This window comes from Rattus norvegicus, chromosome 14 (genome assembly GCF_021556685.1).
Source record: "Rattus norvegicus strain SHRSP/BbbUtx chromosome 14, alternate assembly SHRSP_T2T, whole genome shotgun sequence".
Taxonomy (NCBI): Eukaryota; Metazoa; Chordata; class Mammalia; order Rodentia; family Muridae; genus Rattus; species Rattus norvegicus.
Genome location: NC_141547.1, coordinates 77,091,470 through 77,235,204, shown reverse-complemented (window position 1 = coordinate 77,235,204; position 143,735 = coordinate 77,091,470). Strand labels below are relative to the sequence as shown.

The 143,735-nt window shown below is 45.9% G+C and overlaps 2 protein-coding genes across 4 annotated transcripts; one reads left to right on the top strand and one right to left on the bottom strand.

The window, feature by feature from the left end:
* Positions 1-27,230: 27,230 nt before the first annotated feature.
* Positions 27,231-117,186, top strand: Stx18 (syntaxin 18). Of its 3 annotated transcripts, XM_087583823.1 has the most exons (12): positions 61,360-61,450; positions 62,647-62,719; positions 79,285-79,352; positions 91,420-91,535; positions 93,053-93,130; positions 93,295-93,361; positions 100,832-100,944; positions 105,606-105,694; positions 112,327-112,385; positions 113,417-113,486; positions 115,706-115,786; positions 116,617-117,186. In XM_087583823.1, exons 4-12 carry the CDS (start codon positions 91,427-91,429, stop codon positions 116,710-116,712), a joined length of 762 nt encoding a protein of 253 aa, XP_087439949.1. In that variant the 5' UTR covers positions 61,360-61,450; positions 62,647-62,719; positions 79,285-79,352; positions 91,420-91,426; the 3' UTR covers positions 116,713-117,186.
* Positions 117,187-118,130: 944 nt separating this feature from the next.
* Positions 118,131-139,873, bottom strand: Nsg1 (neuronal vesicle trafficking associated 1). Its single transcript, NM_024128.4, has 5 exons — positions 139,824-139,873; positions 139,305-139,459; positions 136,136-136,252; positions 125,199-125,309; positions 118,131-119,309 (listed from the first exon to the last, which is right to left on the bottom strand). The coding sequence occupies exons 2-5, from the start codon at positions 139,431-139,433 to the stop codon at positions 119,109-119,111; spliced, it is 558 nt and encodes a 185-aa protein (NP_077042.2). The 5' UTR covers positions 139,434-139,459; positions 139,824-139,873; the 3' UTR covers positions 118,131-119,108.
* Positions 139,874-143,735: the final 3,862 nt, after the last annotated feature.

Sequence of the window (143,735 nt, the reverse complement as noted above, 5' to 3'; positions counted from 1 at the left end):
CAAGCTGCTCAAACATGACCCAGAGAAGCACAAAGAACTATCTCAGCTGGGACTTGTTACAACTGGGTAACTGCTGTCCCCAACAAGACACCAGGAGCTGCTACGTTTTATAAGATTGCCCTGGATTTGCCCGAGGAACTTTGTTTTGGTTGTTTGTGTGGAGTCGGGATCTTCTGTAACCCAGGCTATCCCCCAACACTCACAATATAGTGATGACCCCTCCTGTTACTGTTTCTGAAGTATTGTGATTATGGGTGTGCCACATGCTGGACTTTGCCACAAGGCTTTGTGCACACTAGAAAAGCACCCTGCCCACAGAGCTAAACTTCCTAGCCCCAGCTTCTGGTTTCATAAGAAGGAAGTAAAGGCTTGGAGAGGGTGAGGGGCTGACTTAGAGTCACCAGGTAGATCTGCACTTAGCCAGAGCTAGCTCCCCATCTCCTAAACTCCCAGACAGCTGCCTTAATCCAGAGGCTTTGGGAAAACAGGGGAGGAGGGTGAGTCTAGATTTCTAAATCTTCAGTCTCTGTCCTTAAAACAAAACAAACAGATAAGACCCCCAGCATCCCTGGGTTACCTACTACTGGCAGCTCCCTGCTTGGCTGCAGGTAAGAAGATAACCATCCAACCCACAGACTGAAAATTTTCTCCTTGAGCCAGCAAGATGACTCAGATTACTCGCCACCAAGATGGTTCTCTTGAGTTCATCCTAGGATCCATATGGTGGAAGGACAGAACCAACTCCTGAAAACTGTCCTCTGAGCTCAACACACAAATAGAATAGCCCCCCAATGAAATTAACAAAGTATTTCTATTTAAAAATAGAAAATATGGAAAATCTCTCCTCCTTGCTGTTGAGAACCTCTGTTCACAATGGCCCAGACCCCACTGTGCCTCCATCTCTCTCCTGGAAAGGACATTCCCCGCCTGATAATCGTGCACTGGGTACCTACCTACCCTGGGACAGGTGTGGCACTCTGGGATCACTTGGGTCCCAATAGTTAAAGATTCATGGAAAAGTGAAGGGGTTGTTGAGACTTCATCTGGGAACCCCACAAGAACAAGCTGCCACTTCTGGAGTATCTGAGCCATTTGCTATTATCCTTCTCAAAGCACTCATCCAAGGACCCACAGCAGAGATCTGGTCCATCTTCAATATCCTGAAGAGGAAGCTGAAGCCCAGAGAGGGACAAAGATTTCCGCAAAGACAACAGCAGCAGCAGCAGCAGCACCGTGTGTGGACAGAAGGTGTCTCCCTCCAAATTTCTATAGTCCTGTCAAATGTCTCTATGCGGTGGCATTTGTGGGAGGGGCTTCTGGAGGCCAGTTAGGTTAAGATGGTTGTCATGGCATTCTGTGGCTGGGACCAGTCTTTACAAAAAGATCTGAGAAATGGCTTTCTCTCAGCAAGGTGAGACCACTACAAGAAAGTGGCTAAGCCAGGGTGACAAGAGCCCTTCCAAACACAGAATTGACTGGTCATTATTTCTAGGCCTTAGACTCCAGTGTCAGTTGCCAGTGTCAGGGAATTATATTTCATGTCAGCAGCCTGAGACAGCCACCCCAGGGCTCCATACCCTTTCCGGCACATTTTATGTACCCATGAGAAGGTATGCTGAACCTGTGTCAACAAGAATCCTCACTCTGAGTCGGGCAAAGATCTGGTTAAGTTATGGTGTCTCTGGAGTGCTCAGCCTAGCAGTGCTGAGAGAAAGGAATGCAGCTCACACCCCAAGTTCAAGAACCAGAGTCACCTTACGGCTCCCTCAGCAGGCTGGGATCGGCCATGGTAAGGAGTGGCTTGGGCCCAAAGTCTGCCGTTACCCAACCGTTAGAAGGGCTCTCCAACAAAAATGTTGGAGAACTAGAAGAGTATTTCTTGGCTCTACCAGGAGAAAAGAAATCTGCAAAGTTGAACCTAATAAATGTTTAATTAAATGTCCACACAAGGTAGCACCGTGTCAACATATTAAATTGCTCAATTAATTAAGCCTAAAAAAAAATCTCATTACAGGTAAAAGATTTAGATTTTTCTCACTTCGCAAGAATTTCCCAGTAAGCTTGTCCCTCCTAAGAAATCACAGCTATTATAAATTAATGTATGGGAAAAATTAAAGTACTTTTCTAAAAATCTTTTCATAAATTTTGCATTGGAAAGGCTGTCCATAATGTGGAGATATTGACTTGCTTTACAGGGTCCGTTGTAGGGAGTGGAGCTGGGGGCTGGTTCCTCAAAACAATGATATCCAAGGCTGGTAACAACCAGCCTTCTGGACATTGTCAAGCATGTTACTCAGTTTCTTTGAGCTCTGGTCAGGTCCCATCCTGAAATATGCAGGGGGCCCATAACCCAACTGAGAAAGCCACACCATACCCTTTCATGTGTATTTTGTACCTCATCTCTCTGCCTATGAGACAGGGTGCTGGTCCTGTGTCAAGAGTCCTTGCTCTACTAAGTCAGGCAAGGATCTGGTTAAGATATTTGTTGGGGTTCAAAGCTCAAATGCCCTGGAGGGAGCTTTGAAAGCGGGGATAGGCGGTGCAAAACTTAAGGGGGTACCCGTGACTGCAGAACCATCCAGTCTTTAGTCACTTAACGCCCAGTGTCGTTCTGAGGAAGGCACTGTTGGATGGGTTTGTCATAAGGGCATCGTACCAAGAGTCAACCTCAAGTTCTTCACTGGAGAGGACGTCTGCCCACAGCAGTAACCAAGCCTAGCTGGCACAGCTTGCCACACACCTGGCAATAGGACCCAAGCATAAGTAACCTATGGTTCCTGGGCTACCATCAGAAAAGGCAGACTGGTTTTTGATGGCAATAACGAGGTTAATGAGAGATCATGAAAAAGGAGATGGAGTTCATTGCTAGTATAAAATGCAGGCCATTACAGAGAGCTTTGTTCTAAGAGAAGGCTGCAAAATAACAGTAGTAAGTATAGGATAACAGTGGGCTGGGGTGGGGGTGGAGTGGTTGGCCGCACGTGTGCTTAGGATGCAAAAAGCCATGGGGTTCATGCTCAGTTTACACAACCTGGGCTTGGTGTAGTGCTCACCTATAATCCCAGTTCCTGTGAGGTGGGGGCAGAAGAAATGAAGTTTGAAGTCATCCATGATATGGAGTTCAAGATCAGACTGGGGGGGGGGCAGGGATATAGCAAGTACATCATCAAAAAGGCTGCCCACTGCTGTCCAGTGTGCCGAAGGTCACTGCACAGGCTGGCAATGCATCATCTTCATATGATCTAGCTATACACCTTCATATGGTCTACCTATGCATCTCTCACAGGCTGGCTATGCATCTTGGGCAGCACAGACCTACTCACATCAGCATCCCACAAACAGTATGTTTGGGACAAACACTGGGACATCACTTGTTGTTGGGAATTTCCAGCTCCATTATATTTTAACGTTGTGTTTCTCAACCTGTGGGTCGCGACCCCTCTGGGACCCAACCAGCCTTTCATGGGACTGCATATTGATGCCCTTTATGTTAGATTTTTGCATTATGACTCATACCAGTAGCAAAATTACAGTTATAAACTAGCAATTGAAAATAATTTTATGGTTGGGGGTCACCACAAGATGAGGAGCTGTATTAAAGGGTCGCAGGATTAGGAAGGTTGAAAACCACTGCTACTGGAATCATCATCCGACGTACCCTGGGTGGAGAAGCCTGCATCATTTTCTTACCCAGAAAAGTAAATGTTCAAAAATGATGAGAACAAGGCAGAAAATCAGAGTCACTATATATAGTTTGACATTTCCGGGGAATATAAACACACGCAGAAGGTTGTAAGTGATAAGCCACGGTGTAAAGTAGGAAAGCGGTACATGAGGTGAAAAAAAAAAAAAAAAACAAAATCTGATGAGGAACAGAGTCGTTGCATAAAGATGATTATCAGCTTCAGGCAGAGTTCAGGCCTAGTAAAAATACTAACATACGGTGGACAACCTGGTGTGCTAACCTGGCCCATCTGTGTGAGCATTGTGGGTAACAGGACACTGAAATAGTGTGCTGCCCAATACGATTATGAGGAGAGCAAGCATTGCCGTGTGATATTTCTGTAACGGAGGTGTGATGGTTTGTATATCCTCAGCCCAGGGAGTGGCACTATTAGAAGGAGTGGTCCTGTTGGAGTAGGTGTGTCACTGTGGACTCTCAGCTCTGCCAGACCTATGCCTGCCTGCACATTGCCATGCTCCCGCCTTGATGTCAATGGACTGAGCCTCTGAACCTGTAAGCCAGCCCCAATTAAATGTGGTCCTTTATAAGACTTGCCATAATCATGGTGTCTGTTCACAGCAATAAAACCCTAAGACAAGACGCATGCCCTAAATCAACCAAGATGGAATGGTAGCCAGATGCACTTGGAAGGATTTGTTAGTGCGTTTTCTCATTGCTGGGACCCATACCTGACAAGAAGGAAACTTGAGAGAGGGAAGGGTTTGTGTGGCGCACAGTTTGCAAGGACACAGTCCATCAAAGTGGGAGACAGGACTGTGGTGGAACAGGAGAAGGCTGGTTACGTTGCATTTGCAGTGGAGAAGCAGAGCAGGAAGACCTTCGGGCGCTCAGATGCCTTTCTCCTTTGTGCCCCATGCAGGACTCCAGACCATGGAATGGTGCCACCCATGCTTGTAGTGAGTCTTCTCTCCTCAATGAATGAAATCTAGAAACTCTCATACAGACGTGGCCAGAGGTTTGCTTTAAGGTGATTCCAAATCCTATGAGTTCTCTTCTCATCGACTCCATTTGTAAACCAGCCCACGAAGAGTCTTTTCTGGTTCCTCTCTTTCCATGTCTCTTTCAATGAGACACTTTTTTTCCCAGGGGAGAAGACTTAGGCCTCATTTTCCCCAAGTCCTGTGTGATACTGGTACTCAAGGGGCCCCATTCCCAGAGTCCATTATCCATCACAACGGACACTACTTAAAATGCCATGTGGTGTTTAGAAAGGCCACAGTCAAGATCAAAGAAGGCTACTGGGACCTGACTTGAAAGGCAAAGTGAGGTTTTGAACAGGATCTTTCTGTGACAAAGAACTTCGCTAGGATATATGAACATGCAATGTGACATGATTTTCAGAATTGGCCTTTTATTTCTTGGATAAACATGCTGAAGCACCTGGGGGCAGTAAGCATCATGCTAGCAAGTTACACTCAGGTAATTCAAGACAAGAAAATTCTTTGTACAACATCTGAACCTTCTCTGTAGGTTTGAGATTACATTGAGCACAGGTGCACATATGAATGGGCTTATTCCTCAGGGATTAGACCCGAACTCCTTCCCTGCCATTGATAGAGTAACCATGTCCAATACTGTCTGGTCCACAAAAGCTTCGTGTCCTGGTCCAGCTTCTACCACGTCTTTGCACTTTCCTCTCTTGTAGCCATTCTGGCATCCTCTAGGATATGCCCAGCCCTCTCCCACCTCTGAGTCAGTGCATGGCTGTCCCTTTGCTTGGAGTACAGCAGCTACATTTCCACACATGGTTCTTCTCACTGCCTCTGGAGTATCTGCCTTAATGCCTCCATGAGACCTTCTAGAGCAGCCTCTCACCAGGTCATGTGCTCAGTACCTGCCCTGACTTCATTTCTTCATAGTTATGATCTAGGAAGCTAGTCCCCTGAGAGGACCCATCCTCAGGCTGCTGTTTCCACCCCTTGCAATTTTAACTCAGTTTTCATCAGTGCATGCTTCTTACTAGAATCTCAACCTGTATGGGCAAGGACTCTACTTGTTTTTTTCCTTCTGCTTCTATGGTTTAAAACTCCTGTGCCTTTGGGGTCAGTGACCATTCCTTAGTGAGGAGCATGTCCCACCACAGTTGCACAGAAGAAAAGTAATTCACAATCTCACAGGGGATAGTCCACAAAGGCAGTGCAACTGGAGTGTCAAAAGCTATTAAAACTCAACACTTCCCTGGGCACTTGTGAGAGGCAACAAGAGAGTTCCCCCCAACCAACTCCTGCCAAGCAGAAAAAAAAGGGAGGGAACCAAGACATCTCTCCTACTGATTCCTGCAGAGAGCAGAGGAGAGGACCCACACAGGCCCAGCTCAGGTTCAAGAAAGACAAAGGGGACTGGGGATTTGAAAGGATCTGCTTCCTTTCATTGCCCTGCCTCCCTCCCTTGCTTCCTTCCCACTATCCTAGACCAGTCTAGGACTCAATAAAATAGTCCAGACTGGCTTCAAACTCTGAACTCTGACACCTCAGCCTCCTGAGTATCATATAGCCACCTAATATTATAGGTATGTGCCACCAGGCAGTTAACATGCTGCCTTCTTGAACCAAGACTGGATAGCAGACTGGAGTCACAGTTAAGAATCTGGCCTAGCCCCAGCACGGAGTAGGGGCATGTCCTTTGCACTACAGGGCAGGCCAAGGCTTCAAACTCTAAAGCAAGTGACAAGTAGGAGGATTCTGAAAATTGCTTTAAAAAAGTATCTCATTCTCTTCCTCCAGCCTGAGGTGGTGAATCACAGTAAACAGAGCCACCTGACACGCTCCCATGTGCAGTGCCAAGCACAGTAAGTGGTCATTGGCAGCGCTTAGCCACTGGGAAGACGCAGGTGCTGGTTAGGACATAACACAGGAACCAGGGACCCCCAGAGTTGACCGTTAGGAAAATAAGACCAGTCTCTGGTTGATGACTTCGGAGGAAGCTGCAAGGACAGAGGCCAGGTTTCACAGCCTGATGCAATCCCTGTGGATAGAGCCCATGGCTCCAGAGACTGCTTCTCATACCCATCTCAGATTCAACCCTCTCTGCACCGTGAAAAATAGGCTTTCTTAACTATTGGCCAATGCAGCCAATCTAATGTGGCCAAATCCGCCAGGGCATGACTTAACCCCCAGGCTGTTGGCTCAATGTTAAGAAATACTGAACCATCCTGTGACTTTCCCAGCTCTGATTTTGCTTGTTCTTAACACACAACATAAGTGTAATGCCAGCGCCTGCCAGCCAAGCCCTTCTCTACTGATCCAAGCTCTTCTCTGCCACTCAAGCCCTTCTGTGCACTAGCATCAACTCTAAAAGATGTGGTTGGGTTTTTCCCCCAAACTGGAGAGTGACTGGAACCATCTGAAGCCCACAAGGCATTCATAACAGAAAGGAGACTGCAGAGTTTATATTTGGAAGGGGTGTGTTTCAGGACAAGGTCTCCCTGGTAACCCTGGCTGTCCTGAAACTCACTATGTAGACCAGGTGGACCTTGAACTCGCAGAGATCCACCTACCCCTGCCTCCTGAGTGTTGGGATCAAAGGCCCGTGCTACCATGACTAGTTTATAATTAAAAACATGTTTTTAATTGAAATAGAATTATATCACTTCTCCATCCTTTTCTTCCTTGATCTTTTCTCAGCCACCTTCCCTAGAGCTCCTCCCAGGGTCCCCCTACCCCCCTCCCCCGCTCCAAATTGATAGTCTCTTTTGATTATTATTGTTACACTTATTGTTATATATATATGCATAATACACAATACTATCTTAGTTTGGGTTTTACTGCTGTGAACAGACACCATGACCAAGGCAAGTCTTATAAGGATAACATTTAACTGAGGCTGGCTTACAGGTTCAGAGGTTCAGTTCAGTATCATCAAGACAGGAGCATGGTAGCATCCAGGCAGGAATGGTACAGGAGGAACTAAGAGTTCTACATCTTCATCTGAAGGTTGCTAGGAGAAGATTGGCTTCCGGGGAACTAGGATGAAGGTCTTAAAGCCTATGCCTACAATGATGCACTTCCTCCGACAAGACCACACCTCCTAATAGTGCCACTTCCTGGGCCAAGCATATCCAAACCATCACACTCCACTCCCTGGTCCCCATAGACTTATTCAAACACATGAGTCTATGGGGGTCATACCTAAAACAAAGCATAATAAAAATACATTTAGTCCAACTTCCAAAGCCCTCATAGTTTATAGCAGCCTCGACAATGTTAAAAGTCCAAAGTTCAAGGTCTCTTCTGAGATTTATCCAATCAGTTAACTGTAATTCTTCAAAGCAAGACAGAAACCAGCCAGGCAAACTCCAAAGTCTGCATCTCCATGTCTGATGATAAAGCAGTTTTCAGATCTCCAACTCTTTTTTTTAATCTTTGTTGATTCCAACAATCTTCTTTCTCCTGGGCTACTTCCACTCCCAGTTAGCATCTTTCCTCAGCAGATGTCCCACAGCTTGCATCTTGAACATCTTGGGGTCTCCAAGGCAACTTCAACACTACAGCTTCTTGTTCCAGTGTCTGGACTCTACACATAATCTTCTGGGCTCCTCCAAAGGGCTTGGGTGACTTCTCCAGCTCTGCCCTCTGTAGCATTCTAGGCTCTGATTCACTCCACTCCATTGCTGTCGCTATTTCTTGGTGATCATTCCATGGTACTGGCATCTCAAATACACTGGGGTCTTTTGTATCAACTAGGCTTCACCAATAGTCTCTCATGGGCTCTCTTCATGGTGCCAAGCTTCAACTTCTTTGCATGACCCCTTCAGTCCTGGGCCATCAACTGCCACTGAGGCTGCACCTTCACCAGTGGCCTTCCCTGGTTTCTCACAGTGCCGAGCCTTATCTGCTTTCCATGATCCCTTCACACCTTCAAACTACCACCTGGGTGAGTCTTTCACATTACCAAGTCCAGCTGCAGCACAGGTACAACCTTGGCTATTTCTCGTTCACAGCTTCTTTGTGTTCCCACTTCTCAGAATTCACTTTAGTGATGCTGGTCTCTTCTTAATCACAACTAATTTCTTAGCTACAGCTAACCAACATCAATTGTCCCAATAAGTAGTACCTTCTCTTCTGGACTCTAAAGCCAGAGCAATATGGCCAAAGCTGCCAGTTCTGCCCCCCCCCCCCCATTCTATCACCAGCTTTTTGTTTTCAATTCCCTCATTGCCTAACCTGTGTTGTCCTTGATCTTGCTCTGTAGATTGACCTTGAACTCAGAGATCTACTTGGCTCTGACTTCTGGGATTAAAGGTATGTACCATCATGCCTGGACTTAAGCTTTTCTTCACCAAGAACTTGTTCTGTCCCAGGCTGGCCTTGAACTCAAAAATCTACTTTTTGCTTTGTCACCTGGGATTAGAGGTGTATACCACCATGCCTACACGTAAACTTAGCTGTGTGGGATCTTGCCTCAAAATCCCACTCCTTTAATCTGTTAACTCCTAGAGTATTGAACTCAGCTCCATTCTACTTCCTAGTGCCCCTTTAATAATTAATTGAACCATATATTTTGTATTTTTCCTTTCTCATCTTGCTCCTTTTCATTAAAACGCTCTTCATAAGAATAAACTTTAGTAACCACACAACAGAATTTATTCCAGGATGTTTTGAGACTTCCTTTTTCAAAGCATTTAATCTAAATCTCTTTACCTTAGCCTCCAGCAGACTCTTCTGACATCACCAAAAGCAGCTACATTCTTCATCAAAATATCACAAGAACAGTCTCTTAGCCACATATTAAAATTCTTCTCCTCTGAAACCTCTAGAACCAGGCTTCTACAGTTCAAATCACCCCTAGTAAGAAAGTCTTTCATATATACTAGGATGGCCCATTAAGTCCCCCTTAAAGCATTCCATTGTTTTCCAAATCCAAAGTACCAAATTCCACATCCTTCTAAACAAAGGTATGGTCAGGCCTATCACAGCAATACCCCATTCCTGGTACCAACTTCTGTCTTAATTGGGGTTTTACTGCTGTGAACAGACACCATGACCAAGGGAAGTCTTATAAAAGACAACATTTAATTGGGTCTGGCTTGCAGGTTCAGAGGTTCAGTCGCCTGAGAAGGCATTTCATGCTATGTTAAACAAAGATGTAATGGTTGGAGTTATGGCAGTCCTTTTGCAACCATGGGGAATGAGCAGAAAGCATTTCAGCAATATTAATCCTCGCCTTCTTTGAGCTGCTGGACAAATGCCTACAACACCCACCTCTAGACACACATACCCCTTTCTAAGCTTCAGCCAGGAGGGCTTTGGTTGTGGTGTGTGTGTGTGTGTGTGTGTGTGTGTGTAGGTGTTTATTAGTTAGTACCCTTAACTAATACAATAGCTAACAGTTTTAGATGCTTACTAGAAGCCTGGTATGGACTTAGACATTTTATAGCTGTTATGGATTTGATTTCCCTAATAATCCTTTGAAAATGGTGTTCTAGTCAAAGTAAGTGTTTTCTCCTAGAGCCCAGATCTCTAAAGATTCCATTAGCACAACTCTATCTGATCCAACTGTTGCCTCATATCACAGAGCAGTCTCTGCTATCCAACACATTGGATAGAGGCAGGGAGGAGACCCGAGCCAAGGTCCTTTCTTCCTTCCAAAGGATAAGACAGGAAGTTACAAGTGGGAACCAATGACTTAAGGTTCTAGCCCAGTGATTCTCAGCCTTCCTAATGCTGTGACCCTTTAATATTGTTCCTCAGGTTGTTGTGGCCTCAAACCATGAAATTATTTTTGTTGCTTCTTCATAACTGTAATTTTGCTACTTTTAAGAATCATGAAGTAGATATCTGATATGCAGGATATCTGATATTTAACCCCTGTGAAAGGGTCATTCGACCTCAAAGGGGTCATGACCCACGGGTTGAGAAACACTAGTCTAGGAGTTCTGAGGATCCCATGACAATTTTGTGCTTAGTGCTCTCCAGTGGACATCCAGAAGGCTCAGAAGGTGTGAGGAGACTCTGGGTATTTCCAGGTCATAGGGTGAGCTAGCCTCCTTACAGGCCTCCCCCAGAGCTAGTTAAATGAGTCCATTCACAACAGGCCTCTGTGTATACCAAATACTGTCAATCACCAAGGAGTTTAAGAAGTGAGCACCCTGGGGGCACTTTAGGAGAGGGTAAATATCCTCTATGATATGTTTGTTTGCCTCAATTTTCTTTGTGGTCTCCAGGTTTTGCTTGGCAATATTAGGTAAATGGTAAAAAAAAAAAAATGAATAAGTGTGTGTACGAATGAGCCTAGCTCATGAAGGAGTGTTCAGTAGTCCATTGGCAGGCTCTTCGGGGTGCATTCAAACACTCATGTGTAACACAATCTCTCCACTCCAAGCCCCCCCTCCAACAATCTCTGTCTCTGTTTCTTGTAGGGCATGTGGGATCTTGTAACCAGGCAGGCATGAGAAATGGGAATCTCAGAAGTAAGAATGGCAGGAGTGGAGCCATTCCCTATCTGCCTCTACCAGCTCTGGAACCTGTAACCTAGATACCCCACTGAGGACCATAGGCACTGGGTCACTTAGCATAAACATGTGGGGTTCTCCATGCTAATGAGGCATCTAGATAGTGTTAGGCCAATGAGCTTCCCTTTCTGGGCATTCTTTCCCCCAAAAAGTTATTTAATCCCTGGTTCATAAGGTATTTGCATTCACATCCACCATCACATAAACCAGTATGAAAAGCAAGGATCATCTCTTCATCAAGGACTACTTCATGGAAGGCCTTTGTCTTAAAGAACTGCTTCCAAGTCTCCCAAGGCCTTCTCTCTTCCAGCCCCTCTGTACTCTTGGCACTCACTTGGATTCAGACTGGTTCTGCCCCTGTCGGGGGCTCAGCCTTCCCCTTCCTGCCCTGAGTGTGGATGCCCTGAGGGGAAGCATCAGGGACCCCTTTTCCTGACTCCCAGCAATACACCCAGGTACTCAGGAGACCGGGAACCACAGCAATCATCCCAGATGCTGCTGTTTCCCACCCGGGAAAACAGGAGTCGAGGACCCCATTACGGACTGCATTCTACCTCCCCTGATCAATGGCATTGCCAGCTGTGGCCAGACACTCCAGTGGGGACAGCAGTTTCTGTCTTTATCTATTTCTTTCTCAGAGGAAATATGAAGTTACTAGGCCTTCTTAAGCTCTGTTGCTTGCTTCTTAAGCAAGAGTCAAAAGACCTGAGACGTTAATAGGGCGTGAATGTCATAGCCACTCCAAGACAGTGCTCCACCTGGTAGAATCTGATGGGAAACACCTTAAGAAACCAAGTTCTCAGCCATGGTTCTTCCTTCTCCCCAAAACAAGATAAGGAGCTATGTATTCCAGTAATGGCCTGGGGGTCTTGGGGTTCTGAGACCCAAGTGACATTTTTGAGCTGGCAAAGGCAGGTGTTAGACTCTGACCATCATTGAAAGTTGTCCTGCAAGAGAGACGGTCGAGAATATGTTTCCTAAACACATTTGTGAGGAGCTGGGTATATTTGCACCAGGTAGGCATACGGGGGATGCCTTTAATCCCAAGCATTCAGGAGGCAGAGGCAGGTGGATCTTTTAGAGTTTGATACCAGCCTGGTCTACATAGCTAATTTCAGGACAGCAGGGCTACAGAGCAACTGTCTTGGATGGGTGCGGTGAGCATGTGTGAAAAGGGAGGAGGATCTGTGGGTGTCGGCCCTGTGCCTTGCTCGGGAATGAGGCTGCCAAAACCATTAACAGCTCCCAGAGCCTCATTATATGAACACAGTTCTTAATAACGGGCCCACAGGGAAAGGAGTCAGACCACACTTGAAGCCTGGGCTCAGCTGTGGAAAGACATGGCCCCTGCCTGACTGGTGATCCCACTGAGAACCACTTGAGGAGAAAAGGTACAGCATAAAAAAAAATGAGATATGAGGTGGCCTCAAAGGAGGAGGGGTTCTGTCAGATTTGCCTGGGATTCACGATGAACGGACCTGCTCACAGTTTTAAAGATTTGCTGACCCAAATAAGTGGAGCATGCAGATGTTTAAAAAGCTTTCTACAAAGGAGTGAGTCCCTGCTAGGTCAGGCCTATCATCCTAGCACCTGGGAAGCTAAGTCAGGAAGAAAGATCATGAGTTCTAGCCCAGCCAGGGGAAGTTTCACATCTGTGGGAATTATTTAGATACAGCAGAAACTACCTCTCGCTGATGCTCTGGAAGAAACCTGTGTGTCCAACTAGGGCTTGAATTTTGTTCCATATCATCCTTCATTCAGTGTTTATTAGTTATTTCCAAAGAAAAAGGGGTCAAGAAGAATGAAGAGAAGAAAAGGAAGAGGAACAAAGGGTGAGTGGATGGTGCCGGGGATCTTAGCCTTGAAGCTGCTTCTCTTCCCTCTCCCCCATCCCAAGTGAGGGGACCACTACTTTAGGCATTCATTCATTCATTCATTCCGGCGTTCCCAGAGTCGTGTCTGCACTGAATGCTTGTCTTTTACCATCTTGTCCCTAACACAGTGTTTGCCGGACCTGTCAATGAGTAGTTGTTGGGTAGACAGATGGGTGGGTGGGCGGATGGATGCACACATGGCAGACGGATACTTCAATCTTTGAGGTGTTTTTTTTTTTGGAACCGTGTTTTCCAGGCTGGCATATAGCTCATGAAATATATTTTTTTAAGGTAGAATTTGTGCATATTGTTCCATTGGAAGGGAGCCAGACAGTCAGGGAGGTGGAGTCATGCTGCAGAAGTGAAAAGCACCCTGTGGGTTTCACTGGTGTCTGGGATGCTGTGCCTGGAGCTGAAACATCAGGTCACATTTACTTCTGTCTGTGAACAGCTTAGGAGTTGCATACAAAATGAATCCTCCAAACATGCACCGAAGCTTCTCTCTGTTTCTGTGTTGCTGCTTTCTATGCTCAGGGGGTTGGGGGTGGTGTGTGGAGGAGGGGCAATGAGATCATGTGAGCCCTGTCCCTGAGATTCTGGCCCTCACGTACTTTCTTTTATTCAGTCTGGCTCTCCATAGTGCAGACAGATCGTATAGCGCTCTTGTACGCATGTAAATGTTTTAGTGAAAGGCTTATAAGTACAAGAAAAGGTTTTACTGATGCCAGACCCCTCCCTCCACTTTCTTCAAGCTCCAGCAGGCAGAACAGGGTCTACCCAGAGTAGGGGGTTCAGAAACATCTTAGAATGAGTGTCATTTTGTCATGGGCATGTTACTCACAATTACTTGTCAATCCACCACCAACCCTGGCATCAGGTGTGATTCTGATCTCACAAAGAAGGAGCTAGTCAGCAGTGACAACTAAGTGAACTGGAACTCCAAAATCAGTGCTGAACCAGGACATGGGGCTCCAGGCATAGAATCCCAGCACTTGGGAGGTGGAATCGGAAGGTTCAGAAGTTTGAAGTCCTTCTTAGCTGCATAGGGAGTTTGAGCCTAGCCTGGTATAACGTGAGAGACTTTGCCTCAACAACAAAGAAACAAAAGTAGTTGCTGCCCAACTCTGGAGCCAGGGCATCTCACCCTAGATGTATCCTGCTGTCACCCAACCCTTTCTTCTGTTGGTCACTCTCTGACAACCTGCTTCCACTGTCCCTAGAAACAAGGAAAGGACAAGCAACAGTTACATGGCTGGTGGCTAACAGGGCACATAAAGGGCAGAGGATGATATCCATCAGAACCCATGGGGGGATAGCAATGGCTCACCCTTGCCCACACCCATACCCTTAGCTTGCCCACTTGTATTTGCTACCACATTCTGAAAACTCAGATCAGCCCAGAGTTTTTCTCATCTGTCTTGTCCCAGCCAGGATGACAAGAGTCCTGAAGACTTGACTACGGTGCACATTCTGGCCTCCAGCCTCTGCCCAACCTCATTATTTCAGAAAGATGATACCCCAGCCAGTAGAAAGACACTGAGTGTGCAAAACTCCTTAATTGTGGGTTTCCTTTCGATGTTTGCTCCCTTAATACGTTTGGAAACTATTTTATGTAAATTATATTCCTTGAGGGGGATGTTCCTAGTGCTGGGGAGGAAATAGGAAGGTCAGACCCAGGGAAGTCGCTGCCTCTTGCTCAGGAGGCAGTCCTGGTACCGATCAGTTTTTCTGTTCTGAATCAAGTCCTAGGTGATCTCGGGTGTGAGTGTGTGCTCCCAGGATGGTCCGAAGGTGCACAGTAGGAAGGTAGACATCTTCCCGCTAAAGGTAACTCTGGAGCAGGAAGTGTATACCAGGCCTGGAGGTGCCTGAGGGTGGGATAGGCCTTTTAGTATGGACACTGGAGAGTGGTATAGAGTCAAGGGAGATCCTGAGTGGCAAGCACAGCTGGGCAAGCATCCTCACAGGGAGGTGTGCGTGCTTGGGGTGTGGGTGGTCTAGTCACACAGGAGTCTCGAGGAGAGATGTCAGAATCCCTTTAGCTCCTCTACATTTCCACCTGGGTGACCCCCATGCTGTCCTGGCAGCTCCTCTTGAGGTGTTGTTTAGATCATGGAGCTGAGCGGGTCACTTTCTGTTTCTCATCTTTTACTTCCTAACTGTGTGACCTTAACCACGTATCTTAACTATTCGATGTCTCAATTACTCCTACTTATAAAATAGGAATGCCAAGAAGGTCTACATTACCGGATTAGGCAATTTGTTCTCCACCAAACTCTGAAGACGGTGTTTGTAACCTGGGAAGGGTGGCCTGAGGATTGGCTACCACCTCATTACTCTCTTTCAGCCCATTTTGCTATAAGGAAAGAACTTTGTATTGTACGTCACCCTTAACTTCTGGAACCCTGCACTTCCCAAGGCCAGCACAAATAAATGACAAACTGGGAGGAAGGGAGCCTGATGTCACAGATGTAAGAGGATGGAGGCTCTGGCTGTGACTGACTAGTGGCAGAAAAGTCCACTTGTGTCCTTCCAGAAGCCATGGGAACAGACAATGATAACATGAGGGAAGGTCAGAGAGTAGACCAAGAAGAGGTAGGAAGAAGGCTGCGGGAGGGCTCTCTGTAGGCTCGTTTCTGCTGACTGCTGAGTGCTGGAGGAAGTGGGTTCTAGAGCCATGGTCGGTCCAGTGCAGAAGTAAACCTGAAGAAAAGGAATGCTCTCACCTTTCCCTGACTGCTGGGTTTGAGAGCCATCACTTGGCAGCCCCCCCCCCCCCAGGAACTATAGATTGCATGCGTACATGTGTGCGAGCAGCAGCGAGTGTGGCGGTGAGGGTGAGGAGTGTCTATTGCTACATGAACTCTTTGTAGTGAGCAAGTGTCCTGTGCATGTCCAGGAAACAGCTGACACGGGAAAATCTTTTAATGATAATGGGTGCTTTGTAAATGTAATAACAAATGAGGGTCCTTGGGCAAAACATCCTGGGCATGAGCACATTGGGAATGTAAATGTTATCAGTCGGCTTCTGAGCTCTTCCTTAAAAGCCTCCTCCGAGTGAAAGCGGTTCACTTTTAAACTCAATTTACAATTTACATGACCTACTTGTTGGGGAGATGGATAGAAAACTCTTGCCCAGGAAGTTCACACCTGTAGCAAAGTTGCCTGCCTTTCGGAGAACAATTATGGAAATCAGTAGCTCACTTAAAAGCGTCCTAAATGAATGGCTTAGAAAGTTGCTTTCCTGGGAGGCCCCAGGAGAAGCCCACAGTAGGTGGTCAGGACCTGGCTGTCCAAAACCTCTCAAGTCTTGCTGTGCTGACCTGCCCCAGCTTACAAAGCCAAGTGGAGCCGAGCAATAACGGAGGCCTAAAAATATATCAACTAAATAAGTGTGTTGTGAGGAAATTCCAAGCTTTATTAAATGCACTTTTGGTGAAAGAGGCCCTACAGAGAATTTCTTAATAAATTTCAAAGAGAGATGTTGGTTACTGGAGGAGCCTACATAAGCAACCGTGGCATCTGTGGAATGTCAAGCTAGAGATGGCCTGAGGCAATGATCTGGCTAGCACCACAGTCAGTCTTCTTAGAGTGGATCAAGGTCTGGGACAATAGGGTTGGCTCAAACAGGCACAGGCAGAAAGTTCTGTGACTATCCAGGATGCCCCAGCTTAGGAGGAGCATGAGAGAAAAGCCACCTCAAGGGCCCCCAGGCCTCAGCCAGAAGAAACACTGCCCTTATTTCAAACACCTTGCTAACTCATTCCAAAGCCCAACAACACCCACATTCAGGAAATTCTTCCTAATGTTTAGCCTAAATCCTTCATGCTTCAGCGTCAACTCATTACCTCTCATTGTGTTTAAAGCAGAAATGGGGAACAGCTGCTCTCTCCCACTGCCTCAAACACTCCAGCTCTTTCATTTCACCCATCCCCTGAATCTTCTGCTCTCCAGAATAACACTCCAAATCCCAGAACATTCTCCATGGCTTACCCAGACCACAGAGGCTGAGCGTGTCCCAAGGGCTTCCTTTAACTCAAGACATTGGCCCAATGCGTCAGTCTTCTGAGTGCCATCTTTTGCTTGGGGAGATGTTGGCCTGGAAGTAACACAAGCAGCCTCCCGGAAGTTGGAGGAGATGGCCACCACCAGTGGCTGCCCCAGCATCACCCATCAAACCTCCTTGCTGCACAGCCACACAATATCCTTTATTAGTAATTCTAGGGCAGGACCTGTATTATCCTCTTTGTATGTAGATCATCTCATTTAACACAACAGCTCCATTGAATAGATACTTTGTGGGGTTTTGTTTGTTTGCTTGCTTTTTGTTTTTGGTTTGTTTGTTTGTTTGTTTTTTGATGGTTTGTTTTCCAGACAGGGCTTCTCTGTGCAGGTCTGGCTGCCCTGGAACTCAATCTGTAGACCAAGCTGGCTTCCCACTCTGCCTCCCAAATGCTGGGATTAAAGGCATGCAACACCACACTTGACAGTTTTATGTGGGTAAAGACATGGCTTAAAGAGTTCAGGACTAACAAATGGCTGAGATTTGAACCAGAGTTTATCTGACACAGAACTCTGTGACTCAGTTCTCCTGCTCCAATGTCAGGCTAAGATCTACCTCTGTGCCACCAAGTTCTGCCAAGCCTGGGATGCCCGAGACAGCGCAAAGAGACAAGGTCCCTTTCCCACAGTTCTACTGTAGGAGTGAGGCTTCTAAGTCATGTGTATCTGCATGCACATGTATGTGTTCTTATGGGATCAGAGGATAGCCTCAGGTGTGGGCCTTGCCTTCTATCTTGCTTGAGACAGGTTATCACTGCTGTTTATTCCAACTTCTGCCAGAGTAGCTAGCTGGCTCTCAAGCTTCCAGGGGTTCTTCTGTCTCCATCTCCCATCTTGCTGTAGAAACACTGGGATTACAGACATATGCTACTACTCCTAGCTTTGCATGAGTTCTAGGAACTCAAACTACCGACTGAGCTATCTTCCCAGCTCTCTTCCTAATTCCTGATCACAGTTTTACTCCCCACCCCACTACAGAGCAGGCTAAGATTATATAACTCTTAAAAAATTTCGTTTTTAAGAAATGTCATAAAAATCAACTCAAGCTGGGTATGGTGAGGTGCCCCTCTAATGCTAGCACTCTAAGTCATGATTGGATGATTCTGTCTTTGAGGTAATCTGGGGTACACAGACTGGGGGAGGGGCAGGAACAGAATAAGTAGAGAGAGTGAGCTGCCTACTTGTTCTTGTTCCTGGAGGACATTTGGGCAGAGATATGTAGAGGGAAGTATCCCCAAAGAACAGACAAACAGGACCAGAAGGTTGAGAAGGAGAAGATCCAAGGCCCTAGAGTACTCGGCCCATTTGGCGGATTCCCAGTTCTGAGCCCCTCCCTTCAGAGGGGTGGGGTTTGCTGTTCTCTTGCTCCAATCAAGCTGATGCTTTACACTTACACCCTCTCCCTGCTCTGGCCTTCTTTCTTTCCTCACAGTCAATTCTTCACTGTATCACAGAATGAACTTGGCAAACCCCTAGACAAGCACCCAAAGATCTGCATCTCAAAACAAAGACTCAAACAAAATTTAAAAAAAAATCCCAATGAAAACCTGTAGGCTTTGATTTTTCAAAAGCTAAGGGTTTTTAAGTGCTTTAGCCTCCCTTCTAGTCCCCTCCCCCACCAGACATAGTGGAAAGGAAAGGTTAATAGAGCAAAGGAGGAGGTGGACCTGCTTAGAAATAGTTCTTTGGAGCAAATCCAATCTGTGTTGTCAGGATATTAGCAGTTCAGTTCACGTCACTCAGCAGTGGCAGCTCGATTCACTCGCAAACACCATTCACAAATCAGCTCGAATCAGCAATGGCTTGTAGATCCAGAAGACACAGAGGGGCTCTGCTGTATGCTGTTTAGAAGTTGTTCCTTGGGGCGATTCCGATCTCCAATTGTCAGGATACCAGCAGTTCAGTTCAGCAGTTTTAGGAGAGCAAACACGAATCAGCAGCAGTGGCATGATCCAGCAGAAACAGCCAGGCCTCCGCTGAATTCACATGAGTCAGCGGGAGCAACCAGGACCAGCAGGGACACCAGAAGTTCTCTGCCATGCTTCTCTCAGCAAAGACGAAGACACGAGACCAACGAAGCATTGCAAAGCTAGCTGTGGAAGCATGCACCACTCAAGAGTCCTATTTATACTCCCTCCAAACATTACATGTCCTTCCACAGGCCTTTCCTCAGCAAAACACCACATGAGTCTTAACAAAACACCTTAAAAGTCTGTTTTGGCAAAACTTCACATGAGTCCGTATCAGCTGACATATCCAGAAAGTTCCACTTTACCCTGCTAATCAGCCTCGGAAGCAGCAAGGAACTGCCAGAGCACCACCAGGTTTTCGGTGTGTTTCTGTGAAACCATGACAAATGACATGGCCAGGCATACCATCTAGCATCACCCACTGTCTGTCAGGTTATATTTATTCTCTTCTAAACATCATTCGTTCTTTCATCTGTGTGTCCCAGCAGAACATCATTTGACATAACTAACTTTCCAAAGAAACCAGAAGTTTGAACTTCAAAAACCAGCGTTAGATTTTTTTAACATCCATTGTGAGGTATTAAGGAGTGGGAACAGGCCTGGTCTTCAGGATGGGAGTGGGTCAGAAGGGCTCTGTTCTCACAAATGGGTTAATTCGTTACAGGTTAATGAGTTGCCTGTAGTAGGTGTGTTAAAAATGCTAGCAGGGCTTTTCCTTGTACAAACTGCTCTCACAACTGACTCTGCACCGTCTCAGTATTCCGAAGAATCCTCTGCAGCGAGATGACTCTATAATCTGATGTGGCCCCTTGGACCTCCAAGCATCCAGAACTGTGAGAATCATGACAGTTAGTTTTAAATGTCAACTTGCTATAACCCAAAATCTCCTGGGCAAAGAGATGAATTCCTGAATGGGAATTGCCTAGATCAGGCTGACCCATGAGCATGCCTCTGGAGACTACCTTGATTGCCTTAATTGAGGTAGAAAGTTGTAGGCAGCACCATTTCTAAGACTAGACCTTAACTGTGTAAGAGTGAAGGTGGCTAGCTGAACACAAGGAGCAGGCAAGCAGGCACCTGAGGACATTCCTTCCTCTCTGCTCTTGACTGTGAATGTGAAAAGAGCTGCTGTTTGAGATCCCACCTTGACTTCCCCTCAACAATGGACTGTGACCACGTAAACCTTTCCTTCCCCAAGGTTGCTATTTTGTCACAGCAACGAAAGTGAAACTGGGACAAGAACAAACCTTTATTCTTTATAAATTATTCAGTCTCAGACATCCTATTGTAGAAACAGAAAAAAGGACCAAGAGACGCTTCATGATCCCATTTAATGATTGTTAAATGCATTTGTATACATTTTTCTGTTAGTTCTTGACCTGTTCCAATGTAGAAACTTAAGCTTTGTTTTATAGTTTCTGAACCCAGTCCAGTGCCATGTATTGGATAGACAATGGAACCATTTGAATGCCTCACTAACCAGATACAGCCATAGACATACAAGCACACATGCACTCACACACACACACACACACACACACACACACACACACACACACACACACACAAATCCACACTTACCAAAGTATTCCAGAGATAAACAGGTCTCTTTGTATAAAGGCTATGCTAACTACTCCTACTATTTCCAGCATACAGCTAGTTCCAGGGAATTCAATAGTCAGGCCACAAAGAATCACACTACCTTACTATGTGACCTTGGACAAGTCACTTGTGTTCTCATATGAGAGGGGAAGAGTGTTGGTCTGGCTAATACTTAAGGCCTTTCCAGTCCCAAGTTTCCATAATTCTGTGGCTATCTATAGACTTATCTAAATAATCACAAAGACTACTTCATGCTAGAGAAACACAGTCATAATAAACTAAAGCAAAACCAAATGCCGTTCAGTATCCTGTTGTGAACTATAAAATGTCCCTAAAATCACATTTTCCCCTTGAAACAGGATGTAGGAAAAAATATTTTCCTATTAAATCCTTTTAAAGTGCAAGGGAAAGCATTTATTCTGTGATTCGCCATCCAACTCAATAAAAACAAGAGGGTTTGGCTGTCTTAATTACAGAAGACACTGTCAAAAGGCCGAGTGCAGAAACCCAAGCTGGAGACCCTGCTGCCACACCAGCAGCACAGTTCTCGAGTTTTCTGGGGGGACTCTTCAAGGGTGTCTTGAGCAGTTTATTCTGCTATTATGTCAGAGGAACCAGTAAATAAGCTTTTATGAGGTGATTTATGAAGCTCCTGGGGTGGAGAAAGCAAGCGTCGGGAAGAGGTCACATCAACTTCCAAGGCTGTGGGGGCAAGGAGAGGGGGACTTGAATTTCAGGGACTTGATTACATCATCGTTGGGAGCTAAGTCCTCTGACACGGAGCAAGCAAAGCAGGGTTAGAGTTTGAAGTGAGGGAGAAAGGATGAGAAATTTCGGAATGTTTCCTTGTAGTTTAGGTATCTAAAAGTTTCTAGATTAAGCCTTTTGAGGACAGAGGTACTCGTTTCTTCATCTCTGCAGAAACTAGAGTGTTATGTATATGGGGGATGGAGGCAGATAGGGATGCTTTCAAATTGTATTATAAAGACACCATACTTCGCAGTGTACAGAGGATACGGCACAGGCATGTTTCAAAGGCTCAGCATGCATACACTTCCCAAGTTAGTTTGTTCTGTGTTAACCCCTTCCCAGCCCGGATGCCCCTAAAGGAGCACAAGCCCAATATCAGCAACAACGAACAGACTCAGCATTTCTATCTGTGCTTGAGCCCAAACACCCACTGAGGGATGGGTACCCAGGATCATAACGAGACTCAGACATAGAGAATGTCAACGTGACTGACTAGCCCACAGAAGGAGGAGCCTGTGCTCTAGGGAGACTAGTGCCTTTGCCTCTCCCCAATTCTCCCTCATAACCTCCTAGCAGGAGATGGGAAGGGAAATATTTTTAAAATGATAATCTGCCAGCTGATCTCTGAGTAAAGATTTCTGTTGCAGCAGAGTAAGGCCACTTCCAAAGATGTCCTGAGCCCTACTTTCCAACTCTGTGTTGGATAACATTGAAGTTACACATGGAATTAAAGTCAACAACAAGTATCTTAGTTTTCTGCCACTATAACAAACATCTGATAAAATCATCTTGGAAAGAAAAGAAAAGGTTTATTTGGAAGTTTTGGGAGTTCTAGTACGCAATAAACTAGTCTATTGTTTTTGAGCCTTGTCACAGAAAAACTGCTCACCTCAAAAGAGAGCAAAGAAAAAAAAAACCCGAGGTTACCTTTGAAGGTACACCCCCAATGGCCTATACACTAGAGCCTTTTACCTAAAGATTTCATCACTTCCCAACAATGCCAAAGTGGAGGCTAAGCCTTTATGGGTCTTTAGAAGAAGTCTAAAGTCTGGGCCAGCAACCAGATGACAGCTGCCAGGAAGGGTGAAGAATGTTTAGGGGTGGTCCATGCCCAGAGGAATCACACTGGTAGGCTTGTTCCTGGCTTTTCAGGGGGAGCTCAGGGAAATCTTTTGCCTGAAGTCAAACAGCTAATGACTCAGTTGGGATGCAGATCCAAGTCCTTCTGTCTCTGATGTTTTGTGTGGGTTTCCTGGCACCCTCTGGCAATTGTTTCCTGGACTTCTGAGGTTGTTCAGATGTCCCAGCAAAGTTTGCTAGGTATTAAAATCCATGAGGCTCCTGCTGTCCACAGAGATGAAAAGCAAGTATGGAATCCTAAGGCAGTTGGCTGACTAAGCTTCTGTGTCTGAGCACCACTAGCTTGGCGGGTATGCTAGCTACAGAAGTGCTTCTCTTGAGCTCTTCTGAAGCTTTTGATCACCAGGGTCCACACATGCATGGTACCTAGAGGTGGACTCCATCAGACCTCGAGTGCTCAGCAGCCCTTGGACACTAGCTAGTCACTCCCACCCTACCCCATTCATGTTGTGACTCTTAGCATTAACGTTTTATGGAATCCAAGGACCAGTCTCTCAGAGCCACAGTGAAGACTTGTGAGTCCAAACTCCTGAGACCACTCTGTCAGATAACATCTTCAGGGACGAATTCCAAGCTGTGTCAGGTTGTGTGTGTACCATGTCATCTTTTCCTCACTGGGCCTGCACTCTTGACAACTTACTTGTATAGTAGGAGACTACAGGAGTCCCCTAGGAAGGAAAGGTACCTTTTCCCCAAGGCCAATGCTAGTGACAGGAGGACACTGCTAAGAACCAGTTGGCCTGTGTCACCACATAAATTCCTTGTCTTCTTTGTGAAAATAATAGAGGACGAGGCTTAGTTGGAGTAACTTTCCAGATAAGTTAATATCCCCATGGCGATTGCCTGTGATATGACTGGCAAAATTCAGATTACAGGTAATGCTTCACCATATTTGATGTTTGTAACTCTATCTTAAAACCTATTCACATAGTTCTAGGGTAACAAATGGAGTATGGCCAAGAACACAGGACCCATTTTGTCCCTGCGATGAGAATCTTATGCAGTGTTGCTCTCATATTGGCTCACCTCCAATTCCGGGGGAAGCTTGTCACTGACTGACCTCTGGAGTGCTTGTGAATATGTGACCAGCGTTTCTTCTCTCTCTGATTGCTTATGGAACTTTTCAGAAGTGAAACATCTTTCCAGAGTGACAAGCTGCACCTCAGATAATGCAGGCAGTTGAAGAACTTGTAAACATACCCTCCTCTGTCTAAGAAATTCCTTAAAGGACAAGCTGGGAGCGAGAGCTGTGACATATGTTGCCAGCAATGCATGGGCCCTGTGTTGTTGGCCATTGGATGGCCTATTCACTGCATCCTAGATGAAAGGTGCTCTTGTTGGCATCCTTTCTCACTAGATTAGGCTCAATCTTTCTCTATCCTCCCTTTGAGGATGTGGGTCCTGGTCACCTGAAATTCTCTGAAAATGGAGGATTGTAGGGAGATCAGAATTTAAAGTCAAGAAAGACACAGACCTAAGACAGCTTGTCTACAGGAGATGTGTGCTCAAACACGGACAGAGGACTGAAAGAGTGTCTCAAACTAAGTGAGGCAGGCCCAGAAGAGGCCAGAAAATGAAGCAGGGGTCAGAGGAGGGAGGAAATTATGATATGCATTTGTTTCCTGGGGTTGCAGTAACAGGAACAAATCTGGTGATTTAAGACAACAGATATTTATCTCCCACAGTCCTGGAGGGAGATCAAACTGTTTGAAGACCCACACATCCTTCTGAGGCTCTTAGGGAAAATAATCCCTTGCTTCTTCAGCTTCTAGTGACTGTCAACATTTCAAGGCAGGCGGCTACATTTGCCTGTGTCTTCACATACTTTTGCTGGCATCTTTATATAGATACCGTTACTGACCTTAGGTCCTATGTTGTCATTCACACATGTAACTGTAACTTGGCTATTTTTTCCTTTTTTTTTTTCCCCCGGAGCTGAGGACCGAACCGGCCTTGCGCTTGCTAGGCAAGCGCTCTACCACTGAGCTAAATCCCCAACCCCTAACTTGGCTATTTTTAAAGTTCTGCTTGCAAAGTAAGTTTTAGGTTCTAACAGTCATTAGATATAGGGTCTGAATATAAGGTCTAAAAAAATCTAGATATGGACATAGTTCTTGAACATACATCATTTAAGTCATCACAGGGTGGGAGAAATTCAAAGGAGAGTGAAACAAGCCATAGGTGAGGGCAGGCGGCCTTTTCTCTAGAACTTGTCAAGTCTCATGTATTCCTTTGTTTGCCCTCATTTGGGGATGTACAGCCTGAATGGAGTTCACTTGGGTCTCATCTACACCGTAGCTTTCTCTGAATTTACAAATCTATATGGAAAACTTGGAGGCTCATGCCCACCTTTCTACCCCACCAAATTGCTCCAAGTACATGGCTCACAGAAGGCACCACCCATCATTAATATGTTTTGTGGAGCTCAGCATTCCTCCTACATAACACTCCTTCCCACTTATCTACTTTCTAATTTCCTGGACCCCACCAAGGTTCTGGCTTTCCCTTTGTTCCCCTAATTCAACTCCTCCACTTTGTTATGCAAGGCAATTTAACTCTCTTTCCATTTACTCTGCCCCAGGCTTACCTTTGCATGGTCAAAGACTCATTAATGTCTGCATAAAACAAAGCACCATTTATGCAAGATGCAAGGCATAATCACTGGTGTAGGTTCTCTCTCTCTCTCTCTCTCTCTCTCTCTCTCTTTCTCTCTTTCTCTCTCTCTCTCCTCTTCCTCCTCAAGTTGTATGGACAGTGTTCTTCAGGAATGATTAAGTGCTATACTCTGGATGTTAACTAATCTTTTACTTCTTTTCTGTTACAAACATTTCCTTGACATATATTTCTTTTAAACATGTCTTTAATACTGTGGTTCTCAAACATTTTAATTTCAGAAAACTTTTACATTCCTACAAATTTGTGCAGGGCCTTAAACAATCGTTGCTTGCATGGGTTTTATCTATTGATAGTTACTTTATTGGAAATAAAATGGGAAACTTAGAAATATTTATCTGCCTAAAGTAATCAGGATACATCTATTGCACATTAACATAAACATCTTCATAGAAAAATAGTTTTCAAAACAATAAAAGACTGGGTAAGAAGAACTGGCACGCGCATCTTTGCAATTCTCTTTTAAGTCTGGCTTAATGGAAAACAGCTGCCCTGCATTTAGCCTATTGTTAGATCAGTGTCTCTGGGAAACCCAGCCACACAGCTGATCAGAACACACAGATGTAAAGGCCAATATGAGCCTGGAATTATTACAAAACTCGCTTTTCATCTCCATGACAGCTAAAAACCCAATTTTAGCACACATCATAGTGTGCTTCCTTTTATAAGGAAAACAAAATCCAGAAAAGTTGATACTGAAATAAGACTAAACCATGGGGGTCACACTCCTGGACAAGAAAACTCCAGGCAACTATGGCTGCTGAGAGAGGAAGAGTTAGCCTATCCCTCTAATTGGTTGTCCAATACGAAATGATAATCCCTGAAATCATACACACATAAACAGTTTCAGCAGATTGTGCTTGCATAGCCATGGATACTTACATATATATGCAACAATTACAATTAAGGAAGAAGAGGCTATAAATTTGAGACTGAGTTGGGAGACATGGAAGAAATCAGAGGGAGAGGATTGGAGGCTGGAGAGAGAAAAGGGAAGGAGAGAAAGTGGCATAATTGTATTTTTAATTAAAGGTGTACACAAAATAAAATAAACCATGAACAAAGCGTCCAGAAAAATTTTATTAGCTGACTTTAGTCAAGTTAAGTAACTCTCTTCTTTTCAATTTCCTCCTTTCTCTATAATAACTATGACTCAAGAGAGCGCTTTTCAAAACTACTTATTTAGGAGGAACATAACACAGTTATCATCAAGCTCAGTATGCTTCACTTTTCTCTGGCTCTCATAACTTCCTGCTCTCCATATCCCCCCGCTCAGGGATCTCTGCTCTAAGCCTCTTCTACACCATAAGTAAAAAAGACTGAGGACAATAATATTATCATCAACTGCAGCATTTACGGGCTGCGTAGTAAGAGTTAAACAACATGAGAATGCGCATTCTGTTTAATTTTCTGTGCATTCTAGGAAGGTGCTAGCTTCACTTTACCGAACTGGCTGAAGGTTTAAGAAGAGAGCCCTCTGGACTCTACCTCTATACACTTACCCTTTCCTAGTACAAGCACCCAGACGGTCATAGTTCATTGCTTCTTAAGTGGATCCCTAGACGACATAGGTCAAAGGTGTTAACACTCCCCACCTGTCAACCAAACCTCACGCCTGTCTTCTAAAGAATCATACGTGAGCGATCTTTCTAGTTTCCTGATGCTTCCGTTCCTGAAGCCCAGTTTTAGAAACCCTGTGAAACTTCCAAGCGTCTGACCCCGCTGAAGTTTGCAGTGAGGAGAAAGAGGTGCTGATGCACTGCGGGTAGCTGTCTGGAACGGAGATTCCCTGCGCTGGGCCGAGGCCGGAACCTTTCTCTACTCGACGCAGTACACGGGCTGAGAGCGGAACCTTCCTTTTCTGCTCACAGTTCCCAGGCGGAAGCGAAATCGGAACGTCCCTCAGCGACCGAGCTCTTGCTGGGGTCGCTTGCTGCTGACGTGTGCCGACCGGCTTCGGGCCGCGGCGCGGGTCGCTATGGCGGTGGACATCACACTGCTCTTCAGGGCTAGCGTCAAGACAGTGAAGACGCGGAATAAGGCTCTTGGAGTGGCCGTGGGTGGTGGAGCCGATGGCAGCCGAGACGAGCTGTTCCGCAGAAGCCCTCGGCCCAAGGGAGACTTCTCCAGCCGGGCCCGTGAAGTGGTAAGCTGGTTGCTATGGGAACGACTGGTGGGAGTCAGGGGCGGATCTGCAACCGCGGACCCTGCACCCCTAACTGGGCCCTGCCTCGTTAGCTCTTGGTGAAGTGAGGGAGTCTCTAGCAAGACAGAAGAGTCGGTCTCACGAAGCCAACAGCTGGCTCGGGGTGGCGACAGGTTTATTCTCACGAAGAGGGACGCATATCTGGGCACTGAAGGAAGCAAGTTTTGAAGAGGCTCTTGGATGTCCTTGAACTCAGGCTAACTTTTAGAGGCAGTGAGTTCGCCGTGGCTGCTGATTTGAGTGCCTTGGAAGAGTTCCCACAGTCTTACGCTTCCTGTATTAAAACTCACCACTCTCTCCGCTTGCCCTTTCATGTGTGTGTTTGGACCTCCTCTTGTGCATAGGGTTTAATAAAAATCTACGCTCAGCAGAACTCTCCTTTGTCCTTGCCTCCAGGAATAGGTAGAACTCAGTACCTCCAGAAACTGGTTTAGGATATCACCAGTGTAGGGTAAAAGCTTTTTCCTTCAGAACTGCAACACTTAAGCAACACCTAGTGTTGTAACTGTCCTCTAAACTGCTTTCTGTTCTCTGGACACAACCGGCTTTTGTGTCCCCCAACATAGGAACCTTCTCCATAAGGGTAGGAACATGTTGACATTATTTCTATATGTGTGACTGAAAACATTGCTTAGTAAATATTCCTTGGATGGATGGATGGATGGATGGATGGATGGATAAACAAATGAATAGATATTGTTTCCACTAAACAGGGAAAAGGAGATTGTTTGCAAAAGGAGATTGTTTGCAAAAGGAGATTGTTTGCATTATATCCCTTTGTATCTTTGACACTAAGGGTAAATGTTATTTTTGTTGCACCAGGAGGCATATACAGTCTGTTCTTTTAAAGACACACACACACACACACACACACACACACACACACACACACACACACACAGAGTGGTCCAAAGCATTGAAAGGTACAAGTCAAGGGAACCTAAACTTTAAGTATAATTAGTTTTCCAGTAAGCTCACCTCTGCTTGGCACATAATCCATTGCTTGATACTTCTCTTTTTGAGACAGGGTCTTTCCATGTAGACCAGGCTAGCCTTGAACTCACAGAAAGGTGACTGTTTCTGTCTCCCAAGTGCTGAGATTAAAGGCATGGGCCCCATACCAGATGACACTTGAATATTGTTTTATATATATATATATATATGCACAAGTTAATGAATGACTGTTTAATACTCAAGGTATGGAAGGTATGGACCAGATAAATGATGCCCCTCCCTCCAACAATAAGCATCTACTTAGAACTGAACTTGTGACCATCATTGTTTTAGAGTAACAGGATTCTATTCTTGAGTTACAAAGTTTCAGTGCTAGAGAGATACAAATATAAACAAACCCCCTGCCTTGATTCCTGCGGGTATTCTGTAGGGCACAAGGGAAACAGTAGTTAGTTCCGCTTGGGAGAAAGGCTTCATGGGACAATGATATCAAATATCCATTCTAAAATAAGAGTAGTTGGTTTCATTACAGATAAGGTCAGGAAGGGCATCACAACTAAGTTAACAACAGCATACTGGCCATACTCCTGGATGCCCTCACACCCAGGAATACAGGGACAGTGCAATTAGGCTTGATGGGCTTTTAAAGAAAAAAGTCTGGGGGGGGGCATGAAGTTAGGGGAGGTAAAGAGGTGGGAGTGGATTTGAGAGGAGTTAGAGGGGAATGGTGGTAAATATCAGAACACATACGGAATTCCCAATGAATTAAGAAAATACTTTTTTTTTTTTTAAAAAAAGAAACCAACGTGCACAAAGGCATGAGATAGTACCAGCTTAACTTAAGTTGGGTTTGATTAACGTAAGAATGTGAGACACTCAGAAAAAAAGAGTGGTATGGTACCCAGAGGGAAATCTAGAAGGACCTTGTAGATCACTCTTCAGAATTTGAACTTTGCCTTCTAGACCAGTGGTTCTCAATTTTCCAAATACTGTGACCCTTTAATACAGGTCCTCATGTTGTAGTGACCATGCCCCCAACGATCATAAGATTATTTTCATTGAGACTGCATAGATATAATTTTGCTACTACTATGAATTATAATGTAAATATCTAATATTCAGGATATTTAAATGTGACCCCTGTGACAGGATCATTCAACCCCACAAAAGGGGTCACAACACACAGGCTAAGAACCACTGCTCTAGACAGTCCAATATTATGTAGACAGTAAAACCCTGAAGAAGACCCAGGAGACCACATTGTTGTCTTAACCATGTTAGCTATTAGCCAGATTCATGCTATTAAGCAAGGTTTATTTACCTATAAAATGGTTCATCTTTATCCAAAACAGACTTTAAACATCCATTGGGTCTATCATATATGTCATATATAAAATGTCTTATCATACCATGTATTATGTTGAAAGAGGCATGACTCAGGTTGAAGTAAGAGGACAGGAAAATAAGGTGTCATCATAGCTCTCTTCTGAGTCTGGCCAAACTGTTACCACAGTGTGTGGACGTCACAGTTTTGGTGTGTGGAGGCTCTTCCCTGGGTGGTTTATTAATGCTGCACAGATTTTCAGTCCTTAGGAATAGGGGATTTCGGAACAGTTGATTTAAGATGCACAGTTCAGCTACAGTCTTGTGAGGAGAGAGCCCCGTGGTAAATTGGACTGTTCCCCAAGTGCTGAAAATGCACTTTTGACTGTTTTCTTTTTTTTTTTTTCTTTTTTTTTTTTTTTTTGTTCTTTTTTTCGGAGCTGGGGACCGAACCCAGGGCCTTGCGCTTCGACTGTTTTCTTTTAAGGGCCTTACGGATGAAGATCCTTAGAAGGGTCAGGCAGCCCGGATAGTGGAAAGACAATGGTGGCACTTCTGAGTTAAAGTGAAATATCAGTAAAGGCAAACATGTGGAACCTGTTCTCACATGCTGCCTCTGACCACAGAAGCCAGCATTCATTTTCCAGTAGGTTATGTAGTTCAGAATCCCTCAACTCTGTCCCCTAAGAGCCATTACCAACTGTTGGGCTTGACATTAAGTTGAAATCTGCTTGATATTCTACTGGGCAATTAGTTAAAAATCAATTGTATATCTAAACAGAACCATAGACTTTTAAAGGGCCTGTAATTCATCTTGTTCAGACTAATCTTTTTAATAGATGGGAAGACTTAAAACTCAGACAAGTGCAGTGACTGGCCCCACGTCTTTGCAGCTGAGGTCATGGGCTAGAGCCAGAGGTAGAAGTGTTTTTATTCCTCTGTTCTTATATCTTAAGTATCCACCTAAATTTTTAAAAAGATTCATTTTTATTTATATATGCATTGCATATGTCTGTATGTCTGTGTGACTGGGTGCCATGTATGTGGGGGTCCCTCAGGAGGCCGGAAGAGGACATCAGATTCCCTGCACTAGAGTTATAGGTGGTGGTAAGCTGACTGACATGGGTGCTGGGAACTGAACTCGGATGTCTATAAGAGCACTAATCACCGAGCCATTGCTCACCGCCACCCAATAATTTTGAACAAAGCTGTTGGACTTCCCAATGTTAAAAGTTTTCTTCTTGAGTTCATAGTGCCTGGACTTGGACAGGCTTGGGTTTGAATCTCTTTCTGGCTTCATAAAATCAGGAAGTTACTTAACCTCTGTTATCTTTATTTTCTAAGAATGATAGCTACTTTAGAACATCACATTACTGATGAAATAAGAAATTGTGTGCAAGTGCCTGGGAGTCTGAATTCTTTGGTTACAATAGTTACTTTTGAACTACCCACAACAAAATACATGTGTTGGCTCACATAATTAATGGCTTAATGTGTCTTTCTGTTGTTCCCTTTCATAAAACCCCAAGAATGGGCCCGATCCTGCTTGGACCTCAAAACCTTTGTGGTGGTCTTAGGAATAAGGTTCTTTAACTGGCTAGGCCATATGTCTGCCCCAGTCTGTGGCCAGTGTGACCTTAGGAGGGGAGTGCTGTGTCCAGGAGTTGGAGCAAAGGGTGATAGACAAATGACTTCTCATGGTACCCGACATGCTTGATAACCACCAAACACATTGAATATCCAATCTTTACTCATCTATTAGGATAGATGCTTCCACCTTACCTGCTTGTTGTCTTGAATGACTTTGGGAATGGGCTGGGCTTGAAGATGCCATATCGGGGCAGTTACTCTTCCTCACTAATTTATAGAGTTTTCAGAGGCCGAAGGAGCTACCGCACGGCTCCCTGGAGCCTGTTGAGCAGCTGAGTTGCATGCCCAGAGCTGAAATGGCTCCTGAATAGCTCAGAACAGGGATCCAGGAAACCTTGGTTATTGCTGGGTCTGCCAGGAAGTCACTGCAACCTCTCAGGTCCAGTTAGCACATTTGACAAAACTGAGAACTTAGACTGGATAGTCATGGGACATAATTACAGATGTCCTGACTCTAAGTCAGGTTATAGTGCTTCTGAGTCGGTAAAGAATGACGTTTTTTCTTTATTATATCTTGACTTTGTGAAGGTTGAATTTATTTGTTGATATATTGTTCATCCATCTATCCTTAGGAATTCATTAGCTTCAGTTATTGGCTAAAATCCAAAGCTCTTTTTAAAAGTATTTGTTTTACTAAGACTGCACTCTGTGTGTGTGTGTGTGTGTGTGTGTGTGTGTGTGTGTGTGTGTGTGTGTGTGTGTATGTGTGTGTATGTATGTATGTATCAGTTCATCTGAGGAGGCCAAAAGTCAGATCCCCGGGACTGGAGTTACAGGTGGTTGTGAGCTGCCTGATGTGGGTGCTGGGAACCAAACTCAGGTCCTCTGAAAGAACAGCAAGTGCCTTTAACTGCCAGGCCATTTCTGTAGCCCTGTAAATTTCATAGAGTGACCCAGAGCCAGGAGATGGCCTCATCTCTCTCTCTCTCTCTCTCTCTCTCTCTCTCTCTCTCTCTCTCTCTCTCTCTCTCCTTGCATCTCACATGCTCCCTTGCACTCCGCCCCTGCTGCCATCTAGTCATCGCTGCTGTTCTCCCATATTCCAGGCCCCTTCCTATCTCTGGGTCTTTGCATCCATCGTTTCATTTATATGAAGCACTTCTCCCAGAATCCACATGGGTTGATCTCTGTTAACCTCATGTGGATCAGATGTTTCCTAAGTAAGGCCTTCCTTCCTCAACTGTTTTGTATAATGTGGCAACCTATTTCTCTTCCTTGTACCATTTCGTTATTACTAATGGGTCGTGTATAGTTTAGTTAGCTTCTCTACTTGACTATGTGCTCCCTAGAAAAGAGGTCGTGGGCTGTACTGAACCCATAGCATCTAGAACATCGTAGGCACATAGGTTTGCAGTGTCTACCTCTTGAATTAGTAAACACTAATTGGCTGTATCTCTTTGCTTTCCCTTTTGGGCTGTGCAGGCTTCCTTCTCATTCTAAAAGTTGCAGTCCTAATAGGACTTTTGACTGTTTCAGATGTTGATTTATACTTAACCCAGCATGTTATAAATAGTAGCTTTAGCTTTATTAATGAGGATCAGGCCTTCTCTTAAGGAGAAGCAGACACAGTGCAACTTGGGGGTGACTGACAAGTGTAACTCTGCCCCATCCAATTCTCAGATCCTCTTTGGTTTCCCATTTAGGGGCCCTGATATTAGGGCCTAGTAAGTGAGCTGGAACCACCTGGATTATTATCTGGAGGGGCTTGAAATAGATTTTACCCAGAAATTGATGGTAATCCTAGTTGAACAGGATTTCAGTGAGGGAACACATTTCAGAAGCAGCATCTGGTAGCAGGTGCAAAGAGAGAAACAGAGGAGGCAGGAGATGGGGCCAGACTGCAGGAGCAGAGAAAAAAGCTGTGGCTTGTAGATAGTGGGGAGCAGAGCAGGAGTGTGTTGAATCATACTGATTTATACAGGGCATAATCTGTTTTCCAAACAAAGTGAGGAGTGGTTTGAGTAAAGCTGTGGTGGGAAGGGAGCACAGGAAAGACACATTCATTATTCAGGCTGCTTTTATGTCTTTCCCCCTTCTCCTTTAGGACCCTCAGGAACCAACAAGAGGGTCCAGAGACTCACTAACTGGTCTTTTACCTTCATATTGCTGTGTCTTTGTGGTTTACAATAACTGATGTTTCCTGTATGCAGAACTCAGGGCCCGAGACTCTCATGATGTCAGTTGTGAGCTCTTTCTGTGGATTGCTCTTGTGAATTTTGCCCAGGATCTTGTGAATTTTGCCCAGAATTTAGGAAGACTACAGCTTTTGAAGTTTTGTTTTTTAGTAATTGGTTTATTCCATTTCCTGATTGAACATCTGATGTGTGTTAGGCGTTGTGTGGACACAAAGGACTTGGAAAATACAGATAAAGGATGCCTAAATTCCCTGGGGGAGAATTAGTGGAAACCCCAGAGAGAAAGTAGTAATTTAATTGGGGCATCAATGTTGAGAAACTTTATACTGAACTTAGGAAGGTATTGTGTGAGCTAAGACAGTGAAGCACAGTAGGGCCAGCCAAGCAGAGGCAAGACAGGGATAAGAAGGGCCACTTATTGGGTGAGGCCTGAATGATGGAGTGGCCCTAGACATGGGGATGTTCTGGATTTCATAGATGAGGGTGCAATCTTTGGTCTGTAGGCCAGATCCAGCCTGTTCCTTGTTAGTGAAGTGATAGTTCAGTTTTCTTCAAACAGGCTTAGAATGCTCTCATTTCACAGCAATAGCACTGTAGTCTCACAAGCCTGTAAAGTGTAAGGCTGTGTTTGCTGTCAGGCCACTCTGAGGAGTGTGCCAGTTCTAGGGCACACACTGGGCTTTTAAAGCCTGTAACTCTTTTCTTAAAAGTGTGTGTATGTGTGTGTGTGTGTGTGTGTGTGTGTGTGTGTGTATGTGTGTCCGTCCGTGTGTGTGTGTGTGTGTGTGTGTGCACATGGGCATGCATACAGAAGCCAGATGTGATGTATCTCTTTTATCATTACCTGTTCCCTTGAGGCAGTTTCTCTCTAAACTTGGTGCTTGTGTTTTCTCAGCTAGTCTGAAAGCCAGGAAGCCCCAGCATCACCCTGTCTCTCTGCTTTCCTTGGAGCCAGGGTTACAGGCATGCATTAGATGCCCCTCTTGTTACAGAGGTGCTGTAATCCAAAAGTCATTTCAGAACTGTGCAGCAAGTTCTCTTAACCTCTGAGCTATCACTGTAGCCCTTGTGACCCCTTTCTAGCCAGAAATCTTTACACAGCTTCCTGTATGTAGATTATAAATTAGGCACACAAAGTAAATGTTCATTGATAGTCATACATTTTGTAAAACAATTATTTGGAATATGTTAACTATCACTTTCTGGAAATGAAAGCAAGTTTTCTTACTAATGCGAATGTTTATTTTTGCATAAAGAATCAACTCTTGGCTAAATATTTGATATTGAAAGATCTTGAACATTTTCAGCATTTCTCAGTTAATTGATATTTTGATTTTTAAATTGTCAGTGTGAAAAATGCTGTTTTATATATATGTATCGTACAAAAAAAGGCTATGCTTTGGGCAATTTCAGAAACTGTTGGAAATTGAGTCTTAACCTGAAGCCAAAATTCATTAAATGATTTTTTTAAATGAAACTTAGTTTGGTAATTCAAACAGGACTGAGAGAAAACAAACATTCTAACAAGATACACTCCAAAGATACACTAATCTAATATTTCCATGCTGAGCAGTGGTGATATTAGAAGTCTTTGTTTTCTGTATTGAAACCATGGCTCCTGTAGAAGAAACTGCCGTGTTTTGTAGAATCACTACAGTTCATAACATGCAGTAGCCTTCCCTCTAAGCCTAAAGGTGTTTCAGGCAGTGCTGGCTAGCATCACAGGATGTGACAGCATGCACAGTGCTATGTGTTTAGAACCAAGGCTGCAGTGACATTACACACTGTTATAGGCTAGGGGTGAGTACTGCCAGAATATTTCATTATGGGTTAAAATTTGAGTTTAGTTTTGTCCATTTTGCCTCAGAAACTTCATTGTTAACCACATTTTTGGTCTCCTCCATTTCTAGTTTGTTGATTAGGAATTTGGTTTTGTTTGGATGTGAAGTGCTTCTTTCCCCTCATAGGCTCATATCTGTGAAAACTTGGTCCACAGAAAACTAGGCTCCACAGTACTATGTGGAGATATTGTACAACCTTTAGGAGGTGAGGCTTCATTGGAAGAAGTTGGCCACTGGAGGGAAGACCCTGTGGGTTTATCCCTGTTCTGTACTAGTGTCAGTGTGTTGCTTTCTTATCCACCAAGATGTGCACAGGCAGCTTTATGCTCCCAACTGTCCTAGACGGGAGCTGCCCTGCCTTCAGACCTTCTTCACTGGTGGTCAGCAGCCTCTCAGTCTGTGCATTGAAATACGCTTTTCTTCTCTCAGTTGCTGTTGTCAAATATTTTATTCTCAATAACAGGAATGCAATATAGGGGTACTCACTGTTTAGTATGCTGTTGGCTATCCCAGCACATTTAGTAATCAGTTAGTGAGAAAAGAAGGCAAGGAGAGAAGGAGGAAGTGGGGGAGAGTGAGAGAATACCCTAGCTTTCTGGGTGGAAAATTAAGCAACGCTAGTTTTCCTTAGTAATCCTTCAGATTTAAGAGAAGGTGCTGGCCACTCATGTCTTAATTCCACACAGAAGAGAATAAATCTGAGAGACACTTTCTTTGCACTTAATTAAGACGACAAGTGATACATGTCTCCTGGTGGCAGTGCTTCCTGGTAAACCTTGATTGGACCTTGCAGCATGGACCCAAAGGAGATCCTCCAACTTTGCTGTGCTTAGGTCTTGGAGACTAGATAGCTACTTAATCCACACACCCAGCCAACAGCACAGGCTAAGACCTATCTTACACATCCAGAACAAATAAAACCCAGAACTGGGCTGGTCCTTATGGCCACTCAGCCTCACTGGGGTGCAGACCTGGACTAAGGCTTAGAAGCTCTATTTGCCTCATTGTTGTAGTAGTGATGGTTGTGTCCCATGCGTCTGTGGTCGGTGAGTTGATGATACTCTTCAGCATGGTAAGAGCAGTGTGAGTGGAGAGGTCCCTCTGTCCTCATTTTAGCTTGCAGAGCACCAACAGTTCATCATGTCACCTCCTAACTTAGACCTAAAATCATTCCTTTCTCTGTGACAATTTCAGTAAAATTCTTTCTGTATAGGCTCTGGTTTCACCTTGGAGGATCAAGAATCAGATTTGTCTGTACATTACAAATATAACCGTGTCTGTGTAGCAGATAGTCAGCTAGCCTTGTGCTAAGTTGTTAAGTCAGAACACAGTTGGACTTTCATGTTGTAGGGTTCTCCTACAGAAACTGTGCATTCATTCAACTGTGGGTCGAAAAGTTAAAAACTGCTTAAGTACTGAACATGCATTGATATTTCTTCTTGTCACTCTGAGTTATCCAGCCTAACAGCTGTTTACCAAGCAGTGAGATGTTTTGCTTTATAAACATTTAAAGTATGTAAGATGGCATATTTTGTGCCATTTAATGTAAGAGACTCAATTCTGTGGAATTTGTGTGCATAGGGACTCTAAAACCTGTCTCCTGTATCACTTAGAAGGTGACTGTGCCAAGTTGTTGATTTATTGCGAACTCTGTAACGTATACTCAGGAGAGCCCACATTTTCAAAAACTAGTCATTTTTAGGTGGCTTCTCTAGGCAAGTGGATCTCTGAGGTCAAGGCCAGCCTGGTCTATGTATCCAGTTCCAGGCCAGCCAGGGCTTTGTAGTGAGACTCTGTCTCACAAAAGAAAACAGAACAACAAACAAACAACCCTTCCTGCCAAACCACAAAATAAATAAAATTCTCTTAAAAAGAAACTCCTTGAAAATTCCTCTTAGAGAGTGCATAAACCCCAAGGAATGAGAGGTAGACTTGTTGAATGAACCTGGTAACTTACACACAGAAAGCTTGCAACACAGTTGACATGGTAAATGCCGAGAGCTCTTTCTGTCCTGGCTTTCAAGTTTTCTCTAAGTCTGGAGGTTCTTGCTTGTGTTTCTCCCTATATGTTGTGGTCTAACGTTTGTCTGTTTGTCAAAATGTTTTCATCCTTGGACTCGCAAGCTGGGCTCACCCAGTTAGTTTTTCCTTCCTTTTACAAGATATTTCTTCTACTTAAGAGTCAGTGATAAGGAGGCTACTAAAACAAACCACTGCCTTTTAAAGGGCACTTTTGTCAGCTCTGATTTTGTAGTTCAAGTAGAAGAGACAAGCAACAAGACATTGTGACTCCTGAGAACTGAGAAAGGAATTAAAAGTGTGTGTTTTGAGTTAGAAGTCCTTTTGGCCCTAGGCAGTAATTAGCTGTATGGTCCCTACTCTCTGCACTCACTGTGCTTAATGAGAGGTTGTGAGTAGATGTTCCTTGGGAGCCTTTGCAGTAGGATAGTCTCATGGTTTGTTCAGCTTCTGTCCTGACATTCCTAGAGTGTATTTTAACATTCTTCTTGATGACAACTGGTCATTGCCTTGAGATATTTTCCCCAAGTCCCTCTATTGCTTAGAAATTTTCATTCAGATTAAAAAAAAATGATTCTTTCAAAGTTGGCATTTTGCAAGTTTTTTTTTTTAACAAATGAGTTTTAATAATGGCACATACTCCCACGATGAACTACTATCAGTGACATACGTAATTGAAGCTGGTTGTTTTAAAATTTGATCATAAAGGTGGTGTATGCTCATTAAACAGAACAGACAAATAAGAATGGGCATTATGTATAACTTCCCAGACTTTTATTTAACTGAATATAAGATTCTCCTATAGTACACCCCTGTTTTTGTTCTGCCTTTTCAGGATTTTCTCTATTCCATTGTGTTGACCTTCATTTTTCTGTGTCTGTATGCATTGCTATAGTCCATTAATGTATTTGGCTGTTTGCCTATTAGAAATGTCTCATAACTGATTTATCTGACTACCTGTTGAAATACTGAGAGTAAACTGTTCCCAGCTTGGCACTGTTTTGAACTAATGGAACATTTTTACTAAATTTGTTTCGGATTTATCCTAACTTCTTAAAATAAGACAACAACTAGAAATTTAGTTTGTTTTATGTTTAATTTTTCTCAAAGTTTATATGTCTTGATATTGATAAGGAGAAAGTGGCTACTGGATCATTTGATAGCATGACGTTACATTAGAACTTCTTGTGAGAATATGGAAAAGGTGGTAACTAGTATAGCTAGGTCTGGTCACTAGAGCCCATAATTCCAACTCCTGGGCAGCTCTGGCAGGAGATCTGTCCTGTTTGAATGCTGCCTGGACTTAGTAAGTTCTGTGGAGCCTTAAAGAGCAAGCACAGAGGCCGGATGGGGGAAATGGGGGGATGGCGTCATAACAGTGAGTGCTACTGGACAGGAAAGTACTCTGGCTCCTAGGCCCAAAGGTGCTTGCAGCCAGTGCTATAAGGCAAGTACAGATGGGTGGGGTGAGTTTTCTGGCCTGATCATGGAAGTGTACAGACACTAGAGATGATCCCGAATCTATTTAATGGCCACTTAAAGTAGAACAAAAGCATTTACAGTCATAGCAATAACTTTGAAAAGAAATGTAAATGACTCAGATCTGTAGTGATCTAGAAGACCTGGGTATCTAGAAGGACACTGTGAACTTGGGAGGGTGAGCAAGTATTGTAGGGACTAGTCAGTCTAAAGTAACTTGTAAGTTTGAGTCAGTTCCCATCAGAATTCTAAGAACGTTTCTGAGAAGAACATGGAAATAGTTGTAGAGTTCATCTAGGAAGATAGCAGTGAGGACAGACAGGTAACTGACCTTTTCAAAACAGCAGAAAGGTATGGGCTGGCAGAGCAGGGGTGCTGGCCTTCTCATGCTCAAAGCTTGCCACAGCTCCGCCCTAACAGATACAAGTAGATGTGATGCCCTCTGAGGCCTTTAAGCCCGGGACTGTGAACTCCTTCAGAGTTATTCATGATTTCAAAGGAGGCGTATAAATCATTCTTACATGCCTTAGTGTACATACAGTATGAATGGACTAGAGATTTAGTTAGGAGAGGAAAATAGAAGAAAATGGGAAGCGAATGTTGGCATACCTTGCTTCTAGAGGTGGAGGGGTACTCTTGAGTCTGCAATCAATGACGTTAATGATCCTGGTCCTGATGAGAGTGTAGGAGAATTCTTAGTCAAACATGGCATGGGGAAGAGTGTATCAGGGTCCAGGAAGAGTTCCTTCACTGTCAGCTTAGGTTTAAAGGTCAATGCCCAAAGTCCTCACAGTTAAAACTGTGGGGACAAAACTCCGAACATGAACATACCCGCTAGCTGGAGAAACCTTAGGAACTAGGCTGTTGCTACTTGGGTGATGAACTGTGAGTGCCCTTGTTTCTGCTTCTGTCATTCAGAATTTCTTTAATGAACACATGCTACTTCTGTGTAAAGAGCAGAACAGAAGGGAAGCACCTAGAAGAGGTGACTTTACTTGCAGTAGGAATTGAGGAAGAATTAAGGCTTTTGAGTAGAAAAGTGTTATGGGACGGAATATACATTTATGTATTAAATGTGCTGTGGAGGGGCCGCTATTTAAACAATGTCTGTGGTAAAGCCGTTTGTAAAAGTCGTAACTTTCCTGCAGCTCAGCTCAGTTGTCCTTTTCAAATTCTTTTAACCTGCCCAAGAAAATCACCCATAAATGTTGTACTGACCTCTTAGCTTCCTGGTTGTCACTGTAAAATAAGCCTTAACAATAGCCACCGTCACTGAGCACCTACCCTATCTGGCCTTGAGTAGCAGCTGTCATTGACTGTCCTGAAGGCTAAGGGCCTTAGAAGAGGATGGGGTTCACCCTCCCTGGCTGATGTCCTTAGCACTGCAGATGTGAGGAGCAGTGAGAGGGCACTTGTCCCTGGCTGGCCTGCTGCATCTGTAGGCTCTCAGGTGTACATTTTCTCCTGAGGGAGATGCATGCTATGGCCTCCCATGAGCTGGTGGCCCTCTGGGCTCTGCTCCTTGATGTATTGTCACATCAGTTGTCCTTAGAAGCATAATTTGACCTATAAGTCACATAGATTTGAAAGTACTTGACTAGTTTGGGAGAAATAAAGCTAGTACTGCTGAAGCAAGCTGTGTGTGTGTGTGTGTGTGTGTGTGTGTGTGTGTGTGTGTGTGTGTGTGTGTGTGTGTGTGTGATATCTTTAAATTCCTCCTTCCCTTTTCCATGCTGGCTCTGTTTTTGAAAAAATTGTCTAGCAATGGCTTGTTTCTTTTAGATAATGTTGATGTTGGTATGTTCTCTGGGGGAATAGGAGAAAAAAGCATGTTAGTGAAATCACTGAGAAAGGAGTGTACTTAAGTTTGTAGGGAATAGACATTGATAAAATATGATTCTGCTTTTCATGGAGCTGGGGGCTGAGATGGCTTTCTAGAGTTGCCCAGTAAAGCAAGGGACCTGTCATTTTGCCATTGGGTGTAGGACCCTAATGTGGGAGGAAGCTGACTACTGCTCAGGCCTTGTCTTGCTCAGAGTCTCCAGTAGTTGAGGCGAAAGACCCCCGAAGGCTCAGCTTCCACACTAGCATTGTGTTCTGGGTAAGAGGAGGGAAACCACCAATTTTCTGGCATCTGACAGGAGACATTTATTTAGCCTGTGATTGTGCCATGCTCATATATTTGGTCTTGAGAACCCAGCAAAGAGAAGAGGTGAATTCTCATGGACTTGTATGCTAATGGGCACTTCAGTAAGCAAATACCCACAAGACTTTGGCAGGAACTCAGAGTTGTCTCAGGTACTCCCAAGGCGCCTGTAAGTGGTTAGGCAAAGTGATGGGAACTTTGGGAGTTCAGGAGACAGGAGTTTACATCTGGGTGAAGTTGAAAGGCTATTTTGGGGAAGAGGCAATGAGTATGTCTTAAAGGCCCATACATTTTCCATGTGGGAATGAAGAGAAGGGAGACAAGCTAGGAGTGATCAGCAGACTTCCAGGTGGATGCTCAGGATGGCGGCTCAGACTGAGTAAAGCTCAGCTTAATTAGGATGAGGATGAGGAGGCCATGGATGTGCCATTTATCCCTTGGCTCCTGGGATCCACTCTGTCTAGGCCCCCCTCCCTTTGTCTAGGATGCTTATTTTAATGGAGAGTATGCCAGGATGCCCTTGCTTCTCTGGTAGGTAGGAGTCAGCAGGGGAAGCTCCTGTGGGACAGTAGAAGGCTGGATGACAGAGTTGGTTGGGTATTGAGATACTAGCTTTGTATCTACAGCCCATGATCCCACTTGGTATCTGCTCACCACCTAGAGCCTTCCTTGTGCATGTCACGCATCTTGTATATCAGGATGCATTTAGCTAGTAAATAGCGTGATAGCAGCCAGCCATGCTCAGGGCTGCATTACAGTCCCACTCAAGTGAGCCTGGAAGACGGTGACAAGGGGGAAACTCCATGAATAGCTAGCACTTTGCACAATTCATCTCTGCCTCTCTTTTTAAGGTGAGTTTTGTTTGATCTCTGTTTTGCTGCCTTCCTTTCTAGCTCAACATTGCGGAGGAAAAGTCAAGTACGTTGAGCTTCAGTGTGCTTTTTCTCAGTGATATGGCAGTTTATACTTTTCTTCCAAATGCGCCCTGAAAGGTTAGAGGTGGTAAATGGCTCATGGCACACTGACTGTAAAGCTGAGCTGAAGTGGAATCTGTAAGCCATTATCAGATTCCAAATCAAGCTGCTGTGGCCTTCTCCAGTTTTTGTTTCAGTGAAAGTGTGTTTTCATTCTGTCAGTGGACAGTTCACACACCTACTATTAAAGGAGCATTCACAGTGAATACTTGATGTGAAAGAGACTAGTTAAATACTTCAACTCCAAGGGATTCCATTAAAGTAATAAGGAAATTACATTTAATTTTGAATGGAAGAAAGATTTTTAATGCCATTGCCATTAAGCATTTATCATCTACATGCCATGCTAGTTTTTGTGAGTGAATTCCCAAAGCACAGTTGGTCTCTGTGTAGGTAGAGAGGAAATATTCCTGTCGAAGGCATAGTGTGATGCTGCCTTCTTAACTGTGGAGAAAAGCATACTTCTCCAAAGAATAGGATGTGATGGTTGATTGGAAACTTTTGGAACTACAGTTTTTAAGAACTCCTGAAATAAGAAAAAAATATATATAAATGAGTCCCCAGATGAAGGCGTGGTGAGGTACTTCACAGTCCTAATTGACTCCAGACACAGGCTGAGATTTGTAAGCAAGCTGTGACAAGAGGAAGTAAAATTAAATTAAGAGTAGGAAGGGGAGAAAGAGATATGGAGGAGAGGTGATGAATTTTTTGAAAGCTTCTAAATGTGTGTCTGTGAGTAAGCGATCAGAAATCTGCAGCCATGCATCAGTTATGCCAGAAGGGGAAATCTGGAAACATCTCAGTCCAAAAATAGACCCTTTCTCTTGTTTACGACTCTGTCTTGATGCTCACTGCTTGGTGCAGTGTAGAGAGCTCAGGCGCTTGCTTCTGGACCATCTCACTGACCAGCAGCATAGCATCATCTGCTGTGAAGCACAGGACAAGGTGTCTTGGAGGACAGACAGCCTTTTCTGTTTACACTTTGACATTGTGGCATTGTTGTAGATCATGTAGTAAATGCCCAGGAGTCAGCTGTCCTCAGTGACCACAGTCTTCTGCAACCCACAGCTGTAGTCACTTATTTTCCCCTTTCCTGGTCATCCCTGTCATCTTAGTGACATGGGCCCAAGGGACAGGCAGGCCCTTTGTCCCACTTTTGTTACAGCATAGAGCACATGGTTCAGTGTATATCTGGAATCAAAAGAAGTTAATTATCCGCAGTGTTTTTGCCCTCACATCTATTTCACTGTGGCTGTATGAGTTCAGGCCCTGGCCACCTAGAGCTTGAGCTTGTGGAGAGCATCAGGCCTTTCATCTCTCTGTAGCCAGTCCACTATGTAGAAAATGTAATTTTCATCGTCTTTCTTTTAACTCAAAACCCTCCATTATCACCCATTTCCCACAAGACAAGCTCTCCATTTCTTAGCTGGTATCTAGAAGACTCTATAAAACTAGCTATATCCCTCCGGGCTGGGTTCCATGCTTCTCTGATGGTTCTATCAGCTTCAGCCAAGCTTCCCTGTTTTAATCCCACCTGCTCTTTCTCCTGCCTGGACCACTCCTTCTCCTCTGCTTTCTCAGATTTGACTTACCTCGTACGACCTGCCGTCCTCTCACCTACACTGAACTGGAGCCCATTGCTGTCTGCTTTATTTATTTATTAAGTGAGGGACTCTATCTGGCTTGTAACGCCTTTTTTATTATTGCTATATGTAATTTGTCGATCACACAAAAGTTACCTTTCAAGATGAAACTGGAAAGGAGCTGTTGTGTGAATTCTGCATGGCATTTTTACTGTAGACAAAAGAGGAGATGTCAGGACTCCGCCTTTCTTTTTCCTTTCAGAGAATGTAAACATCTAATGCTCCTTGTCCCTCCTTGTATGGCCACAACCTAGCAGAGTCTGGCCAATAGTATGGTCTCATACATGGCTATGATTATAGATGAATCAAAGGCTCTCCACGGATATTTGTTTATTTTTTGACCAACAGGGATAAATTTCCCTCTTCAAAGCCGTACAAGCCCATTTTCATTTTGCCTTTCCATCCTCAGCAGTTTGTCCTGCAGCATGGCTCCTTTGTCTGCCTTGGGTTCATACTGAAATTTAAGTCAGTTTTCTGTCCTCCTCCTCTCTGGGAGGCTGGAGAGCAGCTCAGTCCTGTGCTCACTAGAAGCCCTCCAGCATATCAGACTGCCTCCAGGAGAAGTTTCTCAGATTAAGTTAGCCCAAAGCCTTTCCTGTTCTTCATAAAACCATTTTGTTGTTGTGAAAGAAGCAAGCATTTTGTGTTTGTTTTTAACTTCTTCCAACTCTTCATAAAACTTAGTTCTTCATAATACCACTAAAGGGTAACTCTACAGGGGCCTGGTAGACATTGTCAGGAATGGAAGGCGTTCTTTTTTAAATCTCTTTCTTCTCTTCGCAGTATGCTGTTTGCTGCTTTCCCCTAATCTTGTCAGGTGTAACCTGGGATCTACTCTCACCTCTCAGTGTTTGTTGTTATCCCCACATTCCCTGACTTGAGTAGGTTAGAGTATGCTGGCCTTACAGGTAAGTCAAATTTGAGAAAGCTGAGGAGAGGGAGTGGTCTAAGCAGGAGAAAGAGCAGCAGCCAAGCAGGGGGACAGGAAGGTAGATGGGATTATGATATTCTTTAATATATACCTTGATTCTTTTCTCACAAATACTAACTTACATATCAGGAGTCTTATGGTTACAAATCACAAAGATCCCAACACAAATCAAATTGGCTTAGATGATCAAAAGTTTTTATGGATTGATATTCCCGACTGGCTGGATTTAGTTGCCCTAACAATGTCACTACATGGTGAGTTTCCTTTGTTCCCTCTAGTCATTCTTTCAGTGTTGATACTTCTCTGTAACAGCTTTTGTTTGTTTCTGTACTTCATTTTTAGGTCACAGGAGCCTTTTGTTTTTTGTTTTGTTTTTTGAAACGATCTTTTTATGTAGTCCTTGCTGTTCTGGAAATCACTATGTTCACTCAGGCTAGCTTTAAACTTGCAGAGATCCACCTGCATCTGCCTCCTGGTGCTGGTATTAAAGGCATACTCCTCCAGCCTGGCACCATGGGCCTTTTTATCCCACTGTAAAAACACAAACATTTGCTTTAGCACTCTCTTAAAGATCCCCATAAACCCTTGCTTCGTGGTACCTGAACAAGAGCTGCTCTGTCCTTGTAGCACCCACACAGGTGCTGGGCCTCAGCTAGTTGAATCAAAGGCCTGTCGTGAAGCACAGGCCTCCCTAGGAAATGGATAGTATGTATATTTGGGCCATTTAGCTCACAGATCTTCAGCTACAGTCTGTCACTACTGAGGGATGGGGAGGAGGTTTCCAAAGGAAATGTGAGAGCTCCTCCGAAGGAGCTGTGTATAATGGTGGCAAAAAGAGCTGCCTTGTAGTCAAAGTTGTGCCCCCTCACTTCATGTCAGACACATTGTTAGCTCACTCTGAACTGAGAGTTATCTCTGAGAACTAGGTCTTCCATTTCTCACTCTTGAGTTCTTCTGTTTGAGCATCCACTATGTCTAACAGGCAAACACTAGTAATATCATCTCTGATATTGAGAATTCCAAGTCTAGTGAAAGGACAGATAGACATTAAGGTACACAGGGAAGCCTGTTATGGTAAGTGCTGTGACCACAGTGGCAGGTGGCAGAAGGGGAGCTGACTTCTCAGCTTGACTTTACAGGTGACAAAGGGATTCCCTCAGCTGTGAAAGGAACAGCTTTCTACTGAAGGCTGCTGTGAACTATCAACAGGGGACTGACACAGGCAGATAGAGAACTCAGTCTGCTGCCTCTGGTGGGTCAGGCTGGCAGCAAGGATCATGACCTGGCCAGCCACCACATAACAAATTTGGGCAAACCCTGTAGAGGCCTGAATTAAGTCGATAACTGTAGGGACAGAAGATTGAGTGAAAATGTGTCTGACAGGAAGTAAGCTCCATTGGATAGAAGAGATGGCATTAAAGATGTCACTGAGTTTTGGTTGGGGTGGGAAGTGACTCAATGGATGCTGTTATATTTTGTGCTATTATCTGAGATACATGGCCAACAATCGAGTGACACACTGATTAGGTAGCTGCCAAAACAAACGTGTATTTCAAGACTGGTTTCTCTGCTGGAGATGAGGACCCAAGTGACATGAATATAAGTGGAGACTAGACCTCGCAGAGTGAAGAAGAAAGGGCTTGGGGTGAATTGTAGAGAAGGACATTTGAGCATAGGATACCCAAGGCGTTGGCTCTTGAGCAGGAAGGCATGCAGGGGCGTCCATATAACACACAGGTTAGAACTGGATTACGGTGGTGTCACCTAAGATGGCATATAGCAGGGACCCTGGAGTCCTCTGTTCCTGGAAAATGATTTGTGGCCAAGTTACTTATTAGCCCTGCTTTCCTCCCTGGTATAGGTGAAGAAAGTGGTTTTTAAGTGAGGGAATTAAAATGAATAAAGGCCTTGAAAGTGCTCAGCCTAGACAGCAGATGTGTGTGCCACTCTGTACTTTGGCCTCTGCATTGGGCCACAATCTAAGGACAGAAGTAGCTTATTTGGTCTTAAATGTGTTTGTTGCTCTGAAAACTGGGGCTCCCTGTGCAAACTATGCAAGTGCCTGATGCCTTGAAGGCTTTTTAGATCATGTATTTTTTTCCTGCTTATTATCAGTTTGACCACTGATGTAGATGTGATCATCTTTTGTTTCTTCTACATTTTATGTATTTTTTATTGTTCCTAATGCTTTGTAATGTACAGTTTCCTATTTTTCCTTCCTGCCCTCCTCCTTTTTCTCCTTGCCTTTTCATTTTCCTTCCTCAGAATCTTTCCTAAAACTGGCATGCTCCATTAGTTGCCCACATTGGGCAGTTCGTGGTGTATTACTTCAGTCAGGCTACTTTCCTCATCTACCTGTAGAAACTGGCAGTAGTTTTGAGTCTTCTCCATCAGGGTCCAGAATCTGAACTTGCTGTCTTTCTTCCTCTTCTGTTTTCACAAGTCCATGTCTTAAACCACTGACTGGATCTGTGTGCCCATAGTAACCTAGGCAGCACGAAGCTGGAATCCAATTTAAAGGAAAATATTGCACCGCCTATTAAGTTTTGGTCTTTTTCGAGCCTAGATTAAACTAGGATGGTGTTCAGAGTGTGAACGTATTGCTGAGTCCCTAACCCTCATGAGCCTGGCATCGTGTGTGTTCATTTTTCAGTAACTGGGTGGGTCACTTTTTTATTTATTATGAACACAAACACTGATGCTAACTACTGACATGTGAAAGGAAAGAAGGCGCTGGTGATGAAAACCATTTAATGATTAGTGAGGAAACAAATATTGTTTAATGAAAATAAAAACCATGTCGAAAGGGCCTAATGCTGACTTTTGGAAATATAAGCATGTTGCGGTCTTTTGTGTACCCTCTGTCCTGTACAGTAGATATTGTTTAAAATTGCTTGGGAACTGGAGCTTGCAATTGTGAGCCTGGAATGTCCTGCAGATAATTAAGTTGTGGTCAGGCTTTGGAAAAATAAAAAGTTCTCGAACTATGATTTTATAAACATGCTACAATAACATTTCTTTATATTTAACAGTTTCTTATAGAAAGTTGATACTCTCATGAGGCATTGATTAAAGGTAAAACATCAAGAAAGAAAAAATATTAAATTAAAACTTCACTTAGGATGTTGACAGTTGGCTTGTAATATTAAACAGATGTGTATGTTCCTGGGGATAGTCTTCTTTCTGAACTGAATTGCTAAGTTGTACTTTTTTTAATGACAACTACAAATTTTTGATCAGTTAATAATTTTAAATGCCCGTTCTACAATCTTCAGTATCTAACTTCATCTGTAGTTTGAGCCTTCTGAATGATATAATGACTGGTGAGACCTTTTTGCTGCCTCTTCTAAAGCCTTTCATTTTCTCCACCCCACCCCCAGTCCTGAAGCTTAGCCCGGCTCTTCTGATTTCATGATGCCGTCTTGGAGATTGATTCCTTGAAATAATTTTAGGATCATTGGGTGGAATTCTACCCTGGCAGATTTATGTCTGTAGTTTCCTCCCATGTAAGCTTTGCTTTGGCATTTGAGCACACAAGCTGACCTACATTGTGGTATTGTGTTTGTGTGGCCAATTGTAAAGGCTTCATAATATGTCTGTAGAGCCAGCCATGCAGATCAGCCCATACCCCACACTGTGGGGCCAGAGAAATGCCAGTGAAGGGACTTATAGGAAGGGGACATAGAGGAGACCTGGTCAGGAATGAAAGAGCTGCAGTGACCTGGCTTAGGAGGGCTTTACTCTTGCAGTCTCTGAGGCCAGAGTCTAGTAAGGACAGTGGGCTTGGGAGGAGAAAATGTGGGTTACATAGGCGGGTGAGTTTCCTTCGATGGCATGAAGTGAAAAAATACTTGGTGACATCATAGAGTCTTCAGATCTTTTTGCATGACTAGATAAACTCTATATTGTTGTGTTTAGGCTAATGCAAAATTTAAATATATACATTTTTGTTGGTAGTCCTTAATATGCAAGCATCTTAAGTTTTCTGGAAGGTGTCTGGTTACACTGGACAGAGCTTTGGGACCTTGGGTGCACTTATTTATCTTGGAACCATAGGTTGTTTGCACAGTGTTCTTTGGGGATCAGAGTTTTGTTGTTGTTTTTTCTCTACAGATTGCATTTGGACAGCCCTGATTTGGGGTCTTAAGTATATGGGAGATATGTTTAGTAAACAAAGGCTTGCTAGATTTTCTAAAAAAAAAAAATCTGTTTTATAATATAAAAGTGTATTTTGTTCCAAAAATAATGGATTCTCCTTAATAGCTTGCTTTTTCAGTGTGACTGTTCTTTGTTTATATGAGTGTGTATATATGTGTGATGTATGTGTTCTCTGTATGTGTGTGTCCATGTGTGTGTTTATGTATTTGGTATGTATGGAGAATGAATTTTGGTGTCTGTTGTTTTCATAATTTAATTCAATCTGCCAGTTTTCCTGAAAGCGAGACTCACTGGTTAACTGCACCCTTTTGGAAAGACTTGGAACTTTGAGCTATGTACAAAAATAAATTCAGTAGAATTTGTTACTCTAGAGAGAGCCATCCTGTCTTAAGACTCTGAAAGGCAGTAAAATATATCATTAGGGAGTTGTATGTATTGGTTCCCCCTAGTCTTTCTTTATACTGCTGCATTCCAATTCTCTTCCAATGTTCTGCTATTAAGGACTAATGCAAATATTTTGGATAGTTCTCTCTAACCAGAATTCATAATTATTAACAGATTTAAGTAGAAAATTCTGTTTCACTTTGCTATTCTTACTGCATCATAAGATAACTCTGTAAATGATATTCACTTATAGATATTTTGGCTAGCTCACAGATCCTAATTTTAGTATTACGCTTGACTGAGCAGCAAGCTGCTGTGATCAGCTAAGGGAATTGTATTGGGCAGGCTTTATTTTCTCTGTCTGTGGTTTGCAGTGGCTTCCACTCCACAGAGAAGCACAGCTTTAAGAGTTGGTTTTTAATTTTCATTGAATAAGGGCAAGGAAAAGGAGAAGTTTCTTGGAGCAGGTGATGACGATGTGCTTGTACTGTGAGATTCACACACTGCCAACCCTCAGACCCCTCATTTGGTCTTCACTTTTCTTCACATAGTGTTTGCATCTTCTTAGCTGTTTTGCAGATAAAGTCGCGTGTTAAGGAAGAGGAGTTACAGTGGTCCTTCCCCAGGATATGGGTTCTTGGGTCTCTTCACCTCTCAGTTACAAATTGGGAAGGTGTTTTATTGGTCCCTAGTGGTCTGAAATAGGAACTGCGTCTCTTGAGTTTTTTGTTAGAACCCTTCATGAGTTTGATGGGAAAGAAAGATGTTAATAATAGTAGCCGGGTTATCTTATTTAAAGATGCTTTTTGGGGCCCAGCTGTATTACCTTTCCTGTTTGGGCTTAGCTGCAGTCCATCAGAGAGCATGGGTGCTGGGTTTACCTGTACTTTAAGCCACACAGGACTCAGAGGGAGGGACAGTCTGAATATGCGTGTGTGCTAAGCAGGTTGAGGAGCTCTGTCTGGGACTTGCTTTTGTCATCTTTTTGTCAGGTTTATCTTACTTAATTTTCATGAAAATAGTGTGTTTGTTACTGTGGTCACACTGTGATTAAGCTTTGGCTGATGTAGGATATTTTATTGTCCCTGTCCTGGAAAATTATAGCAGTTTTTATGAGGAGTGGTTTGTGGGTTCACACAGCCCACTCGGAGTGCCACTTACTATAATTCTCTTCTAAAAGAACCATAAAACATCATGTAAATTGTTTAAAAAGGGAAAGGTCTTTTCTGAGAAAGACACGACATCTCTCCAAGCTTCATGGCTTGGCCCGTTTATCTGGAGCAGGAGAGTGAGCACAGAGAGTGCATGCGACTGAGGCCAGAAAAGCTGTGAGCTGCAGCTGCTCAGCTCTAAACCAGGCTTTGATGGAGTATAAAGATTCGTATTCTGTGACTTTGGATGAAGTTAAGGAAAAGGGGAAAGCAGAGGTGAGGAAGGAATTGGAACATTTTTTTTTTTAAAAATAAGTCCTCAGCACTCACATAAGAAAGCTGTGTGCTCAGAATCTGCATTAAGAGATGATTTTTGGTAGCCAGTCTTCTGAAGCTTGTATTGAAATTCACATGTAGACTGACCTGAAGAATCTCTCTTCCCTTGGCAGTTTCTCCATGCCATTTGGCTTGCTGTGTTCGGTTTATGTGCAGCACATGAAGAAAACGTAAAACGGCACAATCCTAAGGCCAAAGTTCTGTCATGGCTTTGTACAAATGCCTTATTCTGATCCTATCTTGGTTTGAGCATGAGTCTTACAGAGAGCAAGGGCGGAAATTGGGAACGATTTTCTACAGCAGTTACATGCTCCTCTGCTTCTAGTCATTCAATGCAGGTCAGTCTTAAGCAGAGCAAATCGGCATAAGAAAATCTGTATACATGTGAAGTGGGAAATCGGGGTAGTTGTTCATTTTCCGTGAAGATATAACTTATGGTAGATTTAATTTTAGAACTTCCTGGGTCCTATAACTTACAGTTGGCCTAATTTTAGAGCTACTTCCTGGGTCCGTGCAAGATCATTATATTTGCAATGATTTCCTTTAAAGGCAAAAATGAAACATACCATTATCTTTGTGCCTTAGAAACTGATTTTGTGACAAAAAGAGGTGACTATTAATCACGTTTGTGTGTCTTACCAGGAGTGTTGGTGAAACTGTCAACTGTGACTATGAAAACGATGTTTTCAGCTGAAAAATTTCCTACATGCGTGTGATTTCAAGAAGAATAGTAACTTAGGATTTATTCTGTGGCCATAAAATCCCCTTTGCTGTAAAACCTGAACACACACAAAAGCAGCTTCTGAAAATGGAGACCTTGAGATTACTGCACATTCTGTACTTTCTGTTTTCACTTTTCTGGAGTTAGGACATTTCTACTCTATCAGACTAACAACAAAAGTGAGCTTAGGGAATAGAAAATGAAGCTGTAATTGGAATGGAGATTGGAAAAAAAGGATGTTCCTAATGTCATGATGTGGGTGGGAAAACCATGAGGAATGCACAGACAGCCCTCCATCTCGAACTGTTTTCCCCAGGGTCATCTGACAGGGTTGTCCAAAATGTTAGCCTGAGAAGAGTCTGCCTGTGTATTCAGCACACCAAGCAAAGGCAATGGCATTTCAGCCCGGGCTGGGAGTCTGTGCAGATTTCCACAGGGACCTGGAGCCTATACATCAGGGTGTGTGCTCTGGGGATTTATGTGGTGCTGTGTGGTGACTTCATGGTTGTCCTGCTGGATAAAGAATGCTGTGTTTGTGGGGGAGGGCCTCTTTTTTAGATTAGGAAGTAGTTTTGCTTGTTTTGTTTTAGCATAGACAAAATTCCTGGTCATTTGCAATTCTTAAAGAACCATATGCAAGGGTTTAGTCAAGAATATGCTTTGCTTTACAAGTTGCCCAGCTGGAAGATAACCACATTAATGTTGCTAACAACTTGTGTCCAGAAGAATGTTTGCTTTTCTGTTTTTCACTTGAGTCCTTTAGGAAGTATTTTTCATGGACTTCGAGTGATACCGACTCATTTATCAAACAGTAACATTTGTATGTGAAAATCTTCATTGTAAGGCAATTTCTGCCAGAAGAGAGGCAGAGTCTTTGAATTTCCCCCCAAAACTGCAACTTCAGAAAATATGTAAGAGATGTAGCAATTAACCTACATGCAGGTTTCTAATACTAGAAAATGGGCAGCTAGTTACATTCAAAGACGGGATCTGATGGGCCCAAATTGCTTAAAACAGCACAGTTACTGAAGATCTTCCCTAGGGAGCTTGAGAAACCATTTAACAGATGAAAGTACATTCTGAAAAGTCTGACCTTACAGGCAATCATAAAATGAATCAAAACAGTGCTTTTTTTCCCCCTGAAATGTACAGAGCCCATCTGTGTCTAATCCAGTAATTATAGACTGTGTTCAATTACCTTTTCAAACTTGGAGCAGACTGGAGACTAGGCAGTGAACAAACATAGGGTTTTGTCTAGACCTCAATTGACCACAGTCTAAAACGTGAATTTATATCTAATTTTATTTTTTGTTTGGTTTGATAGTTCTTAGAGGATTCATTTTTGCTACTTGGTATTTCAGCCTCTTGATCTCAGACACCGCCTTCTCTCATCACAAAAGCTTTTGTATCTGCTGTGGCTTAAGCTGTAAGGAGAGGTTTAGTTTTTGAGTAGTCACTGTTGCCTGCAAATCAATAATTTGCGCTAGAGAAAAGGCTCCATTGGGCTGGGGGAGGGGATTTTGCCAGTGAGTAGCATTTTTTGAAATAGTCCTTTAAATGTGTTGCTGCTGACTGTAACTCTTTGTTGTATGGTAAGGAAAAATGAGCATAAAAAACTCTTGATAATTTCACTTACCATTTAAAAAACTATGGAAATGACCAGAAGAAATCTGTCTTTCCCTAGTCCATCAGTGGTACAGGTTTTGTGTACATTCATTTTTATTGCGTTTGCTGGCTTTGTTATAAGATGTGTTTCCCTTAAGTCAGTTTATGCTCTGATGAATCAGCTTGCTACCTTTCGTCCAAGAGCCTTGTCAGTTCAAGTGTTTTTGTTTTTTTTTTTTTTTCCAAATGCAACACAAAAGATTAGCATGACCTGGAACTGGAGTGGACTTTTTGTTGTTGATGGTGTTTAGTACCACTTGTCTCATGCTGGTAGTGTTGCAAACATGTTTTGGTGAAGTATCATTGCATACCAGCCAAAAATTTTTCCAGAAACTTTAGGACCATTTTTAGTATATGATTTTTAGGTAGCTGTGTTCCCTTAGATCGCTCCCTCCTTTGGAAGGTCTAAGGGCGGACATGAGGGATAGACTAATTAATTGTACTTGGTCATATAGATGACCTTTCTGGGAGTCACTTGAAAAAAAAAATGAAACTTACAACAGGACACGTAGACTTTTTCTGAAGTGTAGGGTGAGCTCTATGCTAAGAACATATGGCTCTGGACTTCCTCTGTCTCCTTCATGGACCCCATTCTGTGACACTGTTAGCACAGTATTACTGTAGGCTTCCCGGTAGGAACTGGAAAGACACTTTGGATCTTCTGCCATCTATCCCTCTTTGCTTAGAGAGAGGTTTCTCTGTCTGTTTACTGAGGCAGCTCCTTCCTAGCTCCTACTCATTGCCCAGTGTAGGGACTCCCATGGTTGTGTGGGTTTCATAGTATCTAATTAACCCTGCTCACACAGCTTCCACAGCTCACACAGCTCACACAGCTCCCACAGCTCACACAGCTCCCACAGCTCACACAGCTCACACAGCTCCCACAGCTCACACAGCTCCCACTTAAGTATAAGTGCCTTCAGGTCAAGGCTGTGTGGGATGTTCTCCCACTGTATCCCAGCCTCAACTAACCTATGCAGGCGTCTGCTCTTGTTGACTGAGTAAGGAAAAAAATGGATCTTCCATTGAATTCTTACAGTTGAAAGGTCAAAGTGAAGGATCCTTAAAGTTAATAGAAATTATATCTGAATGGCACTTACGTACATAGTCTCTGTAGCTTTATTTTCCACTCTTAATTTTTAAGTGATAGTCATAAAATGAGTTTTGTCTGTGGAGTCTCAGTTTCTCCTTGACACTTCCCTGCCTATTGCTTTACTGACTCACTGATGGCTAATGGCAGGTTTTATGCAACTGCTTACCCCACCTGCAGTGAGGAAACTGAGAAGCCATTCTCTGGTTTGCACATCTGCAAGTCTTCATAATTCTTATGGAAACTTTACAGGGATAGTCACCTAATAGAATTGAGTACGTGAAAGATGCTGCTTAGCATGGTGCTATCATAATGGAGTAAGTCCTGGCCTTTGTGATTTTGAAGTGTGAAATGAGTGCTGATGTCTTCTTTATGACTACCCCACACTCTCTCCTTGCTTACTTGCTATCCCCCACCCTTGGTCACAGTATCCTGGTATTCCTACTCTCAGGTTGAAAGGGAATGAAAGCATGTTTATATATAGACAGTGATGTTTACTTTAAACAGTCCACAGTTCTCCAGATACATCTCAGACCACTAGCTCTGCCCATTCTTTTCTGTTGGTATCAATTTAAAATGTGTTGTGATTTTTTTGGGGGGGCAACTTTGGAGTTTAGAGACAGCGTGTCACATTTAAATAATCCACTTAAGGATTGAAAATACTACTTTTTTGTGATCTGCATAAAAATACTACTTTTTTGTGATCTGCACACTGGTGAGTGTGGGCCCCCAAGCCACCTAATACACCTTTAGACCCAAATGTAGAGAGGACCGTAATCATTAGACCCAAGGCAATGGAGGTGAGGGGAGGTGGGTCTGGAAATGACTAGGAAGGTTGAGGTCTTCAGCGGTTGGCTTCATGTCCTCAAACCACCCACTTCATGCTTTGAGCCTGGCTTTCTTCTGACTGGAGGAAGAAGAGCTGTTTCTACGATAAGGAGTTCTATTGAAAGTTAGAGACACAGGCCTGCCTGGGGCAGAGCTGAGATTGGAGAGCCGGGTTACAGAGCAAGGTGCAGGCTACTCTAATCCACAGAGCTTAGTTCCTAGGTTTGCTGCTGAGAATTCTGGATATCCTGACTCTGAGTTCTTCTTAGCTGTTGAGGAATCTTAAGATTTTTTTCTTCAACTTTTATTGCTTCTCTTAGCATTCTGAATCGGATGCTCTCATGTCCATTCGATACGTATATTATCATATTCTTGAATTTTATTCTTGAACCAAGTTGGAAAGTTTCAAGGCAAACATTTGGTTTTCTGTTAGCCCACAAATTGGGCCATGGTTGTTCAATGATGGCCCTGCGTTAACTGAGGCAGTATCACATGTTAAGAGTATTTTGTTAGGAGCCCACAGAGCGTACCAAATGTCAGCCCTTTGCCATGTCTGACTGTGAGTAATTCACCAAGTTCCATCTTCAGGTACCTAACGTATCATCTAGAAATGTAGAGACTTGTCGAGAAGCCCTGAAACTGTAGCTGTAATGTGACCTGCTGGCCCCATGTCCCGAAGTCAACAGTGGTTTTTCCAGTGATCTGGAATGCGCCTTGCAGGACTCCACCTGCAAGCCTGTCTCAAAGGTGGAAAGCTGTCCTCAGTGTTGTGAGCTGTTGGAGTGCAGGCTGCTTATGGTATGTGGTGCTTGTTAGTCAGCATTAAAGGATGTGTGTGGTGGGTATTTGCAATTCCTTGCCACCAAAGCACCCTCTATCAACGGCAGGGCCACCCTCCTTTTGGACGCTCACTCTACCTTTGACCTTAGCCAGGAGCCTACTGCAAATGCTGCTCTGTTCCCAAGTGACTTTTGTGCCTATCAGATCACAGGCCCAAGGGTAGGAACCAGACTCCAATCAGGTTGTTTAGAAGCCTTCTTAGGATTTTTTTTTTTTTTTCTAACTAGAATTAGGAAAGAGTCGTTCTTTGTGTGGAAGTCTGGGTCTTACACAGAGCCCAGGTGCTAGAGGATGACAGTCTCACTGCAGTGCTGCAGTGAGAGATTGACAGCTAAATGCAGAGAAAACACGGGTTGGAAATCAGCAGTTCTGGAGGAGATTTTGGTGTTTGGCTGCAGTTGCTTCAGAGGCCCAGGTGAGCTGTGGTTGGGTCGTGTAAGCCAGTCGTGCTAACTGGGGAAGTGCTGCCTCCCCAGAGCCTTTGCAAGTGTTTGGAGATGGCTCTGCTTCACTCAGGGGCTGATACTGGACCTTGTAGGTAAAGTCAGGGATGCTGTTAAATATATTCCGCTGTTTAAGTTTCTCCCATAAATACAACCTCCTCCTGACCCCAGGCAAATTATAATGAAACCCCAAATTTCAGCAGAGATTGATAAACCTGAATATTAACCCATCCTTCATTTGTGACATTCATGGTAAATGCTAACATCTTCCGTCCTCTTTTCAGAAGCTAATTAAAGTTAATGTCTGTTCTGGGGACTTAGCTAACCTAGGAATATACAGAAACTACTTGTAAGTGTGGCTCAGTGAGCGGTACACACTCCAAACTCTTATATCCGGTCTTCCAGCATGTAGCTGCTGCTTTAGAAAGGTGGATTCCTATTCTCTCTGGGTCAGACCTATAGGTTGTCTTAAGCACCTGGGCATCAAAAGCACTGGAGTGGTGCCTGCTCATATCTTGTCACTAACACTGCTTCAGAGTTATATCACTCACCCCCAGATTTTCTCTGAGAGTTATATTCAATCTACATAGGAAGGAGGCAGTCACCATTTAAAGAACAATTATCATTTAAAAAAAACAAATGTTGTATTACACGAGGTAACAGCAACAGAAATAACTCTTTCAGGGTCTGCTAAGTGTGGGCTGGCAGACAGTGGGCCTCCTTGAGTCTCTTCAGAGTACACAGAGTTATGATTCACCTGCCAGCTCCCCTTTAGACATGGAGTGGGTTTCCCTCGTAGGCTTGGCAATTTGAACACTTGTAAGTGACTGGAGGCGGACTGGAGCAGGAGCAAAGAGCTGCTATTCCTCACTTAGATGAAGAGCTTCCCCCAAAATCACTACATTTTATATAAAAGCTGATAGTTCTTTTAGATTTTTTTTCTAACTTTTTATTTTCAAACCTCATTGTTCTGAGTAATCCAGATTTAAACTACAGGATTTTGCAAGGATGCATGAGAAGCCTTCTCCTCCTTGACACACAGTTGATATTTAGTATTCATCCCTTGTTGGAACGATGAACAGTGATTTCCTCCAACTCTGGAGATCTAAATAGTGTCTCTAGCCCAGCTCTCAGGTTTGTAATTTCTGCTCAGACTCCTCTGATTAGAGGTATCTGTAGCTATCTGTATATCTGGATGTCTGGAAAACAGTAAGTTTGCTTGTTGTTTATCACACACACTAGGCACATATCTGTCTCAAGGAACATTCACTGCTTGTCCCTTCTGCTCGGAATGCTTTACCTGGGACGTACATATAGATATGCATGTGGCTGACTTTTGAGCTCTAATTCAAACCTCATTCTCAGAGGTCCTCATGACCACCACGTTTAAAGTGGAACTCAACTCTCCTTCTAGGCTCTACCTCAGTTCTACCTTACCCCTCATGTGCTTCCTCTACACCTATGCTTATGCAGAACTTTATTAACCAATTTCTTCATTGCTGCCAGTTTGTTTTCTCAAGAACTGTGTAAATGTGATTGCCAAGTATAGAACCCTTTGAAACCATTCTACTTCGTCTGACTAAAGGAGTGTGCTCTTGGGACTTACTCACAGATGAACCTGGATGGATATTTCCTTCCTGCCTCATCACAGGGCAATCTCTTGTTACATGGAGCACTATGGTTACCGGTCACCTGTGGTGCAGGCCATGTCTGCTTTCCCCAATTTTGAATTGAGCTACCATGAATGCTTATGTGTAGGTGCTTGTGTCAGCATAAAGTTTTCATTTTTCTAGGGTGCTACTTGGGAGTGGGATTTTAGTTCATATGGTGTTTGTTAACTTTCTCAAAACTGCCTGTAAGCAAACATACAAAGCAACATTATTTATGGTGACAAAATATCCAGGGTCCATTAGCACTGACTGCTTTGATTGAATTTTGGGTTTTAGACTGTATAGGAGTTTTCTCTCAGTTTTCCCTTCCCACTCCCTCCCATATTACTCTGGTTAAACTAGACTAAAGGACTTTGGGACAATACAAAGATACATAATACATACATACATACATACATACATACATACATACATACATACATACATACATTTTGTATCAGTAGAAGGAAACGAAGAATTGATACATGCTACAACCTGGCTGTCCCTTGAAGACATTGTAAGTCGAAGATGTCAGTCACTAAGGACCACACAGCATGTGAATCATCCATATGAACTGTCTGGAAGGCAAATACATAGGAAATCAGAAGTTAGAGAAAGATGTGTGCAGCAACTGATCACGAACATGGGCTTTAGAGGTAATGCAGAGGCAATGGATAAGAACAATGTTTGCATAATTTGTAAATATTGTGTAAACATTAAATATGGTGTAAAAGTAATAAGTACTTTTAAATGAGTAAATTATGTACTGTATAAAATAAATCTTAAGATATATATTTTTTAAATTTGACTTGCTTTTTAATATGACTGTCCCATTCTGTTTTACCATCAGCAATGAATTTAAATTATGTTTGTCAAACATCTCATTGGCATTTGCTATGTCAGTACTTTTTATCTGCCTGCCCGCCCGCCCATCCATCCATCCATCCATCCATCCATCCATCCATCCATCCATCTATCTATCTATCTATCTATCTATCTATCTATCTATCTATCTATCTCTGTGATTGGAATTGAGCATGTCAGACAGTACTGTCCTACCAGGCTCCCCGTGGTGGCTCTGTGTCACTGGTCTGTTAGGAAGTTGGTACCAACTGTTCCACAGTTGCCAGTGATGCTGACACCTTCCATGCACCTCTTTGCCTTCTTTGTAAGCAGTCTGTTACAGTCTCTTGCTTACTTTTAAATCAAACTGTTTTTCTTGACTTGAGTGAAAATCCTTTATATATTTTGGATATAGGTACCTTATTCATATATATAATATGAAATACTGTCATAGTCTCAGAATGTACTCATGTTCTTGGCTCTTAAAGATACTTGTTGATCACCTTCAGGATTCATCTGTCGACTGAATGCATAAGTGTCTGGTACAACAAGGGAGAAACTCGGTGTTCAGTGACTGGATGGATGGACTCCTTCTTTTACCATGTAGCAATAGATTTTTTGTTTCTTCCTGACAAGCAGTATGCTGGAAGATTAGAAAAAGTGATTAGGACATTTTCTGATTGCAATATTTCTTTTTTCTTACTACCTCAGAAGGATTAGCAATCTGTGGAGATTGAAGAACTGGTGTGATGCTGGCTGACTTTTGGATCCTTTCTCATATGCCTCCTAGTTTCCTGTTCCCCCTTTTGACCCACCTTCCCCAACCAACTGTCTTTGCTGGGCCAGCTTCATCTGAACTTCATGTTCTATCTCAAGAATCAAATGCATGCATTCGCTCTGCATGCTGAGTACGCACTTAGAGGCAGCTGTGCTTCCAACCCCTTGAACTTCCCTTCATTGCTACACATTTTGCCCTCTTCCCTTATGTTCTTTTACCATTTCTGTGGTTTTGCTTCAGAGGACTTCATTTATTTGTAAATATTTATTAGTGTTTTTCTCTTTGCCTCACTGGAAGCCAATGACTTTAAATATTTTTGTTCATGTATTTCCCAAAAGAATTTTGAAACAACTAGGTAACCTTTCTTATTTGCAAAGGATATAATTTCTAGCTATTTTAAAACTTAATATATTATAATACAACTTGCTGACCCATCTTCTGAATATATCCCATGGTCTTTAATGATGTACTTGGTCATCTCTGCAGTGTATCAAGTCTAGCTTTGACAGCCCTTTCCAGTTCCAGGGGCCACGGCCTTGCTTTTCCCTGATGAACTCAAACTTCTGCCTCATATCCCATCTGTGTTTGTGTCCGATTTTGCATTGGCCATGCTGTTGGGAGCTTCTTTCGAGCAAAGATGAATGTGAGTTGAACTGAAAGTCTGACTGTCCATTTATTTGGTCAGTGTTTGGATTTGCATGCTGACAAATGTGAGATTTCAAGTGTTCCAGTGGTGGCCAACAGTCTTTCAGTGCTTTGTGTTGTTTCCTCTGTGGGTATTATTGACAAGCAGATTAACAAATGTGCAGGCTTCACCGGAGGGGCCTGTCAAGTTCTGAGATGGAACCCCTTTGTCTTTCTAAGTGGCTATGCACAAGCTGAGGGCAGCTCAGTGTTCAGGACCTGTTCCATTCTTAATTTCCATGGCTTATAGACAGGAAAAGCAGTCAATGGAACTTTATGCAGTTATGAGCCCAAACTGTCATTTTTAAAAAACCTGTCAGATAACTCATTTTCGATTAATTTTGTTGAATAGGGGGAGGAAGAAAAAAAGGAGTCCCCGAATTGTGCAGATGTGGTTGGTCAGTCATTAGGACCATTCCTTCCTCAGCTTTAACCTGCTGTTGCGTGTCTCTTAAATGGGGGAAAATATTCTTCACGGCAATTCTTTTATTGACTTGGTAGCTTCCCACCCACTAACTGTCTTTCTGTTGCTTCAGTTAGCCTTTATTACTTTTAGGTAACAAAATTCTTTTCAAATGCTCTGTTTGGACAACATTTAGGTATCTTTGACGCCAAAACACCAGCTTATACTAATACAGTATTCACACAATTAGAAAGTAGTGTTAGCATTTCTTCTCTCTCACCTGTGGTGCTTTTGAGGCATCGGATAGATAGATGGTTTGGGGTATTTCATACCATGAGGCTCTCAGTGTGTGTCAGGTTAAGTGTATGGTACTGTGGTGAGAAATCTCACCGCTGATGGCAGCTTCCCCTTCTGCAAATGTGTGGACTCTGGTGCTGAGTAATATCCTAGATGTCTCTGCTTTGCTGCAGAAAATCTAACACAGATTTTTGATTGCCTTTTAAAACTACACTCCTCAAGGATACCTTATCTTTACTTTGGCGTCTGGTTTTCTGTGAAGTCATAATTTTGGGTCAGAATTTCCAGCCATGGCATCTTGTTTTATGGAGCCCGAACTGAGAATTAAAAACTAGGCTATGTGTTTCAATATGTGAAATGAACGTTATCTCTGTGTGAAATAGCGTGACTGTGTTTAAGGATCTTAGTTTGCAGTATTATGCCAAGAGAAGCAGCTTGCACAACAGTGGATAGCTCAGAATGGGCTGGGTTTGCCCTTCCTCCTTTGTCCCATGACATAATGGGATGTGTGCGTCACATCAAGGGATAAAAGCATAAGAGGGCAGACTGCCAGCAGCTAAGGTGACTGCCTCACTTCCCAGATGAGGAAACTGGGATCTTCACTTTGTTCTGAGTGAGTGAGACTATGCTTGCTAATAGGAATTGAAAGGAGTTAAGGTTAATCTTGTTAGGGGGAAATCACATGGCCTGCTGTTTGACAATGCAGGGGTCCTGTGCAGAGAAAGAGCCCCCTCCCATGGCAGTGTTGCTCAGAGGCTGCCTGTGTCTAGGACTAGGAGAACTTAGGCTTGTGAAACAGGAGACAGTTTGGCAAAACTTTTCAATATTCAGTAATGTTTTCACTTTCTACTCTCTAAATCTACTCTTCAATTTTTATCCTAATGAATTACAAAAGTCAGTGGTTTGGAATGGGAATGCTTTGGTGTAGCAAATTGGTGCTTGTTATAGCAGGATTTGTCTTGCAGAATTAAATACCTGGTTGTCCAGCTATGGAGACATGACTCCATCGTGATCAGTGTAACAGATGGATGTTATGTTGCTATTAGAAGTTTTAAGAAGTTTTTGGTGCCAAGTGAAATAAGTATGCTGTAGAATATGATTTCATTCGTGTGGAGGCTGTAGATATACAAATAACAGTACATAGTGTATTTCAGAGCTGGCAGTGTGGCTTGATTTTACCTTCTCTTTAACTCTGCAGAGTTCATAAACTGTCTATCATAAGCAGAAAACAAGGCCATAAAGTTTTAATGCAACCAAATAGACAATTATTTTTATAATATGTTAAAAAGTCATTTAGAGTCTTACTGAAAGTAGGCTCATAGATACAGCAAAGTGAAGATGGTGCTTGGCTGAACTGTCACACAGCTGCCCTGTCTCTGTCCCATGCTGTGGACCCCACTGGTAGGGGGATAGCATCCATCCAAAACCGAGGCAGTAAGGTGAGGCCCACAAGGAACTGTCTTAATGGGCAGTCATTTTATTTGACCCAAAACAAAAGAGCACATGCATTTGAAAAGCTGTTCTCCAGTAGGGAAAGAACATTGCTTTATTCTTTGAGAGTGCCTACTTACCAGTTAGCTTCACTGACTGGAAGGTAACATTCAGCCACTTGTAATGCTTTGATTGGTGACTGGAAATTTTCATAAATCTGCTTCCCAGAACATTCTATTATATGGGTAACTTGACCCAATTCCTCTTCATACCTGGTTCTGGTTTAATAATTAAATTGAGTTAGCCATTAAGTAACAAGTAGTTGTGTAGAAGCCGGTGAGTAAATACCTGGAAGTCTGAGAACATACCTTTCCCCAGGCCAGGCAGAGTACTGTGTTCTCCGGTACAGCCCTGGCCAAGAAGCTGTGCAGATGAAGCTGGTTTCTAAAAGGTAAGCTTTCCCAGAGCGTACTGTGGTTTTCTTTACTCTGAGAAGTCTTTGAAAAAAAAATCCAAAAATATTTTGAAGCCCTCAATTCCACTTTATAATTTTGAATTAATAACTTCTTACTACTGTAATTTCATACGTTTTATACTACCCCCAGGAAAAAAAGTATTTACTTACTTCACATTTCTTATATTGATTTCAGTTGGTCTCATTTTGCATTACAATTATGGCTTTCCATTCCATGAAGTATGGCTTAGAGTTGTGTTTCAAATTTGAAATGGCTCATGCATTAATAAAGCTACTGTTTTTAATTTGAAAGAAATGTTCTCTTAAGGAAAGTTGTTAGGCCCTGGGATGCAGTTTTTAAATGTTTGTCTTGTGATAGTCTCAAGTCATTATTCCCCCAAGAAAAGTGGCATCTTTAGCCCTTCACTTGCCTGTTGGGCCAACTACATTGATTTCTTTGCCATCACCAAGGGGACACAGAACAAGAGGGACAGTGCTATGTAGATGAGCCTTCTATACAAGGCCTTGGGACAAAGGTGACATTTTACCCAAAGGAAATTCCAAGTGGATCCAGTGCCCAGTCGACCTCTTTCCGTACTCCCTCCCTCTGATGGAAAACCGTAGGCGGTTGGTTCCTTAAAACTCAAGCTGCTTCTACTTGCCTAATGTGAGGGTTATGAATGTATGCCCATGTGGATATAAACTGGTTTTACGGCACTCGTTAAACATCATGACTTCCTGTATTTGCCGATAATTTTGTTTTGACAGTGAATTGATTGGGGGCGAGGGGTGTTTTATTTTGTTTTGTTTTTCTTGACAAACAGAACTGATTTCTTTGGAAAACTTACAAAATCTTTTATTTTGAATTGGAACAATAGTGTAGACAGTCCAAACTCATGCTTTATTGTCTACTTAATGAATATTCATGAAGCCAGTCTTCGCTGCTGATTGAAGGTACACCGGAGACATTACCATTACTGGCCTAATGACATAGTGCTCTTTTTGCAAGAAGTAAAACATCCAGTATTGAAAATTTTGCTTCTTTTTGTTGGGAGTGCACTCCACCAGGGGTGGGAGAAACCAAAACAAACACTTTCAAACTTAGGAAAGACATGTAAATTAGTTACAAATTTCTGGTTATAATATATACCAAGAATTCTCCTTTTTACAAAAGAATTATTCTCTTTATTTCTTCATTAGTATTTGTAAGATTCAGCTGAGCGCGCGCGCGCGTGTGTGTGTGTGTGTGTGTGTGTGTGTGATGGCACATTTGTGATTAGTGATTAGTAATTAGTGATGTCCTCTTTGACAAGCTGGTGACTTTCATATGTAAACACTTGAGAGTACATCTCTCTGGCCAAAGCCTGTCATCGCCTTATGTTTTTATGCTTAGATGATAAAGTTGATATTAATAAAATAATAACAATACACACCTTATCCCAAGCACCCTTGATCATCTCAAGACAAGGCAAGGGTGTTGGAGGCCCAGTGAGCACCCTGGAATTTTGTGTTTGGGCTGGTGCAGCATGAAGGGCTGTAGCAGCGGAGTAGGGGCAAAGGCTGTGCAGCCACACCCCCGCTCGATTTGAGTCCAGTTCTGGGACTTAGTAGCTGAATGCATCAAACACAGTGCTGTGCCTTCTTGAGCCTTGGTTCCCCATGTGTGAACAGGGATAATGAATCTCCTCATGCGCGGTAACAGCATCTGAAGTCACCAATCAGGATCAAGATGAACCTATACCCAGTTTACAATCTTCCATGAGTGCAAAGGATATATTTGATATTAATCATAGAATAGTAAAGCCGTTGTTGTTCCTGTCATTCCAGGGCTTGGTCAGTCAATACCAATTAAGTCAAATGATTATTTTTTTCTCCTAATTCCCCCCAACCCCAGAGGCATGTTATAAATACATTAGCGACTGGAATATGTTTTCCCTCTTGGTGGATTTACAGTGTTTCTAGGAATTCAGCTTGAGCTCAAGAAGGAACCTGGTTCTAAATGGGCAGAGTGGAGATGTTCATTGTCTCTGCATGCCTAGCTCCCAGGCAGGCCATGTCCTCTCTAATGCCAGTCTAGTACCTAAATTCTGAATCTTTGTCCCCAGAACTGCTTTGGTTGAGAAGCTGATTTTGTGGAATTTGATTCAGTGAAAAATATAAAGAAAACTGTGATCTTGCACTGGGTACACTGGGGGACTCGTACCTAGTTCAGGTTACTTGGCAGTCTAAAGAGTTCTGCTTCCTCAATGGCTGTAAAACCACTCCTTAATCCAGCTACTTGAGACATCTGTTCTTTTTTGCATCTTAAGTTCTTAAGACTTTAGCCTCCATACATGACACTTCAGCAAAATATGACTGTTAGTAATTTCTGCTAGACCCACACCTAGGTTCTGATGCAGTGTTCTTTAACAAGGGCAGAGTTAGGGATGTTGTGTATCTTTGAACTCACAGGCACCCCCCTGAGTCAGCTTGAGAAGGGTATACAAAAGCCATTGGTTTAAAACTTGTTAGCATAAGTGTCCTAGGCCTCAGCTCTCCTTTCCTAACAGGAGGGTCTGAGCAAGCCCAGTGGGACTGGAGGAATATGGACATTGGCCTGGAGGGGAGGGACAGGTGAGACAGGAGAGTCACTAGGCAGGGCACTAGTAACGATCTGAGCCTGAGGCTAGCAGATGAGCCAGGAAAACGATGGAAGAACTGTAGAGTTGAGTGATCAACTGGCTGTTGCAGTCCAGTGGGAGACCATGATCAGCTATGAGGCCTCACAACTTAGCCAGGCTGACATGGGAGCTCTAGAGGCAAGGTTGCTCTGGATGCAAGACAGAGATGACGATGTGAGAGCCCCAGCAAGAAGCAGGAATGAAGGATGAGGATGGAGGATCCCAGCAAGATGTCTCGATAAGGGCAGAAGACACCTGTGTAGTTTTGGATGAGGACTGATTTTGCGTGTGTGCCTTTTCCCTCTCTTGCATACTCATGTTTCTGTTTAAGAAGTCAGAGCATTTTTATGTTCATAGGGCACGTCCCTCTGGCTCTTAGTGCTTTCCAGTTTCATTGGAAGGTAATAGATTGTTCTACCTTTCTCTTAGGAATGTAGAGAAAGGGTAAAGGGGAAAAAAAAAACTTGATTTTGCAATTGTATATAGCAAAAAACTTTAGAGGAAGGTTCCTTGCATAAGAAAGGTGGTATAGCCACAGGGACCTTGTTCCATGCTGTCTGTTCATCAGTTGCCCTTGTTCACGTGCCCAGCACACTGCATGCTCAGTACTTGCAGTGCAAACCCTGACTGAGTGCACACCCCAACTGGAGACAGAGCACCACAGGGCTCTGCTGTCTACTTTGAATTCTTATGTGTACTTTGACTCTTTGTGAGAGTCCTGTGCACCCTTAGAGAAAATAATGTCCCTGCACCATTCCCAAGTTGCACTGTACTTAGCTTGTGCCAGGTACTTTACTAGTTCCTTTTCATCTCACCCTCTGTGAAGTACATGCTGATATTGTTCCATTATACAAATGAGGAAACTGAGGCAAAGTAGGATAAGTTTTTGGGAATACCCACATATTTCATGAGTAGAGGCACCATCTTAGATGCAGAATCTGGTCCCCAAACTAGTTCTCAGCCTCGTTCTTATGCTGCCTTGGTTCTCAGCTCTGGTGCAGCCATTGCCCAGGAGTTTGTGGATACCAGACATCTTCTCCTGTTTCAAGGTCAGTGGTCACTGCCTTCATAAGCATACAGACCCTACTGTCTGCATGAGAGGAAGAAATAAAGACACACTAGGGTAAGAGCCAAGGAATCCCTCCTATTCTTGTGTCCCATGGAAATGGGGGTATTGGCTCTTTGCTGCCTCAATGCCTGTAAGAGGTAGGGCTGGGCAAATTGATTGGTGACAGCCCTGCTGCCACAACACCGGCACTGAGCTGTACTGAACTTATACTGGAAACTAGAATGTATATTATCCTTAGACGTGATTTCTAGATAGTTAGAAGCGCTATTCTTTTTTTTTTTTTTTTGGTTCTTTTTTTTTTTTTTTTTTGGTTCTTTTTTTCGGAGCTGGGGACCGAACCCAGGGCCTTGCGCTTCCTAGGTAAGCGCTCTACCACTGAGCTAAATCCCCAGCCCCTAGAAGCGCTATTCTTATCAACACTTTATAATAGATTTTTTACACTACTACCATTTGTAACTATTACAGTTTGAGTGGATAGTGAAATCTCATTGACACACAGTGAGAAGTGGACAGGAGGAAGCAGCCCTTCCGAGAACCTCACTGCTGTCTCCCCAGTCCAGTTAAAAAGGTCCTTTCTTTTTTTACTACCACTGAGGATTAACTTTAGCACAGCAGAGGTAAACACGCTGTGGTGTTGGCTGAATCCCAGGGGGACTGCCTGCTTTTAGTATTTAAAATGCCTCAGGGTATTCCGTCTCTTGTCGTACAGACCAATTCATTAGAGTCACATAGTAGACTTTCTTAATCTTTGTTGAAGTTTCCCCTTGCAGGATGTGAAGTGGAGTGGGAAGCAAGTACACTCTACCCGCAGCGAGGCTGCTTACAGAACGAATGAGTGTTAAGCTCTCTTAGTAGTTCACGACTTAAAGAAGCACCTTTCTGGCTTCATCCATTTTGGTGATGGAAAAGCTCAACTTGTAGCCTGTAGGTTCTGCTGTTTATACTCTACTGTGTGGCCACATCCCATATATTTAATGTGTAATTTATGACACGATCAGCAATATCTTTGTTTCCAAATGGCAAGTTTAAAAGTAGTAATGAGAATCAGAATGTGGCTGACTTTTCAAAATTATGCATCATACAGAGAAAAACTTGAAAGTACAAATTTTAAATCTCATAAAAGCTAATCAAATTTAGTAGTATACGTACTCCCTCTGCATCTGAATTTCATAAGCCCTAGGATTGCTGACTGCCTGAGGAGTCTGTTTCCCACCCTCAAGCATACATTCCTTCGCCCACTCGCCCACTAGGGAAGAGACTTCCAGAGGAGCCTGGAGATTGCCCCAGCCATCCTCTGGCTTCCCAGTCAATGACCAGCTTGTCTTACTCTCAGGTGACCGAAGAGTCCACAGCATTTCTCATTGTCCTATGTGTGAAATAGAAATGGCAGAGTGAAAGTTGACTGGTGACACAGCCTGTGTTAAGAAAAAGTGAATGGTGTTTTCCCAAGAGAAACAAAGTGACTTCCGCCAGGAGGGATTCCCTCCCCTTCACCCCCATACTGTCAGTGCTGAGTTAGGGTTGAGTTACTTCTTACTTTCCATGTTCCTGCTGTCTTACTCACAAGTGCTTTTTGGACGTTAGTGTTTCACTTTCTCTTCTGTAGCCATGGTCCCGTCCTGGTCCCTGGCAGAGCCTTCCAACACAGTTTGACTCATGGTGCACACAAGTTCAAGAGTTAATGAAATGTGTTTGATTAATTTATTACAGAGTGCTGCCTCAAGTTAAAACAGTTTTGCTCTGTGGAAAATTCTTTCTGTTCAAAAGAAGGTCCTTATTTCTAAGAGCAGAGCTCTGATTTTAATTAAATAAAGAGCATTTTCTGCAATTTTTTTCTAAAAGCTTAAGACTAATTTCTATGGTTACTAGGGATATAAATCTCTAGATTGCTTTAAAACAAAGATTTGTGTTCAGGAGAGAGTTGACAGCTCCCTTTAAGAGAAGCTATTACTTAATTTTACTTTCCTAAGTTTAAACACATAAAAATATTTGTAATGATACCCCAAAGGCATCATAAAAATGTAAAATAATTGTACTCTAAAATATCTAAAATTACAGGAAATAGACCTCATTTTAAAAAATGAACTAGGATTCATGACTAGGGAACTAGGGTGTGACACACTTCAAAACCAGTCTTTTGTTAGAAGGCTTTTTTTAATTATTAAAAAACATTTTGTTAATTGTACAGACTTTAAAATATGTCAGTTCAGTTAGGAAATAATTTTGTTACTTTTAATTTTTTCTACTGTGTGGATGCCTTCAGTCTCCTGCGAAAGAAGTCATCCGTGTGTAGAGTTATGTGGGAGCTCTGGGTTTGTGTCTGTGACTCCGAATTAGCCTATTCTAAGTATCGTTCACAAAAGGCCCATGCTATGGGCACCAACACTGCTGGCACATTACTCTTCCAAGGCGTTCTTTCTCTTTCAGTGCATAGTGGGAGCTAATAAACGGTTCAGCTTAGAGGTGTGTTCTATTTTAATAAGCACTCTATGAAATATTTGGTAGAAAGACTGCAAAAACATTTTCCACTTTTTAATAAATAAAGCTAATCTTTCCCTTCTTTCCCATGTGATGTTGTGGTTTTTCTTTTGCTGTTTTTGTTTACCAAAATGTTAGCTGGGCCATATATAATAAAACACCCCCATTTCATTAAGAAAGCAACATATGTCTTACACAGTGTTTATGCTAAAGACTAGATGTTCTGTGCAAGACGATCCTGGGCCAGGAATGCTTTGCATTAGCTTCCATTTATATTTTCACAGCAGAATGGGGGAAAGAAATGCCGGACCCTCTTTTTTTCTTTTTTCTTTTTTAAAGAGACAAGAAAATGCAGTTGAGTGAGTACTGAAATGCCGTGAGCTGCATATTTGAGCCGACGTAAACAGTGATCTTTGCAAATGCACAGGAATCAGCTTTTATCTTTCAAGCAAAGCATTTCCCATAGTTTTTGTGGGTTTTTATTTAAGTTGGGAAAACTTTGAAAGTTTGTGTGAAAGTCTAAATAAATTTAGGGAAGTCGTGATTAGAGTTTGATAGTAAACACTGAGCAGCAAACTGGGAAAGTCTATTAAAGTCAGATGCAGCTTAAATAACGTTTGCCCAAAACTTACTCTCAAGAGGAGAGGGACAGTGACTTATGCGGGCTTGGAACAAAGGCTTGGGCGTGATTCAGAATCAAAGCTGAATGTGAATTTTCTACACGAGGTTTCTAGTGTTTTAAAGAGCCTTAATGATTGTTTCAGGATCTCACAATGCCCTTTCCTAATCGTAATAACTACAGAAGTCACTTGTATATCCATACCTGTGTGTTCCAGTTTAAAAGCTAAGCAATTTCCAAAAAATTTAACATTTTTCCCCAAAATAAGTCTATGTGGAGATTTACAATTCTGCAATGAGGGAAAAAAGTAAACTTGTTTTGTTTAGTTATTGAAATGTATGAAAATACAGATATATAGGTATAGATAAAAATAAAATTGAAAACTTCAAATTTGTTTCAAATTCCAAATTTGTTGAAAGCTTGACCTGGAAGCTAGTCCGTGCTTCTGTCCCTTGCTTGTGCTCTCAGGCTGGGGAAGTGGCTGCATTTCCCCAGGGTAATTCCAAAGGGTAGGATGCTGCAGCTGGCCAGTTGTTACACAGGGCTTGGAATAGTGATCAGGCTAACATCTGATCAGAGCTGGCCGAGGGTCTTATAAACCGTTGACTCTTCTTTCTCCTAAACAAGACCGTGTGATCCTTAAAGTATGTATGCTTATTGTCGGGGGTACTTGGTGTGACATTTTGAGAAGTTTTATTGCTAACAAATTGAGACATGATTTTAAAGTGAAATTCTTTGTTATGATAAGAATAGAAATGTTTATATTTGTATTTTTTAAACATCTTAGTCATCTGAAAAAATTGTTCAAGAAAGTACAAACTTGTCTTTACTCGGTTTACTGTAAAAGCTTTCGCACATGAGTTTTAAATATAAAATTTAAGTAGAGACTTTAAAATATTTTGTGTCCCAGTAAAATCATTTTTGAAAGTATGAAATTTGAGTCTCCTAGTTAAGGTATAGTATATGTCTTTATTTTCCTAGCTGTTCTACTCCACCCTAGAATGCTATGTCAGGAGCCAAGTATTCTATCCTATTTGAACATTTAAGTAAACTCGTTTTTATCAGGCAAGTCTTCACTTTGTAACATTTAACAATTGTCAACTTGCTGTAGTTACTTAAGTTCTAGAAACCAAGGGTTTGTTTTTGTTTTTGTTTTTATTTATATATTTATTTTTTTTTTTTGGTTTTTTACATTTCCACTTTTTCAAAGAAAATATATTAGAATGCTTTGTAACTTATCCCTTGAACAGTCTTTCTGCAGTGTGTGTGAGAGAGACCATAATGAGGGAAAGGAATCTATTTTTTTGAGGACAGAGAATGATTAGGCAAGGCCCTGGATTTTCTTGGAATGCGGCATCGGTGCTGTTGGCAGAGGCCAGCATACTCGGCATTTCATTCCCATTCACTCAGCTGAATGAGGATGGTGGAGCCGGGCCGTGGATCTTGTTACCAAACCCTCTCTCCAGAGCTTCCCGGGAGAGAGTGCTTGCTCTGTCCTTTGCTTGCATTTTGCTAAAGAAGTAGGCTAGTGCAGAGCAGAGCTCTTCTGTTATCAGAGCAGGGGTTCTGTTGAGTGTGAGTGATTGTCATCTATCAGGCAGCAGAGACAGTGCATGCCTGTCCTCCCTCTCCACTGCTCACAGTTGCTTTTGCTGGTCCCTTGCTGATGTGAAGCAGAAACTGAACAAGGTAACAGTTTTGATGGTGAGATTAGAGGTAGCCAGGCAGACTGTCTCCTGGCTTTTAGAGACCCTCATAAGCTCAGGCCACCCCCTCCCCTTGTTTAGATATTATTTGCTCTTTTGAGTTTCGGATTACAGGAGCAATTGATCTGCATGACCTATCTTGAGAACTTTAACTCTGCAGTGGAAACTTAAACCAAATGTGTATCCTCAAGAGACAAATCATCTTAGGACTAGGCTGCTGTCACTTTGATGTACTGTGCTGCTTGCAGGGGACCCATGCGGTAGAGAGCGCCACCTAGTGAATACAACTTGTAATTGCTACTATGGGTGATGAAAGGCTAGGTCTAATGCTTGCTTGTTCTTGGCTCAGAAAGAAATGAGTTTTTATGTTGTTCCTAAAAAATAAATTCAACCTGTGGGGAGGATTCTAAGAGAATGAGATGGAGAGCATTTGAATCTATCTGTGGTTACCCACTTGAATTTTACTTTGTTTGCTGTTGCTGACTTCACACACAGTTCCTCCCTTACTGTTGTGATCCATGTTTGTAGTGTGCGTGAGTACATGCGTGTGTGTGTGCATGTGCGTGTGCGTGTGCGTGTGTGTGTGTGTGTGTGTGTGTGCACGTGCGTGCATTTTGTGTAGCAGTGTTTAGTAGTCTTCAAGGACTTCATGGACTAGGTAAACCCATTTTGTTGCTGCAGATTCCATTTGCCCTGAGGATGAGTATGAACTATTGATCACAGTTGGCTCTGAGGTCATATGCCTCTGCTGTATGCTAATATGTTTACAGTAACTATGAAAAAGTGCTATTTTAAAAATCCGTGTATACATTGTAACTTCCAGTAAACTATTTAATCCTTATTTTTTAATGACAAGTTCTTGATAAAATAGCGCTCTCTCTCTCTCTCTCTCTCTCTTTAAGATTTATTTATTTCATGTCTATGAGTAACTGTCGCTGTATTCAGACACACCAGAAGAGGGCATCAGATCCCATTACAGGTGAATGTGAGCCACCATGTGGTTGCTGGCAATTGAACTCAGGACCTTTGGAAGAGCATTCAGTGCTCTAAACCACTGAGCCATCCCTCCAGCCCAATAGCTCTCTCTTTGATTTGCTGAATGATTATGGACATTTGTTGAGCTGGGAACTGTGCTGGGCCTTCAGAATCAAAGCGAACAAGACACTGTTCTAAGCTTTTTAATCCTTAACCACAGAAGGGAGTGGACACCATGTAGGACGCTCTGTAAAGGATAGCAAATGCTTATCTGCTAAATATTTTCTGCTATGGATGGAAAAAAAATCTTTAGCAACTGTTTTTGAAGAAGCCAGTAAATATAACCAAAGCATGATTTTCATGATCTTGGTGCAGAGCAGTAGTAGAAGGTGGCATAACAGCTTCTCTCTGCCTTGTCTTTTGGGTGTAAGTTTATTCCACAGAGTCCAAGTTTGGAAGTACATGGCAAAGAATTCAAAACAACAAGACATGCATTCTAGAGTTTGGATCCTGGCTTTCTATTCGTTAGTTGTGTGACCTTGACAGGTTTCTTCATTTGGGCCGAGTAGTAAATTTGGTCATCAGTGCAGGGTCTCTTTCACAAGAGCAGGGCAACTAATGATTATGCATGGAGGTCAGTATGAGCGATGGGCCCCAGGAAGGTATGTGGGGAGTCAGGAGGGGATGTGGTAGAAAGAAAGAGACCTTGAGAGCAGAGGAACGATTCTGAATAGATTGTACTGGGCAGGACAGGCTGGCTGGTGGGTGCAGCCCATAGAAACTTGCTTGGAAGGAACCTGTTGTCTACTTGCTATGAAGGACCTTGAACTATGGGCCATGGAGTTAGAGAACCCCTACCCCTCTCATTGGTTTGGTTTCCCAGGACCTTATCCAGGAAGAGTATCTTACCTCACCGTCTGCCACACTAGCATGGAGTGTCCATGACTGCCCTTAGCATGATTCCCAAGGCTACTAACCATGATCCATACCTGAAGGAACCAGTCTGTACCTTTAGTTAGAAAACCTAAGCTGCTCTGGGGCTCATGTCATTGTAGTTGTGTGTTCTGTTCATCTTATACTCTGTTTGGTAGAATTACAAGAGGCCATCGTTCTCATTGAACTCCTGCATTCCGCCCAACCGACAGACCAAACCAAAATGGAGTCATTCATGCTAAATACTGCCGAACCAAAACAACATTTTAGTGAAGACAAGTGTTTGGGGTTTTTTTTGGATGCAGGAGATCCTAGTTTATCTGAGTTAGTGTGACAAGGTGAGTCCACCAAGAGGCTCACTGTTGGCTGATCCGGATCTATAGCTTGGGCTGTCTTGCAAAAGCCTTGCTGAATGTCTTGCTGGAATAGAGGCCAGGTCTTCATGAGTGGCAGGCCAAACCAGTGTAATCAGGGGCATGCACATGTGTTTTGTGCGTCCGTGTATGTCTTTTTCCTTTTCCCAGTCCTGGGCACTGAACCCAGGGTCTTATACTTGTGAGGCAGGTGCTTTACTGAGCTAAATCACTGCCTCAGTCTCTGGAGTGCCCAGGATCATAGGTGTGTGCGGCCATGCTGAGCCTCCAAGTTCTTTGTTGATTTCTTTTTGTTAAAATATAATTACAACATTGATGCTTTTTAATTATAGTTGTTTCAATGGCAAAATGATCAGAATTACAAATGACAAGAGACCAGAAAAAAAGCATGAATATAATGAAGACAGAATCATCAGCAGCACTCTTGGGAAAGTCATCCTAGCTGATGTAAAGCCAGCCTGACTCAATGACTCAGGGGCGAGTGTTCCTGCCAACACAAGGTTTCCAGTCTATTCTGAACATCATGGTGATTTGTGAGGCTTCTGACCTATATATTTAATGTAATAAATGTGGCCAGAGTCCACATATGTTACTTCAGGTAAATAATTTAGGAGAGTTCTGAGAATATTTAGCTGAGAGAAAGGGAAGCTGCTGTTTGTTGGGAAAATAATACCCCATTTGTTTTCCAGCCCTGAGCATCGAGCGAGGGACCTAATAGACGCTGGGTAAGCATCTGCCGCCTCGCTGTGCTCCAGCTCACTGAACTGGATTCAGAGGAGACATTTTTTTTTTCCTACTGTTTGAAGTGGAATAACTTCCCAAGAGGAAGTGAACTCCCTGTGTGCTGTCCTTCACAATTAGGTGTCTCCCAGAGCTTTCTAGGGCTGGGAATCCAGGCAGGGGCAGTCAGTTTCTTCTTTATGCTTTGGAACTATGCAGCTTCTGTTAAGCAATAGAAGGTCTAGCAAAGTAGCAGTGCCTGAGCTTCGGAGGACCCAGAGTACACTAACCATCACCAGAGAGATGCAGTATGGGATGCTTGGAGAATGGGGGTGCAAGTGCTCTGTTCATTTAGCATTAGGAAGAAGTTGGGCCCTGAAAGGGGTGTGAGTGTGTGTGTAAGTAGTCTGGGTCCTCCGAAGCTCAGGTGTTTGCTTTATGACAGGTGCTGCTTCAGATCGTTTAAGTTGGTGCTGTATGGGGGCTGTTTAGCCTCCGCTGACAGCAGTGAGTTCTTCTGTTTTGCATTCACACTAAGAACACAGCATGTTTGTTTTCTGGGGCTGTGTGTTTTGTTTTGGGGCTAGGAGCTTAGTAATGTTAAGGAAGCAATACTTTTCAGGTTGTTAAGTCAGCACTAGTTCCTGGAACTCTAGGTCACTGTGCCCTCCCACAGAACACACTACTACTCATCTTTGTTCAGTGTTCAGCCAGCCCTACTGTCTGCCATTCAAGACTTTGGAAAGTTACATTACAAGGGTGAAACTAGAAAAGTAATCTCTGATATACATGGTTTCTGTCTGTTTTGTAGAAGATGCATTGAATTCTGGGAGCTTTTCTGTAGTTAGAACAAACTGGTTCTCAGAGTTCAGAACAGAGCTTCCAGACTGACAGAACACCTTACATGCACAACTGATGAGGATCAGATTCAGTCAGCTGACCTCAAGAAGACTTTCACAGACACAGGGAGAAGAATCCCAGTGTCACAGGTAAAGCCCCTGTGGTCCAGTAACTATGAATAGTCAGTGATGGGAAAGACAAGGGTATGAACAGGAGCCTGCTGAGTCAGACACTGAGGTATCGAAGGGGCAGCTCCTACGGTAGATACTTAGCAGAGTGAGTGGGCAGAACTCACAGGTATGGTTTATTGGTGGGCATGATGGAGGCCTGTGGTTTTCTGACTTGGGACTTGAGAGAGAGGGAATGAGGGAGGTTATCAAGTCTTTATGGTGATGGGACAACTGTGTGTGAGTCATGAGCCGAAGTAGAGTGGAGTGGTTGGTTGCTCTAGTGTCCTTCCAGGACATGCTTCCTTTGATGCACCAGCGAAGTGTCCAGAAGACAACTGGAACACAGAGAGAGGTTTTATGGACTTGTAAATAAAGTTGTGATTAGAATGAGTATAGCCAAAACGGAAAGGGTCCAGCCAAGAGCTGACCTCTATAAGCAGATTCTACAGCCTTGTGCAAGCAGAGGATAGCCCTCAGTGGTAGCCATGCTGTGAAAGCACAGAGACTGGGGAGGGGCTCTGCTGGGAGGACTATAAAGGAACCACCCAGAAGCCTCCAGTGGTTTTCAACCTTCTTAATTGTGTGACCCTTTAATACAATTCCTCATGTTGTGGTAACCCCCAGCCATAAAATGTTTTCATTTCAACTTTATAACTCTAATTTTGCTACTGTTATGAATTGTAATATAAATATCTGATAGGAAGGATATCTGATATGTGACTCCTATTGAAAAGGTTGTTTGACCCCCCCTCCCCCAAAGGGGTTGCAAGTCACAGGTTGAGAACTTCTGCTCTAGGGACTGCCACCCCTTCAGACTCTGTCTTCAGTGAGGGCCATCATTTTGTACTAGGAGAAAATGGAAGGAGCTAGGCCAAGACCATAATACTTGTTTACTTAATAATTGTTGGAAGAAAAAACCTGTTACAGACGACTGAGCCAGCTGTCAGAGCACAGTGGATGGGCAGGGCTGAGCCAGACTCTCTGTAGGTGACTTGTTTAGTGCTGGAAGCGTCTTTCCTAGGACCTACTCTCCCAAGGTGACTTCAGCAGGACCCATGCTTTCCGGAGGCGTGACAGTTTGTGACTTCTCAGGCATTTAGTGATTGCTGGCCATTTCCTTTTCAGTTAGGACCGAAGTTAGTAGCTCCCAGGTTAAACTGGGACCCAGTCCTCGTGAAAACTCACTCTAGCTTATCAGAACCTGTCAAGCTCTCACACCGCCACACCAACCCTGCTGGCCATGCTGCACAGTAACTGATACAGCTAGTTGTGCTCACAGATTGAATGACAAATAAATAAACAATGCTTTTATGTTAAGGGAACATTTTACAATATGCCAGGGGAACCTACTGGAGTCTCTTTAATCTTGAACAATGCTTGCTTCTTTCGGAGGCAAATTATGCAGATCGGTACTTAGTGTTCTGAACTCCATTAAGTCTTTGTTGGTAGTATTGTGTGTGCCTGTAGAACAGAGAGTTCTTACCGTCTTGGGCAAGGGAGAAAGCTACAAGTCAGACCACTGCTGCAATCAGAAAAAGATACCAACTACTGCTCTGAACTGCCAGCAGCAGTAGAGTGGCCATCTGAGGAGTACCACTATTTTGCATAGGGCTTTTCTTTTTGTTTGTCTTGCTTTGGGTAATTTGTAAAGCACCCACAGAGGAGCAGAGAGCCAAGCTGTTCAGTAGGTGACACATAAACAAAGCTGGGGCTGCCCCCCACAACGTGTCCACTCTGCCCAGTGCCATATTATAAAAACTTTCCAAACTCATCCAGAGTACACATGTAGGTGTAAAACAATGTCCTTTAAGTTTCAGCCAGAGCATAAAAGTAAATTGAAGGAATCCTTTGATCCCAAACTAAAAGAAAGAACTAGAAAAGTTTAAAAGCCCTTGTGGGTTAATGTTCTTTTGAATGAACGCCTGGTATTGCTGCTGCTTTAAGGCTCATGCTGCCATCTAGTGGACAGAGAAAAAGTGTTCAGCTGATTCACTGAATTAGAATTTTCGTACTTGCTATTCTTTTTTTTTTTTTTTTAAGATTTATTTATTTATTTTATGTATATGAATACACCGAGCTGTCCTCAGACACACCAGAAGAGGGCATCAGATCCATTTACAGATGGCTATGAGCCACCATGTGGTTGCTGGGAATTGAACTCGGGACCTCTGGAAGAGCAGTCAGTGCTCTTAACCACTGAACCATTTCTCCAGCCCACGTACTTGCTATTCTTGAGTAGAAAAAAAACCAACTCGATGTGAAGGACTAAATTAAAGAGCTGGGAGTGGTGATCATACCTTTAATCCTTCATTTTGGGAGGAAAGACAAGCATATTCTTGTGGGTGAGGCCATTCTGGTCCACAGTGCATATCACACAGGCCAATCAGAAGAGTTGCTTTACCAAATCGTACATGTTTTGTGATAGATCATACTTGTGCAGCTTATAATTTTTCGCCTAACAGACTTAACAGTTAGATTTCATGACGCAGCTTGGATAAGATGAGAACATGAGAAAGCAGCTGTGGTAACTGGAACCGTGCGCAGTATGATTCGGGCCTGAGCTTGAGCCTGAGATCTGTGTACTGAGTATGTGACCCGAGAGGTGTTCATTTTCCTCTATGAGCTTCATGTCCCCAACTGGTTATGGGAACAGTGGTGATCAGTGCAAATGGCAGGGCCCTTAGAACAAGAAAGAGAATGTGTTTGAAAGTGGGTGCCACTGCTCAGTGTTGGGACAAGTGAACATTCTAATCATACTTGAGTTTTTCTTTGTGTGTTTAAATGCCCTAGAGCACCTTTCTGGTCTGCATCTGTAGTACTAGTCAGGACCCTGTGGGAAGCTGGACTAACCTTTCCACACATCTCCACACAGACGTGATATGCTGTCAGGGAGAATGCTGGTCGTCTTCAGTGCTTCCTGTGCACAGAAATGTGAGGAACACTGTGCAGGCCTCCTGGGCAGCTCATGATAAGTCTGAAGAGAGAAGTGTGTGTACACAAGCTAAGTCAGCATTTATCAGCGTGCCACACGGGAGGTGTGCAGAGCAAAGTGAAAATCCTCCTGAGGTGGCCTTTCCAGAAAACCTTATAGAGAAGTGAAAGTTCAGCAGATCTGTCAGCAGGAGCACAAAGACAAGAGGTCTGAGTGAGCAGTAGTCACAGGACACAAGCAGGCCAGTCATTCTCTTCCTCTCAGAACACTTGTCCCAAAGGGCTGTGGCCTGAGTTTGAATCACGGACATATATAGGTACTCTAAAACATGGTTTGCTTTGGTTTCTGGTACTGTCGATAGAACTAGGGCCTAGAGGATGATGAGCCTAGGATGTACCTAGGCTACACCAGCAGTTCCAGAGTAGGCCTTTTTTAAAACTTGAATCCAGCCATCTCAAAGTAAGAGTTCCATAACCCCTTGCTTCCTGCTCCTCTGTGGGAGCACCTGTGAAGAGGATAGGGATCCATTTGGTTTATATCACTGTCCAAATGATCTCTAACTGTGCTGCTCCCAGAAGCCCTGATTATATATGTACAGCTTCAGCCTCAGGGTCCATCCCCCATAACACCTGAGAGAAGAAACCATTGTCTGAATACAGATAACAGTGCCATTGAGGTGTACTTTCTGGTGTAGTTTGCACTTTCCCTCAGCATCCTTACCTAGAATCAAAGTCACTGTAGTCAGAGGAAGAAGCAACCATTGGTAAGAGGACAAGACCCATGAGAGTTAGCATGGTAGTCACTGTGAGATCGTAAAAGCAAAGTTGTGTGTTGGGTTGTGATGGCTCATGCCTGTCGTCCCGGTGCTCCATATGGAGACAGGAGGACCACAAGCACAGGGCTGTCCTGAGCTACATAGAAAGACCTTGTTTTATCACACACCCCTCTCAGCAAAATTAGAAGCAAAGTTTCTGAGTTTCAAGCTTCAGAAATTCTTTGAAGCTGTGCTCTATCTACTGTTGAAAATAGTGCCCTCGCTCGTTTCCGCCTGTCTATATAAAGTGTTTGGCATCTTTTCAATTGTAGATTTCTCATATTGGGAAGCTGAGAGATTTTCTCCTGGAACACAGGAAGGAGTACATTAATGCCTACAGGTAAGCGAGTTCTTATTTCTATGACTTTGGTGTCTACATTGCTTTCTGTTGTACAGTCTGTTCCTCTTTTGTCCTCATTTTTTACTAACTCAGAATTGTAATGGGAAAGGTCCGTGTCCCAGTTTGCTTTCTGTTGCTGTGATAACACCATGCCAAAAGCGACTTGGGAAGGAACAGGTTAATTTCATCTTATACTTCCATATCAAGGTCTATGATTAAGGGAAGTCAGGACAGGACCCTAAGCAGGATCCTGGAGGCAGGAAATGATGCATAGGCTAGAGGAACACAGGCTGCTGGCTTGCTTCTGTCCATCCTACTTTCTTGTACACCCTGGATACCACCAGGAAAGATACCACACCAGTCATCAGTGAAGAAAATGTCCTACAGCCTTGCCTCAGACAGTCTGGTGGTGGCATCTTCTCAGTTAAAGTTTTCTTCCCAAGTGACTCCAATTTCTGTCACATTGATAAACACTCAGTAGCATTTCAACTAGGCACTGGGAGGATATCCGCAGAGTGAAGCAGGACACCATGGCAGGTTTGTCCCAACACACTAGTCACATGGCACCAGAATGTTTTCTAGTCTCTGTGTCTCTGGGTTTTCTGCTTTGGAGCATTATTGTGAACCTATTTCCAGCCCTCCCTTGTGTCTGTTACTGGGTTATGCCTTTTTTTTTTTTTTTTTTTTTTTTTTTTTTTTTTTTTTTGGCCAGTTCTCTTTCTGATGGCATTCTCCTTCTTTTGACACTTAGAGACAGAAACCAATCCCCCTGGCTTGGCCTTTGTTTCTTATTGCACATCTCATGAGTGCTTTACTCAGCCCCTTATATGCTGTGGTTGCATTCCTCCTGGTGGTGATGTTTCTAGTCAGTAGCCATGTGCTTACATCACCATCTGAGTGGAGCCACCATGAAGATGCACTGCACTGGTACTGGCTCACCTTCCCCTCTTAAATCAAGCCTCCTAGATCCCTTTCGCCATAGTGCTCCAGCCTTGCCAGCCTTCCTGGAAGGCTCCAGGCTCCTCCTAACTGCAGGGCATGGCTAGATGAAGTGCTTCCTGTTTCCACAGGTCCCCCTTTCAGCTTTGCCCCTCAACTTTTATACCATATAGTATATGGAGAGCAGAGAAGAGTCCAAACATGCTGAGGCTTTAAACTGTGTTTTCTCATATGCCCCGCCCCAGACAGATCTCTCCTATTAGTGTTTATGTCTCCATCATGAACCTTTATAACCTGAATCACAGTATGTAATTATTTAATCAATTAATAGGTTTTTGTCACTTTGTAAATTATATGAGGTCAGAGACTGTATAGACCTCATTTATATTTCTATAATGCTTCAGCTGTATGTTGAACTTAATCATTATTTCTCAAATAATACATGAGTATCCCTCATAGCCCTGAGGCTCATGCCTAGCCACCCTTTCACATTGATGGGGTTTTGGCAACATCTTAAGAGATTTTGTTGCAACAGTGGGAGGAGTGCTACTGGCACCTGGCAGGTATGGGACAAAGGCATGCCAAGCATCCAGCAGTGCAAACATAGCTTTCTACAGCCAAAGGGCAGCTAGCATTGACCCAGAAGGGGTGCCTCAGCTTGACTGCTGACTCTCCACACATACGAGGATCTGTGAACACCTGCCCACGGTCTTCCTGCAATTCTAGATGCTTAGAGCACATCAGGGAGTAAGGTAGAAACCTGTCTCTTCCTTATAAAGCCTGCATGCTAGAGGATTGGCAAAGACTTTCTAGTGACAGGCGAAGGCAGAGGGAGCCATGGGGTGGTTGTGCTGGGACATTTCCAGTTTTTTATGTAGGACAGGCCCCTTGAGGCATCCTCCTAGTACATTCCTCTGAAGCTTGAACTCTCTGGCAAGATCATGTCCATCCTGCCTTCCCTCATTGTCCCTCCTTTCCATCGCTGCAGAGAACTTGACAGTCCCACTTGTGCCCTGTGTCCCTGTCCCCAATGCTTCCCATTGTTTTGACGGTTTGACTCTCTCCTTCCCTTCCACTCACATACTTACCTGCTTCCTCCCTCAGCCACTGCTTCATGTCTCTGCCAAACATCCGAGTCTGCCAACTTTGGAAAGGGGGTTAGCACCTCAGGCTTTGTGGGCCATGTGTACCTTCTGTCACATGTATTATTTGTGTGTTTGATTTATTACCTTTGAAACACAGAAAACATTCTTAGCTTCCAGATCACAGGAACCTGGACCTGAGGGCTGGGTTTGGCTGTAGTTTGCCAACCACTGGTGCATGCCCATCATCCTCATCATGTACTGTGCTGGAATCCGCCAAGAAGAGCTCCATTGCCTGCCTTCTCTGTTCTCTCAGGCTTATTCACTGACTTGCTCATCATCGACTCCAGTGGCTTCTTTCAATTATGTGTAAATGGAGTGACACAGAGCACACCTTCTAGTACACAAAACGCTCACTTATTCTATTATTTCTTTTTTATATTCTATTATGCTGAATTATCATAATTTGGTTATCCATTTGCATAAGAACCAGATGCTTCCAGGATGCACCAGTGACTGAGCACCTTCTGAAGTTCTCGTAAACACAAATATTCATAAACAGCTAGGAGAGGGGTTTCTAAGTCCTTCACATGGCAGATGTGTGTTTAGCCTTAAAACAAACTCCCAAGCCAAGGCCTAATGACTCAATGGGCAGTACTTCTGACTGTGGATTGGAATGTTCAAAATCAACTATGAAGCAGTTTTGCAAGGCAATTTTACACAGTCTGCCACAACAGAGTAGAGATGCCAGTGCTCCACAAGCCACACCAGCATCTGGTATGGACCATCTTTCGTTATAACCATTATTAGTATGAAATAGCATCTCATTGTACTTTATTATTTATTTGTTTATTTGTTTGTTTGTTATGTATACTTTATACAGCTTTCTGCCTGACTATATGCCTGCAGGCCAGAAGAGGGCACCAGATCCCATTACAGATGGTTGTGAGCCACCATGTGGTTGCTGGGAATTGAACTCTGGACCTCTGGAAGAGCAGACACTGGTTTTAACTTCTGAGCCATCTCTCCAGCTCATTGCACTTTAAATTAGCTCCTAGAATGTCTTACGCCCTTGGCTTCATTACAGTGGGGTTGTCCCTGGTGGTCTAAAGGGCATTGGATCCCACATCATAGAGGTGTTCAAGACCCAGAATGGCATAGTGTGTGTGCTTACTGGAATCGTCTTAAATGGCTGATGATATCCAGCATAGGGTCAATGCTCTTAAGATACTTCTTGCTGTAGCATATGGGAGGATAGAGAAGAACCCATGCACTGTCAATGAGGTCACAGTCCTCTTGCTCTGAAGTTCTGTGGAACCTCCTGTTAGAATGCACTGCAAATGCATAGGACTATCTTTTCACTTCCTCTGACTATGGCAGTGTTTGCTGCCTTATCCTTAACTTGCACCATAGAACTTTGCATGTTTTTTTGCCTCTTTTGTCTTATTTGTCTCTACTTCGCATTTGGAAAGTACCATAAATATTGTGTTAGTCTAATTTTCATCCATGGGGCAAATACCTGAGAAAGCAACTTAAACATAGAGATGATTTGTTTTATTTCCTGATTCCAGGTTTCAGGTCAAAGTCAGTTTGGTTTATTAGTGTAAGCCTGGTAAGGTAGAAAGTCATGACAGATAGCGTGGCAGGGCCAAGAACTGAGAGAAATGGGATAGCTTCCCTCTTCAAAGACATATCTACTGACATGCTCCCTCCACACAGGTACCACTTGTCAATAGCTCCTTGAAGCTGTTTGTGGACTGACTCATGACTCAGTGTTATCAGCTGGGGACCAGGCCTCCAACAGAGGCCTTTGAGGGCCATTTCATAGTCAGTCCTCTGTCCCCACACACTCAACCCTTGTTTGTCCATCTGTGAGGTACGTGCCACTCCTAAGTACTATGTATATATTGTTTCCTTTAGTCCTTGAATTCCCTCTCCTCATTTTTACTGAGTGCTGTGCAAGGTCAAAGACAGACATTTTGCTCCTTGTCACACAGGCAGACAGCACTGTAAATAGGCGGGGCACTACAGAATAAAAATAGAGCTCAGGGGTTTGGAAGACCCCATCTCATAAGGGAACATGTCCTTGGAGAAGTGACATTTGAGCTGAGGTATAAAGGAAAAGGAGTTACCTAGTGACCAAAAGAAGTGAAGGAATTGTGTGTGAGAGCCTGTACCAGCTGGCCCCTGGGGACAGTGACTTCCTACTGTGACAGAGTAGCAGTGCTGAGAGGAGCCTCCACTCAGTCCCCCCCTTGGCCTAAGGCACTGTACCGCCTGGACAGTGAAGTGCGAGTTTGCCCAGAACGTCCAGAATGCTTCTGGCCTGGAGTCTCAGACTCAACACGCAGGAACACTGTGGTGTAGGCGTTTGGACCTGCCCTGGCTGCAGTATGGTTCACTGTGGAACTCACTAAATCATCAGAATCTGGCCATGACATTATCACAAGCCTCTTTCTCAAGTGGTTGTCTGTCTATGTGAAACAAGTGTCTGTACTTCAGTCCTCTACTCAAAAAAAAGTCCTCTATGCAAAATGACAATAGTTTATATACATTCCTCAACAAAGAAACACATCCCAGGTGAATATAAGCAGTTCCTAACACGTCTCTCAAATTTAACAAGCAATTTTATGCTTTTAAATGTTTTGGTGTTTCGAAATATCCTGAGACATCATCCTGATGCAAAGTACTGTTTTAAAGTCTGCTGCTAACTGGCTGGTGAACACTAGATGGCAGTGTAAATTTTATTTCTGAAGGTGTGCCTCTGTATCAGGTACTAATTCTACAGGTCACTCACAATTGAGTCTGCAGTTGAGATTTTATAGACCTTTCATACAGGCATGGTCATTCCCGAGGCCTTCCAGGCTTCTTAGATGTGCATGAGCCCTGTGATTATTGCTGTCCTCTGATGGGATCCTGGATCACCTAGGAGATAAGCCTCTGGGTACTCGTGGGGAACTATCTGGATTAGGTTAACTGATGTGGAAAAATCGACCTCAGTTGTAGGCAGGACCCCTTCCATGGGCCAGGATTGGGAACTGTTTGAAATAGAAGAGCTGAGTGCCAGCTTTCATTGCTCTCTGCTTCCTGATTGGATGTACCATGATCATCTGCTTCTGGCTTTTGTTCTCTTCCCTTCCCTTTCATAATGGAACCTTGAACTGAGACCTAAATTCTTATGTTGCTTCTGTCACAGCAACAGAAAAAGAACTGAAGACAGGTTCCCCCCATAAAGCCTCACAGTACATGAAGAACAAGGATTCTTATATGCTCAGATTAAGCCGACTTTCCAGGAAAAGCTAAGACTATAAAGAACATTGTGCTAAGGCTTGACTATGTTGAATGTAACTGCAAACATGAGAAAATGTTGGCTGTTAAGCAAGATTTTGAATGAGTAAAAGATAAGAAGAGAAAGGGCAGAGAGGTCTAGTCTCAAGCCAATTTTGTTAGAAAGATAATAAAATCCTGAGGTTTCATTCGCATTAAAGTGTAAAGGCTCCTTGTTAATACTCCCGTGGCCTTGGAGAACAATCAGACCAGGTAGATGATGAGTGCTATGGAAGGTAGTCTGGCTCAGGCCACCCCTAGCAACTGTTGAGAGTCTGCAGAAGCCATCTTATCTCCAAACTTCAGTGTCTTACTTATGCTAGGTTGGGTCCTGCCCACTGCCTGTTTCTATACTGGCTGTTAGCTAAGGTCAGTTTTAAGTGTTTAAATGGTTGGAGATTAGATAAAAGAAGATAGCGTTTGCTACATTTGAAGTGATGTGAAATTCCAATTTCAGTCTGTTGGGAGAATGGTACCATTATAATGGAGTTTGAAGTTGATTGTGACAGAGGAAGAGACATAGCAAGTTTCCAGGGTTCCCAGAACTGCACAACTAACTGGAAACTCAGTTCAGCCCACCACAGCTCCTAGCTTATCTCTTCCCAGCCACAGTGGTAGTGAATGCTAGGGCTGGTGACCAGGGTGACCTTGGGGACTGGGGCTTCAGCTTGCCAGCTGTTCGGCAAGCACATCACTTGACCCCTTTGAGCAGCACATATGACAGTGTCTCTGAGGCTTCTCTACTCTTAACTGGCCCAGCATTTTATAGAAATTCGGTCTTCTCTGCTAGCCCTTAAACCCTAGTTCAACCTATCCTTGTCTGCTGGCTTTGAAATAGCAAGGGGCTTTGGGACCAGACACACTTCTGTCCACTTTGACTGAGTACCATTCAGTATGTACAACTCACTTTTCTATGCTGCTTTTCTTTCTGATGTAATGTGAGCCATGGTCTGTGAGGATTGAATGAGGTCTGTGTGAATTCCCTTGGTGAGTGATGATTAAGTTAACTCCACGTCCAGTGATGCCCTGACCATCAAACAAAGCCTGGGTTGGGGTAAACTAGGCCAATGGGCAGGGCTTAAGACTGTAGGTGAGCTGGTTATGATAGTATGGTTCTAAGCTAGACTCAGTCAGGTGAGCGCCACTGATCAGCCATAGTCTCTGGCTCCCAGCTAGCCTGACCAGGTCCCTTTGCTGAGAGAGAGTGGAGTAAAGGAACCTCAGCTGTCTGGGCAGCCAGTCTAGGCATGAGGGTGAGCTGGGAATTGGAGCTCGGTACATGTGCAGTTCCTTTGGCTGGAGTCCCACTCATGAGGGAAATTCCTGCTCCTCTCTTTGGATGGAGGAGGAGGGGAAAGCCAGTACACACAGAAGTGCCAGGACAGGGGAATAGGTGTCCCCATACTGTGTTGCCCATGAAGACGGGCAAGAATCCCTCATCCGCTCCCACCGAGTTCTCCTTCTCTAAGGTTGTAAACTGTTGCCAGCCTTTCAGCTTTACAGTCCCCTCCCAGTGCAACGTGCTGGCCTTGGCCTGCTTCTAGGAACATTTTATAAGCAGTGTAATCACAGAATTGAAAGAGTATGGGTTGAAATACTGCCTTCGGACCATGAGGCTTTGTTAGGTTGACATAATTAGGAAGCTATAATTTTTTCCAGAATGTAGAGCTCAGACTTTATTGACCCATTTAATTTTTTTAATAATGGCATTTTACTAGAGCAGAACAGCATGCAGCCTAGGCAGCCTCTGGCTGGATCTTAGAATGACCTTAATTAGAATAATTTCTCTACTCTGTACCTTTTCCATAATACCCTGGCAACAAAACAATGCCACTTGGGAAAATAACTTGGTTGGTTTCTGTTGTTACTAAAAGACTGACAACACTGTCAGTTTCCAGTGTCCAAGGTCAAGTAGGTCTATATAATGTATCTGTGGACTCCCCTCCTCCCTGAGTAATCAGTATTCTCAGATTAGCCTTTAGAATTCACTCTCACTGAGCTGGGCTCCTTAACTGGGAATATGGAGCCAGAGGATAGTAATCCAGTGTGTTTTGAACCAGTGTGGTATAGGTAACCTGGTAACGTCATATTCTTTCAGAAGCCAGCACCTTTCTCTGTCTGATTTGGGAACAGAAACATTTGAACAGAAACATTTCACTTCACTGTTCCCAGAAAAGCCATTCAGACTGCAGATTAGGGACATGTAACAACTTGCCCTCTCATCACCTGAAAGTAACCTCTCATCACCTGAAAGTAAGGAGTCACTTATTCAGACACCTGGGGAAGAACATTCCAGAAGGAGAACCAGGACTTGTATGGCCCATATGCAGCACGAATGGAAAGTGAAGGAGCAGAAGGCTGATGAGCCCAAGCCAAAGGGCTGGTGTAGGTGAAATGAGCCCAGAGCCTTGTTTCTCCTAACAGTCCTTGCTCTTAGAAGCCTTTGGAAGGTTTGTTCAGAGGACCTGACAGGATCCAAATCTTTGAGAGCATCCACATGGCTGGCATGCCAGAGCAGACGAGAGGGTGGGCAGAAGCAGCAGACTTAGAACCAACTTCAGCTGCAGACTGGGTGGGACATGGTGCTGGATAGAGTCTGGGCAGTGTTCTGAAGGTAAAGCCCACAGGATGTGTAGATGGCTCTGTAAACTCAGAGGGGCAAAGGGAGCTAGGATGCTGTCAGGGTTTGGGTCTGAGCAGCAGGAAGGAATGGACTCACTGCTGCACAGTCTGGAGAAAGCTGCTGGAGAGCCTGTCTGAAGAGGTGAGGCTCGGCTTCAGATCTAAACAGGAGTGGGGCTGCCTAGTGGATCATTAGCTGTGTCTGTCCGAGTTCAGTGACTTTCTCCTTTCACTGACTTGTGGTACTTCAGAGACCTCCCACCATTCTTTAAAGCTCCTCGTGTTCTTCAGGATCTTAGCTGCACAGAGCCTTTGCCCTGGTCCATCCTTCAGAGCACTGTGATGGTGCTGGAGATCCTGTCTTCAGAGCTTTGCTTCTTCTCTGCTGAGGGTACTTGCCCTCAGTTCCCAGTGCTTCCTGGGTTCCTCTTGTGTTCTGCTTCTTCTTGAGCACACAGACTCAGATCTCAGGGTCTGTTTAAGTTTTGCCTAAAATAGCTGTTCTGTTCCAGGCAGTTCTACATCCCTGGTTCTTCCTTTTCAAACCTCCTGCTATCACCTAAACCTTGCCATTCGTTTCCCTCCTTATGTCTGCCTCATTAAAATGGGAGCCTTTCTATTGTAGCCCAGGCTAGCCTTGAGCTCTCAGTCCTCCTATCTTCTCAGTCCTGGGTCCCAGGGGGTGGTTGTCACACCCAGCAGCTCCTTTCTGAAATTCAAGTTCTACAAAATTTTATCATGCTCCTACCCTTAATAAGTGCTGGGAAACCGAGAGACAAGAGAAGCTGGGCATACAGCTAGTTCTGTGGTAAACACTTGCTTATCATACATGAGACCCTGGTTCAGTCCCAGCATTAACTGGGGGAGAGGTGGGAACAAATAAACTGAATGTGGAGATGAGTAAGGCAGATTCTCAGCTCAAGGTCAGTAGCCCCAGGCCTGACCTCCCACCACTGTACGTGTGACATGTCACCTCATCTCCTCTTTATCACCCCAGCCTTTCCATTGGCTACAGAGTCCCTGACAGCTCGGGCAGTCACTAAGGTCAGCATTCCAACTGTCCTGCATTGCAGCTCTTCTCCTTCCACTGTTACCTGCTTCCACTGTTACTCTTGCTTCCTTCAGCCGTGCCTGCCTCTCAAGAGTTTGTAGATTCCTCCACCCCCATCCACTACACACACACACACACACACACACACACACACACACACACACACACTGATCTGAACTCTCCTGCCTCACTGACCATGGTGGCACACACCTGTAACCCCAGCACGTGGGAGGTGGAACCAGGAGGTTCAGAATTCCAAGGCCGTCTTCAGCTCCCTAGTGAGATTGAGGCAAGGTTGACGTACATGAGACCTGGTTCCAAAAAACAAAGAAGTATTCTAGGGATTGATGAAGTTTGAAACTCCAGAGTAGGCTGCCTTGGTCAGACTCCATCTCTGTTAGTAACTGACTGTGCAATCTTGGCAAGTCAGATAGCCTCTCTGTGCTGCAGTTGCTTCACTTGTAAAATGGGGATAAAATAGCACCTACCTGGAAGCTTTGAGAGTTACGTAGGTAAATGTACATAGCCTCCTGGATTAGAACAGTGGTCAGTGTCAGTATGTGTAAAGTCTTGCTAGCCATTGGCCTGTGCTGTGTGATACAACACATCTTTATGCACAGGCCTGCCATTGTCTCCTGCTTGATAGTTTATTGAAAGCTGGATCTATATTCAACTCCTGTGTGTAGCCTAGGCATTAACAATTTAATTTCATAATGTGTACTCCCCATACACATTATATGCCCAGTATATGCTCTAAAGTTGCTGTGAATCTAACATTCCTAGCAAAAACAAGGTTATAGTATTTAACTTTCCATGTCCTTCAGCATGTGACACAGTAAAGCATTTGCTATGGTTTTTTTTTTTTTTTTGTCACTTCTTCACCCTCAGCTTGTGACTGCTTCTATATAAAACTATAGTCAAGACAAGGTCAGTGATGTTTTGACCCTGAACTAGCTATTTCTTGATGTACCTGGCAACCAAGTCAGAAGGAAAAATATACTCCTTTAAGTTTCTGAGCCAGTAAATAAACTTGTCTTTTTCACTTTCTCCACCTTTCTCCTGAAGTTAATTGACCAGTTCAAACTTGTACCTCACTTAGTCGCCTCTAACTGAATCTACTATTTAGATGTAGTGACATCCACAACACAGGCTTTTTTTTTTTTTACATAGTAAAGGAAAGAAAACTTGAAGTTTAGATATGCAGATCCCATGAGAATAGTTTGTAATTATTTACAAGATGTTTAATCTTTTCAGAATAGTAATGGTTTTGTTATTGTAACTTCAGTTGTGGCCTTGATAACTTTAGCCTGCTCTGTTTCAGATGCACACTGTGTATCCCATGCTCTTAAAACACAGTGAAGCAGCAGAGTGGGGGAACCCTCTTGTAAGCACTCCCCACATGTAAGGCCCTAACTTTGGCCGGCAGCTTTGGCTCAGTACCATTGTCTCCTTCCCTCAAGCCTGGGCCTGTATCCTGGGTGAGATGTCTGTTTATACACCCGACCCGCATCCTAGACGTTTCCGTTGCTTCCATACCCAAACAGTCTGTATTACCCTTCAAAATCTCTCACATCTGTCACTTCAACCCCTCAAAGACACTGTCTGTACCGAGCCTAATTCTCTTGGACAATGGCAGTGGTTGCTCCACTGTGATTGGAACACCCAAGGTTAGGATTCTTCAGTAGTGAGGCAGTCTGCTATGGAGAAACCATGCAGAGTACAAATGGCTCTGTTTATAATCCTCCAGGGGTTATCCTGCTGGTGAAGCCAGCACGGGGAGTGGAGGGCGGAGTGTCTGTGTTTGAGTTTTAAGTAAGTGCTCACTGTAACACTACCTTAAAAGGAATGGTGCATGGTGCAGCCATGTGTGAGGCACATCATGTGCTGCCCTACCTTGGGTGCCTGGTTGACATAGGACCAGCCTAACTTTTCCTTTCCTTACTTCACTCACATGTGTCCAGGTATGGAGTAGATGCTATCTATATGTTCACTCAAACCATCACCCACAGGGTGGGGGATTGTATCTGTTCTTTGTCTCCATCCTGTCAGGACATTGCCTTATATTCTGCCTGTCCTACCCAGCACCTCATCCTACACCATCTGACCATGCTCCACGGTGAGCCCTACTGTCCTCTTCTGCTTTTTTTTGCTGATCTCTCCTACAGTTGGGTGCCTTTTGTGGAGATCAGAAACAAGCCTTGCTCAGTTTTGAACCCTGGCCTAGTACTTATCCTGAGAGGGAACGCATGACTTGTGGATGCCTTTACCTATATAAAGGAATCAGATATGCATATGCACTGAGCACAGGCCCAGCATATACTCAAGATTAGTCAGGCACTCTGTGCTCCCTGTTTTTACTGGGGAAGCAGACACAGGCACACGGTCCTTCCACATAGTATCAGAGGAGAAAAACAGACCTTTTTTTTGTCATTTGGAGAAACAATAAATGCAGCGGAAAAAAGCAAAGCAGGGTCAGAAGCAGATAGCAGCACAGCCAAGGGGAGAGTCAGAGGTGGTCCCAGCTCTGTCCCAAAGCAGAGAAACAGGGCAGCTTTGCAGTGCAGGCCCAATAACCTCCTGACCAGCACTGCATGAAAAGTGGTGTTGACTGAGTGCCATGGAAGCCACTGTTTCCGGAATGAAATCAGAGCCCTTACCATAACAGTGGAAACCCTGTGACCTGTGTCACAGGTGGAAATGGAATGGCCAGGACTCTGTCTGTCCTCTGTCCTCATGGCTAGATGAACAGGTGAGTGAAATGGGGTGGTTTGAGTCTCTGTATTATATAAGTGACCTTTCATGCTGCAGCATGTGAGTCTGAAGTTCGTCTGTAAAGTGCAGAGTATTGAACTAGGCGGAGAGGGTCACTGTTACTGATTATGCTACCCTCTCCCACCCCCATTCTCATACCCGTTGGTCTGGACACTCTGCTCCAAGTCTTAGCTTCAGGGTCACTTGGTCAGAAAAACCTTTCTTCTTGACACTCTACCAAGATTGCATTGTGTTCTCACTGATGCCACCCTCATACTTTCTTCCTCTTTTTTAGCCACACCATGTCTGAATATGGGAGGATGACAGACACAGAGCGAGACCAGATAGACCAGGATGCTCAGATATTCATGCGGACCTGTAAAGACGCAATTCAGCAACTCAGAACAGAAGGTGAAGTGCTCTGAAAGATGCCAGCAGATCCCATGGATGTCCCAACCAGTTCAGCAGCTCACTGTGCAGCCACTTACCACTCCTTCTTCCTTTCTGAATGACATTACGATTTTATAATCCTTCCTGGTCAGCCATCTGAGCTAGGGTGATCAAAGCCCTAAAAAGTCTGTCACTCTGAGAGGACCTCTCTAAATACAATCCATAACCTACTAAAGGCCAAGGTCAGAGGAACCAGATCGTATGTGTGCAAGCATTTGTACATCTGTGGAGACATGCATGCACGGCTGTGTTCTGAGTGGCTAAGGGTGGAACCATATTCCCTAAGATCTACTTGTCCTGTTGAAATCAACTCCCATACAAGATATCAAGGTCGAGAGAAGGCTCGGTAGCCATGTCTTAAAAGCTATGTACTAGAGCTCTGCCACACGATAGCTCTGTGGCCTTAGGCAAATCATTTCATTTCCCTGGGCTCAACTTTTAGGCATATCTCTTACGGTTCACTTAAATTCTAACAGTGTGCTTAGAACCCTGCCTGACACCAGGAGCTTCGCATTATCTCCCCTTCATTGATTTTCATCCCTGTTGCAGAGCTAGATGGCTTCCTAGTCTTATGTCTTCTTTATTCTTAAGCATGCACATTAATACTACGGAGGTTAGAGTTGCCAGGTGCTGTTGTTTCCATGATAGAGACTTCTGGTGGAGAAGCTTCTGAGGAACCCTGAGCAGCCACTGGGGAAGTCTAGTGAAAGCTTGCCAGAAAAATATGCAACATAGAAAATTCTGTGTCCAGCATTGCAGAGCTCCTAGATCACTATGTGAGTCCCAAGTTATGTAGTCCTCTGGTAAAAGCATAACCTGTGCCCCATACTCTTAAGGACGTTAGTTAGGCATTTGTGTGACTTTAGGCTACTCACTGCCTCTGAACCTCAGTTGGCTCATCTGAGGTCGTTCTGGGAAGTCCTGTCATCATGCCTTCCTACTGGTCACCTAGGCCCTGCACCAATAGCAGGATCTTACTATAGGAATTGCCTCAGGCTTCTTCTGTGTGGTAGCTCTTCCTTGTGGCTCGTCACTGCGAAAGGTTCTTAGAGGGCAGTATAGTATGGATACTGCCACTCAGTGTCTAAGGGGAGAAGCAGCCACAGTGAGCTGAAAGACAGCTCAGGCGGAGCGTGTCTGGGTTTCTTGCATGTGTGATTTAAGCATGTCACTTGAAGGTGAGCCTGAGCACTGGATGCTGTTAATACAGCCAGGTCAGCATTCCGGAAGGCGCTGGATCAGCTCCACTCCCCCGGTGCTGTAATAAGCTATAAATTATTTGACTGCAGTTTCTATGGGTTTAATCTCTCACCTGGTGAACCCTAATAAATCTTACTCTTAAAAATGTAGTCTCACTTGACACGAGGCTGTTTTATAGCTACGCTTTTGAACATGCTTTCAATGAAGCGTTCTGGGGACGCTGACTGTTCTCTAGGGTCCTTGAGCACAGACCTAAGTGCTGTCCTTTTCTCTTACAGCCCACAAGGAGATTCATTCCCAGCAAGTGAAGGAACACAGGACTGCAGTTTTGGATTTCGTTGAAGATTACTTAAAAAGTATTTCATTTTCTTCTAAAGGTCAAATGTGGTATTTCATAAGAGATGCAATTTAGATGGGGCTTTGCTAGCTGAAGACCACAGTGTCTCATTAGTTTTAATGACACCTTTGCCTGAGAAGCCATTGAAATAGTCTCTGTTCTGGTTTCTTTCTGCTTCACCAGGAGTGTGTAAGCTTTACTCTGAACAGAGAGCCATCCGAGTGAAACGCGTGGTGGATAAGAAAAGACTGTGAGTATCGCCGCCTTTGCTTTTCCTCAGGTAAAACAGGGCCCACAGGAATGGTAACCAGAGCTCCTAAAACTCCAGCTCTGTACAGGGGCTGCTCTGTGAGCTCTTCACCAAATGCTGCCACAGGGGCTGAGGACACACTGTGTACCGGGTGGTGCTGGTTAACTCGGTTAGCCCCAGCAGCCGTGAGGTGGATTCTTCCATTTTCTGATGATTCCGAGGTTCAGCTGGTTATCAAACCCCTCAGTCTCATGGCAGCCAAACTGGTACTGAGAACTTAACAACCTCTCTTTCTTTTTCATTGGGAGGAGTAAGGAGATCGTCCAGCTCTGTAGTCCATACTGACTTTAAACTGGCATTGAACCCATAGCTTTTGTGCTTCGGCATTCAGAGTGCAGGGCTTACAGGCGTGTGGCACCTACCTAGCTTCCCACCCTGTTCCTTAATTGCCCTATGAGGTGGGACACTTGGAGCTGTTTGACCTTGGTCTCTGCCTTCATATCTCCATCTTTGAAAGTTTTTCCAAAAAAGAGTTTTCACAGTGACCAGAGCTCTCCTGTGTGACAATATGACAGAATATATTCAGGATGCCATGTATACTGAACCCATCCCTCCCTCTACTCCAACACCCATTTTGGCATGGTGGCTGCCAGTTTACCCAGACAGCACCCAAGGGAGCAGGCCTGACTCTGGTGATGTCTGTCTGTCATCTGTATTGTAAGGTGACCAGTCTGTTGCTCTCATAGCCCCCAGGGAGGAGAGGTATGTCTGCCATACTGTTGCAGGTAGGGACAGAAAGAGGCCTCAGCACATTCAGCCTTAGTCTTGCTTTTAAGCAGAAGTTTCCTCTGCAGCCCACACTGATGTCAGTCAGATGAAGAAGGTGCAGCATTACCCTAAGCAGAAGACCCGGGGGAATAGCCCTGTACTCTTGGGCTTTGGAGACGTCTCTACTTCTCAGGCAGGCCCTCAGCCTCCCGATGTGGCTATTGTGGGAACTGCAGGCATTTGTCACCACTCTGACTCTTTCTAGTTCTTCCCTCATAGACACAGATGTCTGCTAAAAACATACATGACGTTGATTATGTAATTCATGCCCCCTTTTGCCCAGGTCTCACAAAGGTCAAATATAGCAGATTTAAAGCTGCAGTGGTTACATCAGAGCTTTTGTTTCTAAATCAGTCCCCAGCTCATCTGCTCTGGCAGGTCCATGTGTGACTTTGTTCTGAAGGAGCTTTGCTTTTCTTGCGCCTAATTCTTGTTGAATTCTCTTCCCATGGAACCTTTTTTACAGCCTGTCCTGTCCTTCTTGTGAACAAAATTGTACTCATTCTAGCCCAACTCAAATGTCACCTGTCCTATGAAGTGTTCCTACTGCTGCCAGGAGTGTTGTGCCTTCCTTCTTAGTCGGTTCCCATTGTGTTGTTAACAGTCAGACACACACACACACACACACACACACACACAACCACCATCGTGTTTCAGCCCATGGTGCTATCCCTGTCCTTTGAGGAAGCCATGGGCAGAGTGTTCACCATTGTCATGAGGGATCAATGGTTGTTTCTCTCTACTGTTCTGTTTGGGTTCCCGGTGGCTGCCATTAAGAGGTTGGTTTGAAGAGTCTGGCTGCTCGTGTTCTGTAGCCTGGTTGTTACTGTCCCGTTTGTATGGTGAAGGAAACCATGCCTGTTGAGATTGCCCACTGTAATGTCTTGAGAGTGTAAATGGGATTATGTTGTATTATGAGCCTAAAATGTTCCCCATCTGCCCTTTCACCGTGTTGACCTAGCTTAAAACAACCCCCTAAGGTGAAGGGCCACATCTCTGTAGTTTTCGCAGTCCACCAGGGACTGATGTGTCATCTCCTATGCACAGCGTAGTCACGGCTGTGCTCCAGGTGGCCTGCCACAATAGTCAGATGACACCAAGCTACTGTATACTATGTCCAGTGAGACAAAGGCACTGTTGGAGTTTGTGCATCCTTGCTCCTTGTTTTATACTCAGCCCTGCAGCAGACCAGCAATAGGCAGTGAGGAATCTGGCACTAACTGTGTACCACACTTGGAGGAACACTTACTTAAAAAGGAACTTCCCTAGTAAGTGGTAGATGCCCAGTAAATACCTGTCAGGTGGGTGTGGAGTTGCTTGAGGTAGAGTGAGCTGACTCTACCTTCCCTGTGATTCAGGTCTCTGTTACTCAAATGCCACTTTGGACTAGGGCGCTGGGCTTTATGTAGAGTGACTTTGCCCTCCTTGTTGGTGCATAAAAAACAGAGAGCAGTCCTTCTGGAATGACTTTTCTGTTTGCAAAGTGTGCTTTCACTACTACTACTACTACTACTACTACTACTACTACTACTACTACTACTACTACTACTACTACTACTACGTCTTCTTCTTCTTCTTCTTCTTCTTCTTCTTCTTCTTCTTCTTCTTCTTTTTCTTCTTCTTCTTCTTCTTCTTCTTCTTCTTCTTCTTCTTCTTCTTCTTCTTCTTCTTCTTCTTCTTCTTCTTCTTCTTCTTCTCTTCCTCCTCCTCCTCTTCCTCCTCCTCCTTCCTTCCTTCCTTCCTTCCTTCCTTCCTTCCTTTATTTATTTTTTGCTTCAAAGCCAAGGAAAAGCTGTCTCTTTCTTGCTTGTTCTTCTACAATTTCAAACACAATTCTAAGGTTTTTTAAAGCCAGGGACCTGTGTTGATCACAGTTAGACAATGCATGGCCTTTAGTTTGAAAAGTACACTGAAGTGAATCAGGGGCATAAACAGATCTTTGTGGTGACATTTTTTTTTTAAAAAAAGATTGCTTCCCCCTCCTGCCAGGTTGCCTTGAGCCAGCTCATTTGTAATTTCCCTGGGGATTTTAGTAGATATTCTCTGTATAATTAGAATCTGTTTTTATCACCTTCCAGAAGTGTTCAACTTTGTCTCTGTCTGCTTCTCTGCAGCCCTTTATTTATTTTACATTGAAAACTGGCACTGCCATACTCCAGGGTGATGGGCATTAAATGAAATGTTCAGTGCAGCCCATCCCCCTTCCTGAACCAGGAGATGAGGAGGGGTAAAGGTGAGTGTCTGTGCTGCCCAGGGTAGGGTATCAGAGAGGCAGTGAGAGGCATGCAAAGATGAGAATATCCTCTCTAGGAGATGGAGGAGTGGTGCTAGAGCTGAGGGTCTCGGTTCTCAGCTGATACAGAAGGTGCAACAATGCTTAGACCTTGTTAATAGGGGTTAGAATAGTTTTCAGTTCCCATAGCTCAGTCTGGAAGTCAATGTGGTGTGTATCTTTGTGACCATGCACAGTGTAGGTTTTCTAGATCTGTCTACTGGGAAGGCCTGTGAGCAATGATGCCACAGTCTGTCTGTCTGTCTGTCTGTCTGTCTGTCTGTCTGTCTGTCTGTCTCTCTCTCTCTCTCTTTCTCTCTCTCTCTCTCTCTCTCTCTCTCTCTCTCTCTCTCACACACACACACACACACACACACACACACACACACCCCACACGTTTTGGTTTCTAAGTACCAGTTCAAGGTTTGAGGGGCCAGGCTTTCTGGAGAAATGGCCTATTCTTAGGCTGGATTAAGGACAGTAAAATGAGCCAGGGACATTTCTGTACTGCATCAGGAGACAAGGGAAGGATTACAGAATGCCAGAATGCGTGATGATGACAGTGGCTGCTCTGAAAGGGTTTCTACCGCCACAGTGGAGTGAAAGCTAAAGGAGGGAAGCGGGCTGTAGCCCAGTGAGAAGTTATATGACTGCTGTTCTTTAGTCTGAGTGGTCACAAGGCTGCTAGGAGCCAGGTTCCTACTATCACAAAAGCTGAAGGTTCTTAAGAAGAAGCCAGAATGAGCCCTGGGTTGGGGGTTGGGGTAAAAAACAAGGAGAGTAGCTTTATTGATAAAGAACCAGGTTTATTGGTAAAGAATCAGGTGGGAGCTGGGTCCTAGGCACTTCCTACTGGGTGATGTCATTTCATCCTTATAAGTACCTTAAAGGCAGAGTTTTCCCCATTTTCTAGATGCTGAGAGTGAAATCATATCCATAGTCACATACAGCAAGTAAGAGGCAGGCTAGACTCAAACCCATGGTTATATCCACACCTCATTTCTGAATGTCTTTTTTATGAGGGTTACTCAGCTCATGACTTCAGAACCCAAACTCTTAAGCTAGGATCAGCGGTCCATGGATTCAGCATCTGCTTAGCAATTAGCAAGCCTAATTTGATATAAAATGTTAAGCAATATTTCATTTTATAATTATACTAATACACTTAATGTTAAATAGACTAAATCCTGTCTTGTTTCTTTTTTTTTTTAACTTGGATTTTTTTATTTACATTTCAAATGTTATCCCCTTTCTTGGTTTCCTATCCATAAACCCCTTATTCCATTTCCTCTCCCCCTTCTTCAATGAGGGTGCTCTCCCACCCATCCACCCACCCTTCCCACCTTCCTGCCCTGACATTCCCCTACACTGGGGGTCCAGCCTTGGCAAGGCCAAGGGCTTCTCCACTCATTGATACCCAACAAGGCCATCCTCTGCTACATATGCAGGTGGAGCCATGGGTCTGTCCATGTGTACTCTTTGGAGGATGGTTTAGTCCCTGGGAGCTCTGGTTGGTTGGTGTTGTTGTTCTTATGGGGTTGCAAACCCCTTCAGCTCCTTCAATCCTTTCTCTAACGGGGACCCCGTTCTCAGCTCAGTGGTTTGCTGCTAGCATTCACCTCTGTATTTGTCATCCTCTGGCAGAGTCTCTCCCTGTCTTATTTCTAAAAAGGTTCCTTTGAGTTTGTTTTCCAGTACTGGGATCAGGACTGTAGGCACGTCAGTGAGCACTGTGTCCTGAGCCCTGCTTCCTGCCCACAGTTGTTTCTGCTATTGACAGTTGTCTCCTTCCTTATGCTTTGTTTAGTCAGGATCTGGAGGGCATTAATGAGCATCTGTTCTCTATAAATATCCACTCACTCTGTTAATGTTGGGTAAAGAGATGTTCTTCATGGAATTGACACGACATGGACTCTGGAGCTGGGCCCTGAAGTCTTGTTGCAGCCTTGCTACCATGTGGCCTCAGCTGCCTTCTTTATAAAAAGGTCATTTAATTCTAGTACCTTCTAGAGAGATTCTGGAGTTGAATAAATTTGTCTACATTTACCCTCAATAAGAACTTAGTGCGACCTAGATGCTCGTCAAATACTAAGTGGTGTGCATAGGCCAGGCCCAGTCAGCGCACATGGACTTTATCCTTTTACTCACAGGCCGCCTGGCCCATAGGTGGAGGCCGCATCACAGATCTTTTCAGCACCCTGCCTGTAAATTTTATATTTTCATATAAGTTTTGGTAAAACTGTTGTTTTATTTTGGTGATTGAGTGATTGAGTCTTTTGAGAAGGGCTGCACACTGTAACCAGGTTGTCATATAACTCCTCCCTACACTCCTCCTGCGTCTGTTTCCTGAGTGTTTGGATTATAGTCGTGCACCACTTTGCTTGGCTCTAAAGCACATTATTTTATAGTCAGTTTTTCTCTTCTGTTAGCCTTTTACTCATATTTATAAAGTATTTATTCATTCATCGTGTGTTTATTGAACTGCATTAGTCAGACTCCCATCTCTCTAACAAAATTCCCACGACTGTCAACTAAAAAGGAGGACAATCATGGTAGTGCCTGTCATTAATCTAGCACTCAGCTCTCTGTGAGTTCAAGGCTACCCTAGTCCCATAGCAAGTTCTAGGCTAGCCAGGACTACATAGTGAAACCCTGGCTCCATATTAAAATAAAATAAAAAATAAAAGTCAGAAGGGGAAAGTCTGTTGGGTTTCAGAGGTTTTAGCTTATAGTTTGCTTGGCCCTTGGTGATACAGTACATGGCAAAGGAAGCCTGCTTTCCTCATGGCAACACAATTGGAGAACAAAGAGAAGGGGAGGCCAAGGTCCCCATGGCCACTTCAAGGGCCTTTCTTAAACTAGCCCTACCTAAAAGGTTCACTCATTAAAGCCATACACTCAGTGAGTATATGGCCCCTTTCGGAGCTTCTTTTCAGATCTCAGAAGCAGTGCATGCAGGCACTTATCTAGCTAAGCAGCACACGCAGCTCACACAGACAGACCTGCTCTAAGGAGGAATGAGTGCATGTAGATGAGCAGGGGCATGCTTGTTAAATAAGCTGGGGCCTAGACAGAGGGAAAAGTGCTTGCTGTGCAAGTGTAAGAACCAGCATTCAGTTCCCTAACACTCATGTGTGACCCAGGCATGATGGTGCTCACCTGTAATCTCAGCACTGGAAGCAGAGACAGGTAGTTCCTGGGGTTCATTGGCCAGCCATGAAACAGCGAGCTCAATAATAAATGGAAGTCAGATATGGTGGCATACACCTTTAATCCCAGTATTCAGGGAGCAGGGGCAGGCAGAACTGGTCTGCCCAGTGAGTTCCAGGCCATCCAGAGCTACATAGTGAACACAAACTCACAACAATAAAAATAAACAGAGAATTCTAAAGGAAAATTCCTAACATTAATCTCTGGCCTCTAGACATGCACATATGGGTAAATGTACCTGCGTGCAACACACACACACACACACACACACACACACACACACACACACACACACAAAATTGGGCAATAAGATGGCTTAGTAAGTAAGGGCACTTTCTGCATCAGCCTAAGAGTTTGATCCTTAGAATCCATGTTTTAAAAGGAAAGGAAAGAAAGATGCTATAGCCCACATGTGTAGTCTCAGTACTCCTGCCATGAGATGGGAAGGGGAGAGGAAAGCCCCTGGAAGTTCCCAGAGAAATGGGGAGGGACCCTGCCTCAGCAAAGTGGAAAGAGAAGATGTGCATACAAAAGTTGTCTTCTGATCCCTGCACATGCAGTGCAGGCCTACAGACACTCATGTGCACATACTAATGATAAATAATAAATAAAACTTAAATTTTAAAAATTTAAGAAAACCTGTGAAGATCTCTAAGTAGCAGAAATGAATGTGTACCCTATAGTGGAAAAGGAGACCACACCGTGGGCAGAGAGTATGAGAAGAGGTGAGAAGAGAGCTACATGCAGAGCTTCCTGGCCCAACTAGCTGTTGAAGACTCGCACTCTCCTAGTTAAACGATTTCAATAATGATTTCAACAAGCGTGCGTGCGTGCGTGCGTGCGTGCGTGCGTGTGTGTGTCTCTCTCTTTGGCAGTATTTTTGTATTAGTGTAAAACTACTACATTGCTGTATACCCACTTCCTGGTGTGGTGTCCCTCTCCAGGGCAACCTCCGTGCATGCAGGGACTAAGCACTGTGCTGTGGCTGGAATGCAGAAGGCCATATACTGTCAACATGGAACCTTCACACTAAGGTGTGACATATCCGTTTGACTCCTAGACCCCAGTAGAGGGGCCAGAGTCACACGTGACCCTCTCTGTTGTCAGAAAGGGATCCTGTGTGGGAGGTGAAATAATAGCTTCCAAGTATTTGTCTTTAGATCTAAGCTGGAGCCTGAGCCTCATACAAAGAGGAAAGAACCCGCATCTGAGAAATCCTCTCACAATGCTTCCCAGGACTCTGAAGAAAAGCCTGCTGCTGAGGACTTGCCAGGTATGAACCAAGATAAAAGTCTTGCTTTGCGCTTCTTTCTTCTAACTTGTTGGCAGGAATATGAAAGCAGGGAAAGGCCGCAGTTCCCGCCCCAAGGTGGTAAGCATAGATACCCAGAGCAAAGGAAGCTTGGAGTTGCTTAGTCCGAGGACTCTGAAGGGCTGCTGCTCTGCGCACTTGCTGGGTGCAAACTGAGGAGGCATCATTGAACCTGCCTGCTCAAGAGTGGTGGAAACCTCCACAGTGGACGTCTGCACTGGTGGCAGGCAGCTGCACGTCCCCACGGTGGAGTATGTTTTCTCAGGGGTCTCCACAGTCAGGTAGGCCCTTGGCATAAGATGCAAGTGTAGGTTTGTATTCCTGGTCATCACAGACACAGTGATACTCCTGACCGTACATGTCAAAGAAATGCACAGTTTGCATCAGATGAGAATGTCATGGACTGCTTCATTATGTGTACAGTCCATGTACCTCTGCATGTGAGGATGTGCTGCAACCTGCATACGGTGTAGCAAGCAAGCAGGTTTCATGTGGCAGCACCACTCACTGCCTAGCAGCTCACTGAAGCTGTAACACCTGAACGTCTTCTCTGCCATGGCTGTGGCTCTGCCAGCACTGGAGGGTCAGCCTCTCTTCTTTAGAAGATCCTGAAAGGCTCAGGGCCTGGGCTAATTTTCCAAGGTGAAAGCTCATAAATACTAGGTCCAAGACTCACTGGTATGTGGCCTGGCTCTTGCCCATCTCTATCTTATGACTCCCAGCATTTCATAAGTGTTCCACATGCACCGTGGCTCACCACCTTGGAGGATACCAGAGGTCCCTTGTGCAGTGGGAACAGCACTTTTGGAGCCTTTCATTGTTCCACACATCCTGACTGAGTGACAGGCCTGACTCACATTGGATCTTTGTGAGTATTTTAATAAGTGAGGAAGCCAAGAGTCAGAGAAGTTATATAACAGCTCGAAGTCCAGCACTGAAGAAGCACAGCAGCCTTGCATGTGGGTGGTTCTATTTGCACAGTCTCAGCCCATTCCTGGCTCATAGCTGCTGAGGTGAGGTATGCAGGGGCTCTGTTTATCTCCTGTGCCTGCCTGGGGCTTCCCCACAACCCCATGGGCACAACTCCCAGGAGGATATGGTGGACATCATAACTACATTTACTGAAGCTGGATGCAGCATCCATATTCAGCCTTTCACCTTCTCAGTAAATCCTTACAGGCTGGTGACAGCAGGGAAAGCCAATGCTGACTGTGGGCCCAGAGGCAATGCATCTCCTGAGAAGATACTCAGTTGTATTGCTGACCTCAACCCTACAGCGCTTGTTGTGCCAGGCCTTGAGATGAACTTCATAATTAGTAGAAATGCCTCTCCTTTTGGGCTCACAGGGAAACAAGTGAGGCCCATATGCCAGTGCCCTTTCACTGTGGTGCCTGTGAGGGTGAGGAGAGAGGTGGCATTCCTATGCTCTGCCTTAGAGTCCACATGATCAAAAAGTTGTCTTCTGACTGGGTGAGCTGGGAGCAGTTCTGAGCAGTGTGCAGGAGACAGCGCAAGTGGACAGCAGCACTTGGGCCCTACACTCACACCCATGCTCACTGAGCATCACTTTGACTGCCTAGACATGGAGCAGGAGGTCAGCCCTGGTCACTGGGGCTCACTCTCAAAGAGAGTGCAACGGCAGCCCACAGAATGGAGAACTACTTACATGGTACTGCATATCTGAGGAGGCACTTCCACCACATGGATGGACACACAGAGACTTCTCAACTGAAAGCTAAACTCACACCCAGCTGGAAAATGGGCAAAGAATCTGAATGGCAGTTTCTTTTTTAATTGAAAAAAAATTCTCATACAGTATATTCTGATTATGACTCCCCTCCTCTCATTCCTCCAAACTCCTGCTCACCCCCCCAGCACCACAGCCTTCCTCTCTGTGTGTCTTTAGAGAACAAATAGGCAAACAAACAAACCAACCAAAGTTGATTTTAAAAAATTAAGAAAACACACACACATACAAGCACAAACCCCCTTAAACCAGAGTGAATGGCAGTTTCTTAAGGACATCTGTGCATCACAAATAAGCATCCTAAAGGACCTAGCATCACCAGTGACCAGGGGACACATGACAGCTTCGAGGTGCCTCATACCTCAGAGGGGCCAGTGTTGAAAAGGCAGCATGGTGCTGTTTGCCTCAGCAGGGTAGGAATCCACCAGGCATTCCAAAGCGGCAGTGTGGCTTCTATCCTAAAAGCTCTGACACTGCTGAGAGGTGGCATGGAAGCTGGCAGGCTGGACAGGAATCTCTTGCCACAACCCAGAAAAACGATACCTGCCACGGGGGACTACCGGCTACATGCACACCCAAACACATAGAGCAGAGTGATGAGTGCTCGTGTCACAGTTTGTGTGTGTGGGATGGGAGCTTGGTAACTTAGAACCTTGAGGCTGAAGAGCGGTGAAAGGGGCGATGCTGCCTCATATACTATCTGACAGCAAGGTGGGGGAGGGAGTCCACATTCCTGAATGTGCTGGGCCTTTGGTACCTGCCTCCTGGGTGTTCAGGTGGGAACGCTGTTGATGGGGTGAGCAGGGACACCTTAGGGCTAGGAGCTTGGCAGATCTTGGGAAACAGGCAGTGTGGAGCCCTAGCCTGGGTGCACCTCTGAAGCAAAGGGAGAGGAAAGGAGGGGAGAACAGGCAGGCCAGGCAGGCCAGGGAGAGACCTGCACCAACCTTTCATGTGCTGCCTGTTTCCTAGCTAGGCTTTTCTTTCTACCCCAGGCTTGATGTTGATAGGGAAAATCCTCCCCTACAGCCAGCTCTCTCCTTCACATGGCTGTGTGTCTGCCCTTTCCACCATGCACTAGAAAGTGTTTCTGCCTGTGTGTGATTATCTTCTAGGCTGTCTGCGAGTGCTGGTTTTCAAGCCTGGCCTGTGTGCATGTGTCTTTTCCTTACTTTGCCTTTCAGGTTTCTTTTGAAACCTGAGATGCCACCCACACAGGCATGTTCTGGTACCAAACAAGGTGAAACAGTTCTAGGCAAGGGATGTTATCCTGTTTGTCATACTCCCTTAGCCACTTGGCACTTGTTCATTTAGTCAGCAGGTTCACACTTCTGCTCATGGTCACCCGGTCTCTTCCAGCATTAAGGCCTTTTCTTTAAATATTCTGCCTGCCAAGGCTGCATTCTTCATGTCTCTGTGGTAAGCTGTTTTCCCATCTTGGTTTCTGGGTATTCAGATGTGTTTCTCAGGTGAGTCATGGTTCCTGCCCCTGAGAAGGTCAACGTTGCCAGGGAGAATAGGATTCCAGCTCCTAGAAGAAAGTAGTATCCTAGGAGAGACAGAAGTGGGGACAGAGCACAACAGAATGTCCTGGGGACCTCAGGAAGATGGAGCCTCAAGCAAGTTAGCCAACACCAAAAGAGAAGCTTGGCAGTTGTAGGCAGAAGGTTAGAGCAAGGGAAGCACTGAAAGGCCAGAGGGATGGAGGCCCATGTGGCCATGGAGGACGTAGTCACTAGGCCCTTGGGAGCACAATTATCAAGGAGCACAAATTGTAAGAAATAAGGTTGCAGAGGCTGACTGCGGCAAAACCACAGAAGGCCTGGGATGCAGGTAGGGCATCTGGATCTGATTGGTTGACTCAGTTTGCTGTGAGCTCTGTGCTTCAGGCTGAGTCCTGGGGCCCAGATCAGAAGGGCTTCAGGTGGCACACAGCTGAACCCCCTGGAGAGCACAGAACTTCTCTATACCGATGTAGCTAATCCATGTTTGGATCTGTTATGATGGGCTTTATTTTTCTAATTTTGTTTTTGTATTCAAAGGGGAAGGGAAGAAAAATCTGAAATGAGGACCATACTGAAGCCAGATAGGGGACAGACATCACAGGGGTGTGAGTGTGATGGGTTCTGCTCGGAGTGTGCTGCTCGGAACAGAGCCACTCTGCCTGAGCATGCTTTGTGATGTCGATGTTTCCCCATATCTGTAGCTCTGCTTCACCTGCACGAAGGTATAGGTCACTGCTTATGAAGATATGTTCCTAATAGTACCATGACCTTCTCTAGACTCTGCTGTGGTCATGTGCTTTCCCACCCAAACCCTTGAACTCTGACCACTCTGCAGGACTAAGCTCAATAGGAAATTGAGGCAAAGGAAAGGAAAAGGGAAGGATATAGCATTTGCCTTTGAATCCCTGGCAAGACAGTGATGGAGCCCAGGGACACTATAACAAACAGAAACCTGCAATCACCTTTGGGGTCAGGCTTGTTGTGGTCTCCGCTGAGCGACCCTTCCCTTCCACCAGTCGGCCCCACTTCCATGTACAGACTACGCCCATCGTGCTGGGTGAGAGTTCTTTCTAGGCACCTGTGCTGTTGAAGGGATGTTGTGTGTTTACCTTGTCATGAACAGAAGGCTTTCTAGAGGAAGATGCTCATGCTTTAGTATTTGTGGCTATCCTAGAAAAAGACTTAATAGTGCGTGGGCTGGGCCATGGAGCCGCTGCTATACATTAGCTAACTGTTCAATATGGACCACGCTGCAGAACTCCATCCACTCTTTTTGGTATCTTCATGCCTGTTTCTTCAGCTGCCTATTCTGAGTAAATAATTAGCTTCCTATTTTTGTCCTAAAACTTTACTGTTTCCTTTCTTAACAGAAAAGCCTTTGGCTGAATCACAGCCCGAATTGGGAACCTGGGGCGATGGCAAGGGTGAAGATGAGCTGTCTCCAGAAGAGATACAGATGGTAATCCTAACTGCTTCCCTTAGCTTCTGTCCTAAGACTGTGAGTAAGTGGGAGCTTGTGCAAATGTCCTTTCCATAATTTGATATTGAGCCCTAAAAGTGTAAACACATTTTAGATACATACACTTGCCCACTTATTTTAGATACACTTCCTGTTAGGCTTTTCATGATTTCAGTTCACGGCAGCACAATTTAAACAGAAGTTAGCTTGGACGGTCTTGCTAAGTGTGCTCACCAGCAGGGTAGCAGGCATTGTCTTAACTGTGTCTTTATACTTGCAAAGATGGTGCTTATACTCGGTTGAGTCTCTGGTGTCATAGAAATGAGAGGGAACATGGCGATGGCTGAACGGGGACAGGAACAACCATCAGGACAATGATGACCTCCTGGTAACCTGTGCCCTGTGTTAAGTGCTATTCTTTGGGGATTGGGGATTTAGCTCAGTGGTAGAGCGCTTGCCTAGGAAGCGCAAGGCCCTGGGTTCGGTCCCCAGCTCCGAAAAAAAGAACCAAAAAAAAAAAAAAAAAGTGCTATTCTTTATCTTTTCTGAGTGGTTTCAGGGGACAAAGTTTTGGTGATAGCTTCCCAAATGGCAGCCTCCTGGCTATACAGCATTGACGACGAGCGTTTTAGGACTCATCTCCCTGGTCCTTCTTCAGACCTGCAGTATTCGTCATCTCCTCCTGTGTTTGGCAAAGAGTAGGAAAGGCTTTGCCAGTAATCCCTTGCTGACAAGGGTGGAGCTGGGTTTCCAGCCTCTGGAGACAGGAGGATCTGTGGCAAAAAGAAGCCCTCCTGTCTAGTAAGAATAGGCTTTGGCCTTGGCTTAGCCTTCAGCCTTTCAGGAAACTGTTTGTGATGCTGGCTTATTTCCCTGGAAGGTGCTCTTCTCCCCACTCCGGTCTGACTTCTATCGTGTCTCCAGTGTGACCTCTTGCCCTCTCTGACCAGCCAGCTGCCCTAGTGTCCTACTGTATTCTGTACCCTTCTCTACTGTGCTAGCACAATCGTGGCTCACCGACATCACCTTAGTCCCAGGTCAGTGATTGCAGAGGGCTGCTAAGTAGGTGAGTGACTGGTGAGTGTGGCATAGATGCTTTGGGTTCTTGTCAGTGGTACGGAAGGCCTATCCACATGCTGCTCCCTCAGAATCAGCTGCCCAGCCCAGGTGACAGGCCCAGGATCTCTTACTCAACATCCTGCCTCACCTTGCCTGAAGCAAACAACTGAAACAGAAGATTTTTCTTTTAGAAAGTAGCATAAACAAGTGAAAACCAACATTTGGGAAGTTTAAGGAGCCGCTGCCCCAAGGCCAAAGAAAGGGCTGTGGACTCAGCCAACCACAAGCCACATGTACCTTCATCTGGAACCTCTGTGTACTCTCCCTACTCTCAAGGGCAGTAAGATGCTGCCTGGGGCTGCTGTTGGAGAGCTACTCCTTGAAGGACAGACCCTTGGGAGGTTTCTGATTTGGGTAGTCAGGAAAAGGGGGGCACAGGGAACAGTAGTTGATAATTCCATGTCAGAAACCTTGAAAGTGCCATGGGCATGGCGAAAGATGTAGACTGCCAGTGGGTTTACTGGCTTAGGCTAGAGGCATCTTAGGGCCAAGAGGAGGTCCTCTAGAAACACTGTAGACAGAGATGAGACAGGGCCATGAGTGTTACCTGTGAATGCTACAGTAGAGGCAGAAAACAAGTGAGTTCCAACACATCTGGACTGTCTTCCCTCTGACAATAATGACAGGAATGTCTTAAAGTCATGCTGTTTGTCACTAGTTTATACAAAGGGAACTTGCTGGTGGGAATGCTGGGTTGTATTGCCCCAAATGTCACCCAGATGTCGCAGATTTGCTAGACATAACTGCCCCATCTCTTCAGTGAGAAAGGACACATTGATCAGGTTGTAAGCAGAATGAAAATTTGTCAGGCCGCACTCCCTTATGCCCCATCATTCTCTGCAAAAGGAAATCTCCAGAATCCTCACAGGGGTTTGCTAGAGGACTTTGATTTTCTCCTGGAGCAGTGCTGAGCTCCAAAGATCTGTTTATCTTTGCAGACATGTGACTTAGAAACCACTGGCACTGTGGAAGGTAGTCCTAAGGAAGCTGACAGGAGGAGGGTGTCTGCCATCACAGGGCATAGTCCTTTTGAGGTAGTAGAGAACTAGAGCTGGAGATCCAGGCAGTCAGCTGTGACTCCTCCTCTCACTAATTGTCTGTGTAACTTGGGAAGCAAATGAGCCTCCATGGACATCAAGCTTGTCAGAATGGATGCCCTGCAGAACTATAGGGAGTCACAATTGAGAGCCTCTCAGCACAGCCAGAGAGGCCTGTCCATGATTGACATGACCCACACCTGCCACAGAGCTACCGAAGTATCAGAATGAGCCTCTCCCAAGTCTGTGGTGTCATCTTTCATGTCCTGCTGTCCCAGCCAGACCATTCAGCAAAAGACTGGCACTGTACACTGTGTGTTGGTGCCCTATAAGCCGTGTCTGCAGTGCTTCCAAGCGTTTGTTCTGCTGCTGCAGGTGGGTGGGACACAGGCATGTCACGGACTTTTTATAACAGGCTACTTAATGCTCACCTAATGACATTCTTGTTGGGGAGTAATTGCTGAGAGTCATATTGCAAAGTCTGACTAGCCCAGATTCAAAGGCCCAATCCTGAAAATGATAGGGCAGAAATACTATATTAGTGGTTTATGATGAAACTAGTCATAACTCATAATGAGTTTTGGAACTTTTCCCTCAGTGTGAAATAGTCAATTAAGCCCTCTACTGGCAATTTAATTCTTTCTTTTTAACAAAGAAGCTGTTTCTAGGTGCTGCAGCATGGCCACCGGATGGTTTTTGCACGCACAATCGATCGCTCTCTAGGTGTAAGGCATGGGACAGGTGGATGGGACCTTGAGTCAGCAGAGGTTTGTGGCAGGTGTAGTAAAACTCAGTTGTTTTCTAATGTCAAACATCAAGAAGATAGCTGTCTTTTAGAGCCCACATTACTCGTACGTGCTCCATTCATTTTACTCAAGTAAAGTCACCTTTATTTATTGATGCGTTCATTGAAGTAACTTTGAAAGACACAAGTGTGACTTCTTTCTTAAATCTGTATAAAATGAGTCTGTAGCAGGTGTCCTCGGAGGCAGCTCATGGCACCAAGCAGCCAGTTGGCGTGGCTTTCATACTGAGGCCCAGCACAATTCATATATCAAGAACTTAGGTGTTGGGAGAGTCTGAGTCCTCACAACTTGAGATGGGAGCACTTCATCCTGCCTTATTTTCAATTCTAAAGCCTTAGCAGTAGTGACTTTCAAAGAGGGATAGATGGAAACTCAATTTCTATAGAAAGATATTGCTAATGGACTTGTATCTTTTAAACCAGACTAGAAGCCCTTTCTAGAGGCCAACTGGAAACGCTGCCTGACCAGTAAGAGTCAGAGAGAAAAGGGAGCTATTGCGCACTGTGCTTGCACCATGGCTACCCTGAGTACTTCTACCTGTGTTATGTTGCTTAGCCTCATCCAGAAGGGAGTATTGCAGCCCCACTGTACGGTGAGCCACAGACGCCTGTTCAGGGGTACCTGAATCTCAAGTCCTAGGTCCTTAGGTGATGCTGATAAGACGGCTGTGGGAGGCACACCTGTCATCTTAGCACTTATGAATGAAGGCAGGGAGACCTGCAAATACATAGTTATAAGCCAGCCTGGGCCATGTATGCTGCTTGTTGGCCATTCTTCCCCGTACCTGAGAACAGCTACCAAGGTGGGAAAGGTTTACTCAAGTGCTTGGTTTCAGAGGCGTCTGTTTGCTCTGGGTCTATGTGGCAGAAGGGCATGGTGCTCATCTTACAGCTGCCCCAAGAATAAGCCCCTAATGACCTACCTCTGCCAACTGGACCCACCCTCAGCTGCTTCCTTCCTCATTCTGAACCAGAAACTGAATAATTCAGTGACTGGTCAGAGCCTCAATGGTCCGATATCCTCGCAGTGGTTTAATGTGCTCGCTGGAAACCAATGCTTCTTTCAGCCGTGAGCATTTTCAGGAGAGAACTTATATCTAAACATAGCACATTAAGTGATAAGTATCTCCTAGACTGTGGTACATCGTATCTCTGGGCATATAGACATCCTGCCGAGGTGTTGACCAGAGACCAAGGCTTTGGTTCAGCCCTGTACCTGGCCAAGTCCCTCCTTGTTGAGGAGGCAGCATGGCTGCACAGTAAGACTGACCCCAGAAGGTACCATCTGTGCATTTTCCAAAGCCAGACAGAAACAGCAAAGGGCCACAGCTGTTCCATTGAATCTGAGGTGAAAGGCATCTCCAGGCATCTCACCACTCACTTTAAAAACCTGTCTGGAATCTGTCTCCCAGAGAGTACTCAAGTAGACAACATACATGTCTTAATGACCTCCTTACCTACTCTTCCCATTTTTCCTGACATAGGCAGAAGGAGAGTGGTTAGATTATTCACCTGCCCAAAGACATAGTTTCAAAGGTGAAGGACCTGGGATTCTAGCTGCGACTTCATACCTCAGGGTCAGGGAAGGATAAGGCTCACAGCTGTCACAAAGAAACTGATGGCCATCAGAAAGTTGCTGACTAGCTAGGACCACCTAACCAATTTCATGAGCTCACATCTGGCTTCCATTCCATGAGGTATATGGCCAGCATAGCAACCTCTAGCACCCAAACTTTGGGGCAAGCTTGCCATTCAGAAAACTGCTCTAAAACCAGTTCCTGTGAATGTCCATGCTTGGGCCTGTTGGACTTGAGTAAGTGGTGATCTTATGTTTGCTTAGGGCAGTGGTTCTCATGACACCTCTGGGACTCTAACAGTACTTTCACAATCCATCAGAAAACACGGGCATTTACAATCCAGGACAATAGCAAAATGTGTTACGAAGTAGCAACAAAATAACTTTCGGTCTGGAGTCACTACAGCACGAGGGACTGTATTAATAAAGCGCCCTGTGTGGAGGCTGCTCTCTGCTGAAGCTCCTGAGCCCTCTCTTCTACCCTAACCACGTGGGATGGCTGCTTCTGTTCCTAAGCTGGCATACAGAGCTCCTGGGGTCAGGGGACCTGTGCCGTTGTCTGACTGCTGGAGCCCGTGTGATGATTTCAGAACTGTCAGCTGCTAGGGCTTGGAAAGGCAGCACAGCCCTGTATCCCATGCATGGGCTGGAGGAAACCACAGGGCTTTGTTTCCAGACAGCATTCCAGTAGTAAGTCACCTAGACTGATAGGTGATCGTGTTTAGGAACAGTTTTAAAGCATCTAAGGACAAGATCTAAAAGGGCAGGACCATATTTTATCATTAGGGGAAAAAGAGAGAAAGGAAATGCCTCCCTGGAAAACAAACTTGAGCATGCCTGAGGGAATTGGTGCAGGTAAATTAGCACCTACAACTGAAATAATTACACACGCTCAGGATATACTGGCCTCCTAAGTCACTGCTGTGTGGACAGTTAACAGCTGATGCCTTCAGACTCAAAGTGAGGGTTTTATTCTCTTACCTGGTCTCTGATGCCTAATGAAAAGAGCCATTAGTAATACTACATTCACCGTCTGTGAGGTCCTGCTGGGAACCACCCCATCCTCCTTCCATGCCCATTTTCTGATCTGATGAGTCTAGGGTAGAATGAGGCCTCTTTGTGTTCTGATGGGCAGCAGGGTTTGTGCAGGGCTTAGGGTCTTAAGAAGAAAGGTGACTCTGCCCCTTGAGAGGAGCCGGTCTCTGAACAAGTTAAGAAATGTCACAGTGAAGTTGCATGCAGGGGAGACCCAGAGGAAGTACTTCCCTCTGCTCTGTGCCCAGGCCTTAACATGGCACCTGTGCTGGAGTCCCCAGCCAGTCAGAAGAGATGGGGAGTGTGGCATGCTCCTACGCCTGTGGAAGTGGCTGAGGCTGCTGTCACAGAGGTGAACTTTGGCTGGATTGCAGATAATATGGATCCGAAGCCTCTTCTGCTGGGCCAGGTAGAACCAAAAGGGAAGCAGTGCACTGGTGTCATGGGCAGTGGGGTACTGAGCCCAACCCAAGGAGCCGTGTGTTACCTGAGTTCTTTTCAGAATGTTTGCTCAGGATCTGAACTTTGCTCCACAGAGGTCATTTTAGGACAGGGCAATATGAAGTAGGTGTGGGGCTCACTCTGAAAGGGCAGTCGTGCTACGTCCAGGCAGTGGGCAGCCCTAATGCTGTCACACAGGCCCTTAGGTTCACAGGTCTGTCCCTGTCACAGGCCAAAAGCCTGTCAGCCTCTGCCCCACAGTCTTCCCCACACCAAGTTCTCTGACTAAAAATGCTGTACCTGGAGATAGGTGGCAGCAGTGGAATCTCAGCAGAGAGCATGTCTGAGGCTGCAGAGGCAGCTTCCTCTGCTCAGCAGCTGCTCCTGAGTTCAGACCCAGGAGGACTCTGAAGCCAGCATAGCACAGTTGGTCTTTGGGCTGGCTAGCATTTTCTTCCCAGAATGCGGTACTTTTCAGACAGTCTGCTGGCAGTGCCCTGTGCTGGCCAATGGGACTGGGCAGTGATGCTTAGGAGGTGGGAGGTGTGTCAAAAGTTCCTTGTTTCTCCTTTCTTGGGCCCCTTCTGATATCATTCTGAGTGTGTGTGTTTCTTTGCAGTTTGAACAAGAAAATCAACGACTCATTGGTGAAATGAACAGCTTGTTTGACGAAGTGAGGTATGTATATAGCTAGTAACTTGATGACAGCTTTCCCAGAGACTGGGGACTTTTTCCACTTGCTTTGGCATCCAGGCGCCCACGTGTAACAGGGCAGGGCTGGCTGGGCCTGTGGAAAGAGACTGACTGCTTCTGCATGCAGAAAGAGCACATACTGAAGACAGTTTACCCCAAATATGGAACCATACCACTAGCTCAGGGCTGCTTGGGTGGAGTGGCTGTAAATGCAGGAGGGGCCTTGTCCCAGGAGTGCCTGTTTCCAGATGACCAGGCTCACACCCACTTGTCAGTGGGCTTCAAGGGCCTGTGTTCCTCAGGAATGTTACAGCGTTGTGGAAACAACAGCTGAGTCTTTGCACAGCCCTATTTCATTCAGGGTGTGGCCCCTCCCAGCCTGGGGACTTATTTAGAGTAAGGGTACTCCCAGGGACAGCCCCAGGGATATTTTGTCCCAGAGGTGGCTCTCACAGGCCTCCTGCCTACCCACCTTCTCTATGCCCTGACATTGCTCCTTCCATGTCACCTGTCTGCCCTTCCCATGTGTTCTACAGGGAACCCCAGCTCCCCTCGACACTCACCTTTCTCCTCTGCCACTGACTCATCCCCAGCTGTTCTGGAGTAGTGAAGCTCAGCCTGAGCCAGCTTCTACTCTCAGACCCTCATAGCCCCTGCCCACCCACCCCATGGTGGAAAGGACTCACCCAGTGTTTCGGGTTGGGCAAGCACTTGATTGCTAAACCAGATTGGGTGATCGGAGAGTGAACTGGAGCATTTTCTTGCCATAATGAACTGGCTTATGAGGAAAATGTAAAGATGGGCTTTCAAAGTGGCCATGCCTTTTGATTGTCCAGCATGTATCACAAGGTAACTAGGCTCTGCAGAGGACTTAGCATGCCTTCCCGCTCCTCCCCGTGTCTGGCATGCCGGCCATCTTTTGCCATCACTTTAATGTTTCCTTCAGAAATGTTACCATTCATCTTAGATACCAGGAGATAACAACCAATATGTCACCTGTCAATTCTCTTTTGAAGGCAAATCGAAGGGAAAGTCGTTGAAATTTCGAGACTCCAAGAGATATTCACTGAAAAGGTTTTACAACAGGTAAAAGGACCCAGAGGCCCAGTGGTTTTGAGTTTTGACTTAGGACTGACAAGGAGCTCGGAGCCCTCTTCCAGAAGCCTCTGAGCTGATGCAGATTAGACAGTGCCATGTCTTGTTAGCCAGTCACACCACTCAGAGTACCCTGGCATAGCTTCCAGTCACCCCACAGCAACCCTCTGGGGCACAGCGGAGGGCTCTGTGTAGGGCACAGCTTAAGAGCAGAGGGACCCACCCCTGTGAGCTAGAGCACCTAGTGGTAGTAGGAGGGTACAGTCCAGGACTGGGAGCTAGGCAGCTCCTCCACACCATCGCTCCCCATCTTAGAAAGGGGTGAGACTGCAGGACTGCTGCTCTGTTCACAGTAAGCACAGAAGAGCCCTGCACAGTGCAGCATGGAGAGCTGCTTCTCAGTTCACTGTGCTCCAGAACTTAGGTACGGTCTCTCAGCCAGCCTGTGCTGCTGCCTGGAGCACAGTCTATGGGGTAGGATTGCTGACAGGTGAGCTTAGGACTACAAAATGCCTGTTTCTCTCTGGATGTTGGCTCACTCACAAAACAACTGCCTGAACCTCACAGTGGAGTTGAGACAACATGGATGAGGTAGAAGCTAACAACAGTTGGGAGTGCAAGGTCATAAAAGTAAGATTCTCTTTATAGGTATCTTTTTAAAAAAGATTTATTTATTTTGTGTACATGAGTACACTGTTGCTGTCTTCAGACACACCAGAAGAGGGCATCGGATCCCATGTCAGATGGTTGTGAGCCATCGTGTGGTTGCTGGGAATTGAACTCAGGACCTCAGTGCTCTTAACTGAGCCATCTCTCCAGCCCTCTTCATAAGTATCTTAAAGAGTTACTGAAGCTACGTGTGAAGGCCATGAGCCCTGGAGACAGGCTTTGTGCAGACACTTGGCCTGATGGCCATGTCAGCTGCATGACAGAGGAAGCCATCAAAGCAAGCTCCGGCATAGCGGCTTGCTCTGAGGAGAGTCGCCTTGGCTGAAGCATACAGCTTTCAGGGTGACCAGGCCACATTCTGGATACTCCACCCTGTGTGCTGTCGTCAGTACTTCTCCTAAGCCCCATTATATGAAGTGGCTGGTGCCCCATGCCTCACTCTCAGAGCCAACAAGTAGTACCACTGACCTACCTGGCCTTTCAGTGGGACTCTGACCAAGCCAGGTAGTGCCCTGCTTTAGTAGCACCACATACACCACCATGAATATGGCCTCTACATGGTACTCCAGTAACACACCCTGGCTGGCCATACAGGAAAGGGTCCAGTATTCAGACTTCTACTGTCCCAGAGGTCTAGGCAAACAGCCCCACTGAGAAAGAAGAGATGTGCCCTAGAAGAGGTGCAGTGCTTTATGAGGTCAGTGTCCCTCTGGAGTCCACCAAGGGCCCCTTGAACTGTGTTTATGTCAGTACCTCGGGTTGTTTATGGCAAACTCCTCAGCTCCTGTTCTGTGTCCCCTCCCCAGTCAGTGTGCTACTACCCACATCCCTGGCCCATGGGCCATGTGCACTCCAGTGATGTCTCTGCTGGGGACTGGGTAACTGAGGAAGGGGTCCCCAAAGCCCACATTAGAGCATACCTCCTTCCCTTCCGACAAAACAGCACCTCATGGCGGGTATGCTAAGGTCTCCAATAGCATTGTCTCATGGTCAGAGGCCAGCACCCCTACTTCCAAGTTCTCTCAGCATCTACACAGGGCATTTGCAGCCAGCAGTTCATGTGTTGTTCTAACTCTTACCCATTTAGCAATGTGTTAAAACATTGGATGGCTAATGTGTTTCAAAGCCTGTAACATCTTGAAGCTGGCTGCTGGACCTTATAAAGAATAAACAGAATGCTGGAGGAGAGCCCTTAGTGGGAGTGGCCAGTCCAGAATCAGCAGTTCATATTTGTCCTTGTCACTTAATGAGTAACACTGGAGAGATAGCATATAGTGTGAGCTGTGCAATCTGACACTAGAGCCTTATCCTAGTCCTGCCACTCAGACAGTATGTGACCCTCTGTAAACTAGTAGACATCTCTGAGCCGTAAATTCCTGTTTGTTGGGTGAGGCTCACCTCTCTGGAGATGATTCCCAGACAGTGTAGGTACAGCCTTTGGACCTTGGAACATGGCAGCACGAATTGCAGAAGAATGTTTTCTTGTTGGAGGAAAGAATGACTGAGGGTCATTCCTTCCCTGATATTCTTTCCTTCCACAGGAAACCGAGATCGACAGCATTCACCAGTTAGTTGTGGGGGCAACTGAAAATATTAAGGAAGGCAACGAAGACATACGAGAGGTGGGTATCTGGTGCTTTCCAGTCTGATGTGGCCCAGCCCTGCATCCCAGCAGCCTGAATGTCACTAGTGAAGCTGTCCAAGAGTACTGTGTAGTGTTCAGGGCCCATCTTGTAGCTGTAGTCATGGGTTTATAGTCAGAGGCAGCCTAAGAGCATAAGAGTGTTCACAAGACCTGCTGGCCAGCCTCCAGCCGATTCTCAGGAGAAAGTAGCTCCCATCCCTGCGAGGACAGTGGGTGGGAGAGCATCCAGGAAGGGTCAGGATAACCTCAAAGCAAGGATGAGCCAACAGAGGGCAGGAGCCCAGAAACTATGGAAGGCACCGAGCCTAATGAGCTGACCATCTCTAAATCCCAGGCCTCCTGCTTGTCCCTGTGTCACCATAGATAGGCATCACTGGAAAACCCAAGCCCTGGTTCAAATGGGAATAAGCCCTGGGGAATTGAGTCCTGGGATGTTAGGCTTTGCCCAACAAGAAGAAGTTGGGGACAGAGCAAGCAAAATGGCTCCGTGGATAAATGTGTTTGCTGCCAGGCAGGACAACCTGATTTTAATTTCTGAAATCCACATGACAGAAGCAGAGAATTAACTCTATTTTCCTCTGACCCTACCCCTACATACACCGTAGCATGCATTCCCACCTACACAGCATCGAGATAAATGTAATTTTAAAAATTAAATCCAAGGTCTTTGTTCCCTGTCAGGTGTCCATACACAGTGGCTTTTGTTCCTATCTAATGAGAGCATAGGATCCACCAAGCGGTGTGTGGGGGCACCTAGGCTTCTGAAACAGTCCAGGGCGATGCTAACACCTGTGCTCCCTCTGCCAGGCCATCAAAAACAACGCAGGCTTCCGAGTGTGGATCCTCTTCTTCCTCGTGATGTGTTCCTTTTCCTTGCTCTTCCTCGACTGGTATGACAGCTAGCCCACCAGGGCCTGGCCTGCACCACTGCCCTGGACAGACCACGTGCCAGCGTGTGCCTCATCTGCTGTGGGGTTGCGTAAGGCCCAAGGGCTGGGAAAGCATGGCCCCCAAACCAACCTGTGCACCTCAGGACCTGGAAATACATGGACTGCCAGTGCCCTGTATGCTCTTCAGGGTGCAAGATAAAGGTAGTCAGGAGCTGCACTGTCAGGACAGGCCACATGCATGGTGGAGGCTGAGCAACGCAAGGATACAGCACGCCTCCTGTCCCCATCTCCTGCCTTTCCCACACCAGTAGCTTCAGGGAAGAACATGCCTACTGTTTCTAAAATCGTTAGTTCTTATTTCCTTGTGGCATCTAATGTGTGCCGGCTTATATGTGGCCGATATGTGGCTGATATATTTTGTCACCATTTTGTCACAGAAAATATTCACATCTGCCTTGTCAAGCTAATAAACGCAATTACAGCCATATATTGCAGTCAGTGAGTCTCCACTGAGCCCCTCTGACCGCCACCTGCTGGACAGACTGGGGCCTCCATAGGCATCTCTACCGACCTGCCACATCCCCCCACACACTTTTTAACCTCAAAGCTAGGGCCTAGGGGCGTGGGAAGCCTCATTTCCTGCCGCTGGGTCCCAGAATTTGTATTCTAAGAAGGACGTGGATCTCAGAAGAGTGGGCCTTCTGCCCTTGTTCCTGCATACTTGCTCCTCTAGAAGAGGCCACAGGGTTGCGAGCTGAGAACTAGAAGTGTATGCCGCATGGCCTACATCTGTGTACAGATGTTTCCTGGGTCACACAATTCCTGCTGAAGCATACGAGTACAGATGTCCAGTGTGCGGCTTAGGTACCCACGAGCTCTTTATTTGCAGAGCGAACATGAGACGTTACATTGGGAGAGTTCACAGTGGGTAAAGGGCTACGTTAGAAAACACAACAGGAGGAGGTTGGGGATTTAGCTCAGTGGTAGAGCACTTGCCTAGCAATCGCAAGGCCCTGGGTTCGGTCCCCAGCTCCGGAAAAAAAAAAAAAAAAAGAAAAGAAAACACAACAGGGCCTGCCTACTGCACGCACAGTCTGAGGGTCAGATCCCTCTACAAGACAGGTTTGGCACATGTTTACTGCTCTATGCATTCCTCACAGCCTCCCAGTGCACTGCAAGCTCTGCCTGTGTGACCCCTCCCGCTGTGCTGAGCTCATGGTCTTTGTTTCAGAACACCTCAACAATAAAATCTTGTCTCGGAAACGACAGTCTTGTCAGGAAACAACAGTGGAGCTGATGGTGGTCACCCTGCTTGTTCACAAAGGTCTGACTATGTGCCATTTATTTCTGACCTACTAAAGAACGCTGAGACCTCTGACATGCCCACCAGACACAACACATTCTGAGAACATGGACGAACACAATCAGGAATAGCTTTTTCTATTTAATTGTCTTACACATTTAGTTTACCTACTGGTGATTTTGTAAACATATACTTTAATGTCAAGATTCAAATTGAAACATAAACATTCTTTTCTTACAAAGATTGTGGACTTATTCTATTTTCAAGGTGCCACATCAGCCCCCCACCAGCCGTCCTGCCCCCTTCCCACAGCACAGGAGTCACATCTGTTCACAGAATAAAAGCTAAAGAAGCCCTGGCTTACCCAAAATTACATTTTCACTTTGCCCACTGGCTAAGAAAACAAAAAACCAAAACTGCACCTGCATTCAGGGCTGTACGTGCAAATGTATCATAACAGGAAAGGAACGAGCCAGTGGGCTTTCTTCCTATCTAGCACATCACCAGCAGACACCACCCACAGGAGCACAGGCTCGGCAACCCCCTGGCCCAGAGCCAGCTCCTCCCCACCCCATCCTCGTGTTCTGCGCAGGGGACATAGCAAAGAGAACCTCCCAGAACTGCCCTGGCAGGGCTGCGTGTGTCGTGGCGCACACCTTCCCTCCTCTGCGCCGCTTAGCAGTGCATCCACACTGCAGTCAGCAGAGCGTGGGGTCACTCTATGTATGGGGTAAGGTCTGCAAATAGCAAAGGGGCATAAAAGAGAACGAAACCACCAAATGCACTGTTCTGATGGCCGGAGCCCTGGCATAGCCAGGGCGAATTACCTCTTGACAGTATCCAGTGCGTCCCAGTGAAGGAGCTAAATGGCGACTCCTCGGCATGGACAGTGGCATCAAGCTCTCTAAGCAGTGCTGAGATGCACTTTTCTTATGCCTGTGGGTGGTCCGCAGCAAGTTTTATTTGCAAAGCAGCATTAGCAAACAGAAGCAATTGCACCGTAAATGAGTAATCTCTAAATTATCGGTAATTATATTTAATGAAATGTCCCTCAAAGTCCCTTTGTTGCCTTCAAGTGACACATTGTAAGGAACCTGCCCCGCTTGCTAAGCTGACTTCTCTGCAGCTTCGGTCTCCTGTTCCGACAGCTTCTCTTCTGACAGAACTGACATCCACGGTGACACTGAGCGCGTGATGCTCTGCTTGGCCAGGTTGTAGTGATTTATGACAGTGTAAAATTTCTCCCGGGCACTGGAGTCTTGCTCCGTGTAGTAGCTCTCCAAGCCTTCTGGGATGCACTGGGTATTCTATAAGACAGGAGACCGTGGAGAAGCAGTAGATACAAGGGCATGCCAGCATGTGTCTGCAGCTACTGTCCCCCAGCAGCTCGTAAGCATCTCCCCTGAGCTTGCAGGGAGAAACACTAGCATGGACAAGAGAGGTGGGGCCTGCCCTCAGAGAGACAGCTGTGTAGAAGATGGCTGTGCTGCAGTGCGCTCCCAGGACAGAGGTAACAGGTGGTGTGCCTCCCTTCACACTCATCTATTAGAAGCAAGGACACTTTTGACACACCTACAATCAACTGAAATAAGAGGAAAGCACTGGGAAAGGCTTTCCTCAGGAGGCAGGGAAATGGCTCAGTGGCTAAAGGTGCTTGCTGTCAAATCTGGTAACCCTAGTTCAACCCTCAGGAGCTTCATGGTAGGAGGAGAGAACTAGCTCCTTCCTGCAGGTTATCCTCCCAGCTGAGCCGTGCAATTAGCATAGCAGCTGGTGACTTCGTTTCTGGCCTGCCTTATAGCCCTATAAGGGCATGTAACTTAACACCAAGCCAGGAGAATCCGAATGGTGGTAACAGCAGCTTTGGGGCTGACTCCCAGTGAACAGCTGTCCCCCCACCAGTGTCCACATCTCCCCTTCTTTGACTGTCCAGAGGACAAAACCCCAGAAGCCACAGGGCAGGGAAAGATGGGACCAGGACTCTAGACGACTGACGCCCTGTACTGCCTTCTATCTGGACTTCTGAGACCAGCACTCAGCACCCCATCCTGTTGAAGACACCGTTCCTCGTGCCCAGCCATCCAAAGCCTGTCCGGCAAGCCTGCACAGATGGGAATCCGAGACCCCGCAGTTGAGTCAGGTAGAAACCTCAGCTACCACCTGTCACTGGGAGTTTTAGACCCAGACAACCATCTGTTTAAGCCTAGGGTAGCTTAGCAGATCTGTGCAGAGGCCGTCTATATTCCAAGTGTCTTCCCGAGGAGTCTGAGTCCAGCCAAGGCCACAGCCCAGGGAGAAGAAAGCCCTTCTGATTTTCACCCACTATACACAGTGCTGTTGCTCTCCCTCAGATGACCTAGTTCCTCCAGCTCTAAACCCAGGTTAGCTCACCAGTGTAAGTGGTCAGGTAGCCCAAGACACCAGCAAGTAGTTTCTAGGAACTTAGTGTTGAGTCTGAAAGCCAAGGGCAGGTCCATGGGACAACCCAATTGGATGCCCTGCCCTAGAGAATGCCCTGAGGATCTCAAGCCTTCTTTCCTTCCTCTTGCAGTGAAGGAAGGGACTGCAGTGTGCACCCACACACAGGCTTCCTTTTTGCTACACCCAGGTCTTTAGAGTACTTTCAGGCCAGTTCTCTCACTGTGAGGTTCATGGCACTCGGTCTGTGTTATAGGTGGAAAAGTGGAGCCCGGGGAGGTGAAGAGGCTTCGTGCAGCAGATATGACAAACATACATGCAGATATGGGAACACGGGTCCAGCTGGGACTTCCCATGATCATTGTCACCGCTACAGAAGGGCCACTCCTCCAGGGTGTCGATCCCAGATTCCCTACTCAGGGGCATAAAGAATGTGAAACAGACATTTCTATCATCTCTACCCACAATGGGTCTAACCTGTTCTTTTCCAGAATCTGCCATCGGCATCTTCAGTCCAGCCAGCACTTGTGAGTTCCTGCCTCCATACACGTGACCTCATGTGTGCACCAGCTCCCATACTGCCAACCCCTCTCAACCCTCAGAGGTAGAAATACAGCACTCAGGGTGGCTCAGACCTGCGCAGAGGGGGCATGAGATGGCACACCTCTAATCCCTGGCTGCTAGGTTCAGTAAGATACCCTATCCTAAAAGAGGACGGGGGAAACTTATTGAGACATAAGATGCAAGTCTTTAACTTGGCCTCAAGTATTTGCACATGCAGTCATGCGTGTGTGCCATGTGTGGGTGTGAATGGAACCAGGATGCAAAGTGCTGTCCTTATTCAGCCAGAGGCCACTGGAGCTGGGATGTCAATCACCCTCTGAATCCAGATTTACTCGACATCACTCTGATACTGCTTGCTGTCTGTCACAAGGCTGAGCATGAAGGATGTTGATGGTGAAAGGAGGCTATGATCATGAAGAGCAGTCATCTGGGCAGCTCTGGAAGCTACTTCTGGAGGGTCCTGTTCTTTCAGAGTAAGCCCTCTCTCCTAAGGACCTCTTCAACACAGAGCCTGCTATGGTGTTGGGCCCGGGGCTGTGGGGAGTGGTCAGCAGGTGGCTAAGAACCTGGCACAGCCTAATCCATGGGCAGTGATTAACTTAGCCCTGCTGGTCACTCACCGAGGTCTGACTGACCTCCTCTCAGGAGGGGTAGAGGGCAGAATATAAAGAATCCCGGTAGAGCTGCCAGCATGCAGGGCTTGCGGGTCATTGCTGTGAGGTCTGGGAAGGTTTGAATGGTAAGATGAGAATATTAACAGTGCGGGGCCCAGTGAGCACTCAGGACCTCGGAAAATACACCCGTGGTTCGAGCCTCAAGGCTACAACCCTAGCAGCTTAGCTTAGACTGTGCCCTGGGTGTCCTTTCTGGGCTGTCATCCCTCAAGCCTCTCCTCAGAAGTGTCTCCACCCCTGATGACGTAGAGACTGATCAGCCCTTGCCTGTGGAGAGGGTCTCAGCAGCTCACTAGTATAAAGCTTAGAAATGCCTGCAGGCTCCCAGGAACGCTGAGCTCTAGTTGAGAAGAGACCACAAAGCAATGGAGGGTACGGCACCCCAGGGGCTAGCACTGCCTACGGCTGAAGGCTACACACAAAACCTAGCTTCAGGGTCAGACCACAGTCCCAGCTGAGATCTCAAGTGGTCTTCAGAGCCCCAGTCCCCTCATCTTTAAAATAGTGCCCTACAGGCTGGCTGCTTCCCCTGTGAGGATGAAAGTCAGGGTGGGACAGCTCAGAAAGAAGCCAGGGTGTGGCCTAAGATGATAAACAGATCAAACACTCCAAGCACCCTCCAGAGCAGTCTAGAGTGTCCTGATACACTGCAGAAGAGAATGGCGAGGTAAGCCAGCTAGGACTGGAGCTGACCAAGCTGCTCTAGCCTGTCACTCTTTCCTGACACACACCCCTTTCCAGTCCTCAGAGAAGTGGGAGGGAGGCTGCATGGAGGACTCCTGTCCAGTCTGGCACACACACAGCACAGGACCCTGCTAAAGTTTTGCATGCATCCTAGACCTGGGGAGCAAGACGCCAGAGCAGGCACGGGCATCTGGCGGCAGCCAGGAAATGGCCCTGCCATCCAGGAGCCTGGCTGAGAGGACACAGGTATTGTCTGACACCTCCCACATAACATGGCCACCAGAAGATGCTGTGAGGCCCTCTGAAAGGCTGATGGTGTTAAGAACCTCAGAAGTAGCTGGGGGCACAGGTCACTCTGTACCCATGTAGAGAGAGATTCTCACACACCCCTTTGGTAAAAGAAAGCAAGTGCAAAGCCTCAGTCACCTGTGAGAATGTCTTGGAAGGAGAATAACTGTCAAGCGGCCTGGGCAGGACTACTGCAGAGTATGGATAGGTGGATAGGGTCTCGCTATAGCCCAGGCTGCTTCCATCTCAGTGCTAGGACGGACACACACACACACACATACACACACACACACACACACACACACACACACACACACACACACACACACACACACACACAACCCTGGTTCTGTCTGCCTTTTAACTGACTCTGCATACTTCTCAGCTTGGGCCATTTGGCTGCTTGGTAGAACTCAGGCTTCTGGGGTTCCCTTTCCACCCAAGCAGATTCCCAGGGCTCAGCTGATACACTTACAGAGGCCCCTAGATAATAAATGCATGCTGAAGAGTGGAAGGAACTTAAGGACATGCCCTTGGGCATGACAAAGTGCCTCTGAACCCTGTTTCTCATTGGTAAAAGGGAAGAGGCACTCCCTTAGGATCTCCAGGTGGCCAGCCAGGGCAGTGTGGCTCACAGATCTCGGGACCAGTCCTCCACCCCTGGAGGTTGATGTGGAACGTACCATGTGCCTGAATACAGAGGAGGAGGAAAGCCTCCCCCACCCACCTAGCTGTGTCATCCAGACAACCACCACCATCACTTGCCACCATTAAAACACTGTTGGAAACTGTACAAGCCCACAGCGATGCACTTCCAGAAGTTCCTAGGGAGTTCTGGATTCCCAAGGAAGTGCAGACCTGCCTTTCATCCGTGTAGATCCCCAGCCTCCTCCCACACCGCCAGGGATCTGATCCAAAGTCAGCCTGGGCCCTGGCCTCCCATCTTCTTCATCATCCCTCTTCTGCACCACCTTCTCCCACAGAACTTGGGTTTGCTGAGTGGAACCACCAGTTTTGGCTTCTCACTGCACTGGGCAAGGAGCCTGCCCCAGACCAGAGAAAATGGGCCAGGCAGAAAACCCAGGACAGCATTGTGGTTGGTGGAGTGCTGGCCCATCATCTGTGACAGTGGCTACAGGAAGGAGCTGTCTCCTACCTATCCTGTTTCCCACAGAGGTGCCACATGCCCCCTATGATGTCAGCCTGAGTCACCCAGCTTCAGGCCAGGTGGTCCTGGTCAGTCCCTCCTGGCCTCCCTAATTCAGTCTTCCTGTCTATCCACTGTCACACTGGTCTGCCTCTCCGTCCCCATTGCGTCAGCCATCCAGACCCTCTCTCCCCTGCCTGACTGCAACAGCCTCTTCTGTCAGCATACTGTCTGCCCCTCTCAATGTCCAGGTGACCTAAGGGATCATCCTCATCACCCTTTTGGGGAGCCTTTGCTAGGAACCCAGGGTGCTGAGCAGTGTACAACCTCGATGTACTTTGGCCACTCTCCCAAATGCCACCAAGCACGCCCCAATCTACCTTCTACTCTCTTCATCTCCTACTTTGCCCTATGTTCCAGAAGCTGTCCCAGGATGGACCACCTTCTAGAAAGGACAGACTCAAGTCCTCACTCAGTATATACATGCCTGCCCTCCTGCCTGTCTCATGTTTCTTGAACCAGAAGGAGTCGGGAAGGTGGGGTCTTTGCTCCTGGGTGTGGCTTAGCACCCTGAGCAACCAGAGTTCTAGAATCCTACAATCGCTACAGGAGGAAGGAAGGGCTGCAAGGCAGGAGCCATGTTAGGACCTTGCAGTGTGTAAGAGGTAGAGGAGGTCCTGTCTGTGGTTCTGTCTACAAGAACTTTCAGGTCTTCTAACTGGCTCTGCCAGGGCATCTCAGCAAAGCCCAGACACATCCATCCAGCAAGGACCCACAAGCGGTACAGGCAGCACCCACTCAGTGCCCGCTCTGTTCACACTTGAGCAGCTCCAAAGCCCGCACAGGGCCATTTCCCATCAGCTCTGGAAAGTTCAGAAGCAGAGCGAGTGAGGCATAGAAGCCTCTCTGCTCTGCTCCATCTCCTACCTCCGCCCTATCTTCCCTCCCTCCAGTTTTGCTTCCTTAGTCCTCTGTGTAAATGCATCTGCACCCACAGTAGGCTCATGGGAAGGAGGCATAGAAGCAGAGAGAACATTTCCATGTGTGCAGGTGCCAACATGGCCTCTGCACAGGAACCCACAGGAGAACCCAAGAGCAACCTGTAGGCAGGGGTCCCTTGGTGTGGCTTGGGGCAGGGCTTTCCTCTTGGTCATTGCACCCCACTCCCGCCAGATACCCGATGGAAGTGTCAGCCTGGCACTTTCTGCCGCAGGGGGCGGGGCGAGCTCTTCCCCAGGGACAAGCCAGTTTCCTCCCAGTGACCCCACTGTGCTTTCTGCCTCCTTGCCTAGCTGCCCAGGCAGGGTCTTCAGCGAGGACCCTCCCATTGAAAGTGCACAGCCTGCTGCTATACGGCCCTAGGATTAGGGAGGAAAGAGGTTCACATCCTGGGGGTCGGGCAATGGGAAACAAGACCTTACCTTCAAGACAAACCCATCAGGGCACGCACGGTCATACTTGTACACTTTGTAGACAACCAGGAAGACGACACAGGTGAGGAAGGCCAGGGCAAAGAGGACCAGCACGGAGACCTGTGGGAAGAGGCAGAGAACGCCCTGGGACTGGGAAGACAGCTGACTGGCAGGGACAAGCAGTCATTCACACGGAAGTTATGTGCGCCTGCGCAAAGAGCTTGGGGAAAATCACCTTGGAGTGGCCATTTTGTATGGCTCTGACTTTTCAACACATCCACAGGTCACCATGTGTTTCAAGCATTTCAGGCTACAAGGAAAGCTCTGTGCACAGACTCGGGAAAGCCTTGGCATTGGCCACATGACTCCCAGACGACTTGGGCCCTTGACAGAGAAGTGGGGCCTGTAGCAGGATCTCAACCCAGGCCACCTCACCCGGAAACACTGCCTGGCAGGAATCCACCCTGCCAGGGAGCCAGCTGCCTGCCTCTCACTAGCTGTCCCTGCCCACAGGGCTGAGTCCGGGAGGTGCTACACACCTGTAACCCGGGCACTTCGGGAGGATCAGAAGTTCAAGGTCATCCCCAAATACATAGCAAATTCAAGGCCAGACTGAGCTAATTGAGATCCTGCCGTAAAATAAAATAAAATAAAATAAAATAAAATAAAATAAAATAAAATAAAATAAAGTAAAATAGCAGGGCTGGCAAGATGGCTCCATCGGTAAAGGCATTTGCCACCAAGGCTGATGCCCTTAGTTCAATCCCAGAGACCCAGTAGGAGAAAACTGACTCTGAAAGCACTCCCATCTCTTTGTCTCTCTATCTCTCTGTCTCTCTCTGTCTCTGTCTCACACACACAGAGGAAATTAATATTGTATTTTTTGTTTTTAATACTCCATTAATGTTTTTTAATATTAAAAAATCATAAAGCAAGGGGAAAATGGTTGTCAGCCTTACAGGTATCTGGAAAGTGACAGAGTACTAGGAAACATGCTCCCAACCCCACAGTGAAATACACAGTGTGTCCAGCACAAGTGTCTGGGGTTGGGGCCCCATTTGGAAATGAGCTTTTGCACATGGGTTGTGTTCAGATGAGGTCATTAGCTTGTCAAGTCTGGTCAGTGTCCTTACAAGAAAAGGAACTGAGGCAGAGACACACACTGGAGGGAACATCATGTGTGGATGGGGCTGGAATAATGCAAGTAGCAGGCCCAGAGACAGTGGTAACTTCACAACGGGACCCTGAGACAGCGTGCCCCACAGACACTTTAACTTCAGACTTCTCTTGCCTCCAGAAACCTGAGGACACTGGGGGTCCCCCGCCCCCCGCAGCCCTTGTGGTGGTTTGTTCATGCAGCCACAGGATTTGTGCTAAGAAGCCCAGGCCACCTTCCTTGAAGACAGTTCCCACACACATTTCTTCTGCAGATACCCCAATCTTTTTTGTGTCTTCTCATTTTCCTACCCTTCAAAGCCCTGGCCAGTCTCCGGACCCCAGGGAGGGTTTGGAACACCCCAGCCTTGTTCTGAACACCAGTTATACGGACAGGCACCAAATAACCAATCACGAGCTCCTTCCTAACTCCAGGGAAGAAAGTGTGTCCCAGTTTGGAGACCTTCATGACCTCCTCTCCTCCCCCACATACACAGCCTCATGAGACAATTGGTAATATTCTAGAACACGGAACAAAATGACAGAGTCAGACGTCTGCAATTCCTCCAGGTTTCGGGGGGCGGGTCTCCTGGAGGCCTTCTCTACAGGGATGAACAGAGAGTCCACCTCCAGGAGAGTTAGACCACCAACTATTCATCCTTCCATCAACAGCAGGACAGAGGAACCAAAAGACACGGATGAGCTAGCCCTTCACAACAGGGGCTGGAAGGAAGACGGCCTGAGAAGGGCACCCCCTTGTGATCCTCAGTCTCTCATCTATGAAACAGAGGTTCCAGCTCCATGCTGATGTTTATGATCTGCAAGAGATCACAGGCAGGCACTCAGTGGGCACACCAAGCCCTTTTACCTAGTGTTACGACCTCCATGCAGAAGCTGAAAACCCTTCACCCTTGGTTCATGACAAAGGCCTAGATATCAAAGATGACAAAGGCCTTCATCTGAGCCATCAGGATACCAGGAGAGCTAGGAACCCGGGAGGGGCCATGAAGGAAGATATATGGAAGCTTCTCACAATAACCCAGTCCAGACACAAACCAGCCTCAGTCATGTTGTGTGTTAACATCATGGGAGCACCATCCAAAACAGTGACAGCGACTATCAGGAATGAGAAATGGACACCAAGATTGCTGAATGGTGCCCGAGTCTCCCTGTACTTGGCCTGAGTGGAAGACATGTGCACAAACAATGGGTGCCACTTGAGGGCAGAATTCCTGTGACCTGGGGCTCCTGAGCTACCTTTTAGGTTTGAATATTAAAGTGTTCACCTAAGACTCATTGCTGAAGACTTAGTCACCAGCTGGTAGAGCTCCTGAGGTGAAAGGGTAATGGTATGGGCGCCATCTTTATCAGGGAGTTACTCCATGGACAAGTTCATAGCTGAATAGACTCAGGAGATGGGGCCTGGTTAGAACAAGGGAGCACTGGGGAAAGGGGGAGGGGAGAGCTTTGAAGGGGCATCTTGTCCCTGGCCCCCTGCCCCATCTCAACTTCCTGGCTGCCATGAGTGAGCAGCTAGGTCTTACACTCTATTATTATCTAGGTCCACCTCTCCATTACAACACTTTGCCTCAGTGCAGCAGTAAAGGTTTTCCACATTAAAACAAACAAACAAAGACATGGCCTTGTCATCCCAGCACTGGAAAGACAGAGACTGGAGGGGACGGCCACCCAACCTAGCATAAACATTGATTTTCTGAGGCAGAGAGAAGCCTGCTCTCCAGAGGAGGTGGTTGGGGCCTGAGAATGACACACAAGGTTGCCCTCTTCCCTCCACACATACACAAGAAACAAACAACAGCCAGATCCCCAGTATTATTTTAGTGACACAAACTGGGCTGAGAGCCTTGCAACCCACCAAGGATCTTGGGATGGAAAGATAACCCGGGTTATCCAGGTGAACCTTCATCACCTCATCCTTGTCCTCCTCAGAGTGTCAGGGTAATTCAGGGACAGGACACAGAGATGGGGACACGAGGGAGAGTGGAATGAAGGTACAGAAAGGCAAGGACCAGATCCCCAGAGCCCCACCAAAGCCTAGGCTGGCACACAGCCCACCTCCAAATGAGTACTTACTAGGCAGGCCTCTGGCACCTAGGACCAACCTAAGAATTGTCCACTCAGCAGACTCAGTGTGAACATGGCTTGCAGGGGTCCAGGTATTTTGGGGTTAATTAAATAAATATTCTCATACACAAGATGAGGAGTATCCGGTATAGCTTTGTCCTTCGTATCCTGAGGAGGCCTAGAGAGCCACAGGCTTCCAGATCAGGCTGACCCTACCCTTCTCAGCCAGGGACAAAACCTAGAGATTCTCTTGACAAGAAGGGATTGACTCACCAACTGCTGTCCTCTGGGCCATTTCCGGGTACAGGGGATATAGTGCCTGGGTCCACGTTTCACTTTGAGACAAGGCCTCATTAAGCTGCCCAGGCTGGCTGTGAACTGGCACTCCTCTTGCCCCAGCCTCACAACTGACTGGAATTGCAGACCCTGCCATGAAGCCACCTACTGCCATAATTTTCAAATCAGACAAGTGTGTGTCAAATCAGAAGGAAAAAGAATACAACAAGGAGTATATGACAGACTGACTAGACTTGTCTCTAGACCAAGCCTGTCACCATCTGCTTTTCTCTTTATGAAGGGGCCTGTGAGACCAAAGCACCTTCAGCCCAGAAGGCCCTACCTTCTCCCACCTTAGGGATCCCTGAATAGTCCGGGAACCTTCTTGGGTGATCTGACATGAGCTACCCAAAGCTACCCAACTCTCAAGAGCTGGCTGACCAGCCTGCAAGTTCCACTGCATCACCCTGGTGTCAACTCAGCACAGGCAAATAAGAAGTGTCACAGGAGAGGCAGGGCACAGAGGCAGCTCTCAGTACTCTGGAGACCTCCTAGAGGAGCATAAGCCTCAAGGGATAGAGTTCATTGGGAGGTGAGAGAAAGGGGAGGTGAAGATCAGAGAGGCTTGCGGTATTAAAAAACATGGTGACTAGTTGCATCATGACCCGGCAGGAGTCGGGACATGAGCCTGCTGACTGAGCCGCCCATGGGCACATCAAGGAGCTGGAGTCTAGACATGTCCTCCGTGTGGCAAGACCCCAGGAAGTAGGTCGATGTGGCTAGGCATCAGAGAAATGCAAATCACACCACAAAAAGATGCCCCACTACACCTACTGGAATGGCTGTACCAAGAGCAGGTGATGTACTGAGGAGACCCTGAAACCCTGAGAGCAATGAAAAACGATGGCCTTGATGTAAGAAACAGTGGCAGTTCCACAACTTATAAACCACAAAATTACCATGGCAACCAGCAATCCTACTCTTGGATATTCACTTAAAAGAATGAAAAACAGGCCTTCGAGTAAAAGTTAATACAAAGAAACACTATGGTTGAGAGGATAAACAAATTGCGGTATGTCCATACAACAGAATATTACTTGGCCTTCAAAAGGAATGAAGTTCTGATTCAAACTACAACAGATGAACCTTGACTATTTGATGCTGAGCAAAAGTCAGATATGGAAGCTTGCACAGTGTAGGTCCCACTTCTGTGATGGGTCCAACAAAGGACACCATGGGAGCAGAAAACTGCTGAGTGCTGTAAGGGGCTGTAGGGAGGTGGGGTTCATAGCTTCGTGGTTTCAGTCAGCTTCTGCGATAATGAAGTGTTCTGAAACGTGACAGCATGACAGTTGGCAACTGTTTAATGTCACTAAACTGTACTTTGAAATGGTGAGTTTTGTATCTGTATTTTACCACTATCTCTTAAGTGGACCAGAGGAGGAAAGCAAGAATCTGAGTGTGTCCCTGGATTCTGGTATCTCCAAGCTAGAGCAGCCCTGTGCAGGAGGTCAGCAGAATCTGAGGAGCATTACCTAGAAAGGAACATCGAGGAATGGACTGTGTCCCTTGGTGAGACTGAGGTGGCAACAGGGCTCAGGGTGTGACCCAGTGAGGATGATGGTGAGGAGAGGGGGCTCAAGGTGTGGCCCAGTGAGGAGGATGGTGAGAAGAGGGGGTTCAGGGTGTGACCCAGTGAGGAGGATGGTGAGGAGAGGGGCCTCAGGGTGTGGCCCAGTGAGGATGATGGTGAGGAGAGGGGCCTCAGGGTGTGGCCCAGTGAGGATGATGGTGAGGAGAGGGGACTCAGGGTGATCCCAGTGAAGCAGGGAAGGACACTTAGACCCAGCGTGATGGCCAAGCAGTGCTGGAATCTCCCCCACTTAACCTTCTGCCTTTCACCAAAGTGTTCCCGTCTATGTATGGGTCACAGTCCTCCTCCAACTGCCAAGGCAGTGGCTCTCAGAGCACTTCCCACCAGGCACAAAGCAGCAGAATCCTAGCCAGGAACAGCGGGGGAAACATTCACAACCCCACAGACACGGAGTGGGTGTCCTAGAATGTGGGTCTGAGTCCTGTGTTCATCTCTGTTACAGCTGACCTTGGGGCTCCTCCTCAACGAGAAGAGCAAGGGCAAGAAGGACAAGGCTCAAAACAGGCCCAGGCTGAGCAGGTCGATGGTGCTAGGTCACTTGCAGTCTCTGTCCTCCATCCCTCAGGGGGAAGGGAAAGGAACGAAACCTTTTGCTGACTAATACAGTACAGGAAAAGAAAGAGGGAAAAAAAATCTCTCAAGAGAATGAATCTTGAAACCTCCAAGTGTTTACAGAACTAAATATTTTAGGTACCAGAGAGAAGAGAACACAGACGAATACACAACACCCCAAAGTGATTCAACCCGTGCATTATTAAAGTTGGGAAGAAGCCCCCACTCCATAGCTACACCCCGAATCTGTGAATTCGCAGCTGCAGGCCTGGGTGCTCCTGGCCACAGGTCATCAGGGCATTTCAACGAATTTCTAAGGTCTCTCTTCCTACCATGAATGAACACCTCTTCCCTCGCCATACTCTACTGGATGTAGAAAAATTACATCACCGTTTATAAACAGTTAACAAGTGTGACTTAGGACCTGCCATGGGGATTATTAGACAGTGTGCAGAGCAGGCACACAGGAAGCTCAAGGTCATTAAGGACGAGGGAGAAAGAAACAAACCACCCACAGCATCCTTTGCAACAGCATGCCAAGGGACAGCTGCACTGCAGCATCCACTGACAGCTTTGAGGACCATCCTTAAGTGGCCTCTCCTAAGATATCCTGCCGGCTCCTCACTGACCTTGAAAGGCGGGCCTGAGAGGGCTGTGGCTCCATCCCCAAACCCGTAACTGGATGGGGAAGGGATAGTATGTGGACCTCAGAAGACAGCCCTCTTCACCCTGACAGCCACAAAGCACGGGAAGCAGAAGAGCCCGGCAAAATCTTCCCCAAATCTGCCTCATTGTGGAGCATCTGTCTTCCAGGACAGCAGCCTACCTGCACAAGTGGGAGAGCACAGTTTTGTTTTGGTTTTTTTTTTTTTTAATGTTGAAGTTTAGCTCATTTGAGCAACATCCTAGCCTACATTTACTCTCAGTGTAAAAACACCTCTGATTAATTAAATGGCTGCTCTCCCCGTTGACTCAAGCCTCATTGGAAGCCTAGGCTTTTGGCTGCCACGGGGTGATTCATCTTGCTATCCCTGTGTAGCAATCTTATGAAGCCTACTCCATGCCCCCTGCACCAGCTGTTACCTAGCAACCAACCTAGCAACCTTGCAGCCGAGAGTTTAACCCTTCAGTGATAACCACAGTATAATATCCAAAAAGACACTTGGTTTCAAGGGTGTCCTCTGAAGTTGAGATGGGTCATACCTTACCAATACAAATAAAGGACAAAGAGGCTCCCACGTGCACACAACTTGTCTCTTGCTTCAAGGTCTTAAAGGCGGGATCTCCTTCCCTGGATTTACACACATATAGAAGAAAAGATCCAAACTATCACTGTCAGAATGGTATGCTGTTCCTACTACCACCGTGAATAATCCCTGGTGGGAGACTCAGAGGGTGGGCCCTTGATTCCAGATATCCTGTTCTTCCCCAAACCCCCATGTTCAAAAAAGACCCCCAACCTTTAGCCAGTTGAGGCTATTGTGCACGGCAGGCCCATGGCCTATTGGATGTGTGCACTCAGGGACATGGACAATATCACTAAGTCTTAAAGGCCAAGAGAACATTCCAGAAGGGTGGACAATCTTAGCATCTCTAAAGGGCTCCAGCCCTCCAAATGTCTCTGCTGCTGTACCAGACTGTGCCCTCCATTAAGAAAAGCACAGAACCTCAGGAGACATTAATCCAACTGTAGACCTGACTAAAATGAATGTTGCCTGGGTGCAATCTTGTGGAATTCCCAGGTGAGGAACTCACTTTCTGGTTTGGAAGCATCTCAGAGCTGACAAAAGCAAGGGGTGCCCTAAGACCATGGATCCGTCCTCTAAGTCAGCTCTCAGTGCCCTCAGGACACTGCTCGCCTAGTGTGCTCAGAGGAACCAGCCCTTGCAGCTGAGTTGCGGGGATCCTACCCTGCTTCTGCCATTTCCTGACTAAGGCTGGTCATCTGCTGATCCTGTGACAACTGCCCAAGTGTCCCCTATAGAGAGCACATACACGTCCATGGCCCAGTAAAAAGGCTAGATCAGGAGAGCTACCTGGCTGTTAAGGAGCCCACAGGGACACCCTAGAAATCATGCCAAACCCCTTTCACAGGAGTCTACCAGAATGATGGATGAGTCACTCATTTACTTAGCCAGCTCTTACTGAGAGTGCGGTAAGCGCCAGAGAGATGGTATCGAGGACTCCGACAGTGCTGGCACAGGCTACTCATAAGTGCTGTCTGCACACACAGGCCTCACACCTTCATTTTTGGCCAATATTCCTATCTCAGGGGGCTGCTATGGCCTGGTTTCCTTTTTCAAGGTCATGAAGCGGGTCAAGGGGCCTCTGCTTCATGAGATCAACTCTTCAGAGCCTGCTTGGGATAGCAGATCACAGGGCCCATGCCCAGAGAGAGGTGTAGACTAGTCCAGCTTCTTAAAAGAGGACAGACAGCTGGAGGAGCTGGGGCTGGGATTTGTGACACAGAGACAAAACATGAGAAGAAAAAGGACACTCATCAGGAGTGCCATCCGGTTCAGCTGCTGGAGCAGGAAGGAGACCCGGGTTCTGTGGGGTGGTAGGCATTGGACAGGGTCTAAGTCAATAGGGGAAGGGATGTAGTGAGTGACATCCTTGCAAACCTGTGTCCTCTAATGCCACAAGCCAAGAGCAGGCTTCCTGAGCTCAAGCTCTGTTTCTACCTCCGCCTGATTAACCCGGAGAGAGGGATGACATCCTACTTCCTGAATCGTTTGTGGCATCAACAAGATTAAAAGCTTGCTTCTGTAAGCCCCACCTCCTGGCAGAGGGCAGCAGGAACTCATCTCTGGGAACCTCAGTGTAAAAGGAGAGAGAGGGGGACAGATTCCTGCCTGGGGCTGGAGCTCAGATAATGGGCGTTCATAATGAAGTACTGGTTTTAGAGCCCAAGATGAGGGGAGTCCCAGCCATCCTAGGGGTAAGTCATAAAAAAGGCACAGAAGCTAGGCTTAGGGAAACACTGACAGCCGTGTGTGAGACCAGGCAATACTGCAGTGTAGAGCAATCCTCTAGTGGGTCCCCATTGTATCCCGTATCTTCCCAGACACCCGGGAGAAAGCAAGAGAGGTGAGGTAGGCCTCCTGAGACCAGAGGCCTGCCACTGAGATGGTAGAGACTGTCTGAGGCCTTCCTGCGTCTTCTGAGCCCTAAGGTTCTGGCAACAGAAGCCAGGTTACCATGCAGAGGCCCAGCCGTGGCTGCCTAGAGCCCTGGGGCCAAATCTGCGTCACTTGTGCCTCAGGCAAGGGACCTAGGGACCTGTCTCAGGTGAGAATGTGAGAAAAACACAAACCAAGAACGCCAAAGGGGCCAGAGCCCAGCACTTGGAGACACTCAACAGATGGAGAGGATATTTGGCTACCATACTACTCTTTGACCTAAGGTGTAATAGGGACAAAAATCTAATCAGACACAAGAAACCAGGACATGTTTAGGCAAGATGACATTCAGACAGTGTGGTTTTGACATTCAGGTCTGCTCCTGTACTTGATCTCAAGAGCCCATGATGCTGATGAGAAAAAAAAAAAAGGCAAAAGATGATAACCATGCTAATTCCATAGTAGAACAGAGATGCTGACCTCAAGGCTGACCTCAAGTCAACCCATCTTAATACTGGTCATGAACCTCAAACATGTTAAGAGCTACCCCTGATTCAGGAAGAGCAGCTCAGCATACCTGACACCCTTCCACACCCACAGAGATGCAGACACAGACCTCTGCACTTCTGGACCTCAGGCCCCTATTGGAAAAGCATAACTGTTACTAGCAGGGAAGAGGAAGGAGGCTGGAAAAGTCAAATGCATCACCTGTGCCTCAGGCAAGGGGCCTAGGGACCTGCCTCAGGTAAGCATGTGAGAAAAACACAGACCAAGAACACCAGATGGGACAGAGCCTGGCACACAGACACACTCAACAGATAGAGTGAATATCTGGGTACCATACTACTCACTGACCAGCAACACCAGGGACACAGAGGGTAGTGACACGCATGGAACTCATTTTACCAGGAAGAACCCAACATCAGTGAGAAGCAACAGGAAGCAGAAGGGAGTTTGTATTACAAACTCCATGAAAACACTATGCTTTCCTGGATTCCCTTGCAGCTATGAACTAGGGTTGGTCCTGCAGTTGGTTCTGTAGTGTGTGTTCCCACGGTCACCCAAGAACTAAGCAAGAGATAATATAGATGCTCTTCAATGTGCCAAAGAGTAGGTCTGCACCGGCACACCCGTGAGGGGGTTGCGCATATATCCTAGTGGATGGCCGTCCATCTATCCAAGACCACTGATTAAGGTCTGAGGATGGCTTCCAACTAACCCCTTTGAATCTGAGCCAGAGGCACCATGTTTATTTTCTCTTACATCTTTCCTGAAGAGTGGTGTTGCCGGAACACCAACGCCCCAGCTCGTTCCTCAGCAGAGAGCAATTTAGAGGACACGCACCCTTGTTGTGGGAAAGGCTCCTCCCACCAGAGCTCACTGGTACTCAGCCCTTGCAGCAGCCATTGCTGGAGGTAGCAGAAGGTGAAGAAGGATTGGAGGTTGAACACACGGGCTCTGCAGCCGGGCAGACTCTGGTCATGGCTCTGCCGTAGAGAGCTGGGACCAATGAGCTTGCTGTCCCCCCCACCCCCGTCCCTATAAGGTGGGAAGTAGGAGAGCCTAGCGCCCCAAATCTATAGGAGACAGGCTTGAAGGCCAGCCCTAGTTCATATGGGAGACCAACCCAGTGAGCAGCAGTACCCACTCTCTCATGAGGTGGGACCCTGTTCATTTTGGGAGCCTTGGAGGAGCCTGCATAGGCACAGGGCCCTGTCTGGGTAGGTAGGTGTTAGTGTCTTGGGCTTTCAGCTTCCTTCCTGCGACTGTCAGGCAAATATTTCCATGTTGGGCAAATGTTTGATCATGTTTATTGCCTTTGCCTAAAGGGAAGTTCATGGGTAGGTTTTCCCTATTGTAAAAATAAACAATGTCTGATTATTTTGGAGGAAGAGGCAAAGAAAAAGGAAAAACTTAAAAAAAAAAAAAAAAAGCAAAAACAAAACCCCGGAGAGCCAGCCAGCTGGGACTGGAAGCTGTTGGCTTTGCACAGCCTAGATAAGTAGAAACACATCCTGTTCCTGCCCCTCTAACTCTCTGCAGCCTGGCAGACGCCTCCCGCCTCCCGGCCTGAGGGCAGCAGCTCAGCCTGGACCACTCACCTTAAACCTCTCGGTGACACCCTCGGTGATGCTGACGGTGAACTCGGCTATCTTGGGAGGACGCGCTTTTCCTTTCTTGCGGTCAGGTTCATATTCGGTCTTAGTTTTCACAACGACCTTAGCCAGGAAACAGAGAGGTGTATGGTCAGCGGTGAGCCAGATGTGTTCAGGCGCACCTGCCCTGAGCTGGTGGGTCTGGGACTCTCAAGTTCTAGATACCCACCATTCCTCCAGGCAGTGAGAACAGCTTCCCTGAGAACTCTCCGTGTAGGCACTTTCAGAGACATTGCTATTCATGGGCCATTAGCCGTCCCAGGAAAAATACAGAACTGGGGGACATAGAAGTGATGCTCACTGGCCAAAGCCACAGGAATACTGGCTGGCAGACCGAGCACCCAGTGTAGAAGAGCGCTGGCACCCAAGGGCGAGGGCCTGGAAACAAATTTCTCTTGGAGTGTGGAGGGTCTCTCTTTCTTTCTTCCCCCACCACTCTCTCCTGGGAACCTGGGAACCCATTCATCTGTCCTGCACAAACTTCCCTGCAGCCCTACCAACTTGACATCAAACTGGGAACGCACGCTAAAGCTACAATAACATTCCCATCTCGGTCTCCCCCAGCTTTGCCTCTGTTGGAGATCCATTGCCTTTCTGCTTCCCTTGCACGGGGAGAGTGAGGTCGAGGAGTTACCAACCTCTAATCCCCAAACTCACTCCCCAGAGCAGGTGCCCAGCAGTGGCTATGGGCTAGGAGAGAACCAACCACCCCCAGCACTTCTGGAGGGAGAATATCCTTCATCGTTCCATGGTTTAAGAGACACTCACTTGCCGGGACAATAGGACAAGCAGAACTGAGTGACTCAGAACAGGCCCCGAGCAAATGACTGGGGGACTCTCCAGCCATGACCTGTGTGGCCAGCCTCAAATGTGGTCTTAGTGAAAGCAGCCTATACCTGTCACTGAAGCAGAGAGCCCTGAGCTTCAATGTATTCTGTCAAGTTTTACTTCACTCTCCTGAAGTAGACAGGGGGTGTCCAACTCCAAGGCGTCATGTTCCAAGGCAGCACTGAGCACTGCCCTGCCATCCTCACATGCCAACTGCATCCATGTAGCCTTGTGACCTTGAGCACATTTTTTTTGAATCTACTTCATTTGACCATGAGTACAGAAGGCTTCTTCATGTCTTATTCATACCTGGTTATAAGGCCCATGTCATCTGGAACTGTAAGAGTGAGGACTTCTGTGATCACTTAGCCCACCTAAATTCAAACCGTACCCACCACTAATGGACAGGTGACCTTGGACAGGTCTAAAAAAACCTTCTAGTCTGGTCTTCATTGCTGTGTCTGTCAAATGAGGGGCAATGGTCGTGCTTGCCTCGCGAGACGTGGGCATGTTGGAGTTTAACCTAGGAAGTGCTCAGGACAATGCCTGGTGTGGCAAGTGTCCCTAATTGATGTTAGGCAAGGCTAAGTCCCTGACGTGTGGCAGCCCTCAGCGCCAGTGCATATTTTCAGGTGGGTGCAACCTAGTTTTCCAAAGTCACATCCCCCACCTCTCTGAATCATGTCAGGTGGGAGAGGTGCCCAGTTAGAAGCAGAGTGAAATAAGCAAGAAGGATAGAAACTTCAAGGAGGCCGGTGACCTTCAGCATGATGACCTTGGGTGCCTGAGGTGAACTCTGAGAATCTGTCTCCTCTTTGGTGACTTCGGAAGCCTTCTAGCTCAAGGACCTGTTCCCATGGGAATATCCTTTTCTGGAGCATCCCCATCAGTCACCTCAAGAGAGGAGAGACTCAGTCCATTAGCCACTTAGCCTACTCCTGGGCAACAGGACTAGCTGGCAGAGTGTGGGAGCTGCCTGAAACCCTCCGTCTTGTGGTCAGCCATGCCAGGCAGTTTGGGAATGGAACACACTGAGGGCAAAAGAGGGTGCTTGGGCTGAGCTGAGGGACTCGCCTGATAGAGCTGCTGCTCCAGGACACAGAGTTCCTGGCACAGGCTTCTGGTGCTCCTTGGCTACATGTATCAAGGCGGGAGGGTTCGGGAGATAGGAACCAAGCCCTGACAGCCCACCACAGGGTGGAGGTCAAAGACTCAACAGCCCCGTTGTTCTTATGAAAGCCATTCTGGACAAACAGCCGTGGCATGGGGTACACAGGTTCATGGCACTCAGTGGATGAACAGCTGATTTCCCTTTCTCAAAGGGAAACACCTGCTGGCAGCCCCCCTTCCCTGCTCCCAGGTTGCCATCTCCCCCACCCCACCCTCAAAGAAACACACACACACACACACACACACACACACACACACACACACACACACACAAAAACCCAGACAATAGAATTCGGGGGATGAAACCAGTTTGAGAAGCTAAGCTTAGGAGTGAAAGAAACCTCCACCAGCCACCATCGAAGACCCACTGAAGGTCTCTTCTATACCCCATTCTATTGCTGCCCAGTGAACACAGAACCTGGAGCCAGAGCCTCTTTATCGGGAACGAAATGAAGGCATCCGGGAATAGTGAGCAAGCTCCTTTGTGTGTTTGGACTGTAGATGCAGGGCGTGTAGCTTAACATTAGTATGAGGTGATGCTATCTACTTACTACTTGAAGGGTAGAATTTGCTTTTAAACATTATGGCTTGAGAATGGCTTTGTTGGAGCAATGATACCTCACTGGATGCAGTGTTTAAGAGAGGAATCTTTAAGTCAGGGTAAAAAAAATACAATCAGGATAAAGATGGTCCACTAGCCTTGCTGAGCTCGAGCTCAGATCTTGAGATGTCACAAAAGGAACAAAGAGGAATGAGCACACACCCAGTGAGGCAAGTGGAGCTGAAACCCTGCACGACAAGGAAGGCACAAGGACCAGCTCACTCCTGACCCCCTAGACTATGGTACCAACCAGCAACGCTCACGAGACTCCCCCAAATCAAGAGGGGGGTACTTTCACTGAGGAGTCTTGCCAGACAAAGGTGTCATCCAAGGCGGGGGGCCTCCAACATCAGCAAACCCGTAATCACGAGGGTACATTGTGCTCGCCCTACCTTCCTCCTCCAGGCTGAGCCCGCCTCCACCTCTCAACACGCACAAGGCGTTTCTTTTGTTTCAGTTGCAGCTGAAGATTTAGGGGTACACACTCAGCAGCGCGGGAAGGTCGGGGGCTCATACCTTATCTGGGGGTGGGAACTGCAGCTGGTTGACATCGAGGGGCGTCATCAGAGGAATGGTGTCGAAGCCATCCTCCAGCAGTGGCTGCTTTGTGCCCTTCTCTGCAAAATTGTTCCCCAACTTCACCATGGCTGCGAAAGACACGAGGCTGCGGCCTGCGGAGGGAGGGCCGCGCGGGGATCAGTGCGAGCCTTAGCCCAGCCGGCTGGGGTGGGGCACAGCCAGGAGGACTCTGCACACCCACCCGCTGTCCCCGCATCCGCCGTCCCTGCCTGATCTCCCCAGAGAGGTGGCAGGGACACGGCAATCGCAGTTAGATCAGAGTCTCAGGCTGTGTATTGACTGACATTTCTAGACTCCCATCCCGCAGGGCGCATCACAGCCGAGTGAGGGGACGCCACCCGTGTCCAGCCTTTCTGGACGCGTCCCCTGTCCAGCGGCGCTGGCCTCCTGCGGGTCTCCCGCGGCCCTTGCTTCAGAGATGCTCTGCTGCCCGCCCCGCTCGCCACCCGCACTCACCCCACGCCTGGCTCCAGCAGATCTGGGCTTCAAGCGCGCTCCGAGGCTCCGCGTCGCCCGCTCCCGCGCACAGCAATGGCGGAGGCGGCGCCGCGGCCGGGGGATCAGCGATTGGGTTCTGTGCCTCCCGCCTCCGCGCGCCTCCTCCTTCCTGCCGTTCCCGGGGGCCGCGCGCGGGAGTGCGCGTGGGGCCGCGCCGATGCGCCTCCGCCTTGACGCAGCGCCGCCCGCGCGCGGATCGGTCGCACAAAGGAGCACGCGGCTGCGGTGGGGGTCCCCGGGGGACCCCGCGCGCGCCCCGACCGGAGGAAGGAGAACCTGAGACTCCCGATGCCTGACTAAGGGAATACCCGGGCGGGCTGCGCAACCCCGGGGCGGCGGCTGAACGCCGGGCGATTGGGAGGAAAGAAGGGAAGGGAAGGGAGGAGGAGATGCTGGGAAGCCAGGGAGCCCCAAAGGTGGATGAACACAAGGTGCGGCCCACTGTCGTTCAGATCTGAGAATTCTGAAGGATGACAAAGATTTTCGGAGGACAGTGTGGGTGATAGACCTTGGTGGCCCTTCGTGTGAGGCTGGATGGGAAAGGGAAGTAAAATGAGGGCGAGTCCCTATAAAAAGAGGGAGGTTGCAGGATGTGAGGTAGTGCTGTCCCACTAGAGTGTGGGAACAAGTGGACAGGTGTTCAGAGCGTAAGGGTTTGCGCAGGAGAGGCAGCCTAACCAAAGCCATCTGTGGTCAGGGCAGAAGGGAAGACTCTAGCTCCCCAGGCAGCTGTCGTAGCCTCCCCGATGAAGGCCACTGCAGGTTACAGACCTTTAGCCAGCCTCGCTTGCAGGATGCAGGGAAGGAAACACTACTTGGATGTGGAAGCGAAGCTACAAAAGGAGTAGGGCTGCTCGCCAGCGCGGGAGGAGCAGCGCCTCACCATCCGCGACCATCATTCTATTCCCCAGAGAACTTAGATGTCCCCGTGGTTGTTACTGGCGCTCTAAATATCCCCCAGAGGACCATGGGGAATAACAGAAACCTTCAGGGGCAGCCTATAGATCCAGATTCCAAGCTCTCCAGGAGGGCCCCTTCTTTAAAGGAGGGGTAGGGATGCTGCCGGTGCTTCCCTGCCCTCTAGCAGGTCCAGGCTACCTTTGAGTCAAGCCAGGTCAGCCTGGCTAGGGCCCAGAGTCTCCTCTGGGGTGCCTTTGCAGGCCTCTCCAGGTGAGGGAAGGGCTTGAAGACACCTGTCTGACATCAGGTTGTCCCCTTGGCAGCTGAGAAAGGAGTTAGAAACCACCCAGGTGCCAGCCTACAGGCATCAGGGGCCTACCAGTCAGACTGTCTGGTTTGTGTAAGGGAATGGCTTTGTCTCCATCTCAGTCTCCAGTCGTTTCACAGCACTAGCCTACTCCGGAGTCAGAATCGGTACAAGGAGACATAGGGTTGGTCACAACCTCTCCCCCTTCAAGACAGCCAAGGATCATGCTGTCCCAGAGATAGCCAGGGTCATCCCGGACTTGCTGGCCTGGAGATTGCTCTTTTCTTCTGTGTGTTTTTCTTTGCTTGGATCTGGACCCCATGAAGGGCACTGGAAACACAAAGTGCACAAGGCACACTGCCGCCCTTCAAGGACAAAGCATCAGTTCCCACCAGGAGATGGGACAGAGTCAGAGCAGGGAGCACGCTCAAGGAGAGGAAGTATGTCCAAATAGGGAGAACGAAGAGCCAGCATATTCACTTCCTGTGACTCCTGGAACACGTGACCCACAAACTAGCAACCCTAAAAGAATGAAAATGTAGTTCACAGCACTGGGGGCCAGAGGTCGGCAGTCAAGATGTAGACAGGGCCCTATTCCCTCTGGAGGCTCCCAGGAAAAACTCTTCTTCTGGCTTGGTGAAACAGGCAGTCCTTTCGTGTGGCCACATCACTCCAAGCTATGTCCATGTTACTCCCAGCATAGCCCTCCCCTCTACCTTGTATATCTCACTTCATGACTGAGTTGGGGACTGCTCACTCTGGTGTCTTAAGCGAATGACATCAGTGGCTGTGTGTGGTAGTGACTGAGCCATATAAAGTCATGCTCACAGATTCCCAGGATCAGGACGCAGGCAGATCTTTACGGGACCATCATTCAACTCATTCCAGACATCAAGGACGCAGTGGTTTGGGTGCCCAAGTAATTTCCAGAGGAGATGAAGATATCTCTGGGAAAATCAGGGGGTCAGTGAACTACTATGTTGAAAAAGTTGGGGTCGGGGCTGGGGATTTAGCTCAGTGGTAGAGCGCTTACCTAGGAAGCGCAAGGCCCTGGGTTCAGTCCCCAGCTCCGAAAAAAAGAACCAAAAAAAAAAAAAAAAAAGAAAAAAAGAAAAGAAAAAGTTGGGGTCAGAAGTGACACATATGGGACCAGCCAATGTAATGGGGGGCTCCATTCTAGCACCCACTGTCTAAGTTCCAGGGCCACACAGGATTGTTAATAGAATATGTGATTTATCCAGATGAGTCTTGGACATATACATCAGCATCCCTGACCCCACTGGTCATAACCTACACAAAGCCACCCCAACCCTAGCAGTCCCATACTGTTCCTCTGTACTGGGACTCAACCTGCCAATTTCCAAGCCCAAGGCTTTCTCTGTCTTCCCTTGGAAAACTGGTTGAAGTCCAGACTGTCACAGCGATGTCTATTTATGAGCTGGTTTTCTGTTACAGAGGCTGAGTACTTGTTGTTGTAAAAATATAAAAATAAATGCTAGTAAGTCTTTTACCTAGCTTGGTCCTGCACCATGGTGCCCCAAGATATCTGCTAGATATCTTGGCAGAAACACATTCCAACTCTGCGGCGGTCCAGACCAGTCGCCCCACACTCCATTACATTACTTAAATCTACACATTAAAGAACACACAACACAATAATCTTAGACCCAATTGATAAGATATAATTGCCCACTTAAACATACAAAGCCCGGTACCATCCATCCCTTAGGAACATTGATAACAACCTGTAAATACACAGAGCAGAATCTTAACATCACCTGCCATGGCTTCTCACCCTCTCCTGTCTCCCTTTCTCTTCCTCTCTCTCCTAGTCTCCTCCTCTTCCTTCAAACTTCTCTCTTGCCCATCCTTCCTTCTCCTCCAATGACAGGCCTCCTTCTATCCTGTACCTGCCCCTCATCTGTACTTTACAAATTGAATGGGGAGAAGGTTCTGGTGAAGTCACCTGAGTTCTGAGTAAGTGACTAGGCAGTGGCATTAGCATCAAAATACAGATAACTTCAGGGCAAACCACAAGTACTAGGTAAAGAAAAGTCCGTTTAGCTCACACTTCTGTGGTTCAAAGGCATGGATGGCATAAGTTAACATTGGCTTAGCCCTGGTGAAGTGGTCCAGGGAAGGCAGTGTGATGATGGTTTACACTGCTTGTCAGTTTGACAGGATCTATAAGCGCTGAGATCACATGTCTGGGCGTGCTGATGAGGGAGTCTCTAGACTGTGTTCATTGAGGTGGAAAGACCCGCCCTGACTGTGCGAGCCATGTGGCAGTTGCACCTCACAAAGGCAACTTAAGGAGGGAGGGTTTGTTTTGGCTAACAGTTGTGCAGCCCATCACAGTCGGGAAGAGACGTGGCATTGGAACTGCAGGGCTGCTGGTCACATTGCATCTGCAGTCAGAAAGCAGAGAGATGCGTGCTGCTTTCATGTTCAATCTGGGCCCCCAACAGCGAGATGGCGCTGGCACAGCATGGTGGGTGTAACCTTTGGGGACAAACCATCCCTAAGCCATAGAACCGTGGCCTGGTTTGAATCATGTCTCTCTTTTAGGATCTTGGGCAAGTAGGCTAACTTCCCTGTGCCTCGGTTTCCCCATCTGTAAGCTGGAGACTGTGATAAAACCTCTGCGGTGGTATTGTGAGACT

Bases quoted from the DNA above. Each gene is read 5' to 3' on its own strand.
- Stx18 (XM_087583823.1), top strand. From the start codon at position 91,427: ATGTCTGAATATGGGAGGATGACAGACACAGAGCGAGACCAGATAGAC. The intron at 93,131-93,294 runs GTATTTCATTTT...CTGCTTCACCAG, and splicing joins CGTTGAAGATTACTTAAAAA to GAGTGTGTAAGCTTTACTCT. The intron at 93,362-100,831 runs GTGAGTATCGCC...ATTTGTCTTTAG, and splicing joins GTGGTGGATAAGAAAAGACT to ATCTAAGCTGGAGCCTGAGC.
- Nsg1 (NM_024128.4), bottom strand. From the start codon at position 139,433: ATGGTGAAGTTGGGGAACAATTTTGCAGAGAAGGGCACAAAGCAGCCA. The intron at 136,253-139,304 runs GTATGAGCCCCC...TTCCTGGCTAAG, and splicing joins AGTTCCCACCCCCAGATAAG to GTCGTTGTGAAAACTAAGAC. The intron at 125,310-136,135 runs GTGAGTGGTCCA...CTCTTCCCACAG, and splicing joins GTGTCACCGAGAGGTTTAAG to GTCTCCGTGCTGGTCCTCTT.